This window comes from Acomys russatus, chromosome 20, assembly GCF_903995435.1.
Source record: "Acomys russatus chromosome 20, mAcoRus1.1, whole genome shotgun sequence".
In the NCBI taxonomy this organism is placed as follows: domain Eukaryota; kingdom Metazoa; phylum Chordata; class Mammalia; order Rodentia; family Muridae; genus Acomys; species Acomys russatus.
The window spans coordinates 19401141-19545319 of record NC_067156.1 but is presented as its reverse complement, the minus strand read 5'-3'; positions in this window follow the sequence as shown (position 1 = coordinate 19545319).

Below are 144179 nucleotides of genomic sequence, written 5' to 3'. Positions count from 1 at the left end.
AATAATGTGTTTAATAATTCAAACGACTTACAATGAAAAATTGCTCAAATAAATCAGTGTAAACACATAATAGGTGTTGATGTTATTATGTTGCAACTATATTTAGATATGGAAACATATTCATGGCCTATTATTAAATGGAAATTCTGAGTAGACACCCATGGAGTGATTCAGTGTTCTATAAAAAATATTTTATACCTGAAATTATGCATTTCAAACTTTTAGAAGTAATTATCCTCAAGATTTGTTTTGCCAGCCTTTCCCACAAAGACTGTATTATATGATTCAAAATTAGGTATATAAAAAAGAATTTCTCATCATGGTACTCACAGTTTTCTTTATGAAATAATTTTGTGGTAACTAAATATAGCAATAGCTAAAGATAGAAGATGCCTACAATCTCAAGTGGTGTGGAGGCATCCTAAGCACTATCTATTCCTTGTTTTTAACACAATAGAGTATTATAAAAGTTTATATATGAGGCTTATCCATTCTGTAGACATTTGAAGTTATTTATGAAATTAGTATAATGAATTTTGGCAACAGAAAATTTTATTACATCATTGCTTTCATATAGCTTGGCATGTGTATTAGTAAGTAAATTCTCAAAGTAAGCCTGGAACATTTTGGATTAACTTAATTCTCCCAGCCACAGTACACAGAAGGAAAGCAGCCAAGTAAGATTTAACCATTTCTTCCCAAGGTAGAAAGAAAGGCAAACCATCCATCACATAAACTGACTGAGCCACATTCAAATGTCTCAACAAATCATTTCATTATGGGCATGAGTCCTAAAAATAAACCACCCACCATACAGGGCTACAGATTGCTCTGTGGAAAAATACTGGTTTTAAAAAAAAGTAATTGTAAAAGGCCACATTAGCTATGGGATGTCTTTATCAATAACAATCATGTTTATCTGCAGTTTGCAACTACATTTTTATTGGATTTCAAAAGGGTTTGCATGAGTCAGTGATTATACAAAAGTGTCAAGAAGGTCCTTCCTTTGCTCTTTGCAAATGGATGGAAGGCCCCATTGCTGAAGACAGCACCTACACAACTCATTAACATGGAGAAGCTCAGCTGCTGCCTGCATACAGCCTTCACCCCTTCATGATACCCTCTTTAGTACAGAAAGGTACTGTGCAGGCTACCACAGGCGTTTGATCTACAGTAGTTTCCTGCCAGTGCAATGGTGGCACAAAGCTTGAGGGAGTAACCAACCAATAACTGATTAGACATAAGGCCCATACATGAGATGGACCCCATACCTGACACAGATTGGGTGACCAAGGTCCTAAGACTAGATAGGCTAGGAACCTAGGATAAAAACAAATACTACTGCTCTACTAAAGTAATTCAGTAATAAAATGACTCCTACTGGCATTCTGCTATTCTTTTAGGTCCGTGCCTTGCTCAGCCTTCATCAGAGAAGCATCCTTTTGAAGCAGATGAGACCCACAGTCAGACAATATGCGGAAAACGAGCAAGCTTGAAACACTCAGCCTAAACAGAATGTCTCCATCAAATCTCTTTCCTTAGGGCCCAGCAAACCCTGAGGAAGAGGAAGTGAAAGAGTGTAAGAGCCAGAGGAATTGGAGGACACCAAGAAAACAAGACCCTCTAAATCAACCGAGTAATGCTCATATGAACTCAGAGACTGAGGCAGCATGCACAGGGCCTGCATGGGTCCTTCGGGTATATGTACAGCTTCCAGTTTAGTGTTTTATGGGAATTCTGGATGTGTGAATAAATGAATCTCTGTCTATATCTGTTTCTTCTGCCTTGTCTTGGGCTGTTTTCTGTTTGTCCTATTCTGGTGGGTTGGTTTTTGTTGTATCTTGTTTTATTATTATCAAGAAGCCTGGTTGTTTTCCAGTGAGAGACAAAGAGGGAGTGAATCCAGACAAGATATAAGGTAGGTAGGAGTTGGAAAGAGTAGAGGGAGGAAAAATTATAATTGGGATATATTATGTGAGAAATAAATCTATTTTCAATAAAAGGAAAAATAATGGAGGTTTCTCCGTGACAGTGAAACAGAAGGTTTTAACCCACCAGCAGCATGCTAATGGGCTCTGTCTCCACACCTGTGCACCTTTCTCAGTCTGGTGTGTCTTATGTAGTCAGTGTTTCACATGACCACCCAGCACATAAGGACGGCAGTGCTGCTCGAGCCTGGCATGTGCTGACCCCTCTCGATTCTTCTATCCTATTGCTAGCCACAGCTCTGTCTCTCTACCATCTCCAAACCTTCCTGCATTGCTTATCCCAGATCCCAGACTTTTCATGTTTTCCGTGGGTGATTTCCAGAATGAATATATTATTTGTTCAATGTAGAGTTACTTCTAAAATATTTATTTTATATACTCTAAGTAGAAAAGTGTATAGGACATGAATTGATTTTTACCGAGCATTTTTGTTTTTGAAATTGTTTTTTAACTACATTTCTCCCTTCCCCTTCTTTCCTCTGAACCCTCCCATATATCCTTCTCCAGTCTCCTTCCATTCTTCTGTCCTTTTTTCATCAATTTTATTGCAGACATGTATATATTCGTATATAGATACATACTCCCAAGTATAACATGTGGAATCCACACGATGCTACTTGTATGTATATCCTCAGGGCTGACCTTTTGGCCCTGGAGAAGCAGTTGGTGTGCCCTTCTCTGGAAAGGGTCATATCTCCTGCTCCCCACTTTCCTTGAGTACCCTTGTCTAAGTCTTTGTGTACAGTTGAGTCCTCCTGGACTTTTCCTCATGCTGTTTGGCAAGGTCATTACTGTCATGAATTTTCAGCTCACATTTGGGTGGTCATATTGGTGAAACTTTATGGGTACAGATTATGTTATTACTAGGAGACACAATTTCACAGGAAACTCCCAGATCACCTGGCTCTTAAAATAATTGCACTCCCTCTTCCAAAATGCTCCCTAAGCCTTAGGTGTAGGAGTGCTTTGTAGATGTGTCTGTTGGTACTGTGCTCAGAAATCTGCCTGGCAATTGGTTGTGATATTCTGTAGTGATCTCTTTCTGTTGCAAAAAGAACTTTACTTGATGAGGAGTGAAGACTACACTTCTCTGTGGGCACAAGGACAGATGGTTCTAGATTGGTGTTAGGGAATATGCTGGTTCAGTAAGTTAGTGGAAGCAGATTCTCTTCCAATAACCAAGACTTCAGTAGCACAGAGCAGTTAGCTAGGTTTCTAGCATCAGGCATGGTATCTTTTTTGTTCTTAAGTCCAGATAGGCAGCTATTGGCTACTGCCAAGCTTTTTATGCCACTATTCCACCTGCAGGGTTATGGTGCCATGCTAGTGTTGATGTGATTGGTAGGTTTTGTAGTTAGGTAGCTTCCTCTTTTGGAAGCTTGCCTGGTGCCTTCTTGTGTCATGAAAGATAGTCCTCACTGAGAAGTCACTCATGCCAGTTTCCAGCTCAGGGGTTTCTGGGACCTATTTCAAAGTGCATAGTGCTTTCAGCAATAGGGCAATAGGCTATGTGATCATGGATTTTCTTATAGAGGCTTTGGCAACAATTCAAAATATGGTTTATCATGGCTGGTATTGGGTTTTTTTTTTTTTAAAGTGTCGTTGGTCTTTGTTATGTTAGATGTCTCTGAAGTTTTCTGATGGCAAAAATAAGACATTTTGAAATTCTTCTTCTGGCAAAAATAAAACACTTTGAAATTGTGCTGCTTATCACTATGACGGCTAGAGTTCGTGACCTATGCAGCCCTCTTCATGTAAGAGATTTAGAGAAAGAGAAGAAAACAAGTGTGGTGGAGCACTGGGGCAGGCCAGGAGGATTTCAAGCCAGATGGGATACCAGCACTGGGACGTGAAGTCCCAGGCCTAACCAAGAAACTCAGCTATCTCCATTTGACAACTTCTTATATAATTAAAAGCAATCATTTTTTTTCTCCAACAAACTCTTACTGGTTATGTTAACCACACTTAAGGTCAGGCCCCATGACCAGCAGTAGATGGTCAACACAAAATGAAATCAGTGGTAATTTTTAAGATTGTTCTTTGTTTAGTTTGTTTTGTTTTAGCATTTGTTGGTGTAACTGGCCTTTTGCTTGTATGCTATAGTTTCAATTGTTGTGATTTTGCAGGTTTTATTTGTGTGTTGTGTGTGTGTTTCTTACACTTTTCACTGTGTTTGTTTGTGTATATTGCATTCAGTTTGTTTTTTTATTTGCTTGTTTGGTTTCTAAAAAGAGAGAGACAGGAGACATGGAGGTGGATGGGTAGGGAGGTAGGGAAGATCAGGGGGCACCATAACAGAATATATTGTATAAATTTTCAATAAAAATAAATAAATAATAGAATTAATGGGTAGACTGATAAAATTGAAACATTGGACAAACTTGATAATTTTACCAAGCTCCACTGAATGAATAGTGGATGTATTTAGAAGTATGTCAAGCACACAAGAAGCTTGTTTATTTGCTATATAGAATAAATATGTGACGAATGTCACTCCTTATATACGCTTTCCTCTAGGGAGAGTGTTCATGATGTCATTACTCCAAGGACTTCCTTGCTCTAATTATGCCTTTAAGCAAAACATCACTCTGTCTTGAAACCCGCATTATAGGGTTTACAGAAAACATTCACCTTTGCTTTAAGACTTGGAGTTGAAGACAAATATTGAAAATGTACATAACTGAGATTATAACCAGGAATCTAGTCATTTTTATATGTGAGTTACAAGCTCACATGTGGTGACATAACAGAACATGGGTATTTTCTTTTTACAAAAAGATGGTAGTAAATGCTTTTGAAGGTGCAATTACAAGACATTAATTCAAGAATAAAACATGTCATGAATTTAAGATGTTTCTGGATGTGCTCCCTACATTGCATTGTGTGACTGTGCTGAAAGTTTTGACTCTGAACACACAACTTTCATGTTCTACACTTCAAATGTCATGCCATCACATGATGCTGTGCCAAGAAATGGTGCCTATGACACCTTGACTCAGATTCTAGAGTGTTGGATGCTGTGAACATGTTTTTACTGTAGGTGCAAAATTTGCTACTCTTTAAGAAATATAACAGTATAGTTACAGACAACAAAAATTAATATTTTTCTACCATCATTCTTCAGTATATATCTTTGGGGCATACATGTGGTAGAACATTAATTTTAAATCTTGTTTGAGTTGAAGATTTAAGCTTCATTTTTTAAATTTTTAATTTATTATAATTTATTCAGATCACATCCTAATTGTTATCCCCACACTTGTCTCTTTCCATTCCCACCTTTCCTCCCTCTTTTGCCCTACTCCTCTGTTCTATACCTCTGACCAAAGGGGGCCTCCTCTCCCATCATATGACCACAGCCTATTAAGTTTTATCCAGATACCTTTCCTCCGTCCACCAAGGGGAAGTGATCAAATTGTGGGCATCTGAGTTCATGTCAGAGGCAGTCACCACTCTCTCCATAACCATGGAGAATGAGCTGTCCATTGGTTAGATCGGAATAGGGGGCCTAGATTTACTGCATACATTGTCCTTGGTTGGTGCAACAATTTGTGTAGGCCACCCTGGGTCCAGATCTACCAGCCTTGATGTTCTCCTTGTAGGGCTCCTGAACACTCTGGATCCTTTCATCCCTCCATTATTCATACTACCCTTAGTGTTCCACATAGAATCTAGCAGCGAATTCCAGTATCTGTCCTGATCCCTTGCTCTGTGGAGGCTCTCAGAAGACATGGACATTGGGCTAGCATCTCACTTATAAGTGAGTATATACCATGTGTGTCTTTCTGTTTCTGAGTTACCTCACTCAGGATGATCGTTTCTAGTTCTATCCATTTGCCTGAAATTTTCTAGATTTCCTTGTTTTTGATAGCTGAGTAGTATTCCATTGTGTCAATGTAACAGAGTTTCTTAATCCATTCTTCAATTGAGGCACCACCAAACCATAATACAATTAAAAAATGGAGTACAGAGCTAAACAGAGAATTCTCAACCGAGAAACTTCAAATGGCCAAGAAACATATAAGGAAATGCTCAATGTCCTTAGTCATCAGAGAAATACAAATCAAAATGAGTCTCAGATTCCATCTTACATCTATCAGAATGGCTGAGATCAAAAACTCAAGTGACAGCATCTGCTGGTGAGGATTGGAGAAAAGGGAACACTTCTCCATTGCTGGTGGGAGGGAAAACTTGTACAACCACTTTGGAAATCAATCTGGAACTTTCTCAGAAAATTGGGAATAATGCTACCTCAAGACCCAGCTATTCCACTCCTGGGCATATACCCAAAAGATGTTCCACCATAAAACAAGGACATTTGCTCAACTATGCTCATAGCAGCCTTATTCATAATAGACAGAATCTGGAAACAACCTAGATGTCCTTCAAAAGTTATTGAAATAATTTCAGTTTGAGATTAGGACAGAATTTTCAGCAGTTACTGAAATAGCCCTAAACAAACACGTGCCACTTTATACTTCATACACACAAAGTGGTGTTCTCATCACGGGTGACTGTAAGATCACAATCTCGGCTCTGAAGAATGCTGGAGATTCCCTATGTCTACGTGTATCAAATACGGAGCAAAGATGTAGTCATTCCAAAAAAAAATCATATCCTTCTCAATAGTATGTTATTTCCTTGTATTTTAATGAATAGTAAAATTATCTATAAAACAAAACTTGGATTAAAATAAATTTCTTTATGATTTACTGTCAATAAATGTTTCATTTACATGCCTGTCACATACATATATGCATGATATGGAGTTACCTTGAAACTTGTTAGGTGAAAAGAAAATACAACTAGGACATATTTAGGAAGCTATGATGTTGAGCATGAACTGGCAGCTGCTGCCTAGAAACTATATTCAATCCTCTCTCTCTCTCTCTCTCTCTCTCTCTCTCTCTCTCTCTCTCTCTCTCTCTCTCTCTCTCTCTGTCCTCACAGGGTTTCTCTGTGTGACAAGAGCCCTGGCTATCCTGGACTCACTTTGTAGGCCAGGCTGTTCTTGAATTTACAAAAATCTGTCTGCCTCTGCCTCCTGAGTGCTGGGATTAAAGGCATATACCACCTTGCCTGCCTGGCTTCTAGTCTCTTTTTTAAAAATAAAGCTTTGTTGGAACAAAGCCATACCTATTTATTTACATGGTTTCCAGGCATTTTCCTACAACATCTTAAAAAGAACAAATAACTGAGATGTAATTGAGTTTGATGTGCAAAGCCCCAAATGTTTATTATCTGGCTTGCTACTGACCCTTGCTCCAAATACTTCCACTAAGAAAGGCACTTCTACACAGTCAAGAATGCAAAGATATATCTGACAGACATATTTGTGAGGCAGGAACTACTGAAGGCTTTCTTACCTGCTGAAGATGATATGCCAACTTTATAGAGAGTTTTGGGTGACTGCTCAGGTAGCAAACTGTCTCTGTCATCTTCTCAATTGGGAAGCTGCTAACCTGCACCCACTTTATACTCAGATAATTAATTTTATTCCTTCTCAAGTCTCTGATGGGGTTGAAGACCAGGTAGCTTAGTTTTACAACTAAGCTTAGTTGTTTAGGGGGTAAGATGTGTTCAGGTCTAGATATATGCTTTAAGTTGATAATAACAAGATATGATAGGTATTGATTTACATTTATAATTTTAGACACACCAAGATAGGAAAGATGTTTTCTTTAAGGCTGCCAAATACAAACAGCCAAAACACTAAGAATATAACATTTACATAATTCCTGATTGTTTTATGGGTCTTCTTGCTGTAGGTAGTTTATTGTATATATGTGTAAAAATGTAAATATAAGTGAAATTTTTTTAAAAATGGAAAGGAAAAAAGAGAAAAAGAAAAATTGGGAGAGAGAAAGCACAGTATCAAGGTAATAGCAACTTAGTTTTCATTAATATTGGTTACCCCATCAAAAATGGTTAACTCCAGGGGTCTGCTGCATATTAAGTGAATGTTATGTTATGCTTTTCTATATTTTAATGAACTCTTTTTAAGTTAAGAAGTCAGTATGTCCCTTTGCTTTATTGCAATGTCATTTATTATAAATTTTAAAATTTATTATCACTAATTTCTCTTCACTAAGAATTTACTTCAAATACAGTCATATGAGATGCTTTTACATTTTCATCCAGTTTCTTTCAAAGGAACTCAATTTTGCCTGAAACTTTTGTTATCAGCCTAGCTTTACTTTATTACTTAATAAAGTGCTCTCTAACCTCTCTTTCTTTAAAAGAAAGTGCAAAGGTAACAGTTTTGTATTGAGCCTCATTTTTCGACTCTTCCTGTTGATTTCATTCTAAGCCATGCACATAAAAGGTCAGATACACAATAAACAGGAATAATTTAAAACGCTGTAAAACAAGAACAAACTGTAGTCAGCCTTCCATATTTGGGTTCTACATCTTAGAGTTCAGCCAACAGTAATCCAAAGTAATTCTTTCAGTGTGTCTATACTGAACATAGTCAGGGACTTTTTGATTGTTGTCCCCTAACATAGCATCCTACAGTTATACAGCATTACATTGTTTTAGTTATTAAAGGTAACAAGAGAGGATTGAATGTATACAAGGGAATATGCACAGATTAAATATAAATATTGTGCTAGTATTAGGAATGGACTTGAGTATTTGTACATTTGGATATCTTTGGTAGATCTTGAAATGGATTTCCTATTGATACTGATGGATAATTTCAATGGCAAAAACTTACAGACCATTGAAGTTCTCATGAAAAGCACAGGCAAGCTATGGCATTGAATGGCTATAGTGTCATGAAGTCAGCAGGAACAATATTCCTTCAAATGAAAATAGTTTTGTGTTTCAGTGCTAAGTGAAAAAGTCAGAAACCTAAATTATAGAGAGTGTTAGATGACTATGTAAAATAAACCATAAAATCTCAGGAGACATCTCCGAAGAAAATCACATCTAAATATATTGGCTTTAAGTGATTGACACTTCATTTGCATCTTGTTTAATGTCGTAAACTATAACAAGCAAACATTACTTTTATAATAAAAACAAACATGACTTTAAATAAAGAATATCAATCTGGTGGTATTTAAGCATAAGACTGACAATCTCTATTACATAAGTGTTGGATGTGGCACAAAAATATTTAAATGTATGAAGCAAAAATGGTACTACTACTACTACCACTGTGATATATGGTTTTTTTGGAGTTTTAGAGAGATATTGTCTCAATCAGCTCTTTTTTAAAAAGAGCTTAAAAACTGCAACTCGCAAACCAATCATACTAATCGAGACTCTCCTGCAGCCAAAGAATATTGCCCAACCCTTGCTCACCCCTCTTCAGATCATATGATGTCTTCAGTTCAGCCTGTTGTATCTTTCTCCATGTAGACAAGGTTTGGCATCTCTCAAGATCTGCTTTTGTCAGAGATTTATAACAATGCAAGCCACATTTGAACCTTTAAATATTTGCACAATGATTTGCCCCATAACATTTTAAGCTTTTAAAAGACTGATATCAGTAGAAATAAGACAAACTGATTAAATCAAACTCTTTCTGTCATTTCCTTGTTAGCTTCCTGTCCTGCAGTGAAGGACCCTTAGCCAGTCATGTTCCCTAAGAGCCAACATGGACCAGCACCCTAGTCTGTAGATCCTTAAGAGTGTGATAGCTAGCATAGGTAATGGTCTAGCTTATAAACTCGAACAAGCTCTTGAAAATATTTTTTGTTTTGTATTAATTTTCCAAAGTTTCATTTTCCCATTTTATTGAGATATAATTAACAATCAAAATTGTAGATACCCTAGGAAAACAATGTCGTGATTCCATATGCGCATATATATATATATATATTTGAGAAATTATCATCACTGTCAAATTAACTGACATACCATTTCCACATGTAGTTACCATTTTTGCCGTGTGTGTATATGACAGGAACACTGAATGCCCATTCTCATAGAATTTTTCAAAGAAACATGCTCTGGCTTATAAGTACAACATGATGACTACAGGTGAAGGGTTTTTAAGAGATGCATTTTATTCTTTGAAATTCCGTGATTTTTCTGTCCAGGTCCCTGTTTCACATCCTTCCTGGGCCCACAGCTGTACTCAATCACTCCTGGTGCTCCCTCACACCGTTCTCCATGAACCTTATTCCTGGGTGTCACCTGAAATCCTGCCAAGCTACTAGTTTCAAGAACATCCTATTACTCCTAAAGGGATTTTCATTTTATAGAGTATTACTAAAGAGAATAAAAACTTAATATCCAAATACTAACCCCAATTTCCACCCTTCCAGCTCAAACCTCAACTTTATTTCTATTCAGCTTTGCTGTTCTCCAGCATAAACTCCTTTAATCTCATACCAAGGGCTCTAGAATACATCTGGAAATTTGTTCTTTGATTAACAACAGCCCCATAATTTTTCTATTTCTTCCTCCCAGCATCCTTGTTCTCTTAATAAAAGAGGTCATGACGGCCTTAGTGTCAATACTTAAAATAGCTTTATCTAAGCATTGTTTGGACTTCCCATTGTCCCAGCTTTGTAATGCGCTGTATGTCTAGTCATTATTACCTGAAAGTTCCAGTCTTCCTCAGGCAGGGCATACTTATTCTGAAATATTATTACTTTAATTTCACATAATTTAGTGACCAGGCTTTGCATTCTTCCATAACTAACTACACAATATTCTCAGTCAATTTGAGCCATTTGCCATGAGATGCTCCATCTTACCCATGTATAACTATTTAAACTGCAATGTTTCCATGCAGGCTCAGGTGTATGAACACTTTGCTGATGGTATTGTTTGGAAAGGCATTTAGATGTGGAGCTTGCTCGTAGAAGTCAGCTACTGGGGGTGGGCCTTATGTTTTATAGCCAAATCTCACTTCCTGTCCATTCTTTGCCTCCTGACTACAGATGTGGTGTTACCAACTACTTCCCACTGCTGTCAATGTGTTGTCTCATCTTCTGGACCCATAATCCCTGGGGCTCTAAGTTCAAATAAACTCATTACCCCTTAACTTGCTTCTTATGTACTTTATCATAGTAAAAGAAAACTAAGACACAACATTTGATGCCAGCTTTCACAACAACGACTTCTAAGGTCCTAGGAAGGAAGGCTCCTAGGAGGCTCACATCATAAAAATAATCACTAAGTTACAATGAAAAGAGAGAAATGAGCATGCAGATGTTGAAAATATCTCAGTTGCTAAAGACACCACAATGTACAGAATCTCTGGAAGGGCCTCTGGACTTTACAGGAGGCTACCCTACACCAATGAATCTGCTCTCTATAATCATAGTGGCTACAAAAGAAGTAAATGGCTTCATAAAAATTCTATCCTTTTTATACTAAAATCAAACCAACTTGCATTTTGAGTGACTTACTATAAAATTTAATTATTGTAATGAAACAAACACTATAGTCAAGTTAACTTGAACTATGTAGAACACTTATTAAAATCTAGTGAATCTGCTATTCATTGTGCTAACAAATCATGCTGAAGAAAACAAAATTTTGAAGTCTAAACAATCACCATTGAAGCTGCAGAAGTGGCTTGATGGCAGAGAACAGGACTAGAAGACACAGAGTCTTCATTTTGATCCTGTATCATCAAAATTTTAATGGAAATGTCACTCATCGTATTGATCTACACATAATATGAGATTAAAAACTCTGCTTTCTTTTCAGATTATATACATTTTGCCTAAAATGTGAAGATGTTTATATAATTTTATACTGTAAATATAATATATTGATAAATCAATGGTGAAATTAATAAATTTCTACAGCTACTTAATGATAAAGAGGAAAATATCAGATCTGGAAATTCATTTGTTCTTCTAAATCATTTTAGATTCTTTCTGAAAATAAAGAGCACCCCTTTCCATTAGGTAGCCTACTGTAACTATATCTGGACTTCAAATTAATTCTTTTTTTTTTTTCTGTTTTAACCTGAAATAATTCTGTTGATATTGGAATTTCTTTCAGTGGGACATTTGCTTTAAACCACAAGATATCTCCATCTCAAGTAGCAAATTAATTCTTGAAGATAAGAGAGAAATGGAGGAGAACGGATGGAGAGACAGCTGGGAGGAGGAGAAAAAAAAAATCACTGGTGAATGACTGAAAGAGAAAGTCTCCTTAGGATTTCATACAGGCCAAGAGGTTTCCTAAGCATGTCTTTTAGTGAATTTGTGTGATGTATGCTGAGTTGATTGGTCCATTCTTAAATTGTTCCTGAATTTGCATTGTGCCGTGTCTTAGTTCAAGTTTCTATTGCTGTGGTGAAACATCATGATAAAAAGCAAGTTGGAGAGGAAAAGGTTTATTTCACTTACACTTCCAAGTGACAGTCTATCACCAAGTGAAGTCAAAGTAAGAACTCAAACAGGGCAGGAACTTGGAAGCAGGAACTGATGCAGGAACCATGGAAGGGTACTGCTTCCTGGCTTGCTCTCCTTGCCTCCCTTAAACTGCTGTCTTATACAGCACAGGACTACCACCTGTCTGGGGGTTGCATCATCCAACCATAAATTGACTGGACCCTCTAACAGCAAACACTAGTCAAGAAAATGTGCTACAGACTTACCTACAGGCAAATCTTATGCAGGCATTTTTCTTAATTGAAAAAAAAATCTCTCTTTCCAAATAATTCTAACCTGGTCAAGTTGACAGCAACCTAGTCAGGACGCTTAGTAACATCCATGTTAAAACAGTTAAGAAGCACCATGTTCTCAGAAGTACATGATTAAGCAAGGTTGACCAAAGCAGTACTTTTATCTCTTTAGTTTTTGTAGTTTTAAAGTAGTCTCTCTCTCCCTGTCTCCTATCTCTCTGTCTCTATGCATCCATAAATAGCAGTCAAGAGGTACAATATCTGAAAGTAGTTTAAAATGACAAGTCTTGCAGGGTGTGATGAGGCACGCCTTTAATCTGAGCACTCAGGTGGCAGAAGTAGGTGGATTGCTGTAAATTTGAGGCCAGCCTGGTCTATAAAGCAATATCCAGGACAGCCAAGACTACACAGAGAAACCTTGCCTCTAAAAAAAAAAAAAAAAAAAGAATGAAATTACAAGTCTCATTATGGTGGTATGCATTAAAACAGAAGTTTGGGTAGGGAACTCATATCGTACGTACATGGCAAAACTATGGTATATGAATTTCAATTTTATAATAATAACTTAAAAACTTCCTCAGTGTGGATCAACACTTCTTCAATTTGACTTAGCACTAATGTAGGAAATTCTGTAAGGTAGTGGCATGGTCTCCATCCCCTGGTGTGATCCGCTCTCCTTGAGAATAGGTAGGACCAATGATTTGGTTCCAGCCTACTGGAACCTACATGGTGGTGGGGTACTACCCCCACAGTACCTTTATTTCTTAACTGGAAATAACATTGTTTTGATAGCTAGGAAAAAAGTAAACAGTCCTGGTGTGACGTTATTGTAACCTAATGGTGGGAGAGACACAGCGTCTAAACACTTTGTACAAGCAACAGCCAGTAAAAAAGCTGTGGCCTTCACACAACCTGAAGGGAGCGAATTCTGCCAACATACTGCCGGAACTCAAGTCGAAGAAACCTTCTGGAGAGGCCCTGATCAGAGGACACAGATAAATGAGGTCACACTCTTGACTTCCATGTATTCAAATAATAAATGTGTGCGGTGGTAAGCTGTGAATCAGAGCATAGGAAATTTGGGTGAGCTCTCTTTTGCAAAGATTTTTATGTACACAACAGGCTCACCCTGCAACTCCAACATGCTCTTGGTCTCCAGATAAAGTCTTTAAGCCAGTTTCACCTGTTATTATTCTTGTTTTTTTTGTTTTCACATAGATCATTTATCTTGTGTATTGTTGCATTTTAGTGGGAATTACAGTTAAACGATAATTTAAATGTTTCATCAGTACAACTCAGTATGCCCCTTATCTCTGCATAAATGTTCCTGGCCTTACCCAATTTGTTCAGTATTCAGTCTTCAAATGTAAAGATACAGGAACTTCAGTTTATGGATTTTCATTGGCACATGTAAAGAGTCGCAGGCCACTTTTAGGACCCCCTTCTTATTCCTTTTATTTATTTTCTACATTGGAGTTAATTATGAAAAGAAGAGCAGCCATGAATACTAATGTAATATTCATCAAAATAGTGATCTATCTTCTCCTATACACCTGGCCCTTAGCACCATGTTTAGAAACTACAGTTTATTTGCTAAGATTTTAACATCTGTGTAGGGAGAAAAAGCCGAAGAGGTGAGATCAGAATCATACATTGCTTTTCTGTTTATATCTACATTCCTCAGAGAATTATTGTGAATACGAAATGGCAAAAATGTAAAAGAGATTCAATGTTGGAGGTGTAGTATGTATTTTTGAAAGTAGAAAACCACTTTCCAAGCAAGGAAGGGACACATGGTAAGTAAAATGAGACTCAGTCATCCTTAGCCATCAGGTACCCTTTTTATCCTCAGCAGAAAGATTTTTAAAACTTATCCATTTGCCTACATAAAAATATTATTAACAGAAAGCAATGTTTTTATTTTTATTTCTTGCCCTTGTAAATTTTACTCATTTCTCTCATAATAGTAGAGTAACAAAACATGTGTTCTCTGACAATTCTCAAACTAATTAGTGATGAAAACAAATCCTCAGACTTGGGAGGCTAATAACCTTGTCTATTTTAAAAAATGTAATTTTCCTGTCTGTGCCAACAATGCTTTTTTTTTTTTCCTTCAATCTGAGAAATAGTAGAACTGTGTCATTTATCTGGACTAGGAGGTGATAAACAACATCGTTATGGCTCTGTGCTTGCTGTTTGCTAAAGGCTCTGAAGTGGGACTCTCATTATTTGACACAGACAAGTTGCTAAGTGAGTGTCAAGGCCATTGTTAATGCCTGGAGTGTCTGAAGTCACCCTGGTGTGTTTGCCTTCCCAAGGACTTTCCATTCTGTGCAAAGCCACAGACTGTTTTTCACTTGCTTCTTTTCTCTTGTGGTTTTCTTAACACATCCAGATTTTTTTCTTTCAGCGCCATGTTTATTATTCCAGCTCCGCCAGCGCAAAGTCACACCAGGGTTCCCAAATATTTAAAAATGAACTTGAAATTCTTAAAATATGACACTTATGGGATACTGCAATCGATTCCAATCATCTTGCCACTGTTGTGGTCACAAGTCTTTGTGAACAACCCAGAAACCTAGATGAAGGAGCCACTGATCACAGAACATGTGTCCCTGTTTAGTCATTTGTCAGTTCCCAGTTTCCCTCTCTGATTACATTGCCATTCTTATTTTTCTAATATGTCTCTTGAGAATTCTTTTCTAACTCTTCTTTCCCATTGTGACTGTCCAATACTCTTTACTGGACACTGCACATTTTTCAAAGGGTTTATTATACAGAAGAAGCTAATGCTTTTGTGTGTTAACTCTTGAACATCTGAAAATATATGAGCATCTGAAAATCTAAACTTCGCAGTGTACATCTTTATGAAATGCCACAGGGTCTAGCTCTTCATTTGCATACCACGTCACTGGCAATTTCATATTACTGCAACTAAAGTGGGTAAAACTTTAAAAGAATGTCTCTCCTTAAAAGGTGCCCATTGGTTGAATTATTCCACCCAGTGCTCTTAAGTCTGCAATCATCTTTAATTTTCCTGATCTCATTTTTACAGAAAACACAGGGGAATTCCATGGGCTGGTAGACTCTTCTATATGTTGAGCCTCCAGCTGCTCTCGTACCAACTGTTCAAGCATATGAAATTTTTCCTTTGTTATGGGTCACTGCTCTTGCCACTCAGGTCTGTTTGATATCCACTTTAGGGGTAGGGCTATTGGTATTTCAGCAGTAACCCCTCCTATAAATTTGGAAGCTCAATCTCTGTGATGTCCTGTGTTTGGACAATGGGCATATCTTGTTATTATCTTTGATTACAAATGTCAGTACTTTCCCCAGGAACATCTAACATATCACCTCTAATTTTATGAGTGGCTGTCTCTGGGATTGTAGGAATATTGACTTGAGTACTGCATTGTTGTAAAAAAAAAATCCCTTCCCCCCAAATTTATGGGTATTCAGACACATAGTCTTAACTTCCCTGTTTGCCCTTCTAGTCCCATACTTTTAATCCTTTTGACACTTTGTCTTATTTGAGATAACTTACAAATTCCCATAAACTATGTATAAACCTTCTAATGTGGTCATTTTGGATACCAAGGCTTTTGTATCTAACTCCTGTATCTAACAAACCTTTTATTTCAGCACCATTCATCTGTAATATTAATTTGGGTCTTTGATCGTTAACCACTGTTTGCCAGAACACATGTTTTCCTTGTGTGTTTTTTCCCTCCCAAATGCTCCTGTTCTTTCTACTAGATTGTCTTTGCCCATGATGTAGGGAAATAGTAACAGCTGAGCAAACTTATCCCCTGCATTAATTTGCATCTTCTTTTTTATATATTCCATGATTGTAATTTCTTCCTTGCAATCCCCGTCTATAATACCTGGATGCACAATAAATCCTTGAGAAGTTAATCCATTTCTTCCCAATTCCTACTGCCCCTGAAGGCAAAGGACAATAAACATCAGTGGCTATACTGTAACATTTGACTTTTGGGGATAGCTAAGAGCTTTATCTGTGGCTAGACCCAAAACCACACTTCCTTCAGTAGCATGTGTGAGATTAGCAATACTTGTTTCAGTTTCCCTGTCTGCTTCTTACCTTCTGGCTGTACAAAGGCAAATAGTTCATATTTTTTGCTGTGGGGCCTCAAGCTGCCAGGCCCCTCAGTTTGTTTCCCAATGGCAAAATGTTAGCTTGTATGTCCCTCTTGGACCTGCAGTCCCTAGTCAAATGACCCCTTTTATCACAGCAATTACAAACCCCTGGAAACCTGGACATTCTATTGCAGCCAGAAATTGCTTGTTCACATCTATGAATGCACTGTATTCCACAGTTAATGAACCTGCGATTTTGGGCTTTGAAGCTCTTAACCATACAATTTTTTTTGTAACTGGCCTAATTCACTGCAATTAAAGCATCAGGTATTTTGATATCTGAGATCTCTAGCTATGGCTTATCCTATGATATTAGCATGATACTCCTGAGAGCCTGTATCAGTCGTGCCTCTTATCCATTCATCCATTGGTGCTGCTCATGCCTTTAATGGCCTAATTACTCTCTTATATTCAGGACTTGCACTCTATCAAACGCCAATGCCTCTATCTACACCTGTCTGATATGGATCTATTTACACCTGACGTCAATTTTTAAAAGAAGTCTGTGAAGGCTTTTCCAGGGCCTTATATTATCTTAGTAAATGAAGCAAATCTTTTCCCAGGCTCATAAACCATATTCAAAGCTCTTAAAGCTGCAAAGCAACATTGTTCTATTATGACATTGTTAGATAGGATTTGTTCTTGTAGATCAGCATAACGTTATCCACCAAACAATTGATCTTTAACAACATTTACTGCCTCCCTTGCTATCTTTTACTATTCTAGTTTCATGGCTATGTTCCTCTATCACGATAACCATTGTAATTGCTGACCAGCTTCAAGCACAGCTGACCAATCCCTTCCAATCCTGGGGAATAATTCTATTTTATTTAGTCTAGTTACTAAATATTTGTTTAATGAATGATGAATGCATCTCATGGAAACAAACTCTTTAAAATGCTTTAAATCTAACATTTTTATTTGACACGATGATATCTCATCATAATAATGACCACAGTCATAAGCTACACAGTTACTGGGGAAAACTGCTCATGACTTTGTAATCCTAGGCAACTCCACTGGCAGCACACTTGGCTCAAGATTAACTCTTTTTCCCTGTGCAGCCTCTTGCTCTTCCTAGCCCCTTGCTTCACACAGGGCCTCTGGGTACCTGGCATTGAAAGTGTGTGGAGCAGGTCAGGGTGCCAATCTGCTTTCTAGCCCTAGTCAGCTTCCCTCTTTCATCCTATGGCAATTTTCTGCTCTCAGTTATGAGGTATAAACTCCTCTGTTCTCCTTTTACCAGTGGCGCTATTTGCTTCCCAAGTGTTTCCATCTCTGTATGCAAACTCTCTTGTTGCAATCCAACTCTGCAATCCTTTCCAAAACAAGAGAATTTACTGAACCTTCTGGTTTTTCACTTATTCTCGCAACCTTTCAAAAAACAGAACACGGGAAGAAGATGAATAAGAAAAAGAAAATCCACTCTGGGAGCAAAGCAGGAGAGAACCCAACAGAAGCAGACTCTATAAACTTTTTGCTAACATCTTAAAACAGTATTTTCATTCTTTCTCAACCTGCCGTGTCCTCTACAGCATTAAAAAACCAAATTTCCCATTGTGCCTAGCCACATCTGGGTGCCACTTGTAGGCAATGTTTTTAAACTCTACTTTATTGGGGGTTGCTAAAACCTCTACCTCCCTTTCAACCCCCAAGACTTAGGTAAGAGAGAAAGGTTAGGAATGAAAGGAAATGCAGACTTTAGTTCCAGCTGGTTAGGGTTCTCAGGTTCTTTGAGAAATACCAATCTTTGTAGTCCAGATATCCAGCAGTTCAGCAACCAGTGATCACAGCAGCAGCGGTCTGCAGCAGGGAGAGCCATAGTCTCCTTACTTGGAAGCTTTCTCTCTCTGGGCTCTGGCACTTATTCTCTCTCCAGAGTCCTCAAAATTAAACTATCTGCAGCTGGAAAATTCCACACCCCTCTCCAAGCCACACGATGCAATTATCAGCTATAGATAAACTAAGGCAGTCCCATATCCCACATTTGACATTAAACCAAAAGCATATTTACATAACATAACTGAGTTGTTAATGAAACCAACACTTCCACTACACACTTTCCAGTAAAGAGTCAATAACTACCCCCCCCCATGTGCCAAATCACTAGGCCAGGACTAAGGTGGTATATGTGCTTCTGTAACAGCCTCCTAGTCAGAATGTAACAGGCAGCATGCCTCTTCAATGAGACAACTTTGGAGCTGCCTCTGAAGAATAGCTGTGGGTTCCACAGTGTAGTGAAAATTCTTAATGCTTTGACTGATGCACAGGATGAAATACATGACCTTGGAGGTCAGTGCCAGGGTGTTGGTCCTCACTTTATCCAGCTCATATATGAAGACATTATTCCAGTTATTGAGGGCCACTTATGCCAAATTCTCCATGGCATACAGAACTGGCAACTTGATGGTGTTCACATCACCAAAATCAGCATTTCCAAACAGGTGGCATGGGATGACCTTTTAGGTATTGGCAGATGTTCCAATCAAGAGCAGCTTCTGTGTTCCTGGGATGTCCAAGTAACCTCACAGGTTGTTTGAGAATTTTCATCAAAGGCTTCATCACTAGCTACCACAGAATTTACTTCGGCCCTCATGACAACTGTGATGGCATTATGCAGAAGCCAGTCACTCTCTACCAGTCTAGTGGATACAAGGACAAAGGTGAAACCTGTGCCTTAGGCCTCCAGTGAAGAAATGATACATTTCACATCCAATCTGAGTTCCCTTCCGCACCTGGCAATGAACAGCCCAGTAGTTCTGGAGAAGAACACTCAGACTGGTCTGCTTAGACCCTCCTCAGACATGTATCCCACACAGAATGTGTCATCTATTTGAACATACTCCATGGCATACCCCCACCTGGGGAGCTCACACAAGATGACTGACTTTCAGAATGACAAACAAATCCTAACTTTGCATTAGCAATCATTCAGTAGCCTTCCATTACATAGACTCTGATTTCAGAATCATATTTCTCCACTTTTGGCTTAGCCTTTAAAGGGGCAATTAGAGAGTCACCGTGTACTGAGATTACATTTCAAATCCAGCATGTGAAAGGGTCTTCTTGAGTGCAATGCCAGCCACTAGCTGAGATTGTATTTTCAACTAGGGGAGATCCTTTTCGAACCATCTTAAATCTGTTCATTAAACAATTGCACTTCATCAGAGCATCCAGAGAGATCTTGTTGAAGATGACTTCCTGCTAAGGGGTCAGAACGGGGCCTGAGCCATCAGAACAAGTGTCTCCAGAAGGTTCCTAGGCTGCTCCACTTCATCATGCTTCTCCGTGGTCAAGGATCTCTTGGATGGTGTTCACTGCCAAGTAGTGTTGAAGAATAGGATGCAATCTAGGGAGTATAGACCTTTTTTCAGATGCTTCCCCCTTTTCAGAAACTAGCCAATGGCTATATAAACAACCTCAGCATCTTGGATTCAACAATGATCAACAAACTCTTTGTCGTAGGACAGGAGACATCTCTATCTTTCACAACTGTAGTCTCATCATTAGTAACGGTTGCTCTACCTCAACTCTCCTCAGTGAGCTTTTCCATGACACTGCAGTCACCTAAGAACACTGATGGAACACAAAGCTAAGGGTTCTTAGGGAGTTAGTAGTTGCCTCCTCATCACAGGGGTGGATGTAGGCATCATATTGGAAGCTTGTGCAGTGCCCTGCTAGTCCTTAGTTCCCTGTGACCAAGAAACCCAAGCAGCCCACAAGGAACAATTTGACACCTTCATACAAGTTGTTGTTCTGTGATCATCAGACCAAATCATGATATCCTGTGTGTCATCTCTTCAGTTCATATTACAAGGGAAGAGTGTGCTAAATTTTGTCACTGTATTCCTAGTAATACAAATATATTCATAATATATAATATATTATATATGACATCATCATTTTGCCCAAATTAAAGAAACATAAGGATTTTCTATAAAATAGTCTTAGAGTGTCTGTCTGTCTGTCGCTGTCGCTGTCTGTCTGTCTGTCTGTCTCTCTCTCTCTCTCTCCCCGTGTGTGTGTGTGTGTGTGTGTGTGTGTGTGTGTGTTATTTATATGTGTACTTGATCACAGTTGTGTAGAGTCCAAAGGTTGATGCCAGGTGCCTTCTATTATTGCCCTTTATCTTGGTTTTTGAGACAAGAGTCTTTCACTGTATCTGAATATCACCTATTTTGCTATATTGGCCGGCCAGCAAGCCCTAGGAAATCACCTGTCTCCTTTTCTCACACTGGAGGGACAAGCCTGTCCTTTCATGCCTGGTTTTATAAGTGAGATCTGGGCTGTGCATGCAGATGATCCTTATATTTGCATAGTACATGCTTTATCTGATTAGTCATCTCTCCAGCCTCCAGAAAGGATTTCTCATTCCTGTTGCCCTTCTTGAGATCGTGTGGGTTTGGTTGCTTTGAGTCTTTTGCCAATGTGATAGCAAACCTTTCAAAGGGGGCATGATATTGATATAATTTTACCCCTTGGGGAAAAAGTTAATAAAAAGTGGATATTTTCTTCTAATAGAATGTTACCAATCCTGATACAGAAACTGACAGAAAGAAATTACATCTGTTCTAAGTATTTCTAATGGCAAAACAAATAAAAAGCTATGGTTAAGTGACAAATCTTACTCTGAAGATAAATTACTTCTACACTTTAATTGCGACATGAAAGAAAGGAAAGAAAAGAAAAGAAAGAAAGAAACGAAAGAAAAAGAAAGAAAGAAGAAAGAAAGAAAGAAAGAAAGAAAGAAAGAAAGAAAGAAAGAAAGAAAGAAAGAAAAAAGAAAAGAAAAGGCTGTGCTGCCCAGAGAGTCTCATCACTGACAGTGTTCATCCTTAAGTTGCCAGCAGTCTCGTTGCCAAAAATTTCAAACAGAAGTAAAAATCTGTCATGCGGAGGGGCCGTCAGCTAGGACCTAAGGGTAAGTCCTATAATTCATAAATGGGAACTGAGATTTGAAGGTAATTTGAGAGGCTGTGCTTGCTCGGTGGACAAAAAGCCACGGTGTTTGAGGAGCTCCAGTCCCTCTCACTGGCTCTCACGTTCTTCCTGGGCTTCGGATTTCCTGCTCACAGAAGAAAAGTTTCCACCTGGATAATTGCTATGTCCTTTCTCAAATGGAAGTCCCATTGCCTTTCCTTTTCTGAGTGTATTGAACCATCTGTGTGAGAATCTGTTCTGAGAGATGACAGATACTGGTGTAAAAAAAAAAAAAAAAAAAAAAAAAAAAAAAAAAAAAAAAAAGAAAGAAAGAAAGAAAGAAAGAGAAAGAAAGAAAGAAAGAAAGAAATCAGCCCAAGAATTCCAAAGGCCATAGCTTCCACCAGGAAAGTGGAACAAATGTTATTTCTTTTCTTTTTAATTTTTTTATTTCAATGATAGTTATTAGAAATTCAAGCAATTTAATTACTGGCTTCCATGGGAAAGGAATGTGAACAAGTGAATGCATTCCAGAACTGTGAGGCTGCATCCTGGTGCAGTTCCCCTCTACCATGCAGACACTGTATTCCTGGACTAAGTTAGTTAGAGGTCACATAGGAGCTGAGCCTGGAGAGAAGCATCTTGATTCATGTGTGTGTTTGTCAATCACAACATTCAACCAGAAACCATAATATCACATGCCCTCCCCCATCTCTGTTCAGATTGTGATTTTTTTTCTCAAGTAACTGACTAAGTGATAACAACCAGCAGATGGACTGCAGGGGCAGATGGGACTTGCTTGGGAAGGCAGCTGAGAAATGATTAAAATCGCCAAGGACTGCACTCATTATTCCTCCGTTCAAAGGCTGCTAGGCTTTTCTTTCTGTAAAACCTAGTTAAAATAGCAAAGCAGACACTCAAAAGTGAACCCTTGCTGTTATTGTTTCGTTTTTAAATCAGCAACAATTAAAAGGAAATAGGGCAGTAATTCAATGTTTTAAATAGAATTTATCCACTTGAAGATTCACAGACTTCCTTAAAATTGTGAGATCCTCAGAAAGATTGTCTTAATTTTATTAAATTTTACCATTACCTCTTTCAATCACTTGTCTAGGATTATATCTGTCTGTACTAGGGACTGGTGCTATAGTGACCAGCTCCATGAATTCAGGCAATCCCATTGGAAGAATCAGAAACGTCTGCAATGCTGTCCAATTTGAAACACTCGGTTTGAAATGTAACAGTTACTTGTTGCAGCATTGCTCCTTCCTACATTTTTGGGTTGCCTCTTTGGGAAATGTTTTTAGAAGTTGGCTAGTAACTCCAGAAGAAAACATTGTATCATTCTTTAGCTAACATTTGTTTTTATTCCACAGAGCTTTTCCACAGAATTTGATAATAAGCTTGATTCTCAAAGATATTCGGTTATATTATATAAGTTTCTATAGTTTGTATATATTTGGATGCCCCTCAGCTATTTCCTTTGTTGAGATCCTGGTCCCAGTGGAGGTTAGAAGGTTGTCTGGAATCTTTAAGAGGTGGGAAGTCCTAGGATTGTTTAATGATGTGTTCTTGAAGATGATGGAAGTATTTCTGGCATAACCTTCAGTACTTCTCACTCAAAAGTGAGTGACTTAAACTACCTCACCTGAACTCTCTCTTCTTCCCTACATTTACCTATCACTATTATCTACCATGAAGTAACAAAGATAAAGAGAACCACAAAGAGCCTGTGAAATGCTGTTTGAACTATGAGCCTATAGCCCTGGGAGCGAAGTAACATTTGTTTATCTGTTTGTTTTTATAGAGCTAGCTTACATTTGCCATCCTCTTGTATTAACAAAAGCTGTATAGAAGATATATAAAACAAATCTCTGGAAAAGTTGAATCATCTAGGAAGGCAGAATAACACCAAAGTTTCCCTCTTTTCAACCTCTGACCCTGTGAGCATATCTAATATAAACAGGCACTTTTGTATGTGTGATTTGGCTGTTCTAAATATTAGATTCCTGCCCTAGCCCTCCAATAGGAACAGAGCGGAGGGTGGTCACATGGATGCCTGCTACTGTCTATTCTAGTTATTTGAGAGAGTTACAGCGGAGTCTCAGAATTACAGGGTGTCAACACTGTATATAGTTGCTCTAATCTGAATAACCTGAAACCTCTCCTTGCTTCTATACTAAAACTACTTCATCTACTACTCAGCTACGTCTTAGGTCTCAACTAGCAATGTCAAAGAAAACAGACATATTAATCTAATGAACTATTTTATACCAAATTGCTTTACTAATGGTGGGATAATATTTTTGGAATCATCATGTAAAAATTATACAAACTTGGTGTCATGGTAGACACATCAATGTCCGTGTTTGGAAAGAGGATGGAGTGTGGGGAGGATCATGAGTTCAAGTCCTTGAAAAATGTGGAAAATCCCATGTCTCAACTGTGTGTGTGTGTGTGTGTGTGTGTGTGTGTGTGTGTGTGTGTGTGTAATACAAAGGCTTTAAGTAAAATGTTTTCTTCTTTCCTTTCATGTAGTGTGAAAACAGCAAAGAAGACAATAACTGGTAATGAGTAAAGATGGAGTGAGACATATTTTTTAATGCTTTACCCTGTACTCTATGAAGAACTTACATGTTTTTCAGGAACCTTACAAACATTAGCAGCTGATGGCCCATGAATTTCTCTTCTCTGAGAGACCTAATCTCTAAACAATAGAGTTCAGTTACAGGTTCTGTTCAAGAATTCAGTGTAGAACCACACGGCCTTAAACTTAAACTTATTTAAACCCTACACTTGTGCATGAATAGGCCAATCTTCTCAAAGAGAAAAGCAATGATTTCTTAGAGGAATACAATTATTTCGCAGAGAACTATGATACAAAGTAACAAGCAATTCATATTCCAAATATAGATTATCTGAGTTTGAATCTGTTTTTCATTTGAGAAAATTATTTCAGTTTTCTAAGACTTGGTTTTGTCATCTACAAACCAAGTTTTATTTTTCATGAGCTGTATAAGGAATATCGAATCATGGAGTCACTCCTAGAGAGTAAGTCCTGGTACCTGGGCGCATATTTTCATTAACGTTAGAATCCTGTCTACTTTCTAATTCTCCACGGCTATCATGTGCTGACTTCAAAGCTAACATTACAAGACTGGAAAATGACCATCTAGTAGTCTCAGTAAATGCTGTAATTTAATTGTTAGTCACAACTAATTCTGCCTTCCTAGCTTCTTGAAAATGCCCAACCCCTTTAAAATTCTGCCAGGCATTCCCCAGCCTGGCAGTAGGACAAAGACACAGAAATAAGACCTGAGCAGAACACTCCTGAGTTGTTCTCTGAAATATACCTCTTCCAAACAGGTAAAGAAAATCCCATGAAAACATCCCCGATTCTCTTCCCGCCGGTTTGAACACTACTACAAGATGGGGCTGTCTTTGCATCAGCCAAACTGTATGACATGAGAAGAAAAATGTGATATAGGAAAATAAGGCCTGTGGTGTTGACCTGCAGAAGTAGGTATAGGTGATATGAAAACCACTTTTTTGAAACTTCTCACGAAGATCCTGTTCGATGAACTCTATTCTTTTAAGCCTGTGTCAGTGCTCAACGTTTTAACTCCAAACACCCAAATTAATATCAGTGTAGTAGTTGATAACCTGAAATGGGTAATAAATAAAAGCTACTCTGCAATGTTTAATGATTTCATTAAATAACAATGGTAACTTTGTTGAAAAAAAAAAGTGCTTGATTTTATCTTAGATCTTTGTTTATTTTCTAAAATTTTCATTCCAACTTGTTAGAGTAAGTTACATTCTGGACTGAAGCATAATCAGCTGAGTCATAAACCCTATTCATTTTTCTTGATAAGGAACAGGCTAAACATAACAGTCTTTGCTACCCTTAGTGAATATAGTTTAGTTATGGTTAATGAAGCCCTAAGAACTATAGCTATATCATTAGAATGGCTTTAAATATGCCTGGTAGCTCTGACTCTTTGGTAGGAAATGTCTCTGTGACCCTGTGTAAGATTATAAGGATTTCAATATTGTGAGTAGAACAAGTTACAATTTGTCAGAAGAAGTGAATGAACTGCTGTTGTTGATGACCATCCTGACCTGGGATAAAACTGTGCAATCTGAAGCCCTGTTCCTCCACTGCTGTCTGCAGTGGACAGCTGACAGGAGTACTGGCTGACTACTAGTAAACCAGACAGACCATTTCATGGCAGTTCACCTAGCTTGGAGTCTTTACAGCTTACTTTGCTCATGTTCTTTGGGAAATACATGTTATCCTGAAATAATATTTTCTGTACTACTTATATACCTTATGAGTTTAGTGAATACAGTTACTGAATACAGTAACTGAAGTATGCAGATAAATCTGATGGGAAATCTAAACCAAGAAACATGAACTAACCTCTGTCTAGCAGCTCAGCTTCTAGCCATCCCTTCAGTACACCAAATGACTGCGCTATTTTTTTAATAGAAGGTCATTGTTTGTGGGCTAACAGGTCAGCATGCCAATCTTGTTTGGAATTATTAATCTTTATCTCACATTTTTATTGTCTCATCTACTCATTATATAGAACTCGTGTCTTTCATGAACCCTTCCTTTTTCCCACAATTCCAGCATAGGTATGTCTGCCTTGAACTTCTGTAGTACCAATGAACATTTAACCCAGAAGCATTTCTCTGTCAGTGTGCATGTAGCTGCCCTTTGGAAACAGACATCAGTCACTAGTACTTTGGGGGATAAACATTTAGGTATATACTTTATGTGTATACAGTGGTGGCACTAGGTTTTTCTTGACCACTGCAAATTTTTGCAAATTAACCTTAGTGATGTAATTTGATTGATAATAACTTCCCATCAAGGATCCCATCTGCTATTGTGGAGGAAAGAATGACACCAATATGTCTAATAAAAAATGGAAATCTGTCCAGATATATGCATTATGCTACAGTAAGGCTGAATCCTATAGTGAAACTGAAACCAAGGAGTTCATCTGCCAGTAACTGTCATCTGCAGGCATCACCCCAGACACTTCAGGGCACCCCAGTCCTATAAGCATCCTCGTTATGGTGATTTCTTGCTTGTCAGCCCCATTCTTTGCTTCCAAATAATTGAACCTTTGATCTCGGTTCAGGTCTTTAATGCTTTTAGTGAGGATCAGCAAGTCTACAGTTTATGTTTTGTTCTGTTTTGTTTCTGTTTCTGTTTTCCTTCGCATCCAGCCAAGAGTTGATTTATCTACAACGCAACTGTTCCTGTTGTTTGTACTATGAAGTTGCTGACTTGTTCCAGCAGCCTGGTGTGATGTATACAAGACTGCCAGAAATATTAAAGGCAAGGTTTTAGAAAAGGTATGTTATTCCTTCCCTTACAATAATTTCTACAATTTAATTTTGGTGCAATCTACATGATCTCTACTTTTTTTTATTAAGTTATTTATTTACTTTACATCCCAATTGGTCACAACTTCCCCTCCCTCTTCTTCTCCAAGCACCTCCCTCTCACCTCCCGTTCCCCCCCCCCCCCATTCACCTTTCCTCACCTCCTGAGAAAGGGGGAGACCTCCCATGGTTATCAACCGGCCTTGGCATATAAGGTTGCAGTAAGATTAGGCGCGTCTTCTATTGAGGCTAGACAAGGAAGCCCAGTTAAAGGAAAGAGATCTTAAGACAGGCAATGCAGTAAGAGATAGACCCTGCTCCAACTTTAGGAGTCCCACATAAAGACCCAGCTGCACAACTGTTACTTACATGTACATAGCCTAAGTCAGTCCCATGCATGCTCTCTGATCATCAGTTCAGTGTCTGTGAGTGCGAGTGGCCCAGGCTGATCCTGTAGGGTGTGTGTGTGTGTGTGTGTGTGTGTGTGTGTGTGTGTGTGTGTGTGAGATGTCCTTGATTCCTCTGGCTCCCTCATTTCTTCCTCTCCCTTCTTCCACATGATTCCCCAAGCTCTGCTTCATGTTTGGCCGTGGGTCTCTGCTTCTGTTTGCATTAGTTGCTGGGTGAAGCCTCTCTGATGGCGGGTATGATCTCAACCTCTTAATGGTGAGTGTAAAGGCAGGCCTAAGCAAATAAATCTAGCTGCAGTTAGTGGCATGACCTCTCCACACACATTGTCTGCAGAAAGCATAGAATTTATGATCACCACAGATTTATTGGGGGGGGGGAGTATTGGGTTTTTGTTTGTTTGTTTGTTTTATTCTGTCTCAATACATAGTCTCATATTGTCCTGGGCCTTGATATGTATTCTGGGCAGCCTTAAACTCCGAATCTTAATCATGTACCATCATGTTCAGCTTAAAGCAGTTTTATTCAGAAATTTCCGTTCTGCCTAGCAGCTCTTTGGGGGCTTTAAAAAATAACATGACAACTTTTGTAAAAAGCCAAGAAGTTCCAGTAGGTAATTTGTACATTTGGGGGCACATATTTATTGTATGTAATGTTGAGTTTCATAAAAAAATTTCTTTGAATATGTTAGGAAATGGTGTTATTTTCACTCCTCATAATCTCTCCATTCTCTCAGTGGCTTTCCTCTTCTACTAATCTATTTGCTTTGCCCAGTCTCCCTCCTGCTGTTATGTCACTCACTCACACACAGACACATACACACACACAACTCACATGCTAACATACATAAATGTATACATACACAGATATATACATATATAGACACACTTAAACATACACATATGTGCATGCACAAATATGCACACATACATATATATTCATACATATACACATATAAAACACATGTATACACACATAAACAAACATACAAACACACTCATATGTGTGTGTAAGGATTTGTATCTGTAGCAAAAAAACCAATGACCCACAGAGGACAAAAAACACGCGATATTGATCTTATTTTAAGTTTTTCTTATTTCACTTTTCTCCAGAAAGTAGCTGAAGGGTGAGTAAATAAAGCCAAATAGATGAAAAATAATCAAGCAATAATAGCATTCCATCAGTAATATTAACTAATATTAGAAATGTACAAACATTTCTTATTTCAAATCTTAAATTTTTTCTAGTGGACTACTCTAAATCAACAAGACAATGATCTTTAATAAAATTAATGCAAGATAGATACACAAGAAGAATTAAAATATGTGAATGTTTATTATCAGTACTAAATATATTGAGTCAGGAATTTTATACATTTTCACAAGGAAAAACTGTTGACTCAAATGTCTGTACACATTTTACTAAGTACTTTTTTTATTCTAATTTCATTTCTGAGTAATTTTATGTATATTGAGTAGAATTAAAAATTAATTTTGACACAGGCAAACAATGGGTGAAACATAGGAAGTCTTGTGGGGAAACAGGGGTTAGAGGGGAAGATAAAAGGACTTGGAGTGGACAAGAATACCACAAGAAGACCAACAGAGCCAACTATCCAAGGACCAGAGAGGCTTGCGAAGACTGAGCACCAACCAAGGACCATGCATGGACTGGACCTAGGCTCCCAACACAGATGTAGCCAATGGTCAGCTCAGGGTTCATACAGCTCCCCTGGTAAGGGGAGCTGGGATTGTCTCTAACATGGATTCTGTTGCCTACTTTTTGATCACTTCTCACTGGCAAGACTGCCTTACCAGGCCACAGGGGAAGAGGATGTGCTCAGTCCTGATGTGTTTAAGTGGGTTGGTGGGAAGGGGTGTCCTTTTCTGAGGAGTAGGGGCTGTGGGAAGAGGGAGGGAAGGTGGGATCAGGAGGAGAGGAGGCAGGAGGCTATGATCAGAATGTAAAGTGAATAAATTATGTAATTAAAAAATTAGTTTTGGAGTTTATGTTGTTTTATTTTTACTTTTGTTTTTCTGGTAATTCATTTCTTTTTTTTTTTTTCAAAATAAACATTCTTATAAAACAATGCTATTACTTTTCTTTTTGGGTTGTTACTCTTAATTTCAATGTGCTGGATTAGAAAGGACAAGATAACAGCTTGATTCTTCATGGCTGCCAGTTTGGAAAGTATATTTTTCATGAATTCTTTCTTTGTGCAAAATCCTCTATGGGCCCTGCTGTACTCTGTACACTTTCACTATGGAATGTTGTATTGCATGACCAGGAAGCACTCAGAAGTTAAAGGTTCCAGGAAAGGCCATACCATTTGCTTACTCTTCTGTTTCCTCACATTCTTGTGAAGTCCCTACTGTCCTATAACATACTTGTTAGACAGGGTGTCATCTGCAATCAACACTGAGCTGTGAGAGGTGAGACTGCCTGTATTTAATATATTGCCTGTGTTTGTCACATGCCCTACATTCAATAAATACTTGCTACAAAAATGAATGTTTTCTGGCCAATATTTGCAATGATTTCCCCCATATTTGCCCAACACCTCTTTTTACATTATCTCTATATAAACACCAGCAAATTTATTTAGCATCTAGTATCTAGTATGTATAGAAGTAAAATGTGATATTTTGATCAGCAAATGGTCATGCTGTAGAAAATATATTTGTGTTCAGTTCAAAAACATAAGTTTTTGAAAAGATCAAGTATGTTTTGTCTTGGTTTTTCTTTTTAATCCACCATGTTAAAAACATAAAAGGAAAAGTAAAAAAGAAAAAGGAAATGACATATATAATTTTTAAAAATCATTTTTTTTTGGTCAAAATAACCTCAAGTAGAATTTTGTTATTTTAATTATACTAGTTTCAGTCTGCTGCTGAGTTTTTTTTTTTTTTAAACCTTAACCAAATATAATGTGGAAAAGAAGAGTTTGTTGCTGTTTGTTTGATGGAAGTTGAGGCAGAAACTCAAAGCAGGAACCTTGAGACAAGACCATGGAAAACACTGCTTGCTGGCTAATTCAACTAGATTATTTTTATACAGCCAAGGCCCATCTGCGTAGAGATAGCACCACCAATAGGTGGCTGGTCACTCCCTCATCAATCATCAATCAAGGCAAGCCTTCATGGACATGGCCACAGACCAGTCTATCTGGGGCATCTATAATAGAGACTGCATCCTCAGGGGTCTCCAGGTTGTGTCAAGTTGAAATCTGAGACTAACTAACTTCACTAGTAATGGGAAGCTGCATCAGGAGATTGACATCTAAAGCACCGACCAAGAGGACCTGACCAAGTGATGCAAGTCAGGAACCTGAGGTTCCGGGCAACCACAGCCCAACCCAACTATGACTATGAGCTCACTTGATGTTCTCAACTTTTGCCATGGCAATTCTCAGGTACATAACAGAAACACAGTGGTATTAAAGTTTAAGTCTGACTGAGCCAGATCAGTGAGGAACTCTTCTTTTAAGCCTTGTGAAAACCCTTCATTCAAACAGGATACTTCCCTGCAGTCTTGCAATAATTTTTCTATTTACATATTAGGTCAATTTTCCCTAATTGACCAGTACACATTTCCCCTTCCAAATATATATATATATTTTTAAAAACACATCAATTTAAAAAGTGCTCTCATTCTGGATGATGTACTTCAAGCACTTGGGTCAAACTCTGTCTTACCAATTCCTCTTTGTCACATATGCTGGCTGCATAGCATAGTGCACAGCACTATTGGAGGCTCAATGTGATACAATTCTGCTTTCTGATGAATTGAGGCATGAGAGAAAAGACCAAAGTCTGAAGCTCACCACATGAATCAAAACCTGTTTCATGCTGCGACTATGATACAAAGATTTGAAACTATCTCTCAGGAAACATTTGGAGTCCCCAGGGCACACACGGATTAAAAGCAACTTTGCTAAATATGTGCTTTCCCCAAGATGCATGTTTGTTTTATATTTTCAAATGTGATATAGGAAAATCATAAATGGCAGCAAAAGAGATCATGATATTGAAAATCAGGAATGACAAAAGCATGGCTGCCATCGTCTGTGTCCATCTCAGAACAGTTATTTTCATCTGAATAATACATAGTTTATATATCTTATTGTTAAAGTCAGTTTCTTAACACTTGCGAACTCTACTTTTATTTTTTTTTTTCTTTTTTAAGATAAAGAGCACTCTTCATAAGTTGAAACTTGGGAGAACACTTTGCCTCATCTCCCAATGATAGAGATGGCAAATGTGAACCACCATGCCCAGCTACAAGAAAGTGAGTTGGTTGGTTTGATGTTTGTTTGCCTTTTAAAAATTAATTTAGTTCTTTGATAATTTCACACATGCATTTATATTTATATAATGTAGTTTGGTTGTCACTGTCTCTCACCTTCTCCTGTCTCCTTCATAGCCCATTTAACCCTTGCTTCCTCCTTAACTGTACCATTCCCAGATTTATGACTGTTGGACAATAATGCATATAGGGGTTAGTTTTTCTTTTTTCTTTCTCTTCTTTTTTCTTCCTTTTCATAGTTGTATTCTTTTCTTCTTAGTCTCAGCAATGAGAAAAGAAGTCATGACTTTGTTCACATGATATAAGCTCTGTATCTATGAAATCTCAATTTTACTTTCTCACTTTGACTTTCCCCCATTTATATCAGATTTCTGTAATAGACGATTAAAAGTTGTCCAATAGTCTAGTCTCCTGGAAACGTGAATATTTTGGCTTTGGAGTTAATTACTTGAAAATGTCACATGAAGAGACTAAGGGGACAGTCCAGCATTCAAAAGTCCTGATTTTGACAAGGACCCCAGTTTGGGTTGGTTTCCCAGCACCCATGTGAAGTAACTCATAGCCACCCTTACCACTAGCTCCAGATGATCTGACAGGGTCTTCTGGACTCATGGTCAACTACATACACATGCTCATACCCACACTCACTTATACACATATACCCATAAAAGACAATATACCAAATCTTTAAAAAAAAATGTCATGTTGTCACTCAGTCAGTTATATAGGTCTAAAGTGTAGAAGCAAGCATGTTAAGTGAAATGACATAATCTGTGGTTTCATCAAATATTGTGCATGATATAGCTTTCCACTCATTCCATATTTTGATCACACGTTTAGATTTGGTGAATCTACTGCCTCTGAGTCTACAGATGAGAAACACAAACCTAAAGATCTCTGTGAACAGCAGTTCTGGTAGCCCAGTGCAGCTTCACTAAAGCCATCTAGAGAGCACATGTACTGAGTTAGAAGATCCATGTTCTGCATTGGAAATGTTCCATTAGCAGAATACATAAAGGCCTTATCTGCCTGATTTTTTTAAAAGAGTAGTACAGCAAGAACAGGAACAACTAGTTTAGTGAGTGGCAGTGATGCTCCCGCCTCCTTTGCTGGATGTCAGCTAGCTGTCCATGGCTGTGGGCGGGGGCCATCCTCGCACCATCCACACAAGGGCAGATGCCACATGTTGACCATGCTCTTCCCTCTTGCTCTTTCCTATAACCATACCATCTTTCCTCTTCTCCTTACCAGAAAACGCTTAGCAGTTCTCTTTGCCTTCTTAGGTTACACACAGATTACAGACTATTTTTATTCTATAACTATGAATTATAGCCATTTTTCCCTCATTGTTGCAACAAATGCCTGGGCATAAACAATATGGGAAATGACATGTTTTAGGCCATAGTTACAGAAAGCACCGTTCATGGTCATTTGTCCCTGAGCTTCTGGGTCTGTGGTGAGGCATAGCATAACAGAAGTGGAAGTACACGGAGGACAATACCCACCTCATGTTGTCAGGAAACAGTAAGAGCAAAGATGGGCAAAGTATAAGTTGTTTTCTAAGTTACACCTTCATTATTAAGCATCCCAGAATCTCCCAAGTTAATTCTTCTATTTAGGCACAAAGCATTTAACACACAACTTTGTGGAACAGTTACAATGATACATACTCCACAATAATTCCACAACAATATATAGTACTTGACTTTGTGAGGATGCTATAAGATGACTTTCAACTCATTTCACAAATAAAATATTGTCATGAGATTTATACTCTGTTTTTTGTTAATAAAGTAACAGTACTTTCTTGAATGCCATTTGATGCAAGGTTATTACCTAAATAAAAATATTCACTTTACCATAGTGTATCAATTTGGTAATGGGTCAAGTTATAGAACCAAAGTGTGAGAAAAATTGGAAACTTACCAAATATTAATTCTCTGCTCTCTTTTATGAATAGTAATAATATAAATAAAATGTATTTCCAGTTACTATGCTTTAATAAGTCAAAAATTAAGTATATATTCATGCTCCATTCTTTATATAATGTAAGAGTCCAATATGCTTTAATAAGTCAAAAATTAAGTATATATTCACACTCCATTCTTTAAATAATGTAAGAGTCCAAAAATGATATAAAACACTACAAAAATGGCTGTGATGGACATTAAACAGAACATCTTTCAAGATGTTTCTCTTGCCCTTTCATTGATAACTCCCAATAATGAAAATATCTAGAAAAATATGCTAATCTGTTGCAAGGCAAACACCAAAATCAAACCTAGGAAAAAGTCAAGTTAGCTGGATTTGGATGCCAGAAAAGAAAGGAGGTTGGTAGGGAGGCCTTTTGCTTATTAGGCATGAATCACACTGAAACAAAGGAAGTAATAAAAGTCACAATGAGAAACACTTAATGAAATGAACTTTACATAAGCAATATAAATATTGCTTAAATAATGCATTGACTTTTAATGTTTAGCAGTAATTTTAGTGAGGCAAGGAAATGTTCAAATTTGTCGACTTGCCTGCCTTGATTTTACTGTCACCAGAGGAAAGGGTGAATTGCAGGGCACTGAAACCTCCTTTTTTTTTTTTTTTTAATTTTATTTATTTATTTATTTATTTATTTTGAAATCTCTTCTTAAACATCCTTTGTTGTTTCAAATACACCGATGTGGAACAGTAATCTAAACACACATAGGGAAGATTTTTGAAATTCAACTTTATTAAAAACTGGAAACATTGGAATTTCATTTACTCTTTCACTCATCCATTCATTTACTATTAATCTGTGGTTGCAGAAATCTCCCTATTCTCATCATCAACACCAATAGTCAGGACTATTATATCTTCAAGTTCCCACTAGGTTTGAAGAAGCAAAGACTCAAACAAATCAAAGTTTGACTTCTGTTATTCCAAAATTAATTAATTTACATTTGAATAACAATATTTGTACATGTTTATGAGGTATACTTCAATTCGTAGGCTTGAGGTGATTAGCATATCTAATAGCTTACATTTTTGTCCCTTATAATGACTACATTTCTCTTCTAATTTCTTAGATCCACAACCTGTAACAGATACTGTCTCCATCCTACTGTGCTGCACACCATCGGATGAACTCTTCATCCCTACTCAGCTGTGCCATACTGCATCTGTGACCCACATGGCTTCATCCTCTATCTAGTCATTGTGCCCAGCCTCTACTAAGCATATCCCACTCTCAACTTCTATCATAGAAACCATTTGCAGATTCCACACACAAAAGAGCATGCTTATGTGTCTTTCTTTACTTGACTTCATTTACTCTGAGCCCATATATGTCACAAGAGGCAGTATTTTATGGTTTCTAAAATAATGTTCCTTTGTGTATGAATACCTTATTTTTTTATTGGTCTATCAGTGGGCTTACGGGTTCATCCCACACCCTGCTATGAGTAGTACTTCAATAAGCATGGAAGTGTAGGGTTTTTTTTTTAACATGTTGATGTTATTTTCTTTGGTTATACACCCAGTATTTGAACTGTTAGGTAAATGGTAGCTCTACTTCTTTTCTTTTATTGTGAAACATCCACACTACTCTTAATAATGACCATATTAATTTTTATTCCCTTGAACAATGTATAAAAGACACAAACTTTTCTACATATCTTCATGAACCCTCAAGCAAATTTTCAATAAGAAGTAAAAAGGAATGAAAGAAGAAATAGCAACACTGGTCTCATGAAACTCAGGCTCTACCACATACCAGCCACCAGGAGAATGTAAGTAAAGTAGGTATGTTAACATGGCTAGGGCACATGTTTTAAAACTGTCTTCCTCTTAATCTAAGCATATTTCCCATATTAGATAGAGGTCAATGATCAATGTGTCCTGGGCACACCCTCATTTGATATATTTTTCTAAGGATATAAGATATGACTTATTCTGGTGCCAAATAGGAGAGAGCACAAATGAAGGTTTTCACTAAATACCATGTTACAAGGAGGTAGTAATTTCAAAAAGGTTTTATAGTAACAGAACAAAGAACTTCATATATCAACATACTTTTAATACATTGGTGGGTACATTAGGTAGTCAAGACATAAAAAAAATCAGAGAAACTTCATCAAAGTCTGTGTTAAAATCAGATTGTTTGGTGTGTTTCGCTATTGTGTTTTCAAGTGCCTTATGCATTCTAGAAAATAACTCCTTATAAAATGTATAGCTTCTTTTCTTTCAGTGTAGGTTGTCTCTGAGCTAAGATCATTCCCCATTTCAGGCAGAAACCTTTTAAGTAATCTTATTTGTCAAGTTTAATTTTCTTGTTTGTGCTTTTGTGTCCATATGAAAAAAGTCTTTGCCTGTTGCACCATTCTGAAGTGTCCACCTTATATTTTCCTCTAGCAGTTACCCAGCAATGGTTTGTGGAGGAGAAGGACATTTGTGTTTCTTTTGATTTTTTTTTGGCCTTGGGCACTCAATTATTTGTGGAGAAAAATTGGGGAGTAAGTTGAGGAACTACAGGAAAGACAACATTTTTGGAGGATAAATGCCAGTCTAGATAAAAAGGTCCTAAAGTCTGAAAACCAACAAAGAGACTTTTTGAGAAGAGACTGTGGCCAGGGAGTTACCTACAGAGCATACTGAATGGGGATGTTGGGAATAGGATATTTACTGGATGCCCGGGACCAGTAACACTGGCAAGAACTCAATGGTCAGTTGTTGGCATCTTCCCTTAGGTGGGAGCCAAGATCTTCACCTACAGCTAGTCCAATCTCTATGAGTGAGTTTCATCTAAGTCAGGGTGAGAGACATAGCTGTACTGAGCTGGAATTGAAAGCTAATAATGATATTACCCCCACTAGGTCTTGATCTTACATATTAGTTATAGAAATATAATTAAAAACAAATGTCTCTCAACATGGTAACACTCGCGAAAAAGCTGGTAGAAAAGGAGGGAGTTTTATTTGGCATTCAATCAGAATATGAGGTTCATTATAGGTATGTTACTTCTCTGAGAGATAGAAGACATGGGAAGAAATCTTACTTGTGTAGTCAGCCCACCACCAGCATCTCTAAATAGACAGTAATTAGTTATCAAGTAAGAGGACTTGACAGCATCATTTACTCATGTAATTTATCCTATAGTTACCTGTTAATTAGGGTGGCCATCTGTGTTATTTAATTGGTTTTATACAAAGAACAAATAAACTCATATATTTTGCCAAAAGGTTATTTTGCAACCAGGAAAGTAGCCCCCAAACCAGTGAAGTACAGAATGGGATGCCTCCTCATGTTTACAATTCTAACAGATGGCTCCCAGGTCTCTAGACAGACATCCCCGAGTCATAAAGTTGACAGAAGCCTGATTCATTTGAAGTGATACAGAGAGATAACTTACACGTTTTCTAAAAATAATTGCTTTTGTAGGACACAGAGGTGCTTACCTGTGATCTTAGAAGTTGGGAGATGGAGGCAAAAAGATTAGGACTTTCAGGCTAGCCTGCTCCACAAGAGATCTTATTTCAAATAGCACTGAAAAAATCAGCAAGCAAACATGTAAAAACTCTTAGAATCAAAGCAACTACTCCAGCTGGGCATTGTGTTACATATCTGAGGTCCAAGCCTTGGAAAACAGAAGAATCTGGAATTCAAGGTCAATATTGCTACACAGAAAGTTTAGAATAACCTAAACCACATGAGACTCTAACTATATCCAAAAATAAACAAGGAAAACGAATAAATTAATTAAAACCCTGACAAAAATATCAAAACCCCAGAATCTGTCTTACAAATTAAAATAAATATTTTAACAATAACAACAACAAAATATGGAGGGAGGTTTTGTTGTTGCTATTGCTAAAAAAAAAATATGGAGGGAGGTTTTGTCTTTTATATTCTGCAAAGTGATCCAAACTACATATTCTTGAGCTACAGAAGTAGGGAAAGATGCCTTTCTGAGACTCGTGACTGGAGGGTATGAGAGTACGCTCCCATTGTGACAGCAACAGGCTTCCAGGACAAGAAAGACATAATGATCAGCTGATAACACTGATTGATAAAATGTTGATGGAAAAATTGGCAAAGAGTCTGAAAGGAGATACCCTTCGAGGCTGGTAATGTTGCCCCTGTAGCCCCATGGGTTAGTAAACAAAAGAAGTTTTATGTCCTCATGAATTGTAAGTCCGAGAGGCCCCAAAGCCCACAAAACAATACAAGTCCCTGCTGTCCCCTTGGTTTCCCACTAGAACTGGATAATAAAATCATAATGATAAAGATATCACATACCCTGATTCCTAGCCTTTACTGTGTGCTAGAAGGTAGTAGTCAGGTTACTAGAGGAAAAAAGGTATCAGTGGTATTACCTGTCTGTGAATCTTTCAAATAATAATAACACCAACTTGATAAATAAGATGCATACACTTGTTCACTAGTGCTACAATTTTTTAAGGAGTAACCAGTCACTGTCTAGTTGGAATCCAGTCCCATGTCACAGGAAGAAAACCATGCTTGGTACTGTAAATTCAGCCAAAAAATCCATGGCTGTTGAGGTCTTGAGCCCAGAGAGGAAACTTGCTTCTGTTGTTTAGTCAGCGTAGTCAAACCATCATCTAAATATTTATGTGTATGCCTGTAAACAAATGATAGAACCTTCACTAGTGAAGCCTCTCTTTCAAATGAATGGTGTCATGAGTGTAGACACTCGTAGCTGTCCAAGGTGCTGAAAATAAGTAATGATTGAATGTTGATCCTTAAGCAAGATATTTATGCTACATCCTGTAATGGTCAGGGAACACTGTGAAAGAACATACGAGCTGAAAGATTGGGAGAAGAGCTGCCAAATGCTTCATCTGGTCATGATATCAATATTGACACCTTAAATCCCCATCAATTGAGGTTGCACAAAATAAATGTGCAAACAATCAAGCACACACCGGGGAGGAATTTCTTTCTTTCTCTTTTAATTTAATTTTATTAATTTATTCATATTACAACTCAATGGTTATCCCCTCCCTTGTATCCTCCCATTCCCCCCTCCCTTCCATTTTCCCCTTACTCCCCTACCCTATGACTATGACTGAGGGGGACCACCTCCCCCTGTATATGCTCATAGAGTATCAAGGACAGTTCATCCATGCTGAAATGGCTATTGATAGGTTGTGGAAGAGAGAAGGGGGAATTATTCTCATTCCAGCATCCACTGGTGAGACTATTAGGGTGCAGCAAGGAGTTCTAAATCCATGATCATACCGACATCCCTGATTAAATGTAGTAGATCACAACACAAAAACTAAATGACATGAACATGAGCAGGGAACTGGTATGGAGGAAAAGGGTTGACAGAGGTAAGAGGGTGATAAGAGAGGGTAGGGGTGCAAGGGTGAGAGTGATTAAATTGTATTATAGACATGTATAAAATTGTCAGTAAACAAAGTTAATAATAATAAGGGCATTCAACATGTGTTTGTCTAATACTATGCATGCATTTTAACATCCAATGCTATTATTTTGATTAATTGAAGAAATGATAACCATGTAAATATTTTTCTTCTTGATAAACTTGCCTTTTTCTCTCCTAGTGGATTCTCAAATACTTCTTCTCTACATGTGTTGGTTTCAGGAATTCAGAGCAAGTATCATTTCTGTATTCACTTCTTTGTCATTTCATCACAAGTTAATTACACAGTAAAATGAAAGTAAGGATGAGGAAGCTTTATAAAGCCAAATTGCATATTAATATTTCTAGAAATCATTGTTCAAACAATCATGTAGGCTTTCAAATGTCCTACATAGACACCTATGCAAAAATTGAACATTGGGGCAATCTACCCTGAAAATGTCAATTGAACAGACTTTGGAGAGTCAGGTTGCCCACACTTTTTGTGCCACCAGATAGAGCTAGTCTTGGTTCCACATCCAGTGGCCAGCTTAGTCTGACAACTACTACCTTTACATAAGCTAATCTCTAAGTTTTTGCCTGGACTGACCTCCATGCAAACACCCCAGGTTCCTTCCTCACAGATCTTTAGGTCCTACCTCAGTTGAGTCTCCCTCACATCCCCATCCATGCCTTTTCCTCAGCCTTCCAGGCAAGCCTTGGTCCCACTTGCAGTAAAGAATTCAAGAAACAAATAATAAATTCTGGAACTAAATGAATATGAAAAGACAACACAACAAAACCTCTGAGACATGTTGAAAGCAGCCATATGAGGGGAAACTATAGCTCTTTAATGCTTGCATTAAAAAGTTTTTTAAAAGCACAAGTAAATGATTTGATAATGCAACTCAAAAACTTGGAAAAACAGGAACAAATCAAATATAAACTCAACTAATGGTGAGAAATAATGAAAATCAGAGCAGAAATAAATGGAATAGAAACAAACAAAATACAAAAAAAATCAACTAATGTAACAGCTGGGGTCTTTTTTTTTTTTAACAGATAAACAAGTTTGACAGACCCTTGCTCCAAATAAATAAAACAAAGAAGAACGCAAATTCATAAAAATCAAAGGTGAACAGAGAAACATTGCAATAGGTACCAAATAAATTCAGAGTATTTTAACAGACTATTTTTTAAATCTGTGTTCCTCTTAGTTGGAACACAAAAAAGAATTAATCTCTAGATTCAGAAAAACCACCAAAATTAAACAGAGATGAATCAACAAACCAAAAAGACCCATAACAGATGAGGAGATTGAGATAGTAATAAAGGCTTTCAGCCAAAATTAAAGGTCATGGCCAAATAGAGTGACAGTAGATTCCTACCAGACAGTCAAAGAAGCCAGTATTTATTTCTTTTTTATAATTTTTATTTAAGTAATTTATTCAGATTACATCTAAATTGTTATCCCCTAACTTGTATCTTCCCATTCCCCCTCCATCCTTTTCATCCTGTTATCCTTCTCTAGGTCTGTGACAGAAGGGACCTCATCCCTTCACTATAAGATCACAGCCCATAAGGTCTCTTCCTGGTAGCCTGCTTACTCTTCCTCTGATGTCACCATATCTCCCCACAAAGGGAAAGTGGTCAAATAGGGGGCACAGAGTTCATGTCTAAGTCAGTCCCTGCTCTCCACATAGTTGTGGAGAAAGTGGTGTCCATTGGCTAGATCTGGATAGGGGTTCTAGGTTTACTGCATGTATTGTCCTTTGTTGATACAGTAGTTTGAGCTGACCTAACTGGGTCCAGATCCAGCAGCCTTAATGGTCTTCTTGTAGGTTTCTAGGACCCTCTGGGTCCTTTTATTTCCCCATTCTTCCTTACCTCTCTCACCTAGCATCTCAATAGGAAGTCCCAGTATCTATCCCAATCTCTGGCTAAGTGAAGACTTTCAGGAGACATCTCTGTTGAATTAGTGTCCAATTATAAGTGAGTATATACCATGTGTATGTTTCTGGGTCTAGGTTAACTCACTCAGAATAATCATCTCTAGTTTCATCTGTTTGCCTGCAAATTTCGGGATTTGTTTATTTTTAATAGTTGAGTAGTATTTCATAATGTAAATGTACCACAGTTTCTTTATCCATTCTTTGACTGAGGGACATCTAGGTTGCTTCCAGGTTCTGGCTATTATGAATAAGACTGCTATGAACATGGGTGAGCATATGTCCTAGTTGTGTAGTTGGGTATTTTTGGGTATATTCTAAGGAGTGAAATATCTGAGTCTTGAGGTAGCCCCTATTCCCAGTTTTCTGAGAAAGTGCCAGATTGATTTTCAAAGTGGTTGTACAAGTTTGCAGTCCCACCAGCAATTAAAGAGTGCTCCCCTTTCTCCACATTCTCCCCAGCATGTGCTGTCACTTGAGTTTTTTATCTTAGCCATTCTGATGGGTATAAGATGGAATCTCAGAGTCATTTTGATTTGCATTTCTCTGATGACTAAGGACGTTGAGCATTTGAGCATTTCTTTAGGTGTTTCTCAGCATTTGATATTCATCTGACAAAATATATAATATCCAAAATATATAAAGAGCTCACGAAATTAAACACCACAAAGCCAAATAATCCAATTAAGAAATGGGGCTCAGAACGAAACAAAAGCCAGTAGTTCATAAACTTTTCAAAAACACTGAAAGAGATGGAGCCCTTCTGAACTCCTTCAATGAAGCCAATATCACTCTCGTACCCAACCAGACAAAGACACAGCACCAGAAAAAGAAGGGAAGGAAGAAGGAAGGAAGGAAGGAAGGAAGAAAGGAAAGAAGGAAGGGTAGACCAATAGCCCTGATGAACATATACCTCAAAATACTTAGTAAAATACTTGAAAATAGAATACAGATATACATCAAAAAGATTATACACCATTGCTAAGTTGTCTATATTCATAACATTCAGGAATACACAGGTCAATAAACATAATAAACTCCAAAATGGACTTGAACAAAAGGTCATAAGATTATCTCAGTAGATGCAGGAAAATCCTTTGACAAAATCCAACCTGCCTTCATTTAGAGAATGTAGGACTAGAGGGAAAAATACCACAACACAATAAAATCTGTACATGAGAAACCCACAGCCAATATAATTCTAAATGGCTAAAGCTTAAAGAAAACCCACTGATGGATACTGAATTAATTTGAACAAATAAAAACATTTTCTATGTAGCAACAACCAATATACAAACAATGAGATCATGATCAAACTCCCACTCTTAATAACCTTAAGTAAAAGAAAATAAAATCTAACCCAGAAAGTGAAGGACCTCTATAATGAAATATTACACCTCTAAAGAAAGATATATAGACATCAGAAAGTAGAAAGACATCATATGCTCATGAATTGGTATAATTAACATTGTTAAAATAACCATTTTATCAAAATATGTTCATACATTCAATACAATACAATCACAATAAAAATCCCCATGTTATCTTCCCATAAATAAAAAAAAATTATCCTAAATTTTATGGAAATATACACACACAAACACACAACAGACACACACACAGACACACAGCACACCACCAACACCACAAACACCACCACCAACAACAACAACACCAAGCATAGAAACAAACAAAACCTCAAAGCAAACCAAAGCAAAGCAAACCAAAGCAAACCAACCAGCCAACCAAACAATGGAATAACAAACAAATCCTGAATAAAAAAAAGAACAATGGTAGAATGATCAGCTTCCCAGAACTTAAGATATATTTTGGAGCCACAGTAATAAAAAGTAAAATAATAGTGACACGAAACCGTACATATAGACTAATGGGCACAAAATTGAAGACCCAAATGTGAGTACATGTAACTTGAGTTACTTAATATTTGACAAAGAAGTAAAAATTATAAGCCGCACAAAAAAAAAGCAACTTCAACAGATTGTCTTGCAAAAACTGGATGTCCGCACTAAGAAGAATAAAATTAAACATGTATCTATCATTTTGGAAAATAATACTAAAATGTATCAAAGACCCAAACCTGAGAGCTGCAACACTGAAACTTCCAGAAGAAAATATAGGCAGTACCCTACATGACACAGGCATAAGGAACGATATCCTGTACAGGAAGCCTGCAGAAACTGATGCACCAATCAAAGATAATGCATGGAGAGAACCTAGACTAGACCCCCTGTTAGCCAATGGGAAGATCCGTCTCATGTGAGTCCCCTAGTAAGGGAAGCAGGAGCTATCCCTGACATGGACTCTGGTGCCTGCTGGGTGGCCTTGCCTGGCCACAGAGGAAGAGGATGCAGGATGCAGTCAAATGGTGAGGGAGGAGGGTCCCCCTTCAGTAGACTAGGGAAGGAGGACAAGGAAGCGGAAGGGAGGGGGAAATAGGAGGAGACAAGGCAGAGGGTTACTATGGGATGTAATGTGAATAAATTATAAAAAATAACAATAAAGGAAATAATTTTTGAAAATGAAAATAAATAAAAATAACATCTTTGTGGAAAAATAAAGATGTAAAAAAAAAAAGAATGAAAAAAAATGACTTCCTGAATAGAACTCCATTTTCCCAAGATTTAAGACCAACAATTGACAAGTAGGACTTCATAAAACTTAGAAGTTTCTACACAGCTAGAAAAAAAAAATCAACTAGGTGAAAAAGACCATGGAAGGAGGGAGAATCCTTGCCTGCTACGCTTCTGACAGAGGGGGTAATATCCAGAATATATAAAGAACTAAAAAACAAAACAACCAAAATAAAGAAAAAAGACTACATGAGCATGACCCATTGAAAGGTGTGTGTAGAACCTGAAAAGAGGGTTCTCAAAAGAATAAAAAAAAATTGTTAAGAGATATTTTTAATGTTCATTGTTACTAGTCATTAGGGAAATACAAATTTTAAAAAATCAGCTATGTGAACCAGCTACGTCAGCTACATCAGCATATACCCAGTGGATTTGACATCCTATTCCACAGGTACTTGCTTGGATATGTTTACATTTGCTCTATTCATAGTATCTAGGAAATGGAAACACCTAAATGTCATTAGGCTGACAAGTGGACAATGAAGATGTCGTACATACATACTGTGGGATACTATTCACCTTTAAAGAAAAATGAAATCATTAACTTTCAATGTAAATGGGGAAAGCTGAAACGATCCTATTTAGTGAGGTAATCCAGGCACAAAACCACAAACATCACATATCATCTCACTGGAACCTCCTAAGTCCAGATCCTCAGATGTGAGTACATAAGCTGGAGTAACTGCAGAAACCAGGAAAGCAAAATAGAAACATTTGGCAAGATGGGAGCAGAAAAGAAATAAAGAGGGGATAAGAGAGTCTATGGATCTGATCTGCAAGATGGGGAAGGGGAAGAATCTTTAGAAAGGAAGAAATGAAGAAGGAAGAAGGAAAAAGGTAAAGGGGAATAGCAGAATATAAGGGATCTGATCAGGGCAAATGGGAAAATGGGCACTCTTTAGGGAGGATGAATCTAGTTAAATATGAAAGTAGGAGAGAGGGAAACAAATAACAAGAAGAGACTCGATACCCTATGAGCATATACATAGGGGAGGAGAGTAAGGGGAAAATGGGAGAGAGGGAGGAATGGGAGGATACAAGGGATGGAATAACAATTGAGATGTAATATGAATAAATTAATAAAATATATTTTAAAAAACAAGAAGTACCTTTGGAAAATAATAATGAATCATACTACTATCATCTTACAAACCATAATACATGCAAGTCTGTGTATAAATATACATATATAGCTTTTGTGAACTTTTCTTCTCTGGGATGGCAATGCTCCCTCCAGGAACCAAAAGACCACCTAACAAAATCCCCAATACTAGACATGAGAAGCCATCTTAGGAGTGAGAGCTGTCCAAGAAACCCCCAAAGTATGCAGCCTATTGCTCTCACCCTCGATTGCCTTGCAGAGGTGCAAGGTAAGTCCTCATTGCTGAAGACACCATGCACTTCAAAATAGGGCCTAAAAGCCAGTGATCTAGAGATGACCCGAATGAATGCCTTCTTCCTGAGGACTAGCTTTCATGGTGAGGAAAGACACCATGCAAGCTTCCAAAGGAGGGTGGCACCCAAACATCTTGCTCAGCTATAATGGCTATGAATGACATCAGTGACCAGCTTATATGGTCAATGATAAATGACCAGCATGGTATAATTACCCTAAAGGTGTAGTAGTGGCATTCATACCTTGGTGATAATCAACATCTCTCTAACTGGACTTAAGACCTGAACAGCAAGATGGAAACAGTGCTTGGTACTAGAAATGTAGCCAATCATTCAGTGCTCTGAAGTCATGGATATTGGAGGAGAACCTACAACCACTAATTTACAAAGCCAGCATAATTTCTAACAACAATTTAAACATTTGTCCTAATACACACAGACAAATATATTATTCGCCCCCTCATCAAGGACACTACTCTTTGCAACAGTCTGACAGACAGCACTACAGAAAACCACGATGAATCAAAACGCAGAGCTGTGGAGCCCAGTCCCAATGGGTGCATCTACAAAATACTCCTGCACCTAAAGCTCAGGGAACGTTGTGGATTTGGGGCAGAAAGATTGTTAAGAGGCACAAGATCAAGGAGTTTCCTGTGATTTTGTGTTTCTTTATAATAACAGAAGCCACATGACTACCTAAAATGAGCTTTAAAGAGATGAAAATAGACATGTTGAAATGGATGGGGGAAAGTCAATGAAGCCTCCACCCTACCAAAAAACTGCAGGCAACTAAGGAATGTTCAGAGGGAGAAACATAGTCTCTACTATGGAAGAGCACATCAAATATCAAATGGTCAGTTCAGGAAACATACATATTAGCACATTATACAGTATAAGCAGGTTATTTTAAGAATATATATTACACATATACACATGTAATTATAATAATGAAAAAAAGAGACCGCAAACTTGAGAGAACAAAAGTGGGTATGTGGGAGGATTTGGAGGGAGGAAAAGGAAGGGAATAATGTGGTAATTACATTCTAATCTCAAAAGTAAAAATAAAAACTTTTTAAAGGCTGAGGACAAAATGGGACTCATTTCCTACTATGATGCATCTCATTTTCCTTGTGGAAAAGATATATGGTAGCAACTGTTTATTTCTCTTTGATGGGTCTTCAAAAACTTCAGATTTACTATATTCTTTTAAAAATTGGAATAGAATTACACCACTTTCTGCCAGATATCCTCCTTTGAACCCTCCCAAGCTACTTTCTCTCAAGCCCCTCTGTTGTCTCCCTTGCACACTGACTCTCAATTTGATATCCTCTTTTCCTTATTATTGTTACATATATGTATGTACACTTATTCATAAGCATTTATGACCACAGAAGACAATCTTCCTGCTGGGGATAAATCTAACTTTGTGGTGGAGGGTTTGCCTAACAAGTATGAGGTTCTAGGTTCAAGTCCAAAAAACCTCCAGACTAGCCCACCTACACACAGAGAGAAACAGTGCTTATATCTTATTGTAGAGGTCTAGGTGGAGTCTAAACCACTGATATCTTAAGATAAAGGTGATTTTTTTTTCTCGTTCATTCTGACTGCCTGAACTAGAATTCATATATTTGAGTTGGTTCTGTGCTTGCATAACTTAGCTCTTATAATCAAGTCAGTAGCTTGAATATGACAAATTTACTGGAACAAAGCAATATATCCTAGAATAACCTAGGTCTAATGCCTTCCCTATGTCTAACACTCTATTAATTGAATCTATATTTGGAATCACAACTGTAAAGTTTTGAGAAGTCTTCAGATTGTTGAGCCTGGTGTTGACTCTAATAGACTCCAGTGGTTGGTCAGTTCTATTCTGCCAATTGTTTCAGAAAGTGATACTCTATGTATACAGTGGGGAATGTTATTGAACAACATTCCTAGGTGATATGAACATTTTATTCTATATAGTCCTGAAAAAAATGAAAACTTACACACACACACAAACACACACACACACACATACACACACACACACACACACACACATCTTGGGTAGATCCCATAACATAATGCTATATTTAGCTTTTTCATGTGTGTATTTTAGTTTTTTACATATACATTTGTATTATTACATATATATATATGTATATATATATATACACAATAGATTACCTATAGCAAGAAGAACCATGAAACAATCAGGAATTATATAAATGTTACATTCTTAGTGTTTTGGCTCTTTGTATTTGACGGTCTTGAAGAAGACATTTTTCTTATTTTGGTACATCTAAATTTCTGAATGTAAATCAATCTCCACCACATATTGTTGTTATCAACTTAGAACACCTATCTAGACCTAGAAACATCTTAACCTCTAAACAATTAAGCTTCATTGTAAAACTAAGCTACCTGGTTTTCAATTCTCTCAGAGACTTGAGAAGGAATATTATTGACAATGAGACAGGTTAACTCATGGAAACACCCATCCTACCTCAAAGAGGATGATGATCCTAAAAGAGCCTCCTTATGGAGATGGCTTCAAAATGTAGCAAACTAGCCACTGGAAGGTCCTCATTTCTACCACTGACAAAATTCTGCCTAAAGAAAGACAAGCTTGGATGCAGGCAGAGTCAACAGCCAAACTGCCAAGACAGGATAAGCAAGTCCTCAATAGTTCCTGCCGCACAAATATGTCTGTCAGATGTATTGGGCCAGAAGGCTGAAGAAGATGTTCCAATATTGTAGAGAGTTTTGTGTGACTATTCAGGTACAAATGTTATATTTAAAAGGATATTTGGCTGCTGCCTATAAATTGCAAAGATACCTATACATCAGCCACAAGGAAAAATCAAATATTTTCCTACCGATACATTGCAACAGATGTTGGTCAAGCCAAATGCCATATTGTTGGGTAATATGCTTTAATGGAAGGCACAGTAAAAATATGCATGTATTACATTTCTAAAGCATATACCAATGACAAAGAGTGTGTAAGGCAGTTTGTAAACATATCAACAATGTTTCAATTTCTAACAGATGGAAAAAAACAGGGTTGCACTAAGTTCAATTTTAATTATGAGATTTTTGAGAAGTCAAAGGTTGGACTTCATATCAGAGAGTTGGCTGCTGCTAAAGATTAAAGGACCAAGTGTGTATTCAAGGTCTGTCTAAAAGGGTCTTCTGGAGGGTCTCTACATGGGCAGCTTTGTGGGTTATCATTGGACATTACATAATAAACAAATTTGTCCTTTTGTCGACTATATATAAGTATGTATATGTATGTATGTATATATTACATATATATATATATATAGTGTGTGTGTATGTGTGTGTGTGTGTGTGTGTGTGTGTGTGTGTGTGTGTGTAGCAATACCATTTAGATAAAATAGACTTACTGACCAATATAAAAAACAAAATTGGTGTTTGGGTGAGACATAGAGCACCATTAAAGCTTCTTCTTGCTGTGGATGGAAATTAGCATAGAGACCTACAACTGGACAATGCGCAGACTGAAAGACTATGGGACTCTGGAACATTCCACCCTAAACCAGATGTCTTCATCAAACCCCTGGAAACATACATATTAGCACATTATACAGACTAAGCAGGTTATTTTAAGAATATATATTACACATATACACATGTAATTATAATAATAAAAAAAGAGACTGCAAACTTGATAGAGAGCAAAAGTGGTATGTGGGAGGATTTGGAGGGAGGAAAAGGAAGAGAATAATGTTGTAATTGCAGTCTAATCTCAAAAGTAAAAATAGAAACTTTTTAAAGGCTGAGGACAAAATGGGACTCATTTCCTACTGTGATGCATCTCATTTTTCCTTGTGGAAAAGACATTATATGGTAGCAACTGTTTATTTCTCTTTGATGGGTCTTCAAAAACTTCAGATTTACTCAAGGTTTAGGGAGCTATGTGGAAGAAGAGGAAGCAAGACTATAACAGACAGAGGGAGTAGACGACACCAAGGATGTATTTTCCAGATACAACAGGATGGGTACACATATGATCTCACAAAGACTATGATAGCAGGAGCAAGACTTGTACATGTTCAAGCTGGACAACATCTGAGCACTGAGACATCAAAGTGGAAACAAGGCCCAATCTCTAGTCAAGAAGCCGTTTGCAATTGATACCTACTAGGCAAGGGAAAGTTGGTTTTCTCTAATGGAGTGTCAGTAGGTATATAAACCATATTCCAGGGCAATCCTAAAGCCTGGGAGTATCACAAAACTCTCTCTCTCTCTCTCTCTCTCTCTCTCTCTCTCTCTCTCTCTCTCTCTCTCTCTCTCTCTCTCTCTCTCTCTTTCTCTCTCTCTCTCTGTGTGTGTGTGTGTGTGTGTGTGTGTGTGTATGTATGTATGTCCCTCACTCCCTGCCCTGACCATGTGTGAGTGTATGTGCTTTGGTAATTTTTTTTGTCTTAATGATTTTTTTCATTTGTCTATTTACATTTCCATCTTTTCCTTGTTTGTTGTTTTCCTGTTGGGAGAGAGAACATGATGTGGGCTGGATAGGGTGGTGGAGATAATCTGGGTGGAATTAGAGGAGAGCAAAAATATTATCAAAATGTGCTTTAAAAAAAAAACTTCCCTTCTTCAGACTAATACCCTCAAAATAACAGTATCCTTGTGATAAATGTCTTTTTAATTTTGTATTTTAAGGATAAATAAACATAATAAAGTAAAGCAGTTTCCGTGTATCCTATCCTTGGTCCCCTCTGGTACATATGCCCTTAGGAATGGGGGAACTTATTCATACAAAGAGTTCTCCAGACAGCTAGTGGAGCCCATGGTCCAAAGTGTTGCTGCTTTAACAACTAAGCCTGATATGTTCCTGTGCCATCTCCATTGTTTGTTCTTGATGCTCAGAATGAGTGTGCAGTTGAACCATTGTGCTATTTAAGGCAAGAATTGAGAATATTGCAAGCCAAAGATACTCACAGATGAGCCACCTCAGGAGCTCTGGGCATATCCCAGGGAAGAGGGAGAGATTGAGACCTCTATTGCATCTCTTTTACTCCAAAGAAAAGAGTCTCTTAAGGATGTGCAGCATACTCACTCATTAATGGGTATGATTACAGGACCAAAGATATGAAAGTGAAAGAAATAAACATCCCTTTACTCTCAAGGAGTTCAATGTAATCACAGAAACTAACCAAACTAATTAGAAAGCACTGGTGGAACACCACACCATAGCTGCTAAGACTCATGGAGGATCACATGTTCATCAGAACTGAGTCTGCACCTTAGCAGGTCCCAGGGCACCTCACATCAGGCAAAGCACTGAGCATCCCAAGTCTTAGCATTTTCACATGTGAAGTCTTATACAATGACTACAGTTGTATTCAATATTAAAATGAGCATGTGATTGTTAAGTAAGGCTGACACACAGTTCCTTCTTACCCCATGGAAATAGTCATAATTACTAATGTGCAAAATGATTTATACAGTGCAGTCTTGATTTACAGATACTTGTGAAGGAACTGATGGTAAGTTGAGAAGCGTAGAGATGGTTAGCATTTATACAGAGCCATTCCTCTAGGTCTCAGGAAGAGAAGAGAGTGACTTGGGTATTATTCCATACTCACAGAAAGTCTGTGTATACATCCACACCGCTCTGGCAGCTGAGTTATCAGACAACTTAGTGGCTGATATTTGTATTTACCTGATTCCAAATTGCACTCATCACTTAATAAACAGACCTCTTCTGCAATCCCATTATTTAAAATGCCACCAAAATGTCACTACTAAATAATCTTCCCAGCTCTAAATCTAAGGGATATGGAACAAGTGAGAAAAACAAGGAAAGATTAATATATGTTAAATCAGGAGAGAAGATTGCAAGGCCTTGGGTTTGGGCTGCAATTTCCCTTGTATGTGTAATCATCTTACAGAACTATTCTGTGACATCTAGTTTCCCCAAAAGGCATGGAAATAGAAAGAAAAAATAAATAAGAGAGAGAGAGAGAGAGAGGAAGAGAGAGAGAGAGAGAGAGAGAGAGAGAGAGAGAGAGAGAGAGAGAGAGAGAGAGAGGAGAGAGACTCTATAACGATAGCTTGGCTGTTTTTATTTCTCTAATTTTCCGTTGAAAAATACTCAGCTCAGAAAATTGTGCACACATGGTAGCCTGCTCTTAAATCCAATTTCATCCAGCAATGCCAGTTTCTTCTGTTTTAAGAAAAAGAGAGCATGCTGCACAATACAAATATTGAGGCCACATGCTGTCCCCTGCTGTCATCCAGGAGTTAATTTGTTCACAGCTCACCTATTTGCAGCATCTGATTGCCTCAATTACCAGCTCACAGTGACCCCTGATCAGGGATGTTCTCCATTAACTTCTGTCTGAAGTAACTTGCTAGGAGGCCCCTCCCTCCCATCAATCAGGATGAGTTAGCTCTCTTCAAAAGCATTCCTGCAGCGAGAACTCACTCAAGTGTCAAAGCAGGCTTTTAATTGCAAAGTTGATTTTCATTCTGGTTGACTGGAAACATCCGAGCATTAAATTTGATTCCCCTGTGTTACTAAAATGTAAAAGTCGATAATGTTCTATAAATTATAGAGAAGTCCCCATATGAGGGATGAGACAGGACACACTAGAGTGCTCTGTAGTCAGTCAGAACAGATTCTAGGAAGGAATCAAGGTGTATGACAGGGCCGGGCACCGGGGGATCCCTGTAACGAAAGTAGGTGATACAAGTCCTAGAACCATCTCTGTCCTCCATTGGTGGGAAGGAAACTCACATTCTAAGATGGAAAGAGTACAGCAGATAAACTAGTGTATAGAAAAAGAAAGCCATGCCAGTTGCCACATTCTTGGTGTGAATAATCCCAGGAGGCTTTTATCTATGTGTAAAACAAATCATGCAAGCAAACACAACAAGATACAGAAGACTTAAACTTAAACCATCTTTCCTAGGACAGGTAGGCATACAGACTAAAATGGGTCTGGGGAAATACTTGAAGAACAAAAGACAGACATATGCTCCTTCAAAGAGGCAAGCCCCTCGTTCAGAGACAAGAAGGAAGCTATGCCAACCTCACTTCATTCTGCCCTGGTCCACGCCTACCTCCATAACCTGACCTCTTACCCAGGCCTGCAGCCATAGCAAGCATCAATGTAATTCAAGATGTCAGGGAAAGTCCGTAGTTCAGAACTCTGTTCCCAGTGACACTGAACTGTGGCCACCTCATCAATGGCTCTCAAAAGCAACCATTTTAAATACAAGCAAATAAGATGCTGTGAATAACCTGCCTACTTTTATTTTTCCAGAATGTGAAGTTCTCTTTGCCTTCCTTGCCTAGGAGTCTGAAGGTCTCTTTCCCCCTTTCCAATTAACCACTAACCTACACCATTTGTTTGCCTATCTGTAGTGACAACTTTCTGGGCTGAGAGCTGAGCAGTCTGTTTCTGATGCTGGCCATGTGATTCTGGGCAAATTACATCATCGTTTGTCTCTGGATCCTTAGCAAGAAGCATGGAGGTTCTGGCGATGTGCTTGCGGGTAGTGACTACATGCAAAGTGCTTGAACGGCATACAGCATCTGAGCAATGCAGCCATATTTAACCTATAACCTAATAGTCCATGTGTGTCATGTGTATATGTCTGTGTATGTGTGTACATGTGTGTGTGTGCATGTGTGTTTATGTATTGTACAGGTGTGTGTGCTTCTGTGTATACATATGTGTGTGTACAAGTGTGTGTGTACCAGTGAAGTGTGTGTAGGTGCACATGTGTGTAGAGGTCAGTGGACAACCTCATGGGGTTTTCCTCCTTAGGGACTGCCCTCCTTATAAGGCAGTCTCCCATCAGGACTTGGAATTCACTGATTAGGGTAAGCTGGCTGGTCACCAACCTCCTCAGAGATCTGCCTGTCTCTGCCTCCCCAGCCCTGCAATTACAAACACTCACCGTGACAACCAGCTTTCCATGTGGGTGCTGTGGCACTAGACTTGGGTCCTTAGGCTTATACAATAAGCACTGGGCTCTTTCCCTAGCCCCTACTAGTCCTTGTTTTTTAAGGCTCACATAAAAGTGGTTGCCTAGCCAAGCATTCTCTTGCCTCCATCACCTATGCTTGGTGTTGCTGATACAAAATCTTGAAAGAATCATTAGGTAAGAGAGGAAGGCATGTTCAGAAGCACCTGTGACTTTAGCTTTCCCCTACTGGGATTCCTAGAGAGGATCATTGAGCTCCAGGCTCCTCACAATGTACAGTGAAATACTGATTCTAGGATTAAAGTGCGTTTGTGGATCCCACCCTCCCTCCTTTGCTTCTACTATCCCTTTCTTCTTACTTTTTATAAAATTAATTTATTCTTTGACCATCTGTTGGCCTTACTCACCCACCTAACTGCCTTTATCTTCTTTCCATTCGTATTTTAAAAAAAACAAAAGCGAAAACTCTCCTCCCACCATGCCACGTTCATGTCTTTTGTTTTGTTTTTGATTGTTTTGAGATGCACTGAGTTTAGTCAGAGCTTTGAGGCCAATTACCTATTTCTCACCCTCCCTCCCTCTATCCTTCCCTCTATCCCTCCGTCCCTCACTCCGTCCTTCCCTCCTTCCCTCTTCCCTTCCCCTCTCTTTCTTCCTTCTTTTCTTCATTTCTCCTCTACTCTCTCCTTTCTCATACCCTTATAAATGGGTATAAACAAGGCATGTGTGTTTCTTTAAACAATTCCCGTATGTGGTGATGGTTTGGGGGAAACCTGTGAATTCAGAGATGACAAAGAGTTTTCACAGAGGAGTTTTTCCAGGCTTTTGTGGCTCCTCCTGTCCCCCGAGCTACACACAGGCACTAACACGTCTTCCAGCACACTGTGCCACATCCAGTCCTTGTTTTGTCACTCCTCAGAGAATAAGAGGAACAGGTGGAATCATTGCCTCTTCAGTGACAACGTGGCCCTTATTATAACTTAATCATGAGGACTGACAGGGGTTCTCCAGGGCATCAAATCCCAGGTCCCTCAGCCTATACCAGTTTTAGACTAGACTTCATTTCACACCATCACCCTGCATGCTGCATGACACCCTCCAGCTCCAGAGAAAACGTTACTTTATTTGAATAATCTTCATATTTGTGTTGACTGTAGCTGATAATTTTGTAAGGCAAGCTGAGTTTAAACACTGACGATATGCTTCTGTTGTGTCATGTTTGCAGATTCCATTTGAGCAAAGCTGACATTTCTAAAGTTTCAAGGAAAAACTTGCTAGACTTTTTCTAAGAAACCAATTATGATAAACAATAAATGTTCCTGTTACAAACAGTTCACACTTCAGGTACACATAAATTCTTCCTACCCTTATAAATGGGTATAAACAAGGCATGTGTTTCTCTAAACAATTCCCATATGTGGTGATGGTTTGGAGAAAAACTGTGAATTCAAAGAGCACAGATAGTTTTAACGGAGGAGTTTTCAAGGGTTTCATGGCTTCTCCTATTCCCCACACCTACATGCGTGCACTTACAGAGATCTGTAGGCAAAAAGGATCAAGCCATGGGCAGATCTAACTGTATTTTGAGTAGAGTGTCACATACATTGATTAAACAACAAAAAACAAAAACAAAAACAAAAAACCAAAAAACAAAAAATCAAAGCAAACAAACAAACAAAACAAATTATTTTTATAATGTTTATGATCAGCAACTATTTTCTTTCACATCATGATATCAAGGCCTGCTCCAGTGCTGATAGGAATTGGGTAAAACGTCTCAGGAAATCCTGCTCTGGATGAATCCAGGATGTTCAGAGTACAGTGGCAGCAAGGGTCGCTGCATCCTGTGTGGCACAACTGTGCTCTGCACATGTAGACTCCTCAACAGTCAGGTGTGGGCCCAGCCTTAGTAATGAACATGTGGTGTCCCTGTAGGTCACGTCACCAAACTAACCTTCAGTCTCTCTTTCTGCAAAGGGAGAAGGTTGCACTATATTATCTTAAGGAGTTCTCTGAACATTGAGATAGATGGTCTCTTGGGTTATATGGCATTTTAAAGAGTCTTCTGTTAGGAATTAGCATACAACATTTAACTCTGAGATAAACACAAACATTGCTATTTCTACCGCTATAGCATAAGACCTTCACTTTACAACAGGAAACGGTCAGCAGTAGGTGAGGGTCAGACTTCCCATTCAAAGAATTGTAAACTCCATTGGAGCAGGGTGCCATGCTTTCATTTCTCTCTAACTTTCTTCACCATGTATGGTAGACAAGGACATGAAAGTAAGAGAATATTCCCAAATAAGCCTACTGAGGATTTGATAAGGAAGACGATTGTGGTGGAATGTACAGGCAAAAAGTCAAAGAACAAAGAAGAAGGAGTGTTAGTTTGAGGAGACTTTCCATCAAGTTTGAGTGTGAATGGGTCGGTAAGAATGCAAAACTTAATTCAGAAGTTGGTGAGAAGAGGAAAAAAAGAAATGGCCTTGCTAGCTATATAGAGGAATGACGGGGTATGCAGAGTTTAAGCTGGTCACTAGCATCGATGTGGCACAGCATTGTTGGGGCAGGGAGGGACACAGGACAGATCTAGATGGATGCCAGCACTAAGAAAAACAAGGCACGTCAAAATAAAAACTAAATATCATAAAGCCTTGCCTTTGGGGTGTTCTATTGACTGTTTTCTAGGTAAGCTTTGTAGTCATCTTCTTAGGAAGGACCCCAGAAGGAGCTGTTCACTATGCATGGCATGTTTTTGTACTGTACAAATGCCACTACCAAGAACTAATGGCATCAGCTTCTACCACACTGTGACATTCCATTTGAGAAAATGATATGTTGTTACTAAGAAGTGAGGAATATTGACTTCTCCATGTGCTTCTTGCTTGCTCAATTGCTTTGATTGCAGCAAAAAATACACATGTTAAACATGCAAAAAAAAAAAAAAAAAAGACACAGGTTTATCTCTGGTTTACAACAATGTGGAATTTGCTCTGCGCCCTGGAAATAATAAAATTCCTTACACTCTCCTTGATTCTGGACTTAAAAAAAAAAAAACAGTTTTGTTGTTTTTCTTTATTCTTTTTAATCTTCCTGGTAGAAATGTTCAAAATGTATGACAGTTCCTCAGATGATGTAGAAGGCATGCTGGAGGAGGTCCAACAGTCGGATGGTATCCCAGACTTAGTAACGATCACATGGTTTCCTTGGAGCTTGCATCACCAATCCTACCTTCAGCTTCTCCCTCTGTAAAGGGAGAATGCTGCACTGTATTATTTTAATCATTTATCTGCTGATTAATAATGTGTTATTCTTGGATATGAAAACATGGTTCAGTAAATAAGAGCACTTGCTGCTCTTGCAGAGGACCCAAGTTCAGTTTCCATCATCCACATGACAAGGCCATCCAGTGTCCTCTTCTGACTTCTATAGGCACCAGGCCCTCAGGTGGTACATATATACACATGCAGGTCAACACATATAGGCCAATACCTCTAGTCTTATAATAAAAATAAATATTAAAAATATATTATTGTCTTAACATAAATAATATTTTAAATTCAATATGTATTTTTTTGTGTGTCCACTGTGTATCAGGTATTGCTCTAAACTTGAAGAATATGACAAGTGAAAAACAAAGACCTTGTTCTCCTGGAACTTACCTTTTAGTAGATAGAGACAGACAAAAAATAAAACAAATATATATATACACATACTGGATGCCGAAAGAGCTGCAATGACAAGTTAAACAGATTAAACAGAAGGATATGAGTGATTGTTGGACTGGCCGTGTGTGGGAAGTAAAAGGCTCATTTACCTTGGGCAGTCAGGAACCCTCCCCCCCCCCCCGATAAAGTTACTTTATAGCAGACATTAGACTGAAATACGGAAGTAGAATATGCAGGGACCCAGGGGAAGAGTACCTAGGATAAAGAAGAAGTAAAAAGATGCTAAGGCAAAGGTTGCTTGAAATAGAATTGGAGCCCTCCTGCTCCCAGGCTGGGAGGGACATCCAGAGGTTAGCCTGTGTTTCGAATGTTCCCTCACTTGCCTTCAGCTTATGCGATTCACTCAGCATAGATGTCAACATCATTCCAACAGATTTCAAACAGTTCAGAAAATGTCTGTCTCCAAAACCACAGAGAGGCCTCAGTGGAACCTCAGAGCCTGGTGGCAGAAAGAATAGGAAATATGTTCTAAGACTATATATATTAAAGTATAGTTGTCTCTTGAATAAGCCAGATCCTTTTCTCACTTAAGGAAGACATTATTTTGGGGGTCTTTCTAAACATTTTCCTCAAAATAAAGAAGTTAAAACTTAGACAACTATATTTGGAAGGAAGCAAAATCAAAGCCTGCCCTGAGAAGGTGGGACTAGCTCTTGCCTAAATAAGCATTTGCAATTACAGCCTCAGAAATCACCTTGTAGATACTTAATAGTTTAGTAAGATTTTTAATGAGACTCTTGGAACATGAGAAACCCCACTGTATAAAACAGTCTCATAAAACTTTAGGCAGATATGTTGTGCCCTCAAACAAACCTCAAAGCCCACCTGTGCCTTGTGATATGAAGTATAGGTGTAGCTGATTTCAGGATTTTTGTTATACTTGGCTCCAAGTATTCTTGGGAAGATCTCAAATTCCTTTTGAAACGCCCCACAAATAGAGTGGATGACTACCAGGGAGTGTAAAAAACTCAATATCTTCTAATTGCATTGCTAATTCTCCCATATGAATTTCTATATTTACTACACTAACTCATTTATTTGACCTCTTCAGAGTTTATCAGCATTTCCATGAGGAATAGGATACAGAGAACACTTCCTTTTTGTTCTGGGGACACAATACTCTCTACTAAAGCCAATACATAATCAAGTCAAGGGAAGTAGGAGAATAGGACAAGACTTGCAACCTAGTGGCTAGGAGGGGTTTAGAAAGAGGAGCCATAGCTACCACTAAATGTAATCAGAAAGACTTCTTGGAAGTGATTGTGTAGTCTATTGTCTTTGATGTAAGTCCACTCATGGAAGTCGGAGTGGTGTACTGGGGTGCTACTGTCTTATTGTCAGGACTGTAAGCAGGCTCAAAGGACTAGAAAGTAGGCCATGAGCCTACACAGAGACCAGTACAAAGTCTGTGCTAAGGGGAGTCAGGAGAACCTGGAAATGCAGTCTTTCACACTGAAAGCATGAATACTTTGGACTTTGCACTCAGGCTGTTAAATTACTGTGTGATCTCTGAATCCTTTTGCACAGATGAATTTCACGATAGTGAGGGAAAGTTAGAAGGATGTGGTAGAGAGCAGAAAGAGAGATGGCTTCCTAAAAGAATCACTTTTTCCCCATGAGGGAAAATGGCAGAGATGAAAAGCTGGCTCCAGAACAGGAATTTGGGTGAGAAATATATATTTTTTTAAAGAGAAGCCACATAACTGTGGACAATGGACAGGACAATGATACTCAAAGAAAGAATAAGCAGGCTACCAAGGTGAGACTTGATAGCCTATGACCATATAGTGGGGAGGAGGTCCTCCTCAGTGATAGACCTAGGGGAGGGGAGTAGGCGAAAGCGGAAGGGAGGGAGGAATGGGGGGAGACAAGTGATGGTATAGCAATTGAGTTGTAATCTGAATAAATTAATAAAATTAAAATTAAACAAACAAACAAGACCTTTTACCAAAAATAAAATAAAATAAATCAATAAAGGGAAGCCACAGAAGCTCTACAAAATGTTGAAGCAGATCCAGCTCTCCCAAGCCCCCACCCATCAGCCACACCTTCAGGTTTCTATATGTCTACTCATTCATGTGATCTACAGTACAGACTGTTTATAAAGCTTTTTCACTGAGATTTTTAGTCTAGATGACCCAAACATTAGTGGTAGTAGAGTGCTGAAGTCACCTGCTGTTATTGTATCAGGAACTATCTGTCTGTCCTTTGTTCACTAGGGTTTGTTTCATGAAGTTGGGAAGCTCAACATTCAGTTCATATACATTTACAATTGCTCTGCCTTCCTGATGAATTCTTTGCTTTATTTATTTATTGTTGTGTTTGCTGCTGAAGCATGCTTCCCACAGTGTTTCATTTTCTCACAGGTAATTCTAACATTTCTATTGTCTCAAAGTTGTCATCTATTTGCTGATTATCTTCCTTACTCAAATTATTTCTGACTCATGGTTAGAATGGTTTGCTATTGTGCATTTTGCATACTATGAGAAGGAGTCCCAGGTCTTTTTAAATTCCATTTTAGCTATTTTATTATCACAGTTGCTTTATCTGGAAGAGGAGTGTGGCATAGCTCAGTACTGTCAGTCTAGGATATATGGCCCTATTTTCTACTCATCCTCAGTTAAAAACAATAGGGAGGAGCTCATCCCTCCTACTAGGTAGAGGTGGGATTTTTCATCTCTATATTAAACCTTTACTGACATCTCAGAAAGGGTGGACGTATTCATTATTATTTCCCGTGACGCTTCTACTGACAACGAGGCAGAAGTGAAGGTGGCCACATTACTTCTGGACGAAATGAAAGTGTGGGCTTTCTTCTGAGCCGTCTTGAATACTCTCCCTGTATGACAAAGGGGGTATGCTTCATTATCTACCAGCAGCTGGGCTGGAAAGAGCAGGCCTTTATTGGTAGGTCTTCGTCAGCATCCATTGCTGTTTCCCAGTTGTCAGAATCTCAAGGACCCCCATCTAATACATACTCTTGTTATTCTGTGTATTCCAAATTCTCTGACTGGCCTCTCTCTTGCCTCTATTTTCCTTCTGATATATATATATATATATATTTCTTCAGGGTTTTAAGGTTTTTCTTAGGAGTAGTAGTAATGAATATTTTGCTTACCCAATTATTTTGAGTGTGGAAGTTCTCTTTTGATTGACTTAAATAAATGGAAATATAATGCACCTTAACAAATATGCTTTTTCACCTCTTCTTCCTTTCCTCCAAATCTGTTCTCCTAGCCTCAGCTCTGTATCAGGCCAGCTGTTGTGCCATCCCCTTCCTCTGCTGTCTCCAGGGAATCATACAGATCTTCTCTTCCATACTCCTTCCCTCCTGCCATTCCTATGATCACAGCCCCCAACTCCAGCAGGCAGGCAGGAAGCTCAGGCCACTTGTGACAGGGAAGCAGGTGGGTAAGGTTCAGACCCTCACTCCTCCTCTTGCCCACATGTGCAATCCCCTAGTCTCACCTCTAATGCTGTAGCAGACCACATGATGCTGCCTCCCCTCCTCTCTACCCTCATCTCCAGGAGATCACGAAGATCTTCTCTTCCAACCTTTCTCTTCACTCATCCTGTTAGCCTAGACCCCCAACCCCTCAGGCATTCCCTGAGACTGGGAGATAAGCCTGCCAGAGAAACAAGTAGGCCAGGGAAGCCAGCCAATAGAGAAGCTTCAGGATGCCACTGCCCCACCTCTTCTCCGTATCCTGTCTCATGCATGCCCAGCTATGTAGTTTCTCCTCACTCTCTGCCCTCATTCCCAAGGGACCTAGTGGAACAACTACTATACTCCCTCAAGTGGATCCCAATTCCCACCCCTGACCCATTCCCAACTGTGTCACTCCTAAATGCCTAGAAACACATTTTACAGAGAACCCCCAGTGACAACACCTAAACAAATCATAGTATTTCCCACCAGACAGCACACAGCTATAGCCCTCTGCTAAGAACCAAAGAGGGCAACAGAAACCAAGGGCAGAAACACCAGAGCCCAGGAGCTGACCACAGCAGGCCTTGAATATTGCAACACAGCTAAAGCACAAAAGAGATACATTAAAACAGCCTTTATAATGAGATAGCAGTCCTTAAATGGGAAAATAATAAACCCCTTAAAGAAGTTCATGAAAACACAAGGAGTGGAAGGAAATGAACAAAACAGTTCAGTACCTGAAAGTAGAAAGAGAATCAATAATAAATATCCAAACTGAGGAAAATTAGAAAATAAAAAATTTAGGACATCAAACAGGAACCCCAGAGGCAAACCTCAATAGCAGAATACAAGAGATAGGAGAAAGAATCTAAGGCTTTGAAGATACAATAGAAAAAAAAAGGATACCTCAGTCAAAGAAAATGTTTTTTAAAAAACTGTTAGCACAAAACATCCAGAAAACCTGTGAAACTATGAAAAGATCAAATCTAAAAATAATAGAAAATAAAGGAAGGAAAAACAGGCAGCGGGTGGTGCCTATCTTTAATCATAGCACTTGGGAGGCAAAAGATGGAGGATTTCTGTGAGTTCAAGGCCAGTCTGGTCTACAAAGCAAATTCCAGGACAGCCAAGGCTGTCTCAAAACCCTGTCAACAACAACAACAACAACAACAAAAAAAAAAAAAAAAAAAAAAAAAAAAAGAAAGAAAGAAAGAAAAAAGAAAAAAAAAAGAAAGAAAGGAAGAAAGGAAGGAAGAAAAAAGAAAAGAAAGAAATAGAGGTAGGAGGAGAAGAAACCCAAGTCAAAGGCACAGAAAATTTTTTCAGCAAAACCACAGAAGAAAATTTCCATGACATAAAGGAGATGCCTATCAAGGTATAAGAAGCATAAAGAACATGGAGTAGACTGGACCAGAAAAGAAATTCCCCTCAGCACACAATGATCAAAACACTAAATATGCAAACAGAGAAAGAATATTAAATCTACAAAAGAAAAAGATAAAGTAACATATAAAGGCAGACCTGTTAGAGAAAAACCTGATTTCTCGGTGGATACACTAAAAAGCCAGAATCATAGATGTGCTACAGATTCTGAGGCCACAGATGCCCAGACTGCTATACCTAGCAAAACATCATTGCTCTCAATTCCTTAAGAAAAAGGCAAACTTACAGAGTGGATGCAAAAACAGAATCCATCCTTCCACGGCATCCAAGAAATACTTCTTAACATCCGGGATGGATATCACCTCAGGGTAAAATGGATGGAAAAAGATATCCCAAGCAAATGCCCCAAAGAAGAAGATAGGTGTAGCCACTTTTCTATATGACAAGTAGACTGCAAACCAAAACTAATCAGGAAGTGTAGGAAAGGTCACTACATACCCATCAGATGAAAAAAATCTACCAAGAGAATATTGCAATTCTTAGCAATTCTATGTACCAAACACAAAGTCACCCAACATCATGAGAAAACAAAAAGCAAAAAACAAAACAAAACAAACAAACAAACAAAAACTCACTACTGTTGAGGCCTGCGCCTTTTGGGTAGCATATCTATATAGATATTTTCATTTCAGGCCCATCCGCCCCATCCATCTCAGCTCATCGCTGATGTAAAAGACTATACTAAGTAAGGTCGGCCATAAAGTACATTTAGGTTCAATGAGAAACTCTGTGGCCTTGTTACTCCCAGAAATTCCCCAACCATTAATGCAGCTGCCCCAAGTGCCAGGTCACTTTCAAGGTCAGATAGAACTTCTTGTTAGCAAAATAACTTGAGTCAGAGCTGACCACCCTGTTCTACCCTCCACCCCCGGTATGAGTTAAATGCAGTTTTCACCTTTAAATATGCGATACAACTTCCTCTCAAAGATGAAGTTCAGATTCAGAACTAGCCATCTCCCTGAGCTCAGAAAATAAAGCTTTAATTTTAAGCTTCTTCCATCTGAAGTGAATTTTCTCTGCTTCCACCCCGACCCCAACAACTACTCCAGCTAAATTAAATATTGAACTTCACACACTGATCTTGAGAGACATCAATACCCCATTCTCGCCAATAGACTCATATCCAAAAAAAAAAAAAAGATAACAGAGAAATGTTGGAGATAACTGAAGTTATAAACCAAATGAACATAACTGATCCTTACAGAACATTTTTCCCAAACACAAAATAATTTACCTTCTTCTCAGCACCTCATGGAACTTTCTCCCAAAGTGACCGTATATTCAGACACAAAACAACTCTCAACAGATACAAGAGAATTGAAACAACACACAGCATCCCACATTCTATCTGAACATTGTGGATGAAATCTAGTTATCAACATCAGAAACAACAGGAAGCTTACAAATCTATGGAAACTGAACACCTCTCTACTGAATGAAAAATGGATTAAACAGAAAGAAAGGAAGAAATTGAAGATCTTGTAGAGTTGAATGAAAATGAATACACACTCAGAGGAAGGACAGCAGGTAGCCAAGAAGAGACTTGATACCCTATGAGAATATACAGGGGGAGGTAATCCCCCTCAAAAACAGTCATAGGGGAGGGGAATAATGGGAAAATGGGGGGGGGGGGAGCGAGGAATGGGAGGATACAAGGGATGGGATAACCATTGAGATGTAACAAGAATAAATTAATAAAAAAAAAGAAAGACAAAAAAAGAAAAAAAGAAAGAAAAGAAAATGAATACACAGCATACTCAAACTTATGGGACACAATAGTCAGCTCTGAGAGGCAAGTTTATAGCACTAAATGCCTACACTTAAAAGAAAGAAAAAACAGGAAAGACCTCATACCAGTAACTACACAGCACACCTGAAATCTCTACAACAAAATGAAGAAATCACACCTGAAAAAAAAATAGTCTGCAAAAACTAATCAATCTCAGGGCTGAAATCAACAAATGGAAATAAACAAACCAATATATGAGAATCAATGAAACAGAATTGACTTTTGAGAAAATTAATAAAATTAACAAACCCTTATCCAAATTAACCAAGCTAAATAAAAGGTGGGTAGAGAAAAATACAAATTAACAAAATTAGAGAGGAAAATGAAGAAATAATAACAGAGACTGAGGAAATCCAGAGAATCATAGGGACATAATTTAAAAACCTGCACTCCACCAAATTAGAAAAAAAAAAAAAACTAAAAGAAATAGCTCATTTTCTGTAAACAAACTACTTACCTAAGTTAAATAAAAATCAAATAAGTAATTTAAACAGACCTGTAACCCCTAGTGGAATTGAAACAGACATTAAAAGTCTACCCACCAAAATGAACCAAGGGCAGATTGTTTTTAGCACAGAATTCTACCATCTTTTAAAGGAAGAGTTCATGCCAGTACTTTTCAATTTATTCCATAAGATAGAAGCAGAAGGAACATTGCCCAATATGTATCAAGGAGCCACAATTACCCCATACTCAAACCACATAAAGACTCAACAAAGAAAAAATTATAGACCAATTTCTCTTATCAATAATAGATGTGCAAGTCCTCAATAAAATGCTTGCAAACAAAATCCAAGAACACATCAAAAATATCACCCACCATGATCAAGTTGGCTTCCACCCAGAGATGCAGGGATAGTTCAGCATAAGTAAATTGATAAATACAATCCTTCATATAAACAAACTGAAAGAAAAAATATAATCATCTCAGCAGATGTACAATTCATCACCTCTTTATGATTAAAGTCCTGGAGAGATTAAGAATACAAGGAACACACCTTATCATAATAAAGACCGTTTACAGGAAAACCATAGCAACTTCAAACTCAAAGCAATTCCACTAAAATCAGGAACAAGACAAGGTTTTTCACTCTCTCCACACCTATTCAACATGGTACTTGAAGTCTTAGCTATAGCAATAACTGAAGGAAATCAAAGGGTTAAAAATGTGAAAGGACAAAGTCAAAAAAATCTTTATTTGCATATGCCTTTCATTGTATACAAAAGTGGCCCTAGAAATCCAACAGAAAACTCATACAGCTGATAAACATTCTCAGAAAAGTAGCTGGATAAAAAAAATTAACATACAAAAAAATCAGTAGCCTTCCTGTATGAAAATGACAAATGAACTGAGAAACAATCAGGAAAACACCTTTCACATTAGCCTCAAATAATATAAAATATCTTGGGCTAGCTCTAACCAAGCAAGTAAAAGACTTGTATGATATAAACTTCAAGTCTCTGAAAAAAGAAATCAAAGAAGATGTCAGAAGATGGAAAGATCTCTCATAGTCATGGATCTGTAGGATTAACATAGTAAAAATGGCCATCCTACCCAAATCAATCTACAGATTCAATGCAATCCCCATCAAAATTCCAACACAATTCTTCACAGATCTCAAAAACACAACAAAACAAATTTTTCAATTTCATATGAAAACACAAAAACCTAGGATACCAAAAACAATCTTGATTAATAAAAGAACTACCTAAGGTATCACCATCCCTTACCTCAAACTGTATTATGGAGTTATAATAATTAAAACAACAAGGTATTGGCACCAAAACAGACACATTGATCAATGGAATGTAATTGGTGACCCAGACATAAACTCACACACCTATCATCAACTAATTTTTGATAAGGAAGCCAGAAATACACACTGGGGAAAAGAAGGCATCGTCAACAAATGCTGTTGGTCACACTAGACGGATATATGTAGAAGAATGCATAAAGATCTATGTTTATTATCCTGAGAAAAATTCAACTTCAGTAAATCCAAGACCTCAACACAAAACCAAATACATACACTGAACCTGAAAGAAGAAGAAATGAAGAATAGCCTCGAACTCATTTGTACAGGAAAAATATTTTCTGAACAGAACATGGTTAGCATAGGCACTAATCCAACAGTTAACGAACCTGATCTCATGAAAATGAAAAGTTTCTGTATGTCAACAAAACAACCACCACCACTAACAACAACAACAGCACCCCTCATATTTTAAAAACTGGCATGTTACAGATTGGAAAATATTTTTACCAACCACTTATCTGATAGAGATAATATTCAAAATATATAAGGAACTCACAAACCTAGATAGAAACAAAATAAATAACCAAATTAAAAGTGGGGTACAAAGTTAAACAGAAATTTTTCAAAAAAGGAAACTCTAATGGCTGAGAGAGAAACCCTTAAAGAAATGTTCAACATAATTTTTTTCTTTTTTTTTTTTTCCCTTTTTTTATTAATTTATTCTTGCCACATCTCAACGGTTATCCCATCCCTTGTATCCTCCCATTCTTCCTTCCCTCCCATTTTCCCCTTACTCCCCTCCCCTATGACTGTTACTGAGGGGGACTTCCTGCCCCTTTATATGCTCATAGGGTATCAAGTCCCTTCTTAGTAACCTGCTATCTTTCCTCTGAGTGCCACCAGGTCTCCCCATCCAGGGGACATGGTCAAATATGAGGCACCAGAGTATGTGTGAAAGTCATACCCCACTCTCCACTCAACTGTGGAGAATATTCTGACCATTGGCTAGATCTGGGTAAGGGTTTAAAGTTTACTGCCTGTATTGTCCTTGGCTGGTGCCTTAGTTTGAGTGGCACCCCTGGGCCCCAATCTGCCTATCATAATGTTCTACTTGTAGGTTTCTAGGACCCTCTGGATCCTTCTACTTTGCTATTCTCTCATGCTTCTCTCATCTAGAGTCCCAGTAGGATGTCCTCCCCTCTGTCCTAGTTTCCTGGTAAGTGAAGGCTTTTGTGGGACATGCCCCTTGGGCTAGTGTCCAGATATAAGTGAGTATATACCATTTGAGTCTTTCTGCTTCTGGGTTAACTTACTCATTATGATCATTTCTCGCTCAATCCATTTATCCACAAATTTCTGGAATTCCTTGTTTTTAATCGCTGAGTAGTATTCCATAGTGTATATGTACCACAGTTTCTTTATCCACTCTTCTACTGAGGGACACTTAGGCTGTTTCCATGATCTGGCTATTATGAATAAGGCTGCTATGAACATGGTTGAGCAAATTTCCTTGTTGTGTGCTGGAGCATCTTCTGGGTATATTCCAAGGAGTGGAATAGCTGGGTCTTGAGGAAGCCCTATTCTCAGTTTTCTGAGATAGCACCAGATAGATTTCCAAAGTGGCTGTACTAGTTTGCATTCCCACCAGCAATGAAGGAGTGTTCCTCTCTCCCCACATCCTCGCCAGCATGTGGTATCACTTGAATTTTTGATCTTAGCCATTCTGATGGGTGTAAGATGGAATCTCAGAGTTGTTTTGATTTGCATTTCCCTGATCACTAAGGAGGTTGGGCATTTCTTTAAGTGTTTCTCAGCCATTTGATATTCCTCTGTTGAGAATTCTCTGTTTAGTTCCAAGCCCCATTTCGCAATTATTTGGTTTGGTGGTGTTTAATTTCTTGAGTTCTTTATATATTTTGGATATTAGACCTTTGTCAGATGTAGGGTTGGTGAAGATCTTTTCCCAGTCTGTAGGCTGTCGCTTTGTTGTCTTGACAGTGTCTCCTGCCTTACAGAAGCTTCTCAGCCTCATGAGGTCCCATTTATTAATTGTTGACATTAAGGCCTGGGCTGTTGGTGTTCTGTTCAGGAAGTTGTCTCCTGTGCCAATATGTTCCAGGCTCTTCCCCACTTTTTCTTCAAACTGACTTAGTGTCTCTGGTTTTATGTTGAGGTCTTTGATCTACTTGGATTTGAGTTTTGTGCAAGGTGACAAATATGGGTACAGTTGCATTTTTTACACATAGACCTCCAGTTCGACCAGCACCATTTGTTGAAGATGCTATCCTTTTTCCATTGAATGGATTTGGCTTCTTTGTCAAAAATCAAGTGACCCTATGTGTGTGGATTCTCTTTTTCTTTTTTATTTTCTTCTTTTCTGCTTTTGTTTCTATCTTTCGTTTTCTTTTCTTCGATAAATTTTTGGGGAAGTTGCTTTTTTTTTTACTTATACATTTATATTATTACACAAACATACAATAAACTACCTACGGCAAGGAGAACCACGAAACTATCAGGAATTAAATAAATGTTACATTCATACTGTTTCAGCTATTTGTATTTGACAGCCTTGAAGAAAACATGTTTCCTATCTTGGTCTAAAATTCTGAATGTAAATCATTATGTATCAAATTTCATCATTATCAACTTAAAACATCTATGCAGACCTAAAAACATCTTAACCCTTAGGCAATTAAGCTTAATTATAAAACTACACTATCTGTCTCACAAATATATCTCTCAGATACAATGGGCCAAAAAATTGAAGATGATGCTCCAATGCTATAGAGAGTTTTGGGTGGCTGTTCAGGCAGCCAACTGTCTCTGTCATCTTCTCATTTGGGAAGCTGCTAACCTGCACTTCCTGTCTACTCAGGTAATTAATTTTATTCCTTCTCAAAGTCTCTGATGGGGATGTTCAACATCATTAGTCATCAAGGAAACACAAATCAAAACTACTTTTAGATGTTATTTTACACCTTTCAGAACAACTAAGATCAAAAACACAAGTGACAGCTCATACCAGAGAGAATGTGGAGCAAGGGGAACACTTCTCCATTGTTGTAGGTAGTGTCCACTTGTAAAGAAAATATGAAAATCAGTGTAGTAGTTCCCCAGAAAGATGAAAATCAATCTACTTCAAGGTCCAGCTACATCACTGTTGAGCATATGCCCAAATGGCACTTCATCCTACCACAGAAATGTTTGCTCAGCATGTACATTGCTGCTCTCCTAACAGTGGCCAGAAATTATAAAACAAACAAACAAACAAAACAAAACAAAAAACCCACAAAAACAACAATAGCAAACAAACAAAACAAAACAAAACCTCAACAGAAGAATGGATAAAGAAAATGTAGTACATTTACACAATGGCTGTAAAATGAAATAAAATCATGAAATTTGAAGGCAAATGGCTTGAATTATATATATATTCCTGAGTGTGGTTCTCAGACTCAGAAAGACAAATAGGGTATGTATTTGCTTATATATAAATATTAGCTGCTAAGTCAATAATAACCAAGCTACCATCTATAGAACTACAAAGTTAGGTGTAGAGTAAAGAACTGGAGGTGTGGGGGAGAGGACAGATAGCTCTCATCAGGAAAGGGAAATAGTATGAATAGTTATAGAGGATCAAGGGGGAGATGAGGGAGGAAGTACAGGGGGAGACAGCTAAGAACAAGGGTCATTTGAGGGGTAGTATGAAAATAATACAGTAGAGCTTCATAAACACATGCATATATGAAATTGATCTAAATGAAATTGCCAAGGAAAGGAGAAGACAGAGGCCCACCTGAACACCTCTTGTCACCAAATGAGGCTTCCAATGCTGGACTTAAGTTACACCTAGTTGAATTGTTCACCAAAGGAGTCCCATGAGATCCCTCAAATAACACAGGCTGTTATTGAGAGTGTAGGTTGTTCTACACAAATTGACAGCAAAGCTGCATTGCTGTAGACAACACCTACAGAACTCCTAGAACATGGAGAAGCTGGCATGATTTGTGGAGAACAAAAACAGAGACCCACAGACAGACATTATGCAAAGAGTGAGAGCCTTTGTAACACTCAGCCCTAAAGGGGATGTCTCCATCAAACAGGTCTCCTCAGGGCTCAGGTCACTCAGTGAAAGGGGTGGCAGAAATAGTTTAAGAGCCAGAGAGGAAAATGAGGCCCTCAAAATAAAGGATGTGTTGGACTGGCAACCCTATGGTGAAGCTGTTTTGTTCTTTCTAAATCCTAATGGCTTACAACTGATTAAGTTCTAAATAAGTAAGTAAATTTAGTCCCGGTGAAATGCACTTGCTAATTCTAGTGGCTAACTCTGGCTTTATGGAGAACTGGGGAATGAAAGGATTTATGTAGCCTCCCATTTAGTACCTCCACAACTTGGTGTGAGAAGAGTGATCCTACAACGGGAGATGGAGGTCTCAACACTCAGGTAAAGCACTTACCCAGCCCATCCAGAGGTAGAATTTAGCACCATGTCCAGCTGCCTCTAGAGCAGCCATCCCTGTCCACCGTGTTGTGCTGTCTTCCAGCTTTTCTGAAATCAAAAAAGCTGAACTGAGAATCTGTAAAAAGCAGTGTGCTGCTGCAGAAATGGCCTTTCTTGAGAGCTGTGGCCTGACATCTTAGTGTGGACGGATCTTTCATTACTTTGTCCACAAGAAAGGTTTAACCGGCCGCACACTTCTTTGTGACTCAGCGTTTAATCATATGAAGTGGAGTTTTTCTTTCTCTCCTGTGTGTCTTCATTTTATAATCTGAGAACTTAATCTTTCCAGCTGTGTGTGACAAGCACAGGAAAGCTTTGGCAAATGGTTGAAATTTTGTATCATATACCCTTCCTAGCTTTGCAGATGCCATGGAAAAAAAATGCATCTTCTTCTCCTTGCTTGCGATCCTGCAAGTACTAATGATGGAATTACTTAAGGCAGAGTAACCTTGTGTAGGTGCAGATTGTGTGCTGCTTATGTGTGCATGCACACATACACATGTGTATGGATTTGTGTGTGCTTGTGTGTCTACATGTGTGTCTGCAGAGTGCATGTGGGTATGGGTTGGGGAGCTAGATTTGGTGCCATACAAAAATTGAATTTGAAAGTCTCTTCCTTTTTTAAATTCATGGGCTGGGTCTTTCCCCTTTTGTTGAAACAAAGAAAATTATGCAGCTTTTCTCACAGGCCTACTGTGTCACGAGAAAGGTGGTGTTTGTATATCTATAATAATGTGTCCAACACAATACAAGATATTATGATAACAGCAGCACATTTCTTTTTCCCATTTCTGTAAGCACCGAGGTAAGAAAACATCCTGTTGGCATGCTGTATAATCACAAAATCTGACCAAGGCACAGCTGATTATTACAACAGCAAGCAAAACAAATACATTGGGCATTCTAGGACATTATTGTCTGAATGAAGTTGTTGTTAAAATTCTATAAAACAACACTAGAGGGAATGTTTTCTAAACACAACACCCCACTCTGAGCCACTGGCCACAGGTATTGAACACGTGAGGTGTTGTATTTCAACTCAGAAACTGGATTCTAATTCAGTTTTGCTTTCCTTAATTTAGATTTAAGTAGTTGGATATAGTTATCTCTACTTGGTTAGATAACACAGCTATAGAGTGGTCTCACTAATTTACTTTTCTGGGGGGAGGGGATTAAGAAAGGGGTGGGGGGGGATCTCATAGCCCAGGCTGGCCATAAATTCTATGTGAATCACAAGCTGAGATCTCCTGCCTCAGCCACTAGAGTTCTGGGATTACAGTTGTGTACCTCCACCCTGAGGTTTAATTGACTTGTTCACATAGGCTGTTGGGTTTAGTATCTTCTTGAAGTGTTTCAGCCTTTCTAGGAGTTTTAGCAAAAGTGATTACAGCTTTAGCTGCCACAGCTAGTTCCTCCTTTTCTTCAACTTCTCATGGCACTCACATTTCAGGTTCATGGTTTTCTACCCCTCTTTCCTTCCTTGCAGAGCATTATTTAAGTTGGTGAAATCACATGGACTAGGAACTTAGTTGAGTTACATGGCGAGCAAGGCTCAGAGCTATGCAAACTTACTTTCCTTTAATACAGCAATAGGAGACAAGCCAGCTTGTGTTTCTAACATCTATAAGCATAGTCTCAGAAGAGCACGGGGCACTGACACTCTAGGTCACTGTATGAGAAAGACAGTGCTTATGCTAAAGTAATTATAAAATTGAGGGGAAAGGTGGGCTTGGTGGAGGTCTGCTACCAAAACAAGAGAGGAACAAAATTATTTCTTATACAAGGTACCTTGCACCTTTCAAAGGAATGAACCCCAACATTCCAACATCTTGGTTAATACTTTAGTTGAAGCACAAGGTTTGAGGTGAGGAACACAAAGAGGGTTCTGACAGACTCAGTGAGCCCAGGACCCTGCCCATCCTAGGCTCAGTTCCAGTCATGAATACACCTTGATGGCTCAGAGCAGAGGATGATTGCTGAGAGCATGGCCTGATCCTTGTCACTGCTCATGGTAAGTGTCTCCGGCATGACATGAGGAATCCAGTTATTTGCTTTGTGTTGCTCCTACTCTTTACCACAGAATTGTTAAGGAAACAGATAGAAAATGTTAAAATAGTGGGGAAATGTAATATTGGATTCACAAAAGAGAGAGGTGACATTACTGTATACATCCTACCACTTATCATTGTCTCTGGCTCTTCAGGTGATAGTTCAGGGAACTGATTCTAGAGCTTTCTGCAATATCTCTCCATCATGCCTTAGAAGGTCAAGAAAAGCCAGTTTGAGAATAACCCCCAGGCACTAATCCAGGGAAGACACATACCATAGTCTCCTGTCCTGCCAGAGGAGGCTATGGTTAGGGTACTTCTGTATACTGGTGTATGTAACTGGTGTCACCACCCTATTTAGCTGTCAAGAATACTGAATTTTGGTAGATGCTGACAAACGTGGTCCTTCGGCAGCAGCTCAAGAAACCAGGGACTGTACAACAGCAAACTCTCTATGAGTCTGTCCTATCAAAGGGAAGCTGAGATTTATGCAAATTATGCAACACTTACTGAAATACACATAGCAATCTGAAGGAATGGTGGTTAGGTGGCTGGTAGATCTGCCATGTTAATCTGTTCTTAGCAACACATCTTTAAGATAGGTTTGGAAATGGTTTTCCTATGTGGGGAAAAAAAAAACAGAAACAAGAAAATCAACCCCAGATCTGTCAGCTGCACTGAATTAAGTAGCCACCATGCCATGTGGGACTGCCAGCCCACACAAGGAAGACAGCCATTAGGAAAGTTCCAGGGAGTGGACAGCTGACTTCCTAAAATGTTTGCTACACATGAAGCTAATCTTACAGGATTGCAGGGCACAACAGGGAGTCCCTGAAACCCAGCAATGATCCAAATGAGATGTGAAAGTATGAATTTTTACTCCTGTGAAAAGTTCTTTCACATTTTACCACTCTAAGACCTATGGTTCCATCACGTGAACACAGCTATCCTTCGGCAGCATTCTGACATCCTCTACCTGTTGGATTAATAAGCAATGATTAGCTTTTAAATTGCGCTTAAAGAACATCATGGGAAAATGGGAAGAGCTGGGAAAGCCATTCAGTCACAAGAAATAGGCAATGGAGGCTAAGGATATTGATAAAATACTGAAAATCAGTTTTAATATTTCCTACAGGAAATTCAAGAATATTTCATATGCTATCTTGACCCAATTATTTCATTACCTGCCTTTCATTTTGACATTGTGATTCCCTCCCTTTTTTGTGAAACTGTTTTCTTCTTGGCAAAAGTGGATAAAGAAAGAAACTGGTAGGAACCGTTTGTAGTGTAAGCTTTCTTTAGAAGGCTTCTCATGAGGTGTGGCTTCCCAGTACCCTCAGGTTTTCCCATGGTTTTACTGATATAAGCAGGGCATCTGTTCTTAGATGAGCCACTTGGATAAATTACTTATTCCTATCCCACATAACCCATGTCCCATAATTTTAAAGAAGAGGCAAAGGCTTTGTTTTTTTTTTTTCCAGAAAAGCAACATGGTGCCATTTATTTAATCTTTTAAAATACTATCACATTGTTCCTATTTTCATGAGTTTTCATGGATTATGTATAATACTTTTTGTAGTTTGAAAGTATTTACCCACTTTACAAACACATTACTTGATTTGACCACTTTTCTATATGTAATTATGTAGATCTCTAATTTCTAAAAGTTAGAAGATATTACTTTGAAGCAAATACAGGCATTTCAGACTTGGATCTTGCATTCTGTTATTAAGGTCCTTAGAGTGGGATTACCTTTCATAGAATCATGAAATCTAACTATCTGCTTAATACAATTCCCCCTAGGCCTAATTAATTCACCAGCACTGAGTGATATTGTTTTTTGAGTTACATGTGGAAGGTCTGTGGTTTAGTAGCTGCTAAAATGAAGTTCAAAAACACTATAGTAAAGCAATAGATATATTCCAACCTTGTCTTCCTTGTATTGCAATATACAGAGATTTAGATTACGGCAGATCAGAGCTGGGCTCAAAACACCCAAAATTGAATTCTAGCATTCCATTGATGGGTAGCTCAGGACTTATTCAATCCAGTTAGGAAATTATATAAATGAAGCAAGTGGTTATGTTTGCTCTAGGGGGCAAAGAAAAGACATTTTTCTTCTCTGCTTCAGAAACTAAAGAAGGACTTTGAAATCTAATGTTGTCTGATGGAAGTCATTAGTCGGTGCCACAAACCAGAGTTAGGGAGTTGTGGGGCTTACTGCAGACTTTCCTAAAAAAGTATGCAACTAATGGACATTGAAAAGAATCTTACTATGCTCCAGGTTCTGGCCCTCGATGTTTCATTTAAGCTTTTAATAAAATATTATAAACATTATAGAGTGTCCTCAGCAGTAACTGTCTACATTCACAGGCAAAGCTTGGCCCCACACAAAGAAAAAGGCACAGAAGAAAGCATGACCAGCTGAGGACAGATGCTGCCCAGCAGCCCAGTAGCACAAAAGAATGGAATAGTTGATGGCTGCCTATACTAGGTGATTACAGCCTTCCAGAGATCGACATAATCTAATCAACCTTGCAGCAAAGAGGTCAGTGCCACAAAGATTTAATACCAAATGGAAAATTGGACATTGCAGGTAACATCTGTAATCTCAACGCCTAAGAGGCAGAGAAGAGAGAATTATGAGTCAAAGACCAGCCCTTGCTAGATAGAGAGTTTAAGCCTGGAGGTGCAAGCTTTGTCTCAAACAAACCAGAGGAGAGAAACCAACAGAAGGAAATACTGTTCTCACATTCACTGACTTGCTAGACTTATAAGCATCAGAGCCAGACAGGAGTGAGTAGTCCACTGATGTCAGAACCATCTAACTTCTAGTTAGAATAGCACTTGTCCTCAGCTAAGGCTTAAGTCCTTACAAACTGACTGGGACACAGCCTATGCCTTTGGCTCCCTCAGATCTTTCTGGCACACCTGAATGTTCTCACAATCTACCAACAAAAAGTTCAGGGGGCATGGAGCCAGCTTCCTCTCCAGACTGAGATATAACATGTCAGTTTTTTTCTTTCATTATTTTATGTTTACTCATGAATAAAATTAATTAAACTACATACACCAAGAATAACCACGAGACAATCAGGAATTATATAAATGTTATATTAATAGTGATTTGGCTATTTGTATTTGGCAAACTTGAAGTAAACATATTTATTATCTTGTTGGATCTAAATTTCTGAATGAAAATCATTATCTAGAGATTCTAAGATGGCAGTGCCAATCACGCATTGTATCTGATCTACCAAACGGAGACCAGGGACAGACTGCAAGATCTGGAGAACACTAGGTGATTATGATGCCACACAGTGCAGACCACAGGCAGGCCTGGCCCTGGGTCAACCATCAGCCCACAGAGGATGGGAGACCAGTCTCTAGACGCTGGTATTGAACCTGCCCACAAACTGCAGCCAGGTTCTATAACCCAAACTTGGTATATAAGACAGTGAAACATCAGAGCTCCTGGCCTGAGGAAATCTCTGAGAATCTGGTGGATTAGTCCATAGGAAGCCTCAGGGGCTGCAGGGAAGCCCAGGTGGCTGTGAACATGTTACTCAGCCACAATGGTGCAATCTGAAACAGACAGGAACCTAGCCACCTGCCACAGTGGTGCATGCCTTCAGAATTGGGCAGATAGAATGCAGCCTAGCAAGCCTGCAAGGCATGGCAGGGTCTCCCATGCTCTTGCGAGAGGCTGGACAACCCTGAGGGGTCCAGGACAGCAACCTAAACAGCAACTCCAATGCAACAGGACTGAATGGCCAAAGTTGCACTATCTAAACGGGTCTGGGCCGGAGCCTAGCTATCAGCCACAGATGTCTGTGCCTGCACAATTGGGCAGATAAAACCCATCCTAGCCAGGATACACAGCCTGGTAGGGTCTCCCATGCTCTTGGGAGAGTCTGGGCAACCCTGAGGGGTCAGGGCAGAAAAGTAAACAGCGGCCACAACTCAGTGGGACTGAACTGCCTCAGTAGTGGATCTGAACAGGACCAGAGAGAAGCCTACCTCTGCTGACCCAGTGGGGAGCCTACTTCATAGAGCAAAATCTCCTGGAGTAGAAACCAGATCACCTGCCTGTTCCAGGGTAAATTCCCTGTTCCCCACAGGCAAGGACATGTGACCTATAATCACTCACCAACTATCCACTTTCAAAGTCCAGTAAAGGATTTCAGAAGCTACCTCCCAACATCAGAGACAAGATAGCTAAAGACCAACGTAAGAACGCAAACAAGAAAAAACAAAACAATTTGGCATCTCCAAATCCCAGCTATCCCAAAGAAAGCAACACTGAGAATGCAAACACAATTTAAATACAAGGAAATGACCTCAAATCCTTAGTAATGAAGATGATAATGGAGGAAACAAATAAAATCTGTAATCAAATGCAGGAAGACACAGCAAAACAGGTGGAAGACATAAAGGAGGCCTATAAAGAGGCACTGGGAAAATTCAGGAAAACACAAACAACCAGATGAAGGAAATCAATAAAACAGTTCAAGAGCTGAAGATGAAAATAGAAACAGTGATAAAAGCACAGTTAGAATAAAAACTGGATCGAGAGGCCTTAGAGGAGAAAGCAAGCAACACAGAGGTGACCTTCTCTAACAGAATCCAAGAAGTGGAGAAATGAATCTGGGGATGAGAAAATACAATCATAGAAATCAAAGCAACCATCAAAGAAAATGCTAAATCTGAAAATTCCTGACACAAACCATCCAGAAAAATCAAGGACACCATGAAAAGACGAAGCCTGAGGATAACAGGCAAACTACACCCTTCACGATAGCCACAAGCAATATAAAATATTTAGGAGTAACTCTAACCAAACAAGTGAAGGACTTGTTTGAAAAAAAATCTTCAAATCTCTAAAGAAAGAATGAAGAAGGAATGATCTCCCTTGTTCATGGTATCATAGTATCATCTCCTTTGTATCATAGTAAAAGTAGCCATCTTACCAAAAGGAATTTACAGATTCAATGCAATCCCCATCAAAATACCTACACAATTTTTAAAGACATTGAAAGATCAATTCTCACTTCATATGGAAAAACAAAAAACCCAGCATAGCTAAAACAATCCTATACAGTAAAAGATCCTCTGGAGAAATCTCCATACCTGATCTCAAGTTATGCTATAGAGCAACAGTGATTAAAACAGCATGGAACTGGCACAGCAATAGGCTGGTTGATCAATGAATTTGAAACAAAACACCAGAAATGTATCCACACACATATGGTGACTTGATTTTTGGCAAAGAAGCCAAATCTATTCAATGGAAAGAAGATAGCATCTTCAACAAATGGTGCTGGTCTAACTGGAGGTCTACATATAGAAAAATGCAATTAGACCCATATTTATCATCGGCACAAAACTCAAGTCCAAGTGGATTTAAGACCTCAACATAAAACCAGAGACACTAAACCGGTTAGAAGAAAAAGTGGGGAAGATCCTGGAACACATTGGCACAGGAGACAACTTCCTGAACAGAACACCATCAGCCCAGGCCTTAAAGTCAACAATTAATAAATGGGACCTCATGAGGTTGAGAAGCGTCTGTAAAGCAGAAGACACTATCAACAGAACAAAGAGACAGCCTACAGACTGGGAAAAGATCGTTACCAACCCTCATCTGACAAAGATCTAATATCCAAAAATTTTAAAGAACTCAAGAAATAAAATACCACCAAACCAAACAACCCACTTGAGAAATGGGGCTCAGAATTAAACAGAGAATTCTCAACAGAAGAATATCGAATGGCTGAGAAACACTTAAAGAAATGCTCAATGTCTTTAGTCATCAGAGAAATGCAAATAAAAACAACTCTGAGATTCCATCTTACACCCATTAGAATGGCTAAGATGAAAAACTCAAGTAACAGCACATGCTGGCAAGGATGTGGAGAAAGGGAAACACTTCTTCATTGCTAGTGGGAATGCAAACTAGTACAACCACTTTGGAAATCTATCTGGCACTTTCTCAGAAAACTGGGAATAGGGCTACCTCAAGACCCAGCTATTCCACTCCTTGGAATATACCCAGAAGATGCTCCACCACACAACAAGGACATATGCTTAACCATGTTCATAGCATCTTATTCATAATCAGAATCTGGAAACAACCTAAATGTCCCTCAGTCAAAGAATGGATAAAGAAACTGTGGTACATTTACATTATGGGATACTACTCAGCTATTAAAAACAAGGAAATCCAGAAATTTGTTGACAAATGGATGGAACTAGAAATAATCATACTGATTGAGTTAACCCAGAAGCAGAAAGACTCACATGGTATATACTCACTTATAATTGAACACTAGGCCAAAAAGGATGTCAGATGAAAGTCTTTACTTACCAGGAGATTGGGATAAATGTAAGGACATCCTATTAGGACCCTAGGTGAAAGAAATATGGGAGAATGGCAAAATAGAAGGACCCGGAGGGTCCTAGAAACCCACAAGTCGAACATTGTGATGAGCAGATCTGGACCCAGGGTAGTCTGCTCAAACTACTGCACCAACCAAGGACAATACATTCAGTAAACATTTAACTCTTACTCAGATATAGCCAATGGATAGTACATTCTCCACAGTTATGTGGAGAGTCGGTACTGGTTCTGACATGAACTCTGGTGCCCCATATTTTACTGCTTCCCCTTTGTGGGGAGGCATTGTGGCACTCAGAGAAAGGATAAGCAGGCTACTAAGATGAGACTTGATAGGTAGCCTATGACCATATAGTGGGGGAGTAGGTCCCCCTCAGTCATAGACCTAGGGAAGGAGAATAAGATGAAAGTGGGCTAGTATGCAGATATAAGTTAGGATATACCATTTAACTCTTTCTGCTTCTGGGTTAACTCACTTAGTATGATCATTTCTAGTTCAATCCATTTGTCCACAAATTTTGGGAATTCCTTGTTTTTAATAGCTGAGTAGTATTCCATAGTGTATATGTACTACAGTTTCTTTATCCATTCTTCTACTGAGGGACACTTAGGCTGTTTCCATGTTCTGGCTATTATGAATAAGGTTGCTGCCATGAAAGTCTTCACTAACCAAGAAACTGGAACAGAGGGGAGGACATCCTATTGGGACTCTAGATGAGAGAAGCATGGGAGAATGGTAAAGTTGAAGGATCCAGAGGATTCTAGAAACCTACAAGAAGAAAATTATGATAGGCAGATTTGGGCCCAGGGGTCCCGCTCAAACTATGGCACCAGCCAAGGACAATACAGGCCCTAAACTTCAAACCCCTACCCAAATGTAGCCAATGGACAGGACATTCTCCACAGTTGAGTGGAGAGTGGGGTATGACTTTCACATGTATTCTGGTGCCTCACATTTGACCATATCTCCTGGATGGGGAGACCTGGTAGCACTCAGAGGAAGGACAGCAGGTTACCAAGAAGAGACTTGATACCCTATGAGCATATACAGGGGGAGGAAGTCCCCCTTAGTCACAGTCATAAGGGAGGGGAGTAAGGGGAAAATGAGAGGGATGGAGGAAGGGGGGGATACAAGGGATGGGATAACCATTGAGATGTAATATGAATAAATTAATAAAATAAAATTTTAAAAAAATTGTTAAAACAAAAAAAAAGGTGAAAGTGGGAGGGAGAGAGGAACAGGTGGATACAAGTGAGGGGAAAAAAATTGAGATGTAATTTAAATAATATAATGAAATAATAAAAATTTTAAAAATCAATATCATATCTCATCTCTATTAACTTTAAACATCTATCTTGATCTAAAAACATCTTAACTCCTAACCAACTAAGCTTAACTGTAAGACTAAACTATTTTGTCCTCACCATCAGAGACTTAAGAAGGAATAAAACTTAATACCTGAGTGAACCAGAAGTGCAGGTTAGCAGCTTCCAAAATGAAAAAAAAAAATGACTGAGACAGTTTGTTGCCTGAACAGTCACCCAATACTCTCTATAACGTTGGAGCATCATCTTCAGCCTTCTAGCCCAATATATCTGACAGATATATTTGTGAGGCAGGAACTATTGAGGACTTGCTTAACCTGTCTCGGCAGAATTCAGCCACGAGCTCTGCCTGCATCTAAGCTTGCCCATTTTTACACAGAATTCTTTCTGTGGCAGAAACAAGGACATTTTGCCTAGTGGCTTGTTTGCCACATTTGAAGCCAACTCCATAGAGAGGTTCTTTGATGCTCATCAGGTTCTTTGAGGTAGGGTGGGTGTTGCCAGGAGTTAACTTGTCAAAGAATCTTTAGAATAATAGAAATATCTTTAAATACCATATTCTGTAGGTCTCTGAGGCTTTTGAAGACCTTAACTATTTTACCTTATATATCTATAGAATCATTTCTACCTGTTAGGTCTAGGGTATATATTCTTATAATAAAAATAGACTAATATTTGATATGACCATGATTTGTTCAACTAAAAATTAGCCTGTATTACTTAATTATTGTAAATAGGCTTCAGCCCCACTTTCAAGGTATTGGAAGTGAACCTTGTATTATAATTGAGTTGGATGAGTATAATACCTCATATTACACTAGAAATGTGTGTGTGTGTGTGTGTGTGTGTGTGTGTGTGGAATAATGTTAGACTTGAATTCTATACCAATGTATCAGAATTACAATTATTTTGCATCAATATACAAAATTCTATATCAATGAATTAAAAATAACCTTATTTGTGAGTAACAAGGCCTTGAGTTGGGGAGTATATTCAGTAATCTACCTTTTGTTCTATCCTCCCTCTATATTTCTTATATCCCATTTTCTTTCTTTTCAGCTCCTGTAACCTTACCTATGAAAGAAAGATAAAGGAAAAGAGAGACATCCTTGAGTCCAACCTAGTTTTCTCTCTCAACATGACCAATAATAACTTATGCTTATGAAAATAAGCATCTGTAGACCAAGAGAGCAAACATAAACCTACCCTTAGAGGAAATGAGACATTGTTCTCTTAAAGTTTCTTCAGGCTGATTTAGGGCAAATAATCCCTTTAAAGGGGCAAAAAAATTGGCAAAATGGTTAAGCAAGCCAGGGATAGCCTTTGTAGTCCATTTTCTAAATGTTGAGAAATTCCACGCTTAATAGGAGTCCGGTGTGGGACATTCTGAAATGCTGGACCAATTGGGATCAAAAGCTTTCTACAACAATGTCCTGGAAGCTGTCCTGTTCTGATGGGTAACAGCAACTGAGGTACCTGAGACTGGAACATGGAGGATGCAGGATGTCAGCATCCAGGTTGCTGAGGGGAATGAATCCTGTCAGGTCTGATCCAGCATCGGTGTCCAGTTCTTTTGTTCTGAAAACAAAATTTTTCCTAATCATTAAATAGTTCTAACATTATAATTGTATGAGGTGTGTGGGATGCACAGAACAATTAATATTGGCTCTCTGCTCATTGTATGATTGGAAGTATGATCTGCAAATCTTCCTTCATGCCATACTAAGAATGGCCTGTAACAAACATGAAGCCTTGTCTATGCATAGACATTTGTATCTTAGCCAATCTCAGAGTTTTCTCATGTAGTGGGATTAGTGATATAAGTTACCTGCTTTTTCTGCAGTTTGAATTCTTTACATCCAGATTGCATCCCCCTCCTGATCCCATCCCCTCTGTCATCCACTTTCCCTCCCTCCACTAGTCCTTAGAAAGGGGAGCCCTCCTCCCCTAACATCTGACCTCAGCTTATCCAGTGTCCTCTGTCCTACCTGTAACCTCTTCCTCTGTGGCCTGGCAAGGTCACCTTGACAGGGTGGAAGTGAACATTAGGAAGCCTGAGTCCATGTCAGAAGTAGTCTCTGCTGCTCATATTGTGGGACCCACAAGGAGACTGTGTGGCCTATCTACTACATCTGAGCAGGACGTCTAGATCCACATCCCACATGGACCTTGGTTGGCACATCAGTCTCTGTATTGTAACGTGGTTAACTTGAGTTAAGTGGATAACATCTGCTTCTGAGTGAGAGTGTGCTGTGTGTGTATTTCTGGGTCTGAGTTACCTCACTCAGGATGATTGTCTCCAGCTTCATCCATTTGCCTACAGATCTCAAGATTTCTTTGGTTTTGACAGCTGAATAGTATTCCATTATGGAAATGAACCATAGTTTCTTCATCTATTCTTCAGTGGAGGGACAACTAGGTTGTTTCCAGATTCTGGTTATTACAAACCAGGATGCTATAAACTTAGTTGAGCAAATGTTCTTCTTGTATGGCAGACCCTCTTTAGGATATATGCCCAGGAATGGCATGACTGGGTCTTGAGGTAGACTTATTCCCAGTTTCCTGAGATAGTGCTAGATTGATTTCCAAAGTGGTTGTATAAGTTTGCACTCCCACCAGCAATGAGAGAGTGTTCTCCTTTCTTCACATCCTTGCCAGCATGTGCTGTCACTTAAATTTTTTATCTCAGCCATTTGGATAGGTGTAAGATGAAATCTCAGAGCCATTTTGATTGGCATTTCCCTGATGAGTAGGGATGTTAAGCCTTTCTTTAAGTGTTTCTCAGCCATTTGATATTCCTCTGTTGAGAATTATCTGTTTAGCTTTCTACCCCAGTTTTTAATTGGGATATTTGGCTTGGTGGTGTTTAATTTCTTAAGTTCTTTATATATTTTGTATATTATCCCTTTGTCATATATAGGGTTGGTGAAGATCTTTTCCCAGTCTGTAGGATGTCATTTTGTTCTGTTGACTATTTCCTTTCCCTTGCAGAAGTTTTTCCACCTATGAGGTCCCATTTTTTAATTGTTGGTCTTAGAGCCTGGGCTGTTGATGTTCTGTTCAGGAAGTTGTCTCCTGTGCCAATGAGTTCAAGGCTCTTCCTCAATTTTTCTTCTAACAGATTTAGGGTGTTCTGTTTTAAGTTGAGGTTCATTTTGTACATGGTGATGAATATGGGTCTACATTTTTCTACATGTAGTCATCCAGTTAGACCAGCACCACTTGTTGAAGATGCTATCTTTTTTTTCTGTTGTATGGATTTGGCTTCTTTGTCAAAAATCAAATGTCCATAATGTGTGGATTTATTTCCGGATCTACTATTCCATTCTACTGGTCAACCAGTCTATTTGCATGCCAGTACCATGCTGCTTTATTACTGTTGCTCTATAGTATAGCTTGAGATCCAGGATGGAGATTTCTCCAGAAAATCTTTCATTGTACAGGATTGTTTTAGATATTCTGGGCTCTTTGTTTTTCCATATGAAGTTGAGAATTGATCTTTCAAGGTCTGTGAAGAATTGTCTTGGGATTTTTATGGAAATTGTATTGAATCTATAATTTGCCTTTGGTAAGATGGACATTTTACTATGTTGATTCTCCTTATCCATAAACATGGGAGGTTTTTCCATCTTCTGATAGCTTCTTCTATTTCTTTCTTTAGAAGCTTGAATTTTTTTCATATAAGTCTTTCACTTGTTTGGTTAGAGTTACACCAAGATACTTTATACCATTTGTGGATATCATGAAGGATGTAGTTTCCCTAATTTTTTTCTCAGCCCATTTGTCATTTGTATAGAGCATGGCTACTGATTTTTTATTTGAATTGACTTTGTACCCAGCCATTTTGCTGAAGGTGTGCTATAGAGCTGGATTTGTGGTTAGGTACTATTTGAACTTGGTTTTTTATCATGGAATATATTTTTTTTCTCTATCTATGGTGATTGAAAGCTTTGCTGGGTACAGTAGTCTGGGTTGGCATCTGTGGTCTCTTAGTGTCTGCATGATTTTCATCCAGGCCCTTCTGGCTTTCATAGTTTCTGTTGAGAAGTCAGGTGTACTTCTAATTAGTTTGCCTCTGTATGTGACTTGGCCTTTTCTCTTGCAGCTTTTAATATTCTTTCTTTGTTATGCACGTTTAATGTTTTGATTATTATGTAGTGGGAGGATTTTCTTTTCTGGTCCATTCTATTTGGAGTTCTGTAGGCTTCTTGTATATTTATGAACATTTCTTTCTTTAGGTTAGGGAAGTTTTCTTCCAAGATTTTGTTGAAAATATTTTCTGGGCCTTGCAGTTGGGAGTCTTCTTTTTCTTCTATCCCTATGATTTTAGGTTTGGTCTTTTCATAATGTCCAAGGTTTCTTGGATATTCCATGTCAGGAGATTTTTAGATTTAGCATTTTCTTTGGCTGCTGTATCTATTTCTTTAGTCATATCTTCTATCTCTGATATTCTTTGTTCTATCTTTTGAATTCTGTTGGTCATGCTTGTGTCTGTAGATCCTGCCCTCTTCTCTCAGGTTTCCATTTCCTGGATTATCTCAGATTGTGTTTTCCTTATAGCTTGTATCTCCTGTTTCAAGTTATGAAAACTTGTATTCATTTCCTTCTCCTGTTTGATTGTAGTTTCAAGTGATTTGTTCAATTTTTCCTTTGTGTATTCCAGTTCTAGTTTGAGGGATTTATTTTCCTACTTTAAGGCTTCTATCATTCATAACTTCAGGTTTGAAATCCTTCTCTTGTACATCGGCTGAGATTGTATCTCCAGGGCTTGTTGTGGTGGTGGGACTGTCAATTTTGGTTTCTGTGGTATCAAATGGCCCTGGGGATTGTTGTTTGTGTTCTTATGCTGACCTCTTCCCATTGTGATGTCTCTGGTTGGAGTGTATGCCCAGTACCTGCTTTGACCTCTGAGCTTTCTGTTTTTTCTAGGAGACCTGAGGTCAGATACACTTGTGATCCTGACTATAGAGTCTGCTCAATACTAGGACTGGTGATTTTGCAGACTGAAGCTAGTTCAGAGCATTAGGGAGTTTAAGAGCTGCTCACTGGCCAGGTATGTGGCATTTACACAGGCATTGTGGTGGCTTTTAGGGAACCCATGAGCTCTCTCTGTGGCTTTTCTGGATGACCTGAGATCAGATCCACTTGTGATCCTGACTATGGGGTCTTCTTGGTACTAGGATTCACAGACACTGGTAGTTTGACAGTCCCCAGCTAGATCTGTGCACTAGGGAGTTTAAGAACTGTCCACCAACCAGGTGCATGGCACTAGCCTTTGGAGGCTATGTGGCTGTTTCTGTTGGGACCAGGGACTTTGTGTTTTTCCAGGTGGCCAGAAGCTGGACACAGCTATGCTCCACAAAATTTGGATCCCTCTCACCTGTAGATCACCAGTGTTGATGTTTTGTGGGTCTCAGATTGTTCCTTGGGTTGCTGAATAGTCACTGCTGTCCTGTTCATCAAACAAGGTGTGTGTTAGGTGCCACCATCTTGGATCTCCAACATATCAATTCTTAAAATCTCTATAACAAGTTGGAGAGTGGGTGGCTATGTGGCTAATACCTTTGCCTAGATTTAGCTTACTCTGATATTAAGAGATTAAAAAATATAAGTTTAATCAGCATTTACTATTAAAGAGCTTATCTACAGAAAAAGGAAGGCTAATTCATATATGGTTAATAAAGCTTACTAGCAAATACTTTGTGAATGCAGAGCTTATGGGACCATTTAAACTGAGGTGACTATGTAGGCTGACAGAGGTCAGGTCACGGGAAAGTATGTATCAATGTGATTTCTCCTGTGTGGAGCTTGGATGGCATTTCTTGTCATGTGATGCTATAATTTAGTATCTCCAATTTTATTTTAATTTTTGGCCGAGTAATTCAAAACTTTACTTTTCTGAGCAGGGATAACTGGGGAATTTGTGGAAGTGAAGCATGAGAAGAGAGTAGGTAGACTATCACTAAGTTACTGAGGTGACAACATTATTGGGGCAATTTGTTATCAGTTTATTCTCAATAAAATCTGAAAACAAGTATATGCAAATAATGACCTAATTCATTCATTTAAATAAATTGACTAATTTAAAATGAATTGTGATCAGTTCTTAGAAGCAGCTTACATTATGCCAGTATGTTGACTATTAATTGAACACAAAGCTGACTGTATATTTAATTTAGAATGAAACTAATAAAAGCAAGCCCATGAAATACAGAATATGTCAGAATAAAACAAAATGGGAAAAGATTCAATTATGCATACTTCCTAACAGTTAACTGTTTCTAAAATTCATTCATAACAGTTTAATATGAAAAAAAAAAACAGTTTAATGATGTCACATGTCAAGGAACTGATCAAATGAGATATAGTAAAGGAAAAATAAATAAAATTTCCATTCCTTTTAGCTCATCAAAGCAAAACAAAATGCTTAATTGGGTGCCATAACAGAGTGTTTCACTATTTTACTGCCCAGTAAATAAAAGCTGTTTTCAAGTCAGATAATTAGGTGTCAAAGAATGCAGTATCTGTTTGCATACCAGGGAGAAAAACAGAAACAAAGCCATTCCTCCCTTAAAGATCCTCATGTGCACAGGGAAATGACCTCTAAAAAGTTCTCTGTAGTATGCCACAGAAGTAAGGGCATCAATGTGTTTGTGAATTCCTTTGTAAAGGTCATTATTTTTCCTTTGAGTGTAAGGAAAAGTCCCAGCAGGTAACAAAATTTAGAAGAAAAAGGCTTGGTCATTTCCTATCCACCCTCAAGTGTGAATTCCTGTATGTGAAGTTCAGCAGGGCCAATGTTACAAATCAACCCTCCAACCCCAGGAATGATGCAAGGAATGCTTGCTAATCTGACCCATCCTCTGCTGTCAGTAGGAGGAGAAAAGTATCCTTCAGTGGAATGTGCATTATGTGAAAAGCTGCCATTCTGAAACCCTCATTTTATTTGAATGGTTGAACTTGTATGGCACAACTGAACAGGAACTATTATGGACTGGATAATTCCTTTTCTCCTTGTTTCTCTTCTCCCACTGTTACTGGTAGCCCACCAGAGATGACCACTCCAACAAAGTTTATAGCTAATTGAAATTCTGTTCAAGCTGGCTGGAACCACACCCAGGTATTTGGGATCTAAGTGTGGCCCTGAGGTCTAGAATACTGGGTTTTGAAGGCAAAAATCATATTGTTTGATTTTCAGCTGGGGCTTGGAGTGGGTTTCAGAAATGTGCAGTTTAATGGAAGCTGAGATAAGCAGTTAGCTGTAGGGGGTTCTACAGAAAGCTAGGGCATCCTGACCTTGGCTTTCTCTAATAGAGTTGAGAAATTTTCCATGAGATCAAATTCTTACTAAACCTTAGTCCCTGTTAGCATACATGCTCCGAGTCTGCCTAGCAACCAATGACATCATCGCCTGCCCACACTAGGTTGGCCAGCTGCCCAGGATATAAAAAGGGCAAATCCACCTTATTTCCCTCTCTTCTCCTTCTGCTCTCTTCTTTTTTCTTTCTCTTCCTCTCTCTTGTTCCTCCACTCTCTCTCTCTTTTTTTTTCTCTCTCTCCGTGTGTGTTTGTGTGTGTGTGTGTGTGTGTGTGTGTGTGTGTGTGTGTGTGTGTCTCCCCTTAGGATGCCCCTCCCCTTTCCTGCTTTCCTATGCTTCTATAATAAACTTCTCTATATCATATCTGGTGGCTCACAGCTTATTCGTAATGATTAAAGTCTCAGCAAGAATATAAAATAGAGGAACCTTTGCATTGCCTTTACCTGTCACACCATTGTGTCTCTAAGGAGCACAGACACTGGTATCTTTGTCTAATCCACAGGCAATGACCCTCTGTGCTTCTTTAGAAACACCTGGACTGCCTAGTTTCAGGCTATCAGTAACTTCAGTTAAAAGTAGCTTCACCTCTTGAATGAGAGTTTATTTGCCTAGGTAGTTCTTCATGGATCCTAGGCTAAGCTAGTGCCCACAAAGCCACTTACATGGATTTCAAAGCTTACTCATCTATGAGGCTGATATGTTAGAAATCCACACTGTAGCATGAAAATCACTCCTGAGTAGAAAGTGGGCATACTGGCTACCATCCCAGAGTGAGTCTGGGACATGTGACTAGCACAGAAAGTATATCATTCATCACAAATTTAATTCATCTCAGTTTTAGCTCTTGGAGGAAGTTTGCATTCAACTTGAAAGCATTTGTTTTTTTGTTTTGTTTTGTTTTGTTTTGTTTTGTTTTGTTTTGTTTTCTCTGTGCAAGACTCTGCTGGATAAGGTTGGGGTTTGCCTTCTCCAGATAAGCATTTTTGTGCTTGGTCTATGTTGGTGGACTCACTTTTTTCAGCAGGATTCTTACTCCACCTGATCTAGACAGGTAATTCCTGAAAGTACCCCACCTTATACTGAGCACATCCTAGCCTCCAGCAAATGACTTTTAAGTGTACCTAGAAGTCATCCCCTCACACATAGGATAATTAAGTACTGTTTCCTCCCTGTGATAGGGCCCCATGTTAGTGACTGTAAATGAGGTCCTATACCACTGTCTGTAGATTAAGTATCCTGGCACCCTTAGCCCTAGTGAATCAGATGCATTCACCCTCAAAACCCCTCCCCACTGCCCAAGGTTTATAAACAAAGGCTGGCTGGCTAGGGGTGCTCACTCTCTTGCTCACCATTCCTCCATCATGACTGAGACTCCATTTATTCTGGGGTTGGGTTGGGTTGGTGGACTGCTGCTGCACATGACAGGTGGTCAGGCAGCAATGGCAGACCTGCTTTTGCAGCTGCTAGGGCCTGCACCACCACTGCTGCTAATCCCCTCTGGGCCTATATCTCACCGGACCAGCCTGACAACAGGTTTCAGACACCTGCCTGTGACTGCTCTGCTTGGCACAGCAGCTCAAACAAGGAGCTGTAACACTTGGTATGGGCAGAGATTTGTGGAGCTCTCAAGTCTCTACTGCCTTCTGAGACTTACAGTCTTGTTCTAAAACTGGAACACCCCCTGGAACACTCATTTTCCAGCTCTCCCAGAGAAGCTGGGAACCTAGCTTAGTGCCCAGGCTAGGAGCCTCACCCTAAAGGGCCCTAGCTGCTCCTAAGTGAGAAACAGGACCTTGGGATCAAAGGTCTGTTGGTTCTCACCTGGAAGCGAACAGCACCTGGACCAGCCTGCTGGACATGGGACCCAGGACACCTGCAGAATGCTGAACAACACCTCTGGAAGATTCAACATGAAATGCCTGATAATACCATAGCTAATATTTGTTTTCTATTAAAGATTTTTCTGGAACTCAGAAAATTACTTTTTAAAAAATAAATATTTGTGGAGATGGCTCAACTAGTAAAGGCCACTTGCTTCCATGCCCAACAACTGAATTCAATTTCAGGAACTCACATGGTGAAAGGAGAAAAATATTTCTGTCAGTTTGTCTTCTGACCTCTTCACCTATGCCGTGGTATATGTATGTATACATACATATGTACATACAGGCATCCATATACACATGTACAAACATGTACACATATACACACATGCACATGCTTGTGCCCAAAATCACACACACATGAATGCTCACATATGTGCACAAATGCATGCATACACAAATGCACTCACACACGCATTTACACACACACAGTTATAAACATGCACATGTACATACATGAACACACACACACATTTCTATTTACCTCTTTATACTATAAGTGAAGGATAAAAACTATTTTAAGTGTTAAAAGCAATCACTAGGTGGTAGAGTCAGAATGTTCCTGGGGTCATAACCTCTGAAGATGGTGTTCTGGAAGAAAAGACTGCCTTCTGATTTGCGCCCAGGGGTCCCACTCAAACTATGGCACCAGCCAAGGACAATACAGGCCCTAAACTTCAGACCCCTACCCAGATCTAACCAATGGAGAAGACATTCTCCACAGTTGAGTGGAGAGTGGGGTATGACTTTCACACGAACTCTGGTGCCTCATATTTGACCATGTCCCCTGGAGGGGGAGACCTGGTGGCACTCAGAGGAAGAATAGCAGGCTACCAAGAAGAGACTTGATACCCTATGAGCATATAAAGGGGGAGGAAGTCCCCCACAGTCACAGACATAGGGGAGGGGAGTAAGGGGAAAATGGGAGGGAGGGAAGAATGGGAGGATACAAAGGATGGGATAACTATTGAGATGTAACAAGAATAAATTAATTAAAAAAAAATTAAAAAACAAAAAACCTGCAGGCTGATATTTTACAAAGAACAAGCTTTATCATGCAAAAATAAAAGCTCAATGGCAAATATTTTTTTAAAAAAGAAAAAAAAAAGAAAGAAAAGAAAAGACTGCCTTCTAATACACTCTGCCCTCAACCTAGGAGGGGAGGACTCTCAGACAGCAGAGGTAAAGCTAGCCCTTTTCTCAGGATTCAGCTTACTGTAAAAACTATAGAGATCTCTCATTCACACCCACAGCTGATCAGCTTCATTTTGAAAAGAGTGTGACAACGAACTATAAGAGGCAACTTGAGCTTCCGCATGGGAAGCAAGGATATGCTATGGCAGAGATCAATTGTAGCAACATGGCTGAAGACCTGCCCATCTTCATAAGGGCCAAGGTTTCCCCTTCAGGGTAATATTTGCCTTGGATTTGCAGTATGCACGTAGGCTTAGTTTGTTACTGTGTCCTCCAAACACACAAACAAACAAAACAAAACAAAAACAAAAAACAACCCTCCCTGAAGAAACACCACCAATAACAACACCAAAAAACAAAATACAAATTAAAGAACAAGGGAATTCTCCACAGTGGCCAGGAGGACATGTGGTCCAAGTCTCTAAGCCTTGCAAAAATAGTGAGGAGAGAACCAGGCCCATTAGTTCAGCTTGCCAGGACTGGAGTTCACTTGCTGACCCTTAACGGTGATCAAGAAAACAGAATTCATCTGAAAGCTGTTCTTCCCCAGGATGTGAGGAGGTAAGGGAGGACCAAAGAGACCAGCAGTTACTCTGTCTCAGCTTCATGTTTAAGGTCCTTTCTAAGACTATCTTATCCACTAAGAAAAGGAAAAAATATAAAATGTTAATTGTGGCTCATAATGACATAATTTTAGATATTTGATTAACAGCTAATGGCCAGTTTGTTAGTGTAGGAGCTGCTGGCAGCTCCATCTGGGACATACAATTAGCCAGCCGGTCATTAAATCCACCGATGACTAATTATCCCAGGATTAAAAGCTTAAATATAAATAAAAATGGTATTGAAGCTTTTGAAATTAATAGGTTAATGTGTTCCATCTTGCCGTGTATATACTGTGTATCTCATTCTTGGGAAGTGTTTCTAGAGAGAAAGAGGCTGTACCATGGTAAGGTCTGCACACAGTAGATCTGTGGTCTGCCCTGCATTAGCTGTGGTTTCATCTGTCCCTTAACTTCCCCTTAGACAAATCTCCTTAACTTGCACACTCTTTGCATCTTTGGGAAATCATCTGGAGGCGTTCTCATGCACATTGTTATTTTTGTTGTTGTTGTTGTTGTTGTCTTTTGGAGTTTGATATTTTATTTTCTCTTTTCCTTTTCTGCACACCCTCTAATTTTAGAGCTGTCTTCTTTTCTTGGCATATGCACAGACATCTACGTTTCATTATCAATATCATTACTGTCAAGTGACTTTACTCCACATAAGCTTTGTATGTGGCTGTCTCCATGGAGCAAGACATTACCTTAGGAGTGATTTTTGTTATTTCAGACTGATTTTTAGGTCCTGTCACATAAATGTGAATTCATATGCCCCCTTTGAACTACAAAGCATAAATGGGGTGAAAGGACTGAGGATTATATTAACCTCATTTTTTAAACAGAACGCCAAGGCAAGGAGAGGTCATATGAACTGCCTGAAGGCATCCAGGACATTCCTGATCAGGTCAGGTTTGAGAGTATGTGTGTAGGATAAAGCCACCTGCTCCTCAGCCTTGCTACTTCAGAAACAAATGTTTCAACTTGCGTGACTCCTGGTTCCTTTGCTGCAGTGTCCTTGTGCATCTAAAAGTAAGTTTTCAATTTGATAACCTCCAAAGTCTTCAGATTTTGGCCTGTTAAACCAGAGGTCTTCAGAGTGATAATCACACATTTTATGTTTAATACATAAGAAAATTATAAGAAAATACCAGATGTCAAATATTAGAGTATATCAGGTATATTAAATGAGTATGGGGAGAGAAGGAAAGGGAGGAGGGTACCCCAGAGAGAGAGACAGAGACAGAGACAGAGGAAAAGAGGAGGAGAGGAAGAGTAGGAAAAGGTGGTAAGAGGCAGGACTGTCCTTTTATATAGCCCTGGGCAGGGCCACACCCCCGTGGCAGGTAGGCAATGACATCACAGGTAGGTTGACTGAAGCAGAATCCTAACAATGAGACTGTTTAATTAAAATCTATAATAGAACTCCAGTGTGCAAAAGCAATGCTTTACGGTGCCCTGACACACCTCTGAGGGGCAGAGGCATGAATTCTGTCCTGGGTGTAGGAGCTAGGGTCAGAGAATGGCATTTCTGCTAATGGATATCAGTGTACTTATGTTGAAAGAAAATAAATGTATGTGATAGCTATGGTAGAAAAGTATATCTCACTTTAAATTCTGGAGGGATTCTAGAAGATGAGGTATCAAGAGTTATTTCTTTAACACCCACTGGGTTAAAGATGCTCTCACGTCAGCGTTTTGGTGATAATCTTCTGGGCCTTTCTCACCCCTTTCTTTCTCCATGGGAGAATCTTCCCCAGGGTAGACTAAAGCTGTGATCCCTTAGTTGCCCTAAATGGAAATTGGATCATTCAACGAGAATTCCCTGTTTCTTTCAAATGTCCTGCACACCCCCAAAGGTCTGCTCCTTCTCCAAGGCAAGCATATATGCTTACAGACATACACAGTCTTCTTTCTTATTTCTTTTTCCTTGTGTGTATCTAGGGTGGGTGGGAAGCAGCAACTCCAGACCTAGTGTACAGTCAGGAAAAATATCCGGGTCAGATGACAGCCCATCATGGAATAAATCAGGTTAATAAAGCAAATGCTAAATGAGTTAGCCAATCATCTTCCATTTTCAAGCATCGCAGACAAGTCCTTGCCATTCCTAAGAAATAAACTGAAGTTCTTCAAATTAGCCAGTCTGTGGTACTTCACTACAGCCACACACGTGTTTAAGCTTGCTGTAAATTTCAACATTCATTTTCTCCTGATTTCCCAATGTCCCCACACTACAAACAGCTTCCGAGCCGGTGTGAACATGGTAGGGTGAGTCCAGCTACCAGGCCTCTCTTATCCCTTTTCCTAATGCACCGAAATCCCCTTACACCTTTTGGTTTCCATACTCTACCCTGATCTTCAGTAGAGCGACTTGACCGCGAGTCCTCATTCCCTTCCTGGCTGGACCACACCCTAGATATGCGGAATCCCAACAGACAGTGGCTGGCTCTTTAAGACGTGGGCACAAGAAATGCTGTTGCTTTCACCGGAATCTCTCCTCTGGTTCTTGTTATGACTGCACCTAACTGACAGCTGGAGGCAGAGGGCAGGAAGTGAAGCAGATGTGTCTGTTCTTCTCTTTGTATGAAAGGAGCCCAGCTAAGAGAGTTAGTAATACTGGCTGAACCCTCAAAACAGGAAGATACACAGTTTACATTGTAACTTTGCTGAACTAAGGGGACTGAGCAAATCAATTGCTGTCAGATACTTCTGAACGTGTCTAACCTAAACACTGATTTTGAAGCTATTGCCTTAGAACAAAACTAAATTATTATTATTAAATATTATTATTAAATAATCTGAGTTTTTTAATGAAAAACTATTTTGGTAATAATCCATCTCATTGTTTGGGTTATTTGTTATGATTTTCAACTCCTGGCTATAAATAGTGTTCTGATCATGCCTGATGAGATTGGAAGGTTGTGACATCATGAAATGAAGTAAAGGCAGGAAAAAGACATGACAACAAATGACCAGCAGGGAATAGAGTTGAAGTTTAGACACCGGAGAGATGATGCGTCTCCTCGCATACTAAAACCTTTTGTGGTGAGGGAAAATGGCCAAAAACCTAACAGGAAATTGAGCTGAAGGCTCAGAACAGTGCTAGTGAGAGATTCAGGAAAGTGGACAGAGATAAGTTGGGGTTCTGTGAGATAAATTGGGGTTTTGTGACATTTATATATGCTTATATACAAAACCACATGCATGGGGAGAAAGCAAACGTATGGGAAATGTTGGGATTGTGGGGTTGGCTGTGACTTTACAAAGTAATAACTACTGTCATTATAAACTAGGACTTGACTATGGACCACCAAATGTTTTTGTCTTGAATGCATTGTGACCTTTCAACTGGACCTTCCTTCTTATGATAAGGGGGACACTTTATCAATCTACATGATCCAGAAAATATTTTTCTGTCACCTCCTAGAAACTTCTATAAGATTCTTGGTGTCAAAAAGAAGACACGGTTGGTACTCACGTCTCTGGTCCAGATCAGGACCAAGTACAGACAAGTACCGGCTGAAGAGCAGGTGGTATTTTCCTTATGTACATAGCAGGATCCTTCAACTGTGAGTCTGAAAAGTTTACAGTGGGGTAAGAGGCAAGCAAGTCAAGTATGCTGACTCTCAAACAAAATGACAGAGATAAGTCAGAGAAGGACCAGCTCCACTTCTATTTCTCCAGTGTTTCTCTTTCAACCCCAAAGATCATTATTCTCTAAATTCTAGAAAGAATTCTTCTTTAGCAGTTGCTTGCCATAGGCCGAGGAGTGACTCAAGTGCTTGGTGACACTGGAACAAAGGAAGTGGCAGAGCTGGCCCAGTCCCTGCCATAGCTTGCCAGGAGACAGGTCTACCCTTTCCCTTCATGGGCTAGTTCCATCAGGCGAAAGTGCAAGTTGGCTCTACAACTCACCAAGAAGAGACAGGGCAGTGGTAGAAGAACATTTGCTGCACAGCTCACAAACACATCTATAAAGATCAGGGGTGTCTTTGGAAGTGATGTGGTGGCACCAGGATCAAAACATGTAGATACTGTGAAGACATGCATGCAACTGAGCCATGTAGATACTGTGAAGACATGCATGCAACTGAGCCATGTAGATACTGTGAAGACATGCATGCAACTGAGCCATGTAGATACTGTGAAGACATGCATGCAACTGAGCCACATTGTTCAATATATCTTTATATAGAACATCCTTCTATCTGATTTCTGTTCACATTTTCAAGTGATTCATGGGCCTGTGGAGGGGAGAGAAGGGTCATTATTTCCTTTCTTATGAAACACCAAAGGACACTTTAATAAACCTGGCATGGTCCACTGCTTCAGTGAACACTGGCTGTGGATTCTCCTAGCCATATAAGGAAATGTAATCAAAATGACAGTAACTATCCCCAAATCCCTGGGTTTGAGGAAATCTTATCGATCTCTCTGCTCTGTGGCTGCTTAGAAAGTCAATGATGATAAATAGTTCCTGCTTTGTTTGTTTTTTGAGATTATAATATAATTACAATATTCTTCCATTTCCTTTCCTCCCTCCTACCCTTCCTATATTCCTTTCCTCAGTCTCCTTCAAATTCATGGCCTCTTTTATCACTATTTGTTATAGCATGCATATATTCATATGCAAATATATTCCTATCCCATATACCTTTCCACATTCTCCTTCAATTCATGGCCCTTTTTATCACTAATAGTTTTTGCATGCATATCTGCACATAAAAATATATTCCTAAATATAACCTGTTAAGTCTATATAATGTTATGTTTTCAAGGATGATCATTTGGCACTGAACAACCAATTGGTATGTTCTGCCCTAGGGAAGAGCATCTCTCCTGCTCCCAGATTTACTTGATTGCCTAGAGCTCTTTGTCATATAAGCTTGAGGCCTCATGGACTCTTCCCTATCCAGTTTGGTTTGTCCATTGGTATCCTCTTTGTTCAGCTCAGGTTTGCCCAGTCATGTTTGTGAGGATTTATGAGTATTACTAGGAGAGATGATCTCACAGAAAGTCTCTTGATCCTCTGGCTCTTACAGTCTTTCTGCCCCTCTTTGGCAATGTTCTCTGAGCCTTGTGTGTGAGAGTGCTTTGTAGATGGATCCTTTAGGACTGGGTTCTACAGCTCTGACTTTGATTGGCTGTGGTTTTCTGTAGTGGTCTCCATCAGTTGAAAAGAAACATTTCCTTGATGATGAGTGGAGACTACTCTTACCTGTGAGGATAAGGGCAAATGTTTATAGTTGTCGTTGAGGGATTGCTCTGACTTAGTCACCAGAGGCTGTAGATTCTCCTTCAGTATCCAGGACTTTACTAGCACTGAGTAATTAGCTAGGTTTCCAGTACCTAGTATTTTTTGCCTTAGGTCCAATTAGAGAGTTTTTCATTACCACTAATGTATATAGGCCACTTGGGTACACATAAGGTTATTGTGTGCCCCATTTTTACCACTTGAGAAATGAAGGGAAACAACTTTTTTATATTAAATGTTCCCAGGATCTATATAGTGCTTATGGTGGTTTGAATGAAAACGAGCCCCATAGGCTCACAGGGAGTGGCACTATGAGGAGGCGTGGCTTTGTTGGAGTAGGTATATCCTTACCAGAGGAAGTATGTTACTGGACGTAGGTGTTGAGGTTTCAGAAGCTCGACCCAAGCTCAGTTCCGCTGTCTTCCTACTACCTGCAATCTGCACGTAGAACTTCCAGCTACCTCTCCAGTACCGTGTCTGTCTCCGCGGCACGATGATGATAATGCACTAAATCTCTGAGCCTGTATGCCAGCCCTAATTAAATGTTTTTCTCTATAAGACTTAGCATGGTCGTAGTGTCTCTTCACTGCAAATAAAAACCTCAACTAACACAGTGGTGTGCTGGGTGATACAAAAAGAATACCCCAAAGTAACACAGAAGGTCCTGGTATACTAGTCAGATATGAAAGGAAAGAGAACTTTGGAGGAGGAATCAGAGATCAAGATAAAATGCAAGAATGGAGACTATAGACAACTCAAAGGCAGAGAGAACATTCTGAACAGAGGGCATGGCATGACCAAAGGTGCAGTAATAAGTTTTAGCATTAGTGTTTTGTAAGACTACTAAGCTACCAGATCAAAACTAGTCATACCTTTCTTATATGTGTTTGTAAGGAAATTTTAGCATGAAACAGTCAATGCAATAGCAAAATGTGAGAACAAAACCCTACCAACCAATGCTACAACTGATTCTCTCCCCTATACACGCACATAATTCATATTTGCATGTGTTAATATATATATTTACTTATAAGTACATTATGTATTTGTGTAGTCTCACATTTGGGGGACTGTGCATGATAATACAGGCGGAGTGGAACTAAGAATTCCTTCAGAGCAGCATACACAATTGATTGTTTCTAGGTCAATCATCAAATGAGGATTTGGAGTCCCTTAAGGTCGATGTAATTCTCTCATTAAGATGACTGAGATAACCAGCCCACGAAATAGTCAATATGGTTATTCCATCCATCTTAATGACCCAGTCAGATCAACTCAGGAGATCTTCAACACCAAAGGGGAAACTCATATGGGAACACAGCAGCAGATTTGTTGAGCTCTTCTGATTTAAACATGAGCAAAGACATAGAGAAATTACTGTTTGCAAAACACACTCCTGAGACTATACCCCACAGAAGCAGGGAGAGAACAGTGTGCTTTGGAGTGCATGCACAAAAGTAGGAATAAGCAAAAAACACAAGAAGGACTCTTGATCAAGCTAGTAATTCTAGCTCACTGCTGCATGGAAAAGGTAGGGCTGGGGAGATGACTCAGTGAAGAACTTACTGCAGAAACATATGAGCCTGAGTTTTGTCCCCAGAACCTGTGTAAAAAGCCATGAGGTCATGATATTGAAAAAGAGCAGATGGGGCTGGGGGAAATCATACGGAAGGGTTTGAAAGGAAGAACAGAAAGGAAGAAATGTCATGATTCTATTGTAATCTCAAAGAGAGAAAATGTCACATGTGGTAGCACACAGGCTTGTAATCCCAGATGGGGGAGGCAGGAATAGTGGATCTGTGGGCTTCACTGGCAAGATAACCCAGCTTAACTGGTGAACCCACATCCCAGTAACTGTCTTTGAAAAACTCAAGATACACAGCTCCTGCAGAAGAACAAGTGAGGTTGACCTATGGCTTACACACATTCTCTCTCTCTCTCTCTCTCTCTCTCTCTCTCTCTCTCTCTCTCTCTCTCTCTCTCTCACACACACACACACACACACACACACACAGAAGGAAGCTAGGTCTGGGAAATAGCTCATAGTTACAAAGCAGGGGACAGCTGGAAAAACGGGTTGCACAGGGAGGTCAGGTGTTTACCAACTCAGTCTGTAGCCAACTGTGAGTTTCATCAAGGATTAACTCTGATGACAGTCCCCACAACGGAAGTCATAGTGACTGCAATGACAGTAATGTAGTCTACTGACAAGAGGAGCTAGCAATAACCATGAAAGATTGATGGCAGAGATGATGAAGCAGGAATCTGGGACAGCTTCCGTTAGTGAATGTGAGGCGGGAGTTAGGGAAAGGCAGACTGGTGAAGCTTCCTTAATGTGGACATAACTGTAAGTACATAAAAGGAAGAGCAGAGAGCAGCCCCGGGGGGGTGGGGGGTGGGTAGCAGTCCATTAGGGACAGCAGGATGTGTTCCGAGTCTGCTGCAAAGAGGCAGCAGTGTGCTTGGTACAGAGCAAGAGGGAAGAAGTCTTCCCTCCCTGGGGTTCTCGCAGCAACAAGAAGCTAGGCCAAGTTAGAGACACAGGAAGAACATAAAAGGACCCAATCCAGACCCCACTGTTTATACAATCAAATGCCGAGTACATTGTCTTAGGTATCTCAGGGAGTTAAGCTGATTGCTTTTATTTAAAAATGTCCTTCTCAATTTAAACATGTGTATCTCTCAAAGTACAGAAGAGTGTCTTAAATTGCCTGGTGTGATAGACCCACATATATTCTTTCATTGGAACTAGGAAATAAATAAAGCTTCAGTTTGGTTACTGGGCAGTGATAGGGAAGGCGTGATGATGATTTGGGTTCTGCTTCTTCCTCATGTCTTGGCCACCTCTCTTTCCTGATAATCTCAGCTCCACAGGAACTCCCATCCTAGATTTTGTTTTCTGCAGCCCCAAGTATTTATTAAATGTGCTTAGATCGTGCCCCCCTTCCTTGAGTGCCTTCTAAATCCAACTGGACAGTTAGAACTGCAGTGTGCACACTAGGCTAGATTATAAGCAGTAACAAATGACAAGATTTCAGTCATGGTGAAAAGGGTTTCCTTCTTCGCCTTCATTAGAAGATGTCGGTGTAGCAGCTCTGTGGTCCAAGATATCTTACAATCTTGCTGTAACCTTCCTCCCTAATTAGCATCTCACGGTCTTTCTGGCAGGGAAAGTGGAGTGTCATGCATGAACATTAAGAGCTTAGGTCAGGAAGTGAGGCAACACCTGTGTTCACAGCCCATTACCACAGGGAGCCACTGGATCCACTTAGCTTGGTAAGGCCAAGCTTCAGGTGTTAGCTCTTAGCATGCGCCCCAACATCCTCATGGCTTTGATGCTCCCAGAGGCCCCTCCCCCTGCCCCAGTAACTTTCATTGTTAGGAAGCTCTTAGACTGGCAGTGCTGCTTCCTGGCACTCCTGATTCCACAGACAATAATCAAGCCTGTTTACACATTGAAAGCATCTTGGAGCTTAAAAGGCATGCATTTGCGCTGAGGCTCCACCCAGAAAGGTCCTGATTTCACCAGTTCCCAGTGTCTGGGACATATGAACCATCTCCTTTTACATGCACGGTGGCTTGTTCAAAGGAAGGGAGCTTAACTACAATGTGTGTGCATTGTTGGGGGTGGGGACAGGCATCAAAGGACCCATGCTACAGGTGAGAGATCAAGTTAAATACCATGCAGCGATAAAATCAAACTGAGACACCAAATGTCACACTCTCATTTCACTTGAAGAGTACAAATAAAAAGCAGTATTTTAAGGCCACAATTTCTTCATCCTTTTGCCCAAAATGACTCTGCCTCTTTCCTGGGAGACCAGGCTATCAGTGCAGCAGTAGCTAGCCTTAGGGAAGGCAAGTGGATGTCCCCCTAATCTCAGTTTGCATACTAAATACAGGCTGAGGGTTACAGCAAAGGAGAAGCTGCCTGGAGTCTTCCCTCTCCCTTATATCTTCTGACTCCTGGGCCTTGCTTGTGTTCCCAAGTCTCTCACTGGGAGGAGGCCTTCCTAAAACAAAGGAAAAGGTTATGAACAGAGCCACTGCCTGGTGCTCCTGGTCCCTGACAACTCCCAGGCTGCCTTAAGGCCTTTCAAGTGAAATCTCCTTTTTAAAAGCAGCAAATGAGAGAGAAAGCTCAGATTGCCCAGCTCTGGGTACTGGGCCTGCTCCCATCCCCAGCACAAAGCACGTTCGGTTCCCAGGCATGGAATTTTACTGAATTCATCAACTGTAAGTAAAAATAAATAAATAAGAGCTGATCTGCCATCCTTTTCAGATTTATGCTGATTTCACAGCAAGCTGATACACAGGCCCTGCTCTAATGGCCTCAGGCCTGACATCTTAGTGAACAACTGAGAAACAGCTCCATCTGCTGGCCAGAGAGCCCAAGTGAGTGGAAATTTCCAACAGTTCTTTTCAGCTTTTGCAAGAGATCAAGAGCTCTGGGAAGCCATGCACTGGTTGACATTCACTGCAAATCATTCGGTTCTTTTCACCAAATCACCTACCAGTTCTGATAGAGATTTAGGCTGTGTCTTACGCATATGCAAGGGCAGGTTGAAGAAGACAGGCTTCCTGATTGCTTTTTGCGTTTCCTATCTTTTCTTGAATTCTTCAGATTTGGTAGCTGTATGCCAATTTCAATAGCAGGAGCTGTGGCTGTTTGTTATCCTGTTACATACGAATCTCAAGAGAGAACCTCAGAAGAGATTAAGGGGTGGAGTCAGGATAATGTCTCATGCTGGTTGCTGCGTAGGGCTCTGGGGTTTTGACGTGGGTGCTTTGACGTGAGTACCTGGACATGAGAATCACTGTGTTGGGAGTTGTTTTCATCCCAGCTAGATTAATGCATAAGAGGAGTGCCATCAAGCACACCAAGTCTGGAAATGGAAGCTTCTGGGTACCAATGAGGCTGGAGAATGAGTGACAGTTCAAGCTGAGGACCATCCCAGGACCTCTTTGTTCCTCTCACTAGCTGTGGAGCATCCCTGGAGAGGGTTCTCTACTCTCTGCTTCCTACTTTTTCAGTTAAATAAGCCGTAGGGATGGATACCTTTGTTGATTGGAGCTGAGAGTGGAGACATGAGGAACAGCCAATGAACAAGAGTACCAAGTGCAAACAGCAGGCACCAAGTAGTGATGACAGGTTGTCCAGGCACTGTCCTTCTTGCTTTGCTAGTCAACAAAGACTCACTGTAAAAACAAGAGGGGGGCTCACTAAGGGTATGAATGAGGTGCCAAATCTGGATTGTTCCCTACTATAGATAAGCTTGACTATTACTCTTTCCCAAAACACAGATTCCCTGGGAAAAATAACCTCTGGATTGCCGAGGGAATGGAGCAGAAGGAAAACATAAAAAAGATTGCAGACAGCAAATGCAGATTCCGGGAAGAAAGGTAATCTGCTTGAAGTCATGAAGCCCACAAGCGGCACAATTGAGTTCTCAATCTCCTAGACAGGATTTTTCAAGATAGCCTCGTTCTTGCCAGAGAACAAGACAATGCACCTGCCATAAAGAAGTCCATTTCACTGATTGCTGTGATGACAAGTACCACACAGCTTTCTATTACCCTACATCCTCTATAGCAGAGCCAACAGTTTCCTTTAGTGACTCACACTGCTGCCCTGAATAGGCAACTCTGATGATGCTCACTTAGAGAGATGCCCTATAGTCTGTGCACTATAGCCAGTGGCTGTATGAACCACTGTATGGAACCATGGCTTCTGAAAAAAAAAAAAAAAAAAGAAAGAAAGGGAATGCCAAAGATGGGATTCTTGCTCTTGTATTACAGAGCCAGGGAGAACACTAACGGACATGCATGGGTCTCCTTGGAAAAGAGAAGAAGAATAGATTCTCTGAGTGGACTGGCAGCAGGTGGGAACCAGAATAGGAGGAATCAAGTTGGGGTTTGAAAGGAGGGAGTACGGAGGGAGATATCTGGAATTGGAGGGCACTGTGTGTGGTGGTGGTGGTGAGATGTGCAAACCAAGTGCAGTAGAAACTCCCTGGATTCTGCGAGGGTGACCCTAAAGAGAACCCCTACTAAGAGATTATATAGAGTCTGAACTGGTTGTTCTGTGTAACAAGGCAAGGTTTCCAGTGGTGGGAATGGGACACCAACCAAACCACAAAACCAAAAATTTACCCCCTGCAAGATGTGATGGGGAAACGGAAGCACAGAACTTGTGGGAGTGGCCAACCAAAGACTGCTCTAATTTAAGGCTCAAGTCACAAGAAGGAGCCCATGCTGGACACTGCCTGGATGGCCAGGAACAAAAGTTTGGCTGGGGATGGATTCATGAAATGATTCTTCATGTATGCTGTTATGTTCATAGTTCGGTACCTAGTTCTTCAGAGATGCTTTCTCCAACAGTTTATGGGAGCAGATATTGAGATCCACAGCCAAACATTAGGGGGAGCTTAGGGAACACTAGAAAAGAGAGGAGGAAGGATTGTAGGAGCCAGATGGGTCAAGAACACCAGAAGAACACCACCCACAGAATCAACTAAGCAGAGCTCATGGGGGCTCAAATATTGAAGTGATATTCACGGAGCTTACAAGGCTCTGGGCTACATCCTCTGCATATATGGTATAGTTATTAGCTTGGTGTTTTTGTGGGACTCCTGACAATGGGAGTGGTGTTGTCTCTGACTCTTTTGTCTGGCCTTGGTACCCTTCTCCTTCTACTGAGTTACCTTACCCAGCCATGATATAAGGGTTTGTCACTAGTCTTATGGTATCTTGCTTTCCAGTGTTCAGCTGACATCTCTAGGTTTCTGAAAGGAAAAGGAGGAGTGAATCTGGAAGGGTTGGCTTGGGGAGGAGCACTTGAAGGTGTGAAGGGAGGGGTCTGCAGTTGGGAGAGGACTGCAGTTGGGGGGAACTGTAGTTGGGGGGAACTGCAGTTGGGAGGGGACTGCAGTTGGGAGGAGACTGCAGTTGGGAGGGGACTGTAGTTGGGAGGGGACTATAGTTGGGAAGGACTGCAGTTGGGGTATATTGAAAACAAAACAAAAAATCCCAAAACTTTTTTTTCGTTGTTTGAAAAAAAGTTAAACCGAACAAAATGAACCATTAAAATTAATAAACTTCTTGTAGTATTGTTAATAAGTGTAAATTAAGGCAAATAGATTATTTTAAAAGCTATATGATTCAAGTCAATCAATCAAATGCGCTACACAGGCCAGATGTTAACACCTGGTATCTTCCTTACTGTCTTCCAACTGCTGGCCCTGACTTTAGGGGAAAGTCTTGAGATACGACAACTAGCACACCGCCCTTTCTAGAAAAAATTTCTTGGTCCTGGCCATCACAGAGCTCTACACACCCACACACTTCATTTCAGTAGCTAGCCATCTCTCCCTCCCTTAGCTGGCCTTTGAGAGCCTTCCTCCCTCTGTCCTTCATGGGAACTCAGGGGTCATCTACTTGCAGCCCTGAGGTAAGGTCTTCATGACTGATGCCATTGCAGTCTAAATTTCTTTGGCCTGTTTCGATATTTAAGGTTGACACTCCCAACATGAAACAAAACATGTTGTTTTGTTTTGTTTTTTCATGTGAAACACTGAAAGTGATTTGATCCTGGTTTGCACACTTTTGGACAACAAACTAAAAAAAAAATGACAAGATGTCCCTCAATATGATTCTGAACTACTAGAATTTTCTGAAACCATAGAGTGTCCTTGAGTGTTTCAAGATTTAATTCTGTTTGGGGCTAACAGAGTCCTGAGACTGACTCTTCTAATTGATGGCTCAGTTTTATACATTGACCCTTATTTCTCTGGCTTTGAAATTTTAACTGAGTACAGAAATATTTCACTGGACAGTTGGCTCAAGTGTCAAGGCTCAATGCCTGCCCCCATGGTGCATTTTAACCAGAGCTGACTCTGCTGCAGGCTATTTCAGTCAAGCTTAAATTCTGGTATGACTATGGTGGAGTGTATGCACGGAAGCTGTTTTATGGCCCTGTTGCTTTGGATGCATTTCTTCCCTTCACTCCGGAAGAGGTTAATGTGTATCCTCTCACCTTTTGGTCTTATGAAGCGCAAAGCTTCTGGGATTTTATGAGTTCCAGATAAAGTTGTAGGAGCCATTCCTTGCAGTGTCAGTGTGATTTGTGTGGCATTAATAGCCCTGTTGTTCCATGAACCTCAATTTCCTTCAAGATAAAATACTACTAAGGCCACCACTTCATAATAAAAATGAGAAGAAATTATATCTGGCTTTAGGCTTCTGTACTATGGTTATTGATACTCGTTTCAAAGTTGCCTTTCATCTGGCCACCAGATCCCAGGAGCTGAGGTTATAGAGTTGAAGTCGGATGTATCACAGGTAAATGTGCTTCTCTTCACAGCAGGGCTCTCTCCAATAACAGCAAGAACAAAATATTATGGGCATGGCATTAAAGTCTCAAGAGTGAATATGAATATATTTATCAGCAAAAAAGAGACTTCCTACTTAAAAAAGGGGACAGAGAGAGGGAGGGGAGAGGGAGGGAACAAACAAACAGAGACTCTAGACCAATATTTCTAAAGGAATTTTATTTTTATTGCTGTTTTTTCAAAAGAATGAAAACAGAAAAATCACCAAATTCGTGGAGAAAAAAATAGTTGCTAAAGTTAGAGTGTTTCTCAAAAGCATTAATCCCTACTCAGGCTAGAAAAAATTAAAAAAAAAAAAAAAACTCACAATGTTTAAAGTCATTTCAACCAAGGAAACTAAGTTTTATTGTGGTTGATAAAAAGTAAAATAAAGTGATTTTTTTTTTAAAAGCATGGTCTCCCATATCTCAGAAAGGCCTCAGACTCGCTATATAACCAATGATAACTGAGAAGTGCTGATATTCGTGCCTCTGCCTCCAAAGTGCTGGGATTACAGCCTCCAAGCTTGATTTTCATGTGGTGCTAGGACCTGAACCTAGGGCATTGTACACACTAGGCAAGGACTCTGTGTACTGAGGTACATGCCTACCTCGCCCTAAAGAATGTGTTTTAATTTATATGTAGCTTTCCCTTTATCAAATCAGTACTCACATTGCTGAAGAAAAAAAAAAACTGATTTGCAAATAAGCCTGAACCAACAACTCATCCATGCCAATTTATCACAGCAAGTGTTAACTCCTCTACCTGGAGTTGAAAAAACTCTTGAATGAGCCCTAATTAATTGTCCTGTGCAAGGCTTACCACCCACAACTGGTATCATGTAAGGCCTGGCTGGCTCTGTCCCAACATGGCCCCAATTGCTCAGCCAAGCATCTAAAATCTAATTTTACTTGGTACAAACTGGTCCAGGCACCATGATTTCTGTTTTGCTGGGAATTATCCCTTTCGTGAGGGACTTCCTACAGGAAAAAATCTGAGATAAGGTGAGAAATATCAAACAGAATTTAACAGTGAATATGAAATTGTAATAAAACTAAGGTGAACATCAGAAAATGCAGAGCTATGTCTGTAGGCAGGTTAGTTTGGATCAGATTATTAAAGAGTCTTAAATAAATTCCCCACCGTTCATCACCTGACTCAAATGCAGACTCTTTCATAGTCACTTGGGAAACCTTTTCCCATAAAGAATCTCATCAAACGCAATCAAAAATGACACTCCTTCTTCCTAATAGGTTAAACATTGAGTTATAGTCTTCACTCTCATGTATTGCTAAACTTTAATGCTTACTTATAATTTGCCTCAAGCATTTCTTGTATTTCCAGACATATTCTATCAGTTTTGTTGAAATACAGTTTATATACAGGAAAATTTGTTTTCTAATAAATATGGATCAGTGTGTCTATCAGCCATCCTAAATAGAACATTTTTTATTTTTCAAAATTAAATCTTGTGTCGGGTCTCACTACTCCCCATTCCTCCAGCAGCCTTGAGCAGCCACTAATTGACTTCTTAGCTCTATAGAGGTATCTTTTCCTGTAATTTCACATGAGTACAACCATACAATGCTTTGGGTTTCTTTCATTTGGCATAGTGTTTTTGAGATTTATCTACCAAGTACTCTGCATCATTGATCCTCTAAACTGCTAAATAATTTGCTTTTGTGTGGACATGCCATATTTTGTTTATGCAGTCACAAGTTGATGGACACTTTGTTTTTGCTTCGGATTCTTCCAAAGAGTGCTCTGATGAACATAGACATCCACGTCATTGTAGGGCCTGTTTTCATTAGGAGGGCATAGCTAGAAATAGAACTGCTTTGCCACACAGTGCACTCATGCATACTATCTGAAGCAACTGTCTACATTGTCTGGGTTTCCAGCGTAAGGCATGACAGTTCTTAGATTTTAAGGTCATAATATGTAATTTTTTTGAGACAGTTTCTCTGTGCAGCCTTGGCTGTCCTGGAAATTACTCTGTAGATGAGGTTGGCCTCTAACTTAGAGATCCACCTGCTTCTGCCTCCATAGTGCTAGTATTAAAGGCATGCTTCACTACTGGTTGGCTGGGTAGTTACTTTTAATGAACTTTTAAAAATATTTTGTTAAAGTGCTACTTATCAAAACTGATGAGACCTGATAGGCTGTAGGCAGATGGTGAGAGAAGAGGGCCCCCTGTCACATGTCTAGGGAAGGGGGAACAGGAAGATATAAGTGAGGGGCTAACCATCTGGATGAATATGAATAAATTATAATAAAAACCCACTTCCAAGTGCACATACTTCTCTTTTCCCATTACATATGACAGAGATGAAGCAAGTACATCATAAGCCAAAGTTCTCAAGGTGCTTTATTTACAGGGATAAGAAAATATAAGCTGGAATCTAGGAAATAAAATATGGGATCAGAAAGCCCAGAAAGTCAACACATAGACTAACAAATGGCTTCTGACAAATATGACTTGAAAGTTGCCTGTGGTTGGGTTTGAAGTTAGCATGGAGAATTTGTTTTGTAACTTCCCAGCCATACTACATCTGATAAAAATGTCTGAGGGCCTTGCTCATTCTGTATTTGAGGACAACCTGCATTACTGAAAGTCAAGAATTGTAGATTATTGAAATAGAACTAAAAAGTGATTCAGTTCAAATGCTGCAGCCTGGCCAGCTGAGGATGTACACAGATGACCGAGTCACTGATAGACACCACCTCCCCTGTGGCAGCAGCCTCAGGAGCTCCTCTATATGAACGCTGCTCTATATGAACACTGCATTTATATGAGCACTGCTCTATATAAGCACTACATCTACATGAGCACTGCATCTATATGAGCACTACATCTACATGAGCACTGCATCTATATGAGCACTGCATCTATATGAGCACTACATCTATATGAGCACTGCATCTATATGAGTACTACGTCTACATGAGCACTGCATCTATATGAATACTGCTCTATATGAGCACTATGTCTACATGAGCACTACGTCTACATGAGCACTGCATCTACATGACCACTACATCTACATGAGCACTGGATCTATATGAGCACTGCATCTATATGAGCACTACATCTACATGAGCACTGCATCTATATGAATACTGCTCTATATGAGCACTATGTCTACATGAGCACTGCATCTACTACATGAGCACTGCATCTACATGAGCACTGCATCTACATGAGCACTGCATCTATATGAGCACTACATCTACATGAGCACTGCATCTATATGAGCACTAAATCTATATGAGCACTACATCTATATGAGCACTACATCTACATGAGCACTGCATCTATATGAGCACTGCTCTATATGAGCACTGCTCTATATGAGAACTGCTCTATATGAGCACTGCATCTACCATGCTCCCTGTCCCTGTGAGTTGCCTGTTTGTGTTTTTCTGATGGTGTTTGTTTGCTCTTTTTTTGTTGTTGTTGTTGTCCTCTTTGTTGTTAGTTATCTTATATTCCAAGCTTCATTCAGAAGCCACCCCACCTAGATTGTCCCTAATCAATCCCCAGACCCCAACGCCTCTGGATACATGACTTTTTATATAAATATGTGCACAATGAATGTGCCCTTTTACTTTCAGATGACAGAGCTGAAGTTGACAGTATCTACGTGAGTGACAAATTCAGTATTCAAATCCACACTTCTTGACTCCACAGTTCGGTGCTGTCTACATAAGGGCACCGTCTCTCTCCTCACCTTTCGACTTTCTTCGCTCTCATGTAATTTTGCCTTGGGTTCTGCTGAGACGTCTGTGATCCTTGCTGAGAGGTTGTAAGAGCATGGAGGGAAAGGGTTTGCATTTATTCATTTCTGCATTCCAGAAGAACCTAGCCCTCTCTTTGAATACCATAGAGATTCAATAAAAATGTGCCCAATGGGTAACAGTATATGATCAATAGAATACCAAGTAGCTCCCCTGGGATGTCTTTGCTGAACACACTCGCTTGCTTCTGAAGAGGTGATGCCAAGGTTCAAAACAAATGGCTTTCTCCTCCCTTAATTAAAACTGTCATTGATTTGAAATTTTTCCTTTCAAACACAGAGCAGAATTAAATTTCAATAGAGGTCTGCCCAAATTACCATCATTTCAAAAGCAAAGAGCTTGACATTTCTGAAACTGTGACAGATATTTATTGATACATCAAATCAAGAAAATCCAGGTCTGTTGGTCTTAAAAAATAAACAAATAAATAAATAAATAAGTGGATGTCAGTGAGTGTCAGCAGCTTCCCTACTGCATACAGATAGTGTCAAGCTGCTATGCCAGAGAGCATCATTAGCTGCCCTAATGTGTAGAGCAAAGCCCCTCCTCCATCTACCATAGGCTGCCAACAACTGTCCTACTGTGTGTGCATATCTAGCTCCAACTCCCAAAGCCAAAAGTGTCAGCGACCCTACTGTACATAGCTGGGCCTAAAGCCAGTCAGTCCTGTGACTCTTGGCCTTCAGAATATCTCTTCTGGAACCTTTTATTTGAGGTCATGTGGGAATCCAAGTCTTTCTAAGGCCCATTTCCATCTCTTTTGTCATCTCTCGGATTTTGGGCATGTCACTTAGCTATCTAGCCTTTTCCCTGTGCACACAAGAAAGAGTAATGCAGCATTTCAGAAGGGCTTTCAATTCTCTCTGAGTAAATATGTTGTTTAATGTGCCAGGTGCCATTCCCTAAGAATGTGGGGGTAGCAGAGGAGCTCTGTACTCAATCACTCCCAGCCTCATTTGCACCCGGTCTCTCTTGGCTCTCCCAGCCTCAGGCAGGCTCTTAGCCAAGTGAAAGAATGGAGCTAAGCACAAGATAAATAACCTTGGCTCAAAGCTCCGCAGCACAAAATAAAAATTGAAACTTTCCTTTGCAATCACCCCCACAGCCCCACCCATGTTCACACGCTCTTCCTCAACCATGTGATTATGTCCAGATCATGTTAGCATATTTTTAATTGAGGGATATAATTGAGTCATGCTGGACAGCATGCATTAAAGGCAAGGGCCTTGAGACTGCCTGTGATTGCGGGAGCATCATCCCCTGTTGACAACAATCAGCCATTATTAGATTATGGTGACTGTTGCTAGGGTACCTGCGAGGAGTGCAGCTAATGCGTCTCAGTGAGGAACAGATAATTCTGTCTCTTGTCAAAAACTCAACAGAGAATGAACAGGTCAATTCACTAATGTCCTCTGCTGTAGCAAAATAAATGTACCACTTATGCACATGTAGCAGTAGCAGTGATTATTCTCTTGTAGAAACTCAAAAAACTGATGGACTAAAGGAAGGATAAGCAGAGGGAAAGAAGGAGAAGGTGCCAGGAAAGAAGTACAGCAAGATGGAAAAACAAGCCCAGTGGGCTAGCTTTGTGTTAAATCTCATAGTCAGTGATTACAAAAATCTTTTATAAAAAGGGAGAATTTATTTCTAGGCTATCACCCCAGAAGTGAGGAATTATCTCATGATGATCATTATGGCTGATATCTGTGTGAGTCATTCATGTAACCAATTTCCTTTTAAATGTTATTTGCTGTAGTTCATATATCCTAGGCTAATCCAGTGTCTAAATGAGGTGAGTGTGTCTATATATGTGTGTCCATTGCATGTGAATTCGTGCAAGGATGAATGTTCATATGCATACCTGTGTGTAAAGTATGGTGTTCCGTTTTGTGATGAGAGATAGATGGGAGGAAGTGTAAGGCCAGATTGAAAGGCCTTTTACTGCAATTATTCTGTGTCATATAGTAAAAGGCCAATAGTGGAATTTTAAGTAAGAGTGGTGTGACAAGCTACTGCTGCTAGCACTGTGGCTGGGTTTGGAGGTGAAGAGAACTGAATGGCGAGAACACTACTGAGGAGACAGCATTCTGAGAAAGAGTGTAGGCAACGCACATCAGTGCTGGCAGCTCTTAGACATATGATCCAGACGGGTGCAGAGAATTCACTCCCGAATGAGACACAGACCAGTAGAGAGCCAGGACCCCAGGCCTGGTGTGTCTCATTCCCAGATCTGATGATGTATGTGTCTGCTCCAGCAAGTCCTAACAAAGCTAAGAAAAGGTCCAGGAAGATGTTCCTTTAGAAAAAGTGAAATGCATCTATAACAAAGGATGTGACAAGAGGCCAATCCAGGAGAAAAGAGGTTGGGCCCTACGATAGGGAAGAAAACAGAATTGAAATGCATACATAAATTGACCTCAGGAGAGTGATCTTTTCAAACCCTTTTCCCCACCCGCTTGTTCTCTGGAAATATTGTACTGTGTGGCAATTCACTGTAGTTAAACATTTCACAAGATGTTTTACAAACCTGAGTCTATGGTGCTTCAGGAGAAAGAGTTCACACAGACACTTCTCTCCATGTTTTCCCCCAGAGACACTAGTATGGCAGGAACTACAGGATAATGGGGCATCCACATTCAAAGTAATGATCTCCAGCAAGGTTGGGGGGTGCTGAGTTCTAGCCTAACAAGACTGTAGAGATCTAAGAAGAGAAAAAGGGCTGGTTCCAGTGTCTTGCCTTAAAATGAGTTCAATAAAATGTATTGGATTTAAAGTCCTCCACTAGCTACTAAAGAAACAAGTCTGTGGAATGCTTTCAAAAAGGGGCGGGCAATAACCACCACTGGGCCCAATGCATCTTCCGCGCCTTTGTAAAAGATGCTGCCGTTTGCTTTCATTACATTTTTATATTGCCTATGCCTGCTGTCACACTACAACCAGACAGGTGGATCATGAAGGAGACCATGTGACACACAAATGCAAAATGTAAACAGTCTTGTCTTTCACAGAGGAAAAAAAAAGTGAGTTTGCTGACCCTTGGTGCAAAAGCGGCAGCAAGGGAGCTGGGAATATAGCTCAGCTGGGAGATAGCTTGTCCAGACTGCTCCAAGCCCTGGGTTTGATTTCTAGTACCACATAAACTGGGCATGGTGGCACATAGTTTTAATCCAAGAACTCTGGAGGTAGAGGCAGGAGGATCAGAAGCTTGATGTAAGACTGATTCAAACACAGAGGAAGAGGAGGGGGGAAACAAAGAGATGGAGACAAGGAAGATCAAGAAAACATAAGCTTTGTGCTCAGAGTCCCAATCCGGTCTTAGGTCTACGCTTCGCATGTTTTAGGGCAAATCACTCATATTTCTAGGCCCATGTTCTTAATCTGTAAAATGAAATTAATGAATAGCTCACCTAAAGACATTATGGAAATAGTCAAATGTGATGATGGAAGACTGGGGAGGTTTAAATTCAAGTATGGATGTTTCTAGTTGAAGATACTATATGACAAAAAAAATGGTCCAATGTATTTTGGGTGAAAGAGATGTTCACATATTGTAACTTGGGATGGGGGTGGCTGTATCACAAGGTTGATTATCTATAGACATCTATAACTTGGAATTCACTTCTCCCCAGAAACAGAAGTACAATGAAATGTCACTGATCACTGCCTTGGCCTCCGACTCCATCCTTTAGATTCTGCCCATAACCTGTGCCCTCCCTCTCAATGGGCCTTGGTATGGACGATTCTCTCATCAAAACCTGACCTCCTTCTGTATTTTAAGAATTCTTGTTGTACCCCAGTCACCAGCCAGAGTTGTTCAATAGGGATCCTAACCCCGTCCCACTTGACTCCTTGTGCTCCGTCAAATACCCACCGTAAATGCCTGTTATTAAACTGTGCACTGTGTTCCATTCTTAATTGTGCATGGTTTTATAGAATCTAAACTGGATTCTGGGTCTCAAAAAAGTCATCTCCACTTACTAAGAAAACACCAGTGCCAGAAATCTTTCAGGGGAATCGTCGTCCTCATTCTATGAGCCAGAGAACTTTAGACTAGAGAGAAGTCCCTGGCATACAAGGAAAATTCAAATTCACATTGCACAACCACACCCAAATCTGCAAGGCTGCCAGAGCCTTCACTTCACTGTCACTCAAGTGTGCTGACCTTGTTGTCTCATTCCACAGTTATACATTTCATTGGTAAGAAATATTCTTTAAAATATTTATTAATAGGCCAACCACTTGCAGACTTCACTCCTTCTATCCTTTGCATCTTATAAGCCTATTCTCCAACTGTTAACCCTTCCTGGTTCATAATACTAACAGTTACCTCATTTCTTTATACCACATAAACACATGAATATAGAATTTCTGAATGAAACTACAAATTTTATGGGTCATTCAATTTGCCATTGTTTATTGAGGACAAACAAACTGACCTAAGAGCCTACTCACTGTCACAGACATTAGAATTTAGTGGAGGGAAAAAAAAGATAATTATGGCTGTCTAAACAAAGCAGCCATGTAGATGAGAATAACTAACTCCTGAAGGTGGGGCAAATTCAGTGAAGTAGCTAAAACTAAAACAAACAAAAAACAGATGAAATAAATTATGTTAGTCTTTTTCCTGGAAGGTTTCTGGGTTTCTATGATGTCTGAAAGAGTATGAACTAAAAAGGAGCTGCCTCTCCTGTCACGCAAGCCCACATCTAGCCCCATCCCCATCCTCCATAAAAGCCCAGGGAAACATCTAGCTTAAAGTTTATACCCAGCAGAATGCCTGATGTGAGGCCATTCCTAGACAGGTCCTCTTGGGAGGTGGCTTGAATCACTCTGACAGGCATTGTTGGACTCAAGATGTCAGGCAATAGTTAAAACTTGGTTTGCAACCTCTGCTTGCTCCCACAGAAGTCACTCCACCTTGTAGAGCAGGGACATGGCAGGAAGACAGAGAGAAGATGCAGCCTTGACTAGGAACTGTGTTCAAGATTCTAAACTCCATCCTGTCTTTGGAGATTATGAAGCTACAATGTCCAAGAAGAGCTAAGAAGAAGATACAAGGAGATGCTGCACTTACCTTCATAGTTCACCAATATGATCTATGAGTTATAAATATTTCAGTATATAGAATATGAGCCTCTACTTCCATGCTATCTTGCGTGCTGCAAAACATGGTTTGATATCATGGAAACATCTAGTGTATATTACTGAAACATCTCACACAGGTAGAACCGCACGAGCCCTGGGCAGGGTTAAATACAGCCTGTGAGACTGGGTTTCATGAAGTAATTGTCAAAAAAAAAGTGAAACTCTTCTACTTTGTCTTAACTCTGAATGTGATAAGGCAAACTGCTTGAGAAACAGAATCAAAGAGGAAGGTTATCAATTTGTGCATAGATAGGCATCTCTTGGCAGAATAGATGTGGTTTCCTGTGCTATGGCAACAACCCAGGCCCTAATCATTATCCTAAACTGTGAAGTTCATTAAGTTACTCTGACTCATACAAGGCCCTGTCCTTTCCATGATCCACTCATGTGAGAATATAAACTGCTGCAATCATTTTTTAAATGGCATTAATAGCATGGTTCACATGTGATTAAAAAAGCAGCTAAGCAAAGTATAAAAATTAGACATAAGTTTTCAACCATGGAACAAGATGAAAATGATGCTAAAGACCATTTTTGTGGAAAGACACAACCCTGAGAACCTTTGGCCCAACCTGATCTCTACCACTGAACAGGAAATGAACTTGAGCCCCAGAGCATGGCTCAAACTAAGAATTCAAACCTGACAATGCTTACTGTTGTTTGTTTTGTTTTTGTTTTGCCACAATTAATTTTCCCAAGTCTATTTAAAACACTTATTTTTTTAGTTTTAGAAACAAAAAGTCATCTGAAAATAATCCGTAGACCATTAAGAACTACATGAAGCAAATTGGAGACAGGTTTTTCTGCTAACTAACTTTTCAACAAATATACCTTTCATACTTTAATTTCTCTGACATTTAACATGAAAACTTTGCCAGATTTCTCACTTCACTCTAGTATTTATAAATAATTTTTTAATATCTTTTGTAAAGTTGGACTTTTGTTATCCCTGACCTAGATCTCATTCACTTGAATTCAGAATAAGTAGTGATGACTGTTTGAATACCAATGTCAGGCTTTTTCTGTAACTGTAAAGATTAAGAAAAAAATGTTTGATAGTAATCCTTCTCAAAACCATGCAATAAAAACAAGATGTTTAAAAACCATTTAAATTAAAAGAGTTAGAGTGCATCAATAGTCTAAGTACAACAAATCTACAGGAGCACACGCACATCCACAAATGCACATATGCCCCTTAAACACATGAATATGCAGTGACAAGCACTGCAGAGTCCTGGCATAAACACTTAATAGCATCGAGAATATTCCCAAAGATGGTGGGCCAAACTTTCCTAGGACAAAGCCTAGATACTTGCAGGGGCCAAGGGAGAGTGCAGGGTGAGTTTTAAATACAAGAAGGTACACACCTATTAAAAACATGACTGAACGTGTAAAATTAGAGGAGTCAGTGTCCAAAGAAGAAAGAGGTATGTATGGGATGGACAAATAAGAGACAGGAACAAAATGAACCAGACAATTGAACCTAAGATGTGAAAGAGTCATTTAAACAGGCTTTGCAAGACTTCACATCTGGGTGTCACTGCCACTTGAGTTTTTCAGCCTCACCTGTAAAAGTGAGTTGATGAGAGTATCCTTTAAAAGGTTCAGAGAGGAACAAGTTACCCCTTTCCAGGTATAACTATAGTTAGGATTGAGTGTCAGTTAGGCTTGCCAAGCCTATGTCACTGGCTAGACTCAGAATGGAAGATATGTCATCTAGCATGGTTCCCTGGCCTCAGTGAGAGACTTCTTCAAACTGACCCCTGGTCTAACCTAGCATGAACGTCACTTGTCCTTCCTGGCCATATCTCTGGTCATCTACATGGTTCCATGTCCCCATCAGGACCTCATTATAGTGTTTTTAAAACTCGAGCATGAGGAAAGTGTCTCTTCCCTCACGTTTCACCACAACGGAGGGATTTCTCAGGCTCTATAGCCTTCTTTAAAACTCAGAAAGTGTCAGGGGAGAGGTCGCTGCTGGTTACTACCTGGAAAAGTACAAGTCCCCAAATGATCTGTCCTTTGTGCCTGCATCACCAGGCTGCATTTCTACTAAAATTAAGTTCAGAGATTCTGGTGGGTAGATTGGCTATCTTAAGTTTCTTTGCTTTCCTCTACAACAAAATATCTAACCAAAGATGCTTAAGAAAGGAACGGAGTTACTTAGCTTTGCATCCTGGTGAGGAAGGCACACCATGGCAGAAACATGAGGCTCCAGGTCACATCCCATCTGCAGTAAGTTTTGCGACCCTTCCGACCAGCGGAAAATAAGGACACGACCCGAGCGTTCTTCTCCAGGCGGTTTATTCAGGAATTTTTTCAGCAAGCTTCTTCTTCCTCCCAACCCCGGATCCCCGCTAATATGCTATGCCTCATCCAATCAGAAGCCCTTACATCGGTAGCTCCAATTGGTTCCCGACAAGGCGGGATGCATACGTCAGAGCAAAGCGCGGCCCACAACCCAAATAAGGACTTGTTTACCAGGAGCAGAATTGCAAGTCATTTTGCCTGGCAGGTTGCCAGGCGCCATCTTAGCGAGGGTGATAGCTTCAGCTTCCCACAAGTAAGGAAACAGAAAATGATAGACACGCATGTTCAACTCACTTTCTCCTTCTTATTCAGCCGAGGACCCCAGACTATACATGATGCTTCTCATAGTTAAGGTGGATCTTCCCTCCTCAGCCTCATGTAGATAATCCCTCACAGACATACTCAGTGGCCTCATCTCCTAGGTGATGCTACGCTATGTCAAGTTGACAATATCAACCATCACACTGGCCCATAGAAAATGCTCGGCAAACGTCACCTGTTAGAACTGCAACTGTGACCTTTAATGACAGTATACCCAGAATCTTTACTCTCTTTGATTTAGATCAACAGAGAGCATAAAGGGAAGGTACATCCAGAAACCCTTTCATCAGGGTGGCCCAGAAGTTCCTTCAAAGCCGATAGAGAGCTCAGGAGCAGAAAAACCCACATCAGACAGTTGTGTGGGCACATACTAAGGGGACTTGGGATGTAGATCTGTTGGTCAAATGCTTGCCAAGCATGCACAAAGCCCTGGGACCAATCTCAAGGCTGCATAAAACAAGCGTGATGGGGGACACTCAATCCCAGAACATGGGAGGCAATGGCAGGAGAATGTAGAGCTCAGGGCCAGCCTGGGGCAATCAGTGACTTTCCTTTGCTCCCTTAGTGTAGAAACCTATCTGCAGCCAGGAGCTGACTTCCAGTGAGTGCCCTGGGTGCCCAGGTTAGGAAACTGCTCATAACAAACAGTGCGTTTCTATCAAAACAATTTTTTTTTAAATTGTATTCTAGGCAACACTATGCTGGGCATTGTCCTCTGAAGGAGTTATCTTAAAAATCTATGTTACATATGACAAATGTTAAGTAAAAATATTCTACCATAGCTGCCTATGCGGATAAAAATTTGTCTGTCAAAAAGCAGTGAGTGATTATTTTCCAAATGATTTTGACATATGGCAGTTCCTGCTGAGGTATAAAGCCAGAAGCCTTTATTAAAATATTTAAAAATATTCAACTCTTCAGTTAATAAAACCAGCTACAGTAAATTATCATATAGGTGGCTCCAGCTTCCATCTCACTGCAGGCAAAGGCTGGTCTTTGTACATTCAGGGGTTTGCTGGGTTATTGGTGGTAGTTTTTAATGGGGTTTTTGTTGTCTGTTTGTTTGTTTACTTTTTGTGGATTTTCTGGGGATTTGGGACTTTTATTTATTTATTTATTTATTTATTTATTTATTTATTTTTATTTTGCCTCTCATTCTCTAAGGATGTGAAAAGGGCACCTTAGATTATGAGTGAGGAATCTGGGAAGGCATGGGGGTTGCCATCTTGCAGTCATCCTGGAGCACAGATGGGTTAGGAGGAAATGAGGACTTGTGCATTTTTTTAGAAGTGCTGTAGACTTTATGTCTGCCTTAACCAGTTGAGCCCAGTCTATCAGGGAATAAACTGTATCATTTAAATAACCTGTGAAGCCCATGAGCAATGTGTCTGATGAGGGCCACTTTCTAGCTGGCAGTAGATGTCCTGACGTTTTATACACAGCAGAAAGCAGACAGATGGTGCCAGCTCTGGTGTTCTCTTCTTCTATACACTTGCGGCAGAGCTGGGAGATGCTGTGTGAAATCTTCAAAAGTCCAGAGCTGCTCCCAGCTGTATGTGATACCCTCTACTTTCTTTAAATTGTGTTGTTCCAAATTTCTTAAGAAAAGAATTTTAAGATTGAATTGCTTTTCTTCCTATTAAATAAAACAGGAAAATGTAAAAATGACAGGATCTGATAATGCCTTTGTGGGATGCTTCTAATCTTTCAAAATCACAAGCCTACATGTTTTGGAGCAATTTATACTTGGCATCAACACTAGATCATGAGAGATAAACATGGCGAGGTATTTATATACTAGGAAGCACAGCCATTTTTGTGAATGGTAACAAAACACAAATAAATTAAGTATTAAGTGACTTGCCAACCAAATTTATATCCAGATAATGAGATAAACCATCTGGGTCTCCTTACTCCAGGCAAGGCTTTTTGACCTGACTGTATATCAAGTTCAAGAGCAGCTCGTTTTCCTATGTACCTTAGAGATGCTCCCCATAATATGAATAGATTTTCTTAGTCTCTCATCCATATTTTCCTCCACACAATGTACACAAGAGTCATAAAGCTCTCATTATTTGAGTAGAATATATAATAGCAATTTTAAGTGATTAAAAAGGGAGCCATTTTTAAAAAATAATTACAATCGTTAGTTTTTGTTATTGAGGAATAAGAGAGAGACAGAGATAAATATATGGAGAATCAATAGAAACCTTGGCCCACAGTTTCTAAGCCTTATTTATCTGGGAGTTGTTTATCTCCCTGAGCCCTTGCTCAGAGTAAAGAATAATAATTATTGCTTAATTATAGCAGAAGTGAATTTTATCTCCCAGTTCTAAAACAAAATGACTCATAGCGCTCTCTCTCTCTCTCTCTCTCTCTCTCTCTCTCTCTCTCTCTCTCTCTCTCTCTCTCTCTCTCTCTCTCAACAAAGAAATGTCTCTGGGAAGAATAAAATGGGCATAATCTCTTAGTTACAAGAAGCTAAGATCACCTGATTTCTCATAGTGGGTCATGTCCTCACCTTTAAGAAATGTCACCAAAAGACTCACCTCTTTACAGGGACTGTTTTAGTTCCCTTTCCTGTTGCTGTGATAAGATAGCCTGACCAAAGTAACTTATTGGATTTGTAATTCCAGGTTATTATCTATCACTGAGGTGAAGTCAAAGTGGCATGAATTTGAAGTGTCTGGTCATATTACATCCACCATGAAGACCAGGGAACAGTGAATTAATGTGTGCTAGGGCGCATGTGTTCACTCTTACACAATCCAGGGTCCCTTGCCCAGTGAATAGTGACACCCATAGCAAGTTGGTCTTCCTACCTCAACTAATGAAATCAAGAGCATCCCTCTCAGACAGGCCCAAGGCCCATCTCCCACCCTGACTATGTCAAGTTGATAGTTAATGCTAACAATCCCAGGGACTATCCTTCTGCTATTCATGACTGTACAAGCCCAGGAGAAATTCCTCCAAAGAGCCCATCCTTTATATCTGACCTATGCCTTACTTAATTGTACTCATCTTTAGATCAACAGGGCCCCACCCCATGGATTACCTGTATCTACAGTAGAGCTCTGTGATAGTCTAAATAGATAACTTGGGTTTTATTCAGTCATCTAGGAACTTGGAACCTAGTCCCATAAACCATCTCATCTCAGTTTCTTTCCTCCACAGGTTAATCAGATCCAATTGATCTTTACATCACTGTCTCTGTGAAGCTTCATCAGAGAAAATGAAGTGTCAACCACCACCCTTTAGCTGAATGAGGAAATTCTGATACCATCACCTTGCTCATGTCTTGGGAAATGGGGCAAGGACCATAAATAAATACGTATCAGTGGAAGTTCACTGTTTCCTGGCTGTCTCCTTACGTAGAATATGGTACTGATGGTAATTACATTATCCTGGAAGCTTTTGCATCCTCTCATCACTTGAAATATACTCTTTGAGTCAACGAGTCCCTTTTTAAATCAGATGTCCATCTGTCAGGCTTTCTGGAAGGGGGGAAAGGAAAACTTCAGGTTGGTAAAAAGGCAAGTAGACAGATTCGGACCTGACACAGGACTTTACAGAATTTTCCTCCTGTGTTTGCAGAAAGGTAAGAAAGTTTGTCATGTTGAAGGTCATGGACGCTAATGTCATAGGACCAGAAAGATCAACAGAATTAATGTACTCAAAAACAGAACACCTGAGCTTACCTTTAGTATGTTAATGTAAGTTCCAGAATACAGGCACATGACAAGGCGAAATAAATTACTTTCTAATCTTTGAATGGAAGACAAAAGGAAACATTCCTGGTAAAGGCAGCATGTCATTAACAGTTTTAGTGTGAACTATTTTAAGCAAAGAGAAATGTGCACCCATTTGAGACTGTGACTAGTTGGAGAAATGTCTTGCAAGCAACAGGACATGAGTTTCACCTGTAGAACAAGGCACACACACAGTATTAAAATATAGGTGGCTGCAGTAGCTTACGCTTGTAACTCTAGCACTTGGGATACAGACTGATGGCTACCTGGGGTTCACTGGCCTAGCATATTTGACAAGTACCAGGTCAATAAAAGAGACTACCTAAAGATCCATAAATAAAATAAAAATTCTAAAAATGGTGGACAGAGCCTTAGGGAAAATACCCAAGGTTGACTCCAGGACTCCACATATACATACGAGAGAGAGAGAGAGAGAGAGAGAGAGAGAGAGAGAGAGAGTGTAATAAGAGTGTGTCATAAATGTCTGTACACACACACATACACACACATGTTCAGGTTTTCACTTGGATACATAAATATATGCTATAAATCTATAAAATTGATGTTCTGAAAAAGAAAATGAAGCTTTTAAAAATAATGTGCCTGTGTTTGTTGCACTAAGGATCTACTTTGGATAAAGAAATAGACATCCTCTCTCCAAAAATGAACAAAATATCTCTTTGGCAGTACATGCCCAGGTTCTTAGCTGTTGTATATACAAGCACCAAACTCCTTGATAGCTAAGCCTTTTTTTTTTCCTAGAAAACGAGAAGCTGTTTGTAACACTTGTTATCTGTGGCAAGTCTAATTTTAACAGCATTTTCTCAAGCAGATACAAAAAAAGCACTGCTTTGCTTCCTCCTTGACCCACTTTAGCACATTCTGCCCCAGTTACCATTTCCCTTCCTTTGCATTCTTCCTCTTGTATTTATCAAAGATTCTGGGCTATAGAAAACAAACTGAGTTTTTTTTCTTCTGCCTTTTCCCCTGAAAGACGGTACAGAAACCTGACCTTTCCATCCACCCTGCCTCTGTGCACAGATATGCTCAAGAAAATACTTGTCTTACAGGAAAGCTTGGAAGGCTCAGGTACATGAAGAAGAATATCTCAAATCCCCCCCCCCCTCAAATGCCTCCTTAGAACACCCAACACCTGTATCTGGTGAGGCTTGACTTAATTACATATCATTTCAAAAGACTCATATAGGTGCTGGCTGCTCTACTCCTCTGCCTCCCGCACATGAAAGACAGGCTGGGCCTGCACTGCTATTCCTGTCAGTGATGCTTGGCTGAAGTACACAGCTGTGGCTACAGAACTGAAAGAACAAGGCTCTATGACCTCTGGGTCAGTGCTCTTTTCCCAGTCTGCCATGTACCTGCTCCCTTTCTTTCTGCATGTTGAGACTACAGACCTAAAGTAGACAGTGGCTAGGTTCTGACAAACCATCCTCTTCAAATGGGATAGTCATCCACAAGGACCAGTGTGCCAATGGCAGGAAAATGACAGTTACCCATTACTCTTCCTTGTTAGTCTTTGTTCCCCAGGTGTGACTGGGAACTGGTGGGGTGAACCTGCACTGTTCATTAGGTGGTCTTTTGGAACACCTTGCCAGTGGTATTTTTAAACTGTAGTCAGAGGCCATGAGAGTTTTCCCAAGCAACATGAACATGAAACAAAACGTTTCAAGCTATAATGAATGAATCACCCAAAAGCTGTGATAAATACAGGCTCTTTGTTTCACCCCACCAGTTCCCAGTCACAGGTGGGGAAGGGTCTGAGCCTCATCATTGTAAATAATGGAGTTCTTGGGAGCTTTGGGTACGTGAAAACTCTTCAGAATCCCCCGGCATATCTGTCAGCTGGCACCTCAGGACATGCTGAGCGAGTCCTGACCAGGATACGACATGGACTCTTTAACTCTTCATGAATAAAAGTCTAGCACTTCCTGGAAAAGGTAACCATTCTTTCATTAATGAAAAGCACAGAAGCATAGTGCTGTAAGGACCTGGGACTCCATTTAGTGTAGAGTAAGCACAAGCCCATCTTCTCATAATGCTCTTAGCAACAGAGGACACCACCCCCACCCTGCCACAACAAGGTTCACGTGCGTTCCACTTGAAACAATGGAAATGTTTCTCCTTTCCTAACAGCCATCAAAGCCTCACCTGTGACCCCAGGTCAATGCTCAGCTCAGCCTGCTTTGCTTACAAATCCTCTTTTCTTGATATTTTGCAATTGTGTGCATGCCTCACAGGCTCATGTAAACCTTTTCCAAATGTGCCTGGGCACAGAAGGGTGGCAGCTGAGGCAGCCTGGACTTGGTTTCTAGCACATGGGCAATAGAGCTAAACGTGTCCCCTGAGTGAATGTTTAGGGAGAATTCACTATTTACCTTCTTCTGCCTTACGCATAATTAAAAATGCATATGATTGAAACCAGATCAGTTATGGGAGGGACATGGGAACTGAAACATATGCCCTGTTGTTTGGAGTTCAAAGCTTCTGTAGGGATTGGCTGAAGGCTCAGTTAAAAGTGTGGTTCCCCGACTGCTCTTTATGTATGTATCTGTTGGCTTGTTAATATGATATCTCATTCTCTAGCCCAGGTCCATAACCATATGTCTGCCTCATCCTCCCAAGGGCTGGGATTACAGATGTACACACCCATGCCTGTTTCTGCCTTCCTTTGACATTGATACTATCTATTCATGACAGCATTTCTCAAATGGCTTCCTAAACATCAGCTCACAACTTAGTGTTTGCTTCTCAGGCCATCCAGGCTACATCCCGGGATGCAGAGATGGCAAAGGTGGCCACCATATAGAACTATCCAAGTCTCCCAGTCAGAAGAGAAAGCTGCAGTGGCACACCACTTAGCAACAAAACTCCTTTCTCCCCTAAGGTCCCACTGGGAAAGCCCCACACAATATCCTGGGGCCCTTGAAGACTCATAACTCAAGTGGCCTGCTGTCAGTCTTGACTGGGTATTTGTCCTATGGTTTTGCTTGTTATTAAGGTTTTTCTTGCTGATTTTCAATTTGTGCACATTTATTTCAATTATTTGAGTAAGATTTCAAACACCAAAAAACACCCTGTCCAGACATAGGGCTAACTGCATCAAAAACATCCTCTCAAGCAATCTTAGCTGCTTCTTTTTCCTTTGGAGACAGACTTGTTCATGCGCTGTTCCTCAGTCCTCAGGTTTTCCTGATGCTGAGTTGCCTGTTTGCAGCTGGTAATTCAGCTCTATTTAATGTTACAATGACAAAGAGAAGTGAAAGCTGCATCGTGCTGAACACAATCAGAAGGGGAAAAAAACCAAGACCTATCATATTTTGAAGAAAAATAAAAAAGTGTGTAAGTTCTTACAAAGTTAGGAAATGATCCTAATAAAAACTGTACTACTTAAATATAGAACAAAGACAGAAAAGCTCCTGCCAGCCCTGGAGAGACCAGTTCTCTAAGCTCATGAAAACTGCAGCACCCTGTGATCCCAGAGACAATACAATGAGATGTTCATCTTAATGCTGTTGGAGTTCAAAGCTTGTCTTTTTTTTTTTTTTTTTTTTTTTTTTTGTCATAGATCCAGCATTGAAGATTATCACAAGACTTGAATCATAAAACTACTAATGTGTTTTATGTTTTGGTTTTTTATTCTTGAATGTCCTGTGTCTCAACTCTTTTCACTATAGGTAAAATAGACTTTTGCAATTTCAGGCATTCGGGGAAGTATTCCTAATGGGAAAATGGTGTAGGACTGGTTTCTTATGCCAACCACTTAAGATAAGAGCCTCAGGAGGCAGTAGGAGTAGGGACTTCTTTATCCTAAGGCAGTAGCAACCATCCCAGTCCTTTGGTTTGGAACGTCTAAGATATTTTCATTGTTTCCCACCTCCTCCTGAAATCTTCTCTGTCCCCATGCTGCTCACTTCCTTCTATGGTGACCACCTTTGCCATCTCTGCATCCCGGGATGTAGCCTGGATGGCCTGAGAAGCAAACACTAAGTTGTGAGCTGATGTTCAGGAAGCCATTTGAGAAATGGTGTCAGGAATAGACAGTATCAATATAAAAGGAAGGAAGAACCAGGCATGGGTGTGTACATCTGTAATCCCAGCCCTTGGGAGGATGAGGCAGACATATGGTTGTGGACCTGAGCTAGCGAATGAGATATCATATAAACAAACCAACAAATGAGTACATACATAAGTAGCAGTGGGGAAGACAGACTAAACTGAGCCTTCAGCCAACCCCTAGAGAAGCTTTGAATTTCAAACAACAGGGCAGAGATGTCCTAAATTGGAGCAAAGGGATCCTCTTCTGTTTTTTTCCATATAGAATGAACACTAGTCAGAGTAGGAAGATATCCTAAGGCAAGAAGATTCTTTAGAATTGGGCAATTTCCACCAAGAGTCCTGTGTGTGTGCTAGTAGGAGCCCGTGGTTACTGGATCTGTGTAGATGAGCAAGTGTGTTTGTAATTAATGGCAATATGGAACCAACCCACTCTACTTGCAAAATTTCAAATAGTTCCTGCATATTCCAAGATATATTCATAGTGTAATAAGCTATTGATATCTTAAAGAGATTATTTTAAATTAACATTGCTTTTCGAGGACAATGGTGCAGGAGGTGGGGTGGAAGTCTTGCCTCAATCTGCAGACAGCAGTTATGTCATTTTAGAAAAAGGAAATAGAAAACAAAAGAGAGTACAAAGTGGGACTTCCACTTGAAGGACCTGCAGTGGCAGCAGACATATATTTTCTAGATGCATTCCACTGGTCAAATGTCACCAAAACAATTTCCAAGCCAGCCTGCCCTTATCAGTTCTCTGGGCTCTTGATTACAAATTTATGAGATGCCTGCCTCAGACAGCCAGGGGGGAACCTTTGCCCCATCCATCCCATTGGCCCCCCAGCATTTCTCACTGGGAACATTAGAAACTTGCCCATCAACCCAAATAAACAACTCCTCTCATGAATAGACTCAGTGAAGGACCTATAAATCATATCTGTCAAAAACATCAGTAGCACTGCAGAAGACGGAAATCAATCCAAAATTCATTAGCTCGCCTGGCAAGAGCTTAATCGCCTATTGTTTAATAACAACTGTGGCACCTTAGATAGAACAGAAAGCTACAAGAGCTCATCTTAGTGTCCATGACAGGAGAGTTCAATTTTATAGCTTAATCTGGCCTTCAGACCATTCCCAGTCTATGAACAAAACTCCTTGGCCCTACTTAGGGTCATGTTGCCTGTGGAAAGAGGTAGAATTCACTCTGATGCCACTGTCATATTTCATAGCTGTTAGTGCCATGGGTCGGTGGTTTGTAATATTTCAGGCTAAGAGGATGCATATGTTGCTACAGAACTGCAATGCTCTGTGCATGCAGAGTCATCAAAACACTCCTGTAGTGCAGAGGTCAGTAGGACCTGCCCCCATCATATCGCCTGCGAAGTGGCAGCTTTTGGATGAATGAATTTCCTGGAAGGCTGTTCATTTTAATCAGATTCCAACTGCATAGTAATATTCCGGATCAGGATTGATAAGAAGCATGGAGCTAGGCAAGGACGAGCAGAAGAGACGCACAGATCTGGTGTAGCATTGAACACACTGTGGCCTTCTGAACACATGAAAAGGCCAAACCCCTTATTCTAGTAACAGAGGAGTTACACAAATTGGCAAACATTACCATGGCCTAGTGAGTCTCCTAATGCCCTCTCATGTCATCCCCACACCCCTGTATCTCTTCTCTCACTTGCTCTCCCTTGAGTTGCTCAGTTCCTTCATGACTATACCCCTCCCTGTGCAGAAGGTCCTGAGAGAACTGCCTATCTCTTCCCATCAATATGCCCCATCTTTTCCTCCAGGGTTCAACTCTCTGTGTACCTATGGACAGTTTATGTTATCTACTGGTTTTGTTAACTTTGATTTTCATTTTTGGTTTGTCATTGTAATCATTTTTTTAAAGATAAGGAGAAACTTTATTATTGAATTTCAGTCTCACTCCACAAGATTTTCATATCTGGTACCAGTATCTGGACAATAACCAATGTCTAGACAGGTCACAGGCTCTATATGAAAACCTACCCTACTGCTATGATTCTGCTCAATGGACACTGTAGTAAGTCAAAGACTAGTGAATTACTATTAGAGCCATAAACTAATGCAACTCTCAACCCACATCAAAGAAGCTCCTATTTTCAGTAGAAGGTAATTAATGCAGAAACCTACAACTGGCCAAAGTATTAAAAAAAATTAAAAGCCTAAAATGTTCAGCCCTAAATAAGACATTTATTTCATACCCCTCTCTCCCAAAGCACAATAATCATTGTGGGGGGAAATGAAAGAGTGTAAGAGCCAGGGGGAGTGGATGGTTGCAAGGAAAACAGTGTCCTCCAGACACAGCAGGGTAGCTGAGCATACGATCTCACAACTGTGACAGTTTGCACAAGTCTTGCTCAAGCCAGATGAAGTAGGAGCGAAGAGAGGGAAGATGGGCAACAATTCTACCTCTAACCAAGCAGCATTGGCAAGTGAAGCTGTCAGGAGAGGGAGAGTAGGTTTTCTTTAAGAGCATACCCCTGTATGCACCTGCCGTGTCCATTTGTGTAACAGTAATAATCAAAGAAAGAGGAGTTATCATGCTGAGAGGGAAGCATGGGAGGGGTTAAAGGGAGGAGAGAGAAAGAAACTGATATAATTTAATTTTAAGTAAATGTGTGTGTAAATAAATATACATGTATATATACATATATATATATATATATATATATATATATATATATATATATATATATATATATATGATTGTACTCATGGTTTGTCAATCATGCCAGTGCAAGGTGAGATGTCCAAGAATACACAGGCAGCGCTACTCAGATTCAGAGAGTTTTTTTTTATTAAAAGAAGACAAAAGAGGTTTTCTTTAAGAGCATACCCCTGTATGCACCTGCCGTGTCCATTTGTGTAACAGTAATAATCAAAGAAAGAGGAGTTATCATGCTGAGAGGGAAGCATGGGAGGGGTTAAAGGGAGGAGAGAGAAAGAAACTGATATAATTTAATTTAAGTAAATGTGTGTGTAAATAAATATACATGTATATATACATACATATATATATATATATATATATATATATATATATATATATATATATGATTGTACTCATGGTTTGTCAATCATGCCAGTGCAAGGTGAGATGTCCAAGAATACACAGGCAGCGCTACTCAGATTCAGAGAGTTTTTTTTTATTAAAAGAAGACAAAAGAGCTTTTCTTTAAGAGCATACCCCTGTATGCGCATGCTGTGTCCATTTATATAACCGTAATAATCAAAGAAAAAGGAGTTATCATGCTGAGAGAGGAGCATGAGAGGGGTTAGAGAGAGGAAAGGGAGAGAAACTGATATAATTCTATTTTAATTAAATATGGCTGTAAATACACACACACACACACACACACACACACACACACACACACACACATATATATATATATATATATAAAGATTGTACTCATGGTTTTTCAATCATGCCAGTGTAAGGTCACACATCCAAGAATACACACGCAGCGCTACTCGGATTCAGAGAGTTTTCTTATTAAAAGAAAACAAAAGAAAATGAGTAAACACAGGGGAAGGAATGGATTTGAAGGAGTTGAGGGAGGAGGTGAATATGATCAAAACAAATTGTGCGAAATTCTCAAAGAAACTGTGAGTTTGTGACTCCTGATAACAGCAGAAACTTTGCCCATAAAGTCTCAGCAATGTGGTCACCCAAATGTGAGATGAACAAGGATGCACTAATAGGCATGCCAAAGTGGATGGAGAAAAGTCTACAAGCCTTAACTCTACACAGTGTAAAGAACTGCCAGCAACCGAGGAAACCTGGGAGCAGAAAAGGCAGAAAAGCTCCCCAGTGACAACTGTACCACTCAGTTGTCCAGTGGCAAATGGTCAACTCTGAACCATACTTACAAGTAGCATTATAAAGACTGAACAGGTTAAATTCAGGAATATATGTGTATATGCATATCCATATATACATAACATAACAGTGAAAAATAAGCCATGAATTTCAAGGAGAGTGGGGAGGGATATTTGAGAGGTTTGGTATATGAAAGGGAAGCGGGGAATGTTATAGTTATACTAAAATCTCAAGGTTTCTGTGAAGAGAATGTAACTTGGAATTACTATCACAAAATTAAACCGGGGGTGGAAACTAGAGAAAGATCAAAGGAATCCACAATAATTCACTATTGTGATGTACAACATCAGTGATTCTGGTCCCATTCCAGATTCTGACCAGTAGCTTATGAAAGGCATCACCAATTTCAGCGGACTACACGGGTCTAATCAGCACAGGTTGCTCATTGTAAAGGCTGAAGGATAAGTAAGAACATTAGCATGTAAACCCGCCTTCTGGCTTGTGTGGCTTTGTAATTTGTTTGATCAAACCAAGGTCATCAGTGGCTTTGCTAACAAGGTCCTCAGAAGCTTTGGTTCTCTGTCCTGCGTGTGTCCCAGATCTAGAGGCAGGGAGGATATGTGAAGGTGAGGGATATCAAGGCATTAATTGATGTGCATAAAAAAAAAATCAGTGGTCACCACCTAGAATATGCTGGGTCTAGTCCTGGAAACTAAGCAGGGTTGACCCTTGTTGGTACATGGATGAAAGAAATCTGAGAAAACAGAGAGCAGTAGGAATCACAGTCTTGCACTGAGGGACTAGAAGCATCATTTTGACTAATGAGTCTCTCTTAGTTGTGGGGGCAGGAGGGTTTATTTCAGCTTACGGCTCTCAGGTTAGACCCATTGCTGAGGGAAGTCTGCATGTCAAGGCAGGAACAAGGAGGCAGGAGCTGAAACAGAAACCATGGAGCAAGGTTGCTTATTGTCTTCCTCCCAATGGCTTGCTCAACCTGCTTTCTTTTTTATTTTTATTTTCCATTTTTGAGATTATAAATACATTTCTCCCTTCTCCTTCCTCCCTTGAAGACCTCCCATATGCCCTTTTCACTATCCTGCAAATTCATGGCCTCTTCTTCATTTATTATTGCATGCATATGTACACATATACATATATGTCATATACATATGCATATGTATTTGTAACTTTAACCTGCTCACTCCACATAAGGTTATGTGTATGGATGCTTTCAGGGCTGACCATTTACTCATGGGTCTTTCTCTTAAAAGATACAGGAAAAAAATGTAAAGGCTAAAACCAACTCCTTTACTATGCCACTAGCATCAATTAATACAGTTCTTTTGCTTGCTTGGTTTTTGAGGTACTGACATAGAAATCCAGCATCCTATATGTGCTGCTCAGGCACTCTTAGCTGCATTCCCAGCCCAACCTTAGCTGTGTTCCGTTTTCCTGCAGAGTCTAGGAGGTTCGTACTCCCTTGCTGCTGCGTTGGCTTTTGACAGGTGTTAGAACTGACTGCTCATTTAGCAATTGCCATCTACCACCTCACAGGTCCATCCATCAGAGTCATCATTTCTTGGCCAACAAAGCCACAATCACGGCATCTATGGAGCTATATCCCTTTGGAAAGTCTCTGTGAATGAGTCTTCTTCAAGGTAAATGATGCTGTTGGCCAAATTCCAGGCAGTTGCAGGACTGAGGTGCATTGCATTGGAGCTCATCTCTAGAGGTTCTCCAGGTCCCAAGCCCGCTCGCATTATGCGGCTAGTTGGGTTCCTTCTTCCTCTGGCAGCTCTCTTGCGTTTATAATTTCACCTCCCTGATCTTGTTACAAATCTCTTGCTCTGCGTGGCCTCATCAGGGAGAAAAACACATTTTTAAAGACCCAGGTAATCCCACTGGGCCTGCTTGGGTAACCCAGGGTAACCAGCTCTCTTAAGCTCAACTAATTCATTATTTAACTCCAGCAGCAATGGTACCTCACAGTAGCACCTAGGCGAGCATTTAATTTAGAAATCAGAAAACGAGACTGTTGGAGAGTCTGTATTTTGAATTCTGCCTCAAATGATTAAGGAAAGTAGGGCTTGGGGGATCACCTGATTTTTATAGAGAGGATAATAGGAAATACTTACGAAAAAAATTTATTGGAGTAACAAAAGATGAACTAAAGACAACCTTATCCCCTGTGTGCATTTCTAGATGTATCTGGAAATTATTGACATTCCATAAATATTAATTCTATTTTCACAAATTATTTCCTAACATAATTAATTGTGCTTCTAGAATTCTCTGTATTTATTGTCTTTGCCAGCCCCTTGGAAAGCATAGCAATCTTAGTGATAACATTGTCATCAAGTTCATTTTCTTCTGTCTCTACTCTAGTAGCCAAATTTATATTACTATGAGAAAATACTAAAGACGGGCTGCTTTCTAAAGGCAAGAGGCCTGTTTTGGCTTGTGATTCTGGAGTAGATAAGTCAGGGATCCTCACCTGAGATCTCACTAGCAGAGTTCAAAGCTTATATGAGGCCCTATGTACCTTGAGGCCAGATGTGTGCATTTCTGCTCCGTCTCCTTCCCTTATACAGCATTCCTGCTCCTAAATTATAAGAATCACACCCTGAAGATTCCTTTAATTCCAAATTCCTCTTCTCTAAATCACAACAGAGTGGGGGATTAGTCCCCATACTCTGGAACCTCAATGAAGATTCCGTTTCAACCCACGAAGCCTTCAAGTCCTTGACGCTGTCCCAAAACTGTAGCATACACCACCCATCCCTGTTGTCGTTCCATATCTAATGTCAACGCTGAAAGCCACTTAGAAACAGTCACACCCTCCAGCACAGTCCTCTCCCATCTGCACTGTGTCTGCACAGTGTGGGTGCCCATGCTGTGACTGCCCGGCCCTGCAGCCTTATGGCCTGCATAGGGACAAGTCATTCAGGTGGAATGTCTCACTTTGTCAGGTGGCAATTTCATTACAGGGCAGGTACACTCCTGTGGCTTCTAGAACTTAATATTCAAGACTAGACTGGCATGATTGTTACTGGGGTAACCCTCCTTCAGAGGTTGGGTAAGGACTATCAGATCTCCTCTGTCTTATTCTTTCTAGGTTATTCTGCTAAAATGCAGACTGCTAATAAGATCATATTGTCTGCCTTGGCTCTCTCCTTAAACATGGCTACTAAGATCCACTCTTTTCTATCATGGTCCACTTAGAATGTTAACCAACATTGGCTGTGATCTGCAGTGCAAGCTGCCATTAAACTGCAAATCAGTAACCCAGCGTAGTAAGGTTATAAGAAGTCTCTAATGTTTTCTTAGTGCGCCATGGCCTGGTTGGTTGTTAAACCTTAGCTGCTAATCATCCCAATGGAGATGTACATACACAGGCTAATTAGAGTGTGGAAGGAATGAGGAAGCCACTTCAAACAGATTCCCCATTTCTCACAAATCCATTATTCTTAGTCATAATTTCTGGTTGTTGATATAAATTAGTACTTGAGTTTAAAGCTGCAAGACAAACCACAAGGAAACAGTAGACACAGCTGAGTCTCTCATTCCTGAACTGCAGCTTTCTCCTCAAACTATTTACCAACACAGGCTAATTAATGAGTTTGCTTAATTGGGTATTTTTGCCTAAAGGAAATAATAATTCAAATATGTCTGTTTTAGATGAATTAGAAAATTCCCAGAGACAAGCTGAAGATGTTTCTTATTACCCTTTATAGTGAAACTTCATTTGTACAGTTTTGTTTTCTTTGCTGTTTAAGGGGATAAGACACAAAGCCTTTCTCTTTGTATTCATTCAAGAACATTCTACATGTTCGTGCTTTTATCATTATAAGCTACACTTTTAAAAATCGCTTTCATGAACCCTCACTGATTTTCCCCTGGCTCGGAACTGTGTCCTTTCTACTCTTCACCAGAGGCACCTCTTTCTTTTGTTCTTCTCAGGGATCCTGACTTGTCCTCCCACTCCAAGGTCAGCTTTTGTGATATCTCCCAGGAGGCCCCTCCTGGCTGCCAGTCCACAGCACTTCACTTGCTATCAGTTCTCGGGAAAAAGCTGATGAGCCCCCTTTCAGAGGCAACAGTAAAAAATGAAGCTGAAATGTTTCCTGGAGCTTGCTAAGTGAGTTCTAGCAGCTGGAAGGAAACTGTTTGTACTTAACTGTGTTTCTACAGTAAAGAGATACACCTTGGGGCCTGGAGAGATGGCTCAGCAGTTAAGAGTACTGGTTCCTTGCAGAGGAGCCAGCTCCAATTCCCAGCACCCACATGGCGGCTCACAACTGTCTGTAACTCCAGTTCCAGTGGATCCAACACCCTCACACAGACATGCATACAGGTAAAACACCAATACACATGTGATAAAAATAAAATGCTAAGTTTTTAAAAAGTGTCTATCTTTAAACAAATAGATACCATATGGATTTGGGGTGGCGATTAGGGTTTTAGTCCTATTTCTATTTTTCTTCATAGAAATAACAATAATGTGACTGAGAGAAGTCCTGAAATGCATCCTGGCATTTGGATCTCAGCCCATTGTTCACTGGTATTGCTGGTGTTGTTTGTAGTCCTGGGGGTCACTCTAGGGCAGCCTCACGCATGCCAGGCAAGCACTCCACCAACTGAGCTTCGTGCCTGGTACTTTGTACATATTTAATTTAGGGTCAGGGTCTCACTACGCTGCCCAGGGTGGACTCGAACTCACTCTAGCCTAGACAGACACTGAACAGTCTGCCTGAGTTTCTTAAGGAGTTGCAATTCCAGGCTTGTGGCTCCAGTCCTGGACTGTTTAATGCTTATCCTAATTATCACTAGTAATTGGAAAATAATTACTGCATTGTGTCATCAAGCGAGTTTCCTGTTTCCTTGCACAGTTGATTCTCATTTCATAACATATTTAGTTCAGATGACACTCCATGCTCTCCTACAACTGTCCAATCTGGAGGGGGGGGAGATAAAGCAAAATAAACCAAGACAAACTCATGCAATATTCAGATGCTCTTTAAAACTCAAAGATGGAGGTTGTACTGAGTAGGGGATGAGAAAAGAGAAACTTCTCTGGTCCTAGGAAGCTGTGTGACATCCTTACAGGAGACAGGTCCTGGAAGGCTGTGTCATATGGATACATGAGACAGGTTCTGAAAAGCTGTGTGATGTGCTTACAGGAGACAGGTCCTGGAAAGCTGTGTGATGTGCTTACAGTAGGCAGGTCCTGGAAGGCTCTATAATGTACTTCCAGGAGGTAGATCCATGGTAATGCCTCTGTCATATTGTCCAGGTGTTCTTTAATTCACAGAGATTAATTGCACTTGCCTACCCTACATCTACAATGAGGCATGAAGGCAGTAAGGTAATCCAAAATGCCCAAACACACTGCCACGGTATATGGATACGGAAATATAGAAATAAGAAGCATTAAATTTATCTCTTCTTGTCTTCCTCTGGATGAGGAAGGGGTGGGCGTGGGGGCAGAAATAACACATTTTGTGGCCCTATAAATATGGGGGAGGTATCAGAGTAACAGACCCATTCATTAGAGCAGCCCAACACTCAAAAACAGAGAGAGGAATCCAGACATAGTACACTCTAGAGCAAAGAGAGACATGTATGTATGTTTCTTTGCCTTTCAATACCGTGGCTCAAGATTGCCTACTTCTATGAAACAGTAGCCATGGCTATCCTATCCAAGCATAGTGCTGAGAGGACAGCCTTAACTCTGCCTCTCACCTTAGTTAGACAGTAAACATGGTTATCTGTTCATGCACAGAGCTGAGGAAAGAGGGACTGAATATGACTTTTAAAACATTTAGCAATGCAAATGTGTACAGTTATTTGTTGATTTAAAATACATGTATTGGAGTACATGAATTAAAATGAACAATGTTCACATTAGAACACAAGGACCAATAAATAGAAACATTACATGCACAAGGTCAAACCAGATAAAATCCCAGCATTGACAGCAAGTGGCTTATGAAATCCCAAATAGTTGAGAAGCTATTGACAATTGATGCTCACTCAGGGACGGGGACAAGTTTTCTTCAAGGATTTGGCCCCTGAGAAGTTACCCATGTTCAAGTAAATGATCCCACATCCACGCATACACACAGCAGTAAGTGGCTCAGTGGGTTAAAAAAGAAGAGCACATGAAGATGAGAGAAAAAAGTATGGGAGAGATAAGGGAGGAATTGGCAGTGAGTGAAGGGAGGCTAGATTTGATTAAAACACATTGTATGCATGTATCAAATTGTCAACTACAACCACAATAAAACACTGTTAGGTTTCCCATGCTCCTGTGGATGACCTCACACTCATGCACATATGGGAAGATTTCTTTTTCCATAACAGAACTAATAAAATTCTTCACATTGAGGACAAACAATGGTATGCCATGTCCCTCATGGGTTCTCAGCTTCTCTGGGGTGCTAGTGAGAGCAGAACATTTTCAAGAAGGGCCTTATCAGTGGCTATGGCTGAGGGAATCTGAGGGAGGCAGGTCACTCTGAGACTCACACCTTACCATAAAGGCAACTCCATATTTTTTTCTGAAGTCACAAAATCCTCATCTTTATTTTCCACAATAAGACCCTGGGGTTCTTAAATTTTTATTCTTCCAAAATTGTGTCTCTCATTCCAAATTCCTAAATTATTTGATGCCCTATACTGCATGTACCTTTTAATTTGAGGTACTGAAACACCCAGATGTTTCCTCCTTGGTCTGTCCAGCATGAGTGTGTGTGTGTGTGGGGGGGCAGGGCTTGCATATGAGAGGACCAACACCATTCTGGGCTTTTCTGTTGCATATAGAAATGCAGAGATGATTGCATATTGGTCTCAATCTATACTGGTCTCTGAGGAATACATGTAAAGCATGCTTTCCTTTGTAATAAAGCTCTAAAATAAACCTTAAAACATCTACAATTCCCCTTTAAGGTGGTTTGAGGAAGAAGGGCTCTGTGAGGCAAGTCAATGTCACTATGTGATCTTACTTTAATTTAAAAGGAGTCACATACTCTCCCTAAGGCATGTAAGGAATTATCCAATACGATGTCTGCTGATGAAAGAAGAGTACTGATGCTGTTACTACGTCCAAAGCAGAGATGCCTATCAAAACCTACTGAAAACTTTCCCCAGCTTTCTACTTAACTCCTCCACAAGACTCACAGGCAGACAAACAAGCTGGCACAGTCTAACCAGTCACCTAGCCTACTCAGTGATTCAGCTGATAAGTGACAGAAAGAAAAGTCCTGACTGAGCAACGGTGATGTCCCTAAAACAATTTGTGTTGCTGTGGCTTAAGATATTTTTTGTTAACACTTATCCAGATGGCAGAAAATTGGAAGAACATATGTGGCACATGACCCAGATGAACATCTTAGGGGGCATAATACCAATGAATGAAGTGATGGGTCCCCGGCATTATGAGTGCACTGCTGAATATTGGGCTGCAACATGGAAAACGGCCTTCAGACAGAATGCTTTATGCTGCAGCCAACAATATGCTGGCAAGCCATAATTACAGTGTTGGTTCACTACTGTAAACCAGTCATGAATCATTTTAAAGCCAACATCAAGACAAAACTGGAGGGAAAAAATGAAGATAGAAAAGTGACACGTAGCTTCATTTGTCCCAGGAATTCCGGTAGAGTGTTGGTTAAGGATTGACTGAGAGGCACGGCAGAGCGGTGGCTGATACTCTTCTAAGCGCATGCCAGCATGCAGCCAGATCATTCAGACCAAGTGTGCGCTCATCCTTTTATGTATTTAATACATTCCTGTTTGTTTGGGGGTTGTGATGAGACAGAATCTCCTTAGCTGGCTCAGGATGCCCATGAGATCTTTATCCTCCTATCTCAGCCTCTCAAGTGCTGAGGCTACAAGCACACATCACTATGCAGCTCTACAACACTAACATAAGAGTGTTTTCCTATTCTATAATGCTCAGTGGTCTCTGAAACATTTCATACATTTATGTAGAGAGGAATTCTACACCCATCATCATTAAAACCCATTCTAAATGAGTGTTGAAATTGGTTCTCATTTGGTTCATACAGATCATTTCAGTGGGCCAATTTAACCACTGTAACAAAGATAGGAGAAATGTAAGATGCAATTCCCACCTTTGAGGAGTCTGTAACTTGTTTGGAAACCAAGGATCAACAAACTTAACAAAGGACCTGGTGTTGTTCTCACAGACTACATGAGATGCCACATCTTCGCCATTCTCCCAAGTGGAATTTCCTGCCCTAGATCCTGGGCTTTATAATTCCATATCAATTTTGTAATATATTCATGTATAAAAGCAAGAAAGAAATACCCACAATTTGGAAATGAGAATGAAAGGATTGCGTTTCCTTTAGGCACTATCCTGCTCATATATGTGCTCCCAGAGAGCAGTCATGTCTCTCAGACAATGCCTCTGCTTTGCAGTAAAACTTATTCTTGATATCCCAGACATTGTAATCTTGGGTGCTGGCTTGTAAAGTATTGTCCAATACAGGTGCAAAAAATTCACCTGGTATAGAAGTGAAATGCAAAATTGAGCCATGTTGCCCTGGAATGTTCTTTCAAACTTAGGAAATCTACGTCACCTAGCCTCTTTCTTACCAGCACTACTATTCTAAAGTTTCCCCCATATTTCAGTTAAATAAATACTGACGTGTATTCAATCCATGTTCAGGAGTTCATAATTCAACTTTTGTGAAACATAAAATGATAGATGAATTTGTCTTGTTATCGCTGTGTTGTTTATAATATGAAATAATTAGAAGGAAACCCACTTTCTGGTAATCAGCAAGTAAACAATAATACCCAGGTACAAGGAGTATAGCTATCTAAAATGATGATTATCATTCTAAGTTATCAGCATTAATCTGATAACTTGATTTAAAAAGCTTTCCGAATAGCATGTATGCTATGATATACTTCTGACATTATTGTATACGTATATTTCTGTTTTAAACTATAGAATTATAGAACACTATCTGGAAATATTTTCACCATGGCAGTTATCTAAGTTCCTATTCTCATTACTATGAAAAAAATATCCTGACAAAAGCAACTTAATGGATAAAGAATTTATTTGGCTCACAATTTCAGGTTATAATCCATTATTTTGAGGAAATCAAAGTGGCAGAAACATGAAGTAGTGAGTCACATGACACCCACACCAAAAGCAGAGAGCAGTGAATCAATGCTGAACTAATGCTTCCTTGGCTAACTGTCTTCATTGTATGCTTTCCCAGATCCCTGCTTAGGGAATGGTGCTACCAACAGCCAGCAGGTCTTCTCGCCCCAATGAACATAATCAAGATTAACACACACTTGCACGTGCACATGCATGTGCATACACACACACACACACACACACACACACACAAACACACCTAGCCACATAAACTCCCTTTCCATGTAATTCTCAATAGCATTAGGTTGACAATACACTCACAACTGTCATTGAGACACTAAATTTTACATAACTTTCATTACTTTATTTATATAGCTTCTTCTTGGACACTTATGTCTAGAAAAGAAATCGTCATTTTTTTATTCTTAAAACTGTTGATTTAAAGAGTATTTCCGAACTTGGGAAAACACATCTCAGTTGACCACCTAGTCGGTAGCTAGTAGAGGCTGGTGGTTCATCTGGCTACTTCCCACCTTTCTACTCTGTGCTTACAGCCCAGTTTTTATGGTTGATCAAAACATAATTCCAACGGCTCAGGAATAACTTCCCACTCTGCCTCCAACAGCTCAAGTATGGCTTGCTGGTAGAATGTTAACTATAGGAATTTCTCTCTGCTTTAGATTTGGGTCACGTGATGCACTGCTTCAAGTTTTTGTTACCTTGATTTCCTCAAAATGGATTATAACCTGAAATTGTGAACCAAATAAATCCTTTCTACCTTAAGATGCTTTTCTTGGGGTATATTTTTTCATAGCAATATGTAACTATGATAACAGCCATTGTGAATATGTTTCCAGATAGTGTTCTACAGTATATATTAGTTAAGATCAGTGTCTAAGCTCTACCTCTTCCAAGAAATCAGGTATTAGCACAATTGTAGTCAGGAGGACAGGAGTGTTAATTGAGCCACCTAGGAGCCAAGAGTTACTTTTGCCTTATGGGTTCCCTTAATACTGTGTTCAGTTCATGCATCAATAAGAGAAGTGATCTCTTTCTAGTACTGAGTCTTCAATTCCCAGAGATAGCATGGTTTCAATAGATTTTTCTAATGATGTTTTATAATTTAAAATATGCAAATAATGTACATCTTTCTCTCAGTGTGGTAATTTGAATGAGAATGTCCATGATAGGCTTATTATATGTTTGGTACCCAGCTAGTGGAACTGATTGGGAAGGATTCGGGAGTGCAGGCTTGCTAAAGGAGCTGTACCACTGGAAGTCAGCTTTGATGTTTCCAAAGCCCATGTCAGGTCCAGTCTCAGTCGCTTTGCCTGTGGGTGTAAGGGTATAAAGTGCTCGGCTAATGTTCCAGCACCATGCCTGTCTGCCTTCCACAGGGATGATCATGAACTAACCATCTGAAACTGTAAGACACCCTCTTAGTAAATGCTTTCTTTCAAAAGTTGCATTGGTCATGATGTTTCATCACAGCAACAGTAACCCTTACTAAGACAGTAGTTGGTACCAAGGGCTGAGAGGTATTGCTGTGACAAGGCTTGACCATGCTGTTTGTGGGAGAAATATGGAAGATTTGGGGGACTTTGAATTAGAAATGTGGTTGGACATTGTGAGACTTAATGGGCTATCCTGGTAGGAGCCTGGAAGGCAGTGGGGCTGAGAATAATGTAGACTATGGTAGCCTAGCTCAAAGGGTTCAAAGGGAAGAATATTAGCAGATGGCGTAAAACCCACTAGTGACAATCTATCAAAGAATGTGGCTGCTTTCTGTCCTAGTGTAAAGAATCCACTGGAGGCTAAATCGAAGAGTGTTAGACTAATGTCATTGGCAGAGTAGATTTTAGGACAGCCTAATCCTGTGTCACATGGTGGTTACCGATAGCTCTTATGAACGCTACAAGGAAAAAGACCAATCGGGGGGGAAAAGAAATACAAAATGTACAGTTTGAGGAGAAAAAGGAAAAAGAGTACCAGGAAATGCAATGTTGAAGTCAAGTCAAGGAGATAAGGAACTTAAAGAAAAGCCTGGTGCTGAATGTAGTAAAGAGGGGTGGTACTCTCACAACAAAACCCCACCCAAATAATCCTGTAACTCGCAAAACCAAAACCTTATGTAGCAAAGACAAAGCTTATGCAAATATAAATCTTCAGAGGTGTTGGGTCCCTAGCAGGCAACCGAAGTTGGCAGCTTTGGCCATATAGTTCTCGATTTAAAGTGCAAAAGGGTACAGAAAAGGGTATGTGCAATCTTCCTCTAAGCAGGAGAGAGGCCAGACACATGGTGGGGAACTCGCTGCTTGGAGACCCAAAACTACCATTGCATAAAGTTGTGAAGGTAAAGCTGAATTGTAGTAGAGACCCCAACATGTTAGAGATGCTACAACTGTGGAATACCTACCAAAGACAGCTGCATACAGGGTGTGGAACCAGCCCAAGAGAGAGAAGTGAGCTGCAGTCAACAAAGCTGAAAAGAACGGGAGATACAGAGCCATCTAATAAGCCCTTTGACACTGTGCACAGAGATATAGAATTGGGAGTTTGTCCTACAGGGTTTCTTCTTGCTTTAGCCTAGTACTTCCTTCCTGTGGCCCCTTTCCTCCCTTTCTGAATGGCAGTATACATTCTGTGCCATTGTATGTTAGAAATCTGTGATCTGCTTTGGTATTTTGATTTGACAGAGAGCTACAGTCAAGAGATTTCCTTGCATCTCATAAAAGACTTTGAACTTTGGATTTCGAAACAGCATTTAGACTGAAAACCTAAGGGGACTTTTGGATTTGGACTAAATGTATTTGCCTTATAATGTGGCTATAAGCCTATGAGAGTCAGAGATTGAAAAGTGATGGTTCAAGTGAGAATGTTCCCCATAGGCTCATGTGTTTGAGATTTTGGTCTCCAATTAATGGAACTGTTTACAAGGATTAGGAGGTGTGGCCTTGTTGGAGGAGTTGTATCACTGGAGTTGGGCTGTGAGATTTCAAAAGCCTATCCCAGACCCAGGCTTGATCTTTCTACCTGCTTTCTGCAAGTCAGTACGTAATCTCTCAGCTACCACGCTATCACCATTGCTGCCTGCCCGTTGCCACCTTTCCTGACATGATCATTATGAGCTGAGCCTCTAAAAGTATAAGCTATCCTCCAATCTAATGCTTTCTTTGAAAAGTTGCCTTGGTCTTGGTGTTTCATCACAGAAATAATAACACTAAGACAGCTTTGCTGATGGCTTAAGGGGCTATAGAACATAGAGCCATTTGAAAAAAATTTTGTTTTGCCCTTTCTGATGGTAGATAAAAAAAAAAAATACCAAAGTGGTAAATTTCCAGTATTTCACAGTAAAATACATGTGGTATTTAGCAGTATACACTAGTGCTGAGCACGTGGGAATTCTAACAGCCAGAAATCAATAGGAATGTGTGTGTGTGTGTGTGTGTGTGTGCGCGTGTGTGTATGATGTGCATTACACATGCACATATGCTCATTATACAAACATTAACACATCAAATTTATCCATTCCAGTCCTTAAAATGGAAGCCATTTATGCACCATGAACAATAAAATGGACATAGATGGAGGCAGATAGACACTGAAATACTACAGAACAAAGAGGAAAGACTCATCATAAATATATGCAACAAAGTTATTCTTACAGTAACAGAATGACCCAAACAACTATATGCAAATGAGTATGTTCTATATCATTCCTTTTGTACAAAGAATCAAGGTGAGCTAGATCAAGTCTATGGTCTTAGAAGTTGGTGTGCATTAGAGCAGATGTTTAAAAGAATAGGAAAAATATGAGGGCATGTAATATTTTGTTTCTTTATCTACATATTGGTTAGAAGCATATTTCAGATTGTGAAAATGTTCTAAGTTGAAGACTTAGATCATCAAAACTTTAACTACAACTGTAATATGCAAATAAGATTATACTTATCCCAGTTAAAATGCAAAGTGAGTGTTACTCATAAGATCTCCAAGACTCACCCATATTTGTATCAAACCATATTTGTATAGCTCCCAGAAGGCTGCGTGTTTCCTTTCCTCAGTCCATTACTACTATTGATAACTTTATTTTTTTTTAATTTTTTATTAATTTATTCTTGTTACATCTCAATGTTTATCCCATCCCTTGTATCCTCCCATTCTTTGCTCCCTCCCATTTTCCCCTTATTCCCCTCCCCTATGACTGTTCCTGAGGGGGATTTCCTCCCCCTGTATATGCTCATAGGGTGTCAAGTCTCTTCTTGGTAACCTGCTATCCTTCCTCTGAGTGCCACTTTAAATAGGACCAACATAGTATAGTCATAAAACCTCCAACCAGAAAACGTTTGCCTTGATTAAAATGTATGCACTAAAACTTTCTTCTTTTTTATTTATCTGTTCACTTTACATCTTCTCCTCCAAGTCTCATCTACCCTCACTCTTCCGCCTTCCATTACTTCCCTATTTTTCAGAAAAGGGGAGCCCCACCCCCACCTATCCACCCCACCTCATCAAGGCGCATCAGGACTGAGCATGTCTTTTTTCCCTGTGGCCTGGCAAGGCAATCCCACCAGGCAGAAGTAATAAAACAAACAAACAAACAAACAAACAAACAAACAAAAACAAAAAACCAGACAACAAAGTCCTTGTCATAGTCAGCCCCTGCTCTCCTTACTACAGGAACCCATTCTATCTGCAAAGAACAGGGATAGTGCTGTTTATGGACTCTCTTCAGCAGTCACCTCTCTGCCTTATGGGAACTGTTAAAGGAGACGTCATGGATCTACACTTGTCTGTCATTCAGAAACATCTTCTCACAGTACTGAGCTGAATCAATTGATGGACATTAGGGTGCATGGGATGCTCTAGAATATGCCATGGACAGGCCAACTTCAGCAACAGAAGTGTTATTTCCTCTCAAGAAGCACTGAAATGCTAAGAACATGTAATGCTGCAGTGCCTAGTCCCAAATGACACATTTACATCTCCTCTACCTACGGCTCAGGGATCATTGTGGAAGACAGGGATGAATATTGCAAGATCCAGAGGAACAAGAAGTCTGCAGAGAGAGTGTCTCCTATAATTGTCAGAGAAACTACATGCATAAACCTCCTCAGCATGGCTACCTAAATAAGATTTGAACAAAGATAATGTCAATAGACATTCTAACATGGAAAGGCAAAACTCACAGGGCTCAAGCCCTAGACAAAGAACTAGAGGCAACTAAGACATGCTGAGAGGAGGAGAGAGAGTCTGCCCCAAAATCGTATGGTACATACAAGTAATATTATATGGACTTAACAGGGTGTGTGTGTGTGTGTGTGTGTGTGTGTGTGTGTGTGTGTGTGTGTGTATAAAGAAAAATGGTTATGAATTTAAGGTTGAAAGAGAGCAAGGGAACATTTATTGGAGTGGTTAAAGGGTGGAAAAGAAAGGAGGATATGATGTAATCATATTTAAATTAAAAAAAAAAAGAAAGAAGCAGTAATGAGCCAAGTTCATGATATTGCCAGGGATGGCATCATTGAGACCCTTCTTCTTGTCTGATTCTCTTCCCCTTGAATGTCTGTATCCCAATCTCCTCTTCTTTACAAATACATCAGTCATTTTGACTAGTGCCTACTTCAATGATGTCATTTAACCTTGGTTGTCTCGCTACAGATCATCTTTCCAAGCACATTAACACTTTGATGAATTGGTGGTTATCATTTAAACATATGAAAAGGGTGGGGGGGGCCTTCAGCCCATGACTGATACTTAATTCTCTCCCTCCCTGTCACTAGACCTGTTATTCTCCAGAAGAGTTGATGTGTCTTACTGTCTGTGTCTCATAAGCTCCCAGGGAAGCATCTGCACATAGGAGATGCTTAATAAATAAGAACTACAAAGGGAAAGACATTCAAATGAAGAGTCTTGTGGCAGCAAAACACATCACTTCTTAAAAGAGCCAGTGATCTAAGGAAGTCAGGAGAGCTTTACTCAATTAAGTAAATGACTGCAGTTGAAGGCGGAAGTTGATAGATGATGTGCACTGGCCCAGATGGAGGGTGACATAGATATTGCTGGAACTCTGTATCACTCACTGCAAAGTGAAGTTTGTCTTGAATGCCAGTCCCTAAACTCGAATTACACAGTACATCTTGCTTCTGAGCCTTTTAGGTATATGTCTCTTTCTGAACTTCATTTTAATTGCATTTTAGCAGACAATTAATTCACTTACTAAAACAGCAATATAGTTAGGGATCTTCTTTCCTTCCTGTCTCTATCCCTTTCCCACTGTCTTCCACATCCAAGGTTTTGATTCAGAAATTTAACACATACTGAACAACAAGTACAGAGCAGAGCCTCTGATCCAGATGAGCTCAGTGTCTCTCTTGGAACATCAGGCACAGACACATGAACAGGACCGGTGTGAGACTACAAATCATTTTTCTGCTTGGATGAGTAAACACAGAAGGGAACACACTGTGCAAATGGGGGCAGTGACCTAGTCAACCTGGGTGGCTTTTGTCTATGCAGGTGACATTCAATCTGTCTGTAATGTGAAACATGGCAAAAGCAGAAGTTCTGATAAGTAATTCCAGGTCATGCAAAGCAAACCCGACCCTCTAGGGACCCTAGAGGGGCCTGAGGTCAAGACTCCTTTGCCTTAAGCCTAAAATTAATACCTTGGTCTAGGAGGAGAAATATGTATGTCAATCATGCATTCCTCTCAGAAAGGGCTTTGAAACTCATATAGCCTAAAAGAATCTTTCAGAGATGGATAAAACAAAACAAAACAAAATCGAAGGTCCTCCATGCCTTGCACAGAGAAGAAAATAAGATAAATGTTGCTAACCTCACCTCCATGGCCTTCCCATTGAAAGAGCTGACAGCCCAGGGTCTGCATCTACAGTCTAAACTGCCGTCTTCTTTGTCTTAGACTATCTTTTCTCTCTTTATCTTTCTGGGGCGTTCCCCTTAGATAGGTAAGGAAAAGAAACTCTTTAATGGCATATCTCGTGAAATTGCAAGGCTGTTATTATATTCTATAATGCATTTCATCCATTACTTAATATAAAAACTGTATTTTCAGAAATATAGCATGGTTTTCCAAGGTATGCCTTCCAAAGAGAACTCCTCTTACAAGTCATTGATATGCTAACCAATTTTTTAAAAATCCGAGGTCAAGAAACTCTAGCGTCAGCCCCCATTTGTCCCTGCTTTCCTTGGCAGCCACTAGGCAAAGAGCTAGTAACCCTAGACTATCAAGTCAGAACTGGTCTGGAAAATAAGAAAAGTCAGAAGTTATGTAACTTCAAGTTTGCAGTAAGGTAGGGGAGGGAGACATTTATAACCTCAGTTGATAAGCAAAGACAGTGAGTTCTGACACAATTACATTCCTAAGCCAAAGTTCAGCTGTTGTGAGTGGAGGAGCCAGGGAAATAGGCCAAGTCCTTGGCTACAAATTCAAAGATCTTTTTACCACATTTCTCTGTGCAGATAGCCTTTCTCCTGTATTACAGTGACACAAATTTCTAGTCCTCAGTACATATGGAAAGCAGGCTAGGATTCTGAGCCATAAGTCCCAATTCTCCTCATGACAGCCACCGTGCATTAAGTACCAGTTGGCTCCCACAGGAGCTGTAGCTATCTCCACCAAGCCCTAATTTTACAAATGATG